Raw genomic sequence first — 144,179 nt, 5'->3', positions numbered from 1 at the left:
TCTCGTCGCTTCCTTCCTCTCCCATCGTCCCTCCTATGTGACCATCCACAATTACAACTTTCTATCCCTCTGCTGGCGTGCCCCAAGGTTCTGTCCTTTCCCCTCTCCTTTATCTCCTGTACACTGCTGATATGCCCAAACCTCCCCCACCTGTTCATCTTCTCCAGTTTGCTGATGACACCGCCTTCCTAGCCTTTTATCCTACCCTTCAACGGTCCCAACGTACCCTCCAAACCCACCTTGACCAATTCACCGCTTGGTGCAACCAGTGGTTCCTCCGTTTCAATCCCTCCAAGACCCAGGCGATCATCATAGGCCGCACCACCTGCTCCTTCCGCCTCCATGGTTGCTACCTCACCATTTATGGCCGTCCTATCCACCTCACTCCTACCCTCAAATACCTTGACCTCACACTCGACCGCCACCTCACCTGGACTCCCCATCTCCTTACCATCCAAAACGAAGCTCACAACCGCCTCCGCCTCCTGAAACTCCTGTCCGGCCGGAGTGAGGTCTGCATCCTTCCACCATCCTTCACACCTACAAATCCTTGATCTGCCCCATCCTCTGTTATGCCAGTGTAGCTTGGATTTCCGCCCCTCCCCAGTTCTATAAAGCCCTCCAAATCCCCGAACGCCATGCGCTCTGCCTCGCCTTCTGCATCCGCCTTCCGTCCCCCATGCGCATCCTCTACGACCTCATCCCCTTCACCCACCTTCTCCTTTTCCTTGAACACATCCACACACTATATATTGTCCGCCACCTTGATCCCCCTCACCCCCTGGTGTCTCCCTTCCCCTCCACCCCCAACCAGTTGCCTCGCCTTCACTGTTGTGTCCCACCCTCTCTCCATCTCCACACCCTCCATCTCCTTTCCCAACGCAACATCCACCGTCTACCCTTCCCGGATGATGAGCTTCGCCCTGACATCTACCCTTCCTACCAACTCTAACCCCCTCTTCCTGCCTCCTCCTCAGGGTTCCCTCTCCTCCCCCTCTCTCCTCCTGAGCGGCTTCCCCCACTTACTCTCCCTCCCTCTCTTGTGGCCCCCTTCAGTGTCTCTGCACTCTCTCCTGCCCTGTCTTCCCTCTTCATCTCCCACCCCACGTGTGTTCTGCCTCTCCGTGTACCCGCAGACGCCCCTACTCTCTGCATCCCGCCGCTTCCCCTGCTGCCCCTTGCTCTCCCCTCCTTTTCCATCCTCTCTGACCTTTCCCTCGGCAGGTCCCACCTGGCAGTTTTATTCTTCGTCGTGTGTGCTACAAGTGGGTTTTAAGTGTGTTGTTCTGGAGTGTTTTTAATACTGTGGCCGACTTTTAACCTGTGCATGTCCATTCAGTGTCTTCTCTGTGTTTTAAGAATCGCCAACTGTGTTTTTTTAACTTTCTGGTGACTTTTTTAACTGTCCTCCATGAACGTCTCCATGTCAGTCTGTTTTTACCTCCATTTTCTCCCTTTACTCTGTTTTATCTTCCCCTTTTTTATCGCCTTATGTATGTAACATTTTATTCTTATTTTAGTTTCCATATCACTCGGCTGAAGAGCAGCGGATTGTGCCACTGACAGCCCTACCCTGCCCATATGGGGCAGGGGTATGAAATCACAATAAAGAAAAAAAAAATCTGAACATTTTATTTCGGTTGTTCCAATGTGATACAGGTACCTTTGTGAACTTATGCTGTTACAGCGTGATTACCTGTAAATACCACATTAATGCAATGCTCAAAATGATGTCCATCAACATCAATGCATTTGGCAATACGTGTAACGACATTCCTCTCAACAGCGAGTAGTTCGCCTTCCGTAATGTTCGGACATGCATTGACAATGCGCTGACGACTATTGCCAGGCGTTGTAGGTGGATCACGATGGCAAATATCCTTCAACTTTCCCCACAGAAAGAAATCCGCGGGCGTCAGATCCGGTGAACGTGCGGGCCATGGTATGTTGCTTCGACGACCAATCCACCTGTCATGAAATATGCTATTCAATACCGCTTCAACCGCACGCGAGATATGTGCCGGACATCCATCATGTTGGAAGTACATCGCCATTCTGTCATGCAGTGAAACATCTTGTAGTAACGTCGGTAGAACATTACGTAGGAAATCAGCATACATTGCACCATTTAGATTGCCATCGATAAAATGGGAATCAATTATCCTTCCTCCCATAATGCCGCACCATACAACCAGACAAGGTCGCTGATGTTCCACTTGTCGAAGCCATCGTGGATTTTCCGTTGGCCAATAGTGCATATTATGCCGGTTTACGTTACCGCTGTTGGTGAATGACGCTTCGTCGCTAAATAGAACGCGAGCAAAAAATCTGTCAACGTCCCGTAGTTTCTCTTGCGCCCAGTGGCAGAACTGTACACGACGTTCAAAGTCGTCGCCATGCAATTCCTGGTGCGTAGAATTATGGTACGGGTGCAATCGATGTTGATATACCATTCTCAACACCGACGTTTTTGAGATTCCCGATTCTAGCGCAATTTGTGTGCTACTGATGTGCGGATTAGCCGCGACAGCAGCTAAAACACCTACTTGGGCATCATCATTTGTTGCAGATCGTGGTTGACGTTTCACATGTGGCTGAACACTTCCTGTTTGCTTAAATAACACAACTATCCGGCGAACGGTCCGGGCACTTGGATGATGTCGTCCAAGATACTGAGCAGCATACATAGCACACGCCTGTTGGGCATTTTGACCGCAATAGCCATACTTCAACACGATATCGACCTTTTCCGCAATTGGTAAACGGTCCATTGTAACACGGGTAATGTATCACGAAGCAAATACCGTCCACACTGGCGGAATGTTACGTGATACCACGTACTTATACGTTTGTGACTATTACAGCGCCATCTATCACAAAGCGAAAAAAGTGGTCCAACTAAAACATTCATATTTCTTTACGTACTACACGAATATGCGCCACTATTGTTAATTAAAGTGTATGGCATTGGTGGCCGGGAGACCCCTCGCGGGGCGGTTCGGCCACTGCCCTAAATTCTTTAACGCCACTACGGCGACTTGTGAGTGAATGACGATGAAAGACACACAACACTGAGTCATCTCGAGGCAGAGAAAATCCCTGTCCCCGCCGGGAATCGAACCCGGGATCCTGCGCGCGGTAAACGAGAACGCTACCGCAAGACCACGAGCCGCGGGCATAGCACCCCTGGTTTCCCCCTTCAAGCTAGACGAGTTTCGTTCTTTGTAGTTTTTTCGTTTGATGCTTATTTCGTGAGATATTTGGCCCGAAAAAATGGTTGAAATGGCTCTGAGCACTATGGGACTCAACTGCTGTGGTCGTCAGTCCCCTAGAACTTAGAACTACTTAAACCTAACTAACCTAAGGACGTCACACACACCCATGCCCGAGGCAGGCTTCGAACCTGCGACCGTAGCAGCAGCGCGGCTCCGGACTGGAGCGCCTAGAACCGCACGACCACCGCGGCCGGTTATTTGGCCCGGTCACTATCAATGGACCACCCTGTATGTTAAGTTTTACAGGACATCAAACAACTGTTTACTTGCAGGTAAGCCCGGCAGCTAAATTTCACAATCAATAAAATAAATAAAGCGTGTCCGTTCGCCTCTAGCTTCAAACTCATCTGTTTACTCGGTTTCAATATGACAGACTTCACGCATGTGCACTAAATTTTGACGCATGGATTTCAGCTGAGTTTCTATTCTGTGCCAATACTAACGGTGCCTGGGTCACTGTTCGTTACATGTCCGCAGTGGTCAACTCGTCTTTTTCCCCCGTGCTTCTGAAAGGCAAGCCACAACTCCCAGGGGGTCAGTAAGGTGAGGCCACGACGTTGGGATCACGGATTTACTTCAAACTTTGTACACCTTTAGTAGGCCATTCAAACAACATGATGTGCAAGTGGGAAGGTGCAGTACTCTGGCATTTCCGGGAAAATCGCAAGAGAAATTTCAGGCGTCTATTAAGTAATTGATGTATCTATGCGAAAGAGTTGGCCATAAGAAATCGTTCTGGTCATGAGGTTAGCGTTCGCGCATTGCAAGAGGTGAGTGGACGAGGAGGCGGTTCGAATCCTGCGCTTGGCCGTCAGCGACGGAGCGGCGAGAGGTGTGCTTATCGTCCCGCAGGACTAGTGACTTAACTCGAGTTTGTTTACTTCCCGCTAGCGCGAGTCTCTTACTCCAAGTTCATTGAAGTAAGATGGCGAACTCCTATAGGATGAGCACTATCAAGATTACGTTCCAAGCCGAATATCCAGGACCGCTAGCATATAAAGTAAAACCTTTTTGCGTGATGAACTACGTCTAGATCCACATGACATCATTGGTATTCACTTTTCGGTCAGTGTAGTCAATGTTAAGATGATTAACGAAGAAGTGTGCACGAAGGTGGTTCCCGGTGCGGCCGGCCGGTGTGGCCGTGCGGTTCTGTGCGCTTCAGTCTGGAGCCGCGTGACCGCTACGGTCGCAGGTTCGAATCCTGCCTCGGGCATGGATGTGTGTGATGTCCTTGGGTTGGTTAGGTTTAAGTAGTTCTAAGTTCAAGGGGACTGATGACCACAGATGTTAAGTCCCATAGTGCTTAGAGCCATTTGAACCATTTTGTTACCGGTGCCGTCGGCAAACTCCAGGTTAAGCACTCAGATGGACATATCGGCGTTGTTACCCTTGAACATGCAGGCCTAGGCCTGAGGACCCTCCGGGAATTCGAGTTACTTTTCGAGGTACCCGCCGAGTCCGTTATCTTCACTCTTAAGCCGTAAGGGACTGTCATTAGTCAGATGGCTGACAAGTGTCAGACTTTTACAACGTATCCAGTACTCAACGGAGTAAGACAAGTAAAATAAAAAAAAAACCAACTCACGAAGCATGTTCCTTCTTACTTAAACATTGCTGGTTGTCGTGCAGTTATCGTGGTTCAAATGGCTCTGAGCACTATGGGACTTAACATCTGAGGTCGTCAGTCCCCTAGAACGTAGAACTACTTAAACCTAACTAACCTAAGGACATCACACACATCCATGCCCGAACCTGCGGTTACCCTGCACGACGGACAACCATGCACATGCTCAGGATGTGGACAGGAGATCATGTTCGCTCTGATTGTTTGCAGCGGCGGATCACCAAGATTGCACCAAGAGAAACGGTACAACATATTTTTCCTTCGATACTACCGGTTACTTATGTACAAGTGAGGGCATCTACGACGTCTGGTGCACAAGTGACGGCACCTACGACGTTTGGCGGTGGGAATCGGGAAGGGCACACACTGCCCGCTCACTGCAGGAGTCGCCAGATAAAACCGAATAGCAACTGCCACCGCACAACCAACGGCTGCATGTTGAATGTTGATCCACTAGTCGTGCCAACCCAAGCTTTGCTCTCGGAAGGCGCGGAGGAGTCGGATCTACACTCGCATTCTGACACGGAGACGCACGTTCCGAAGAAGCGTTCGCCCCTTAAGCACAAGAAATGCCGACAGACGCCGTCTGACGACTGTCTCTTGCGGACAGGTACACACGATCGTACTGATTTCGACAGTGTCGTGGACGCTCCTGCTATGCAAGCGTCGATCGACACTGCTCCCTCTTTAGGAACTCAGACAATGGATTCCTCTTCTTCTGGAGACCCGTTCGGAGATGGAGGGGGCAATGGAACACCGTCGCAGCAGCGAGGAATCACGACACCTCTTTGGTAGCCGATGAACCACACAGACATCCTCTCTCCGGTGACTCGTGGGTGGACGACGTGGAAGACGACACTTTGGCGGGCACATCCCTTGCAGAAAAGAGGGAGTTACACAATTCCCCCCATCTCCTGTGGACACCGTTGTAATAGAGACGACAGGGTGGCGTTGGGGTCACGAAATCCCTCGCCACTGTGTACACTGATGACTGCCGCTGCCTTCGAGGGCGAACGACAGTCATAATGATTCTCGACTATCTACATCAATAACATCCAGTCGCGCTAAGCTGTCATTGTTCCGCGACAACTTTATGCGGCCAACATTGATGTGCCCTTACTGCAGGATGTATACGTTCTTGGCTTCCAGGACAACTCCCTACTCACGACATGCATATCACACGCGTCGAATACGGGCAGTGGTGTCGTAATACCTCTCAAAGAATGTTTAATAGCCACCGATATACGGTACATACCGAATGCCAGGGGCATGGAACTTACGGTGCAAGGGATACACCTTGTCAATGCTTACGCAGCGTCCGGTAGCAGCAAGAGGCGTGAACGTTCACTATTCGTTATTGAGGAATTAACACAATTATGCCAAGGCAGGATAGGTGATTGTTGTGTACATAGTTCCACCTAGGCAGCTTGTACACAACTTTCCCACTAGAGCGCGCCCCACTAAGCACAACAGCGCAGGCGCAGAGCTCGTCTGTCTCCACACTACGAGATGGCGCTGCCATAAAGACGGACCAAATTTTGCTTCCGCCGATCCGCGTATTAATATGTAACGCAGCCAATGAGATTGCTGCTAACGTAGAACCTTTTCTTCTCGCAGATCACACTCGTGCAGTGATACATGAATGCGCGAGGTATTATAACGAGTGTACAGACCTCCAGTTAGTCAGTCTGCATTAGTCTGCATCAGTCTGTACGAGTTCTACATTTGTCTGTACCAGTCTATGGTCAAGTTTCAGTCTGCGCCTAATAAGATTATCATATTCCTGTACATAGCCATGAAGATAAATGTATAGACACTTTTGTCAAGTATCAGAGATATATGTGAGAAAAGATTAACGTACCAATACCGAAGGAACTTCAGATTGTCAATTGTAAATAGCATCCTGAACCAAGTTAAGTAATTTTTATGCTTGTTATTATTTTAATAAATGTGTGTGAAAATTAATCAAGTTCTGTTTAAAGTTGGTCACTGTCAATCTGCTACTCTAAGCGTGCAAGTGGCATTTCTATCGTCTGATCTAACGGCAGAAGATAAACACGCCACAATAAGACCACGAGACATATTGCTGACACTCGCCTACTTCATTAGAGCGACAAGTCAAATAATCTGATGGTGTGTGTACTGAAGGTCTTACAGTACGCACACCACAGTGATATGGTGATCGGGGACGATTTTAATTGTACACAATCTGCCAAGGACCAAATCCCCCCAGCATTCACCATGCCTAGCACTCGGCGCCGTCGTTCGCGACCTCAGTTTGATGGACACTTAGGACATCATCTTTGGGCCAGCAGTATTTACTGACCACACGTCTTATATCTGTACCACCAGTCTTCGACGCCAAGTGTGGCGCAGCCGCAGCCCGTGGAAATTTGTAACCGCTCACCTGACCTCACCGGAATGTCAAGTGGCAGTGGGTGACGCGTGGAGACTGTGCCTACGACGACGAGGAGCGTATACGTCTGCTTTACAGTGGTAGCTGGACTGTGCCAAGCCAAGCCTTTGACATACTTTGAAGACGTTCAGTAGGGCAGTTGCGGCATGGAGTCGCTGCACTATAGAGTTCTATTACGCTATCCTCCGGGAGTTTTCCATTATGCCCCCATCATCGAGCCGCCAGATGACTGTGAATGAGCAAAAGCTAAGATTGTGACGTTGGTTCATCAACACCTGAAAGAGACCATCATTCTTACACGTCAAGCGGTCGGAATCGCCAGTGAACGGCCTTCCATATACCATATAGCCATGGAAAGAAAGCGCAGATGTCCATGAGGTGACGACAGAAGATGGCGTCCGCCACGTCACACAAAGAGACATAAGTAATGCATACTTTATCCATTATTCTCACCTGTACGTGGAGAAGAGATCTGATCATTACCACTGTCGCTGGTTTGACGCAAGCCACGGTGAGTTACTCGGGAACTCCAACAGGAATTGCTAGAACCAGTGACTGAAGAAGTGTTGGATGTCATAGGAAAAGGGGTAACCAGTAAGTCACTAGGGACGGATAGGTTACCCTCGGAGTTTTATAGGACGTTCCAGAGACTATTGGTGCCCTATTGGACTACTATATGTCAAGAGCTCATGACACCATAAGTACAACTTCCAGCTGCCTTTGTGGAAGGTATTATCATCCCAATTCGTAAACCTCGCGGAGGATCACGTATTAATGATGCAGACTGATGCAGACTAATGTAGACTGATTAATTGGAGGTCTGTACACTCGTTATAATACCTCGCACGTTCATGTATCACTGCGCGAGTGTGAGACAAGGTTCTACGTTAGCAGCAATCTCATTGGCATCGTTACATATTAATACACGGATCGGTGGAAGCAGACTTTGGTCCGTCTCTATGGCAGCGCCATCTCGTAGTGCGGAGACACTCGAGCGCTGCGCCTGCGCTGTTGTGCTTCGCGGGGCGCGCTCTAGTGGGAAAGTTGTGTACGCGCTGACTATTTCGGACTACGGACCATTATCTTTGTTGAATTGTGATATGAAAATCTTCACACGTCTACTGGCAGCTCGAATTCAGCGTACGACGTTTCGCGTCCTATCAGTGCATCAGGCATCGGTGGGTGGGACGCATAATATCGGCGCTGCCCTGTGCTGCTACAGGGGCCTGATTGCCCTCGCTAAGGTGTCTCGTGTACCGGGACCGTGGGTTGCGATAGCTTCAGTCAAGTATTTTATCACGTCAATCATATGTACTAACTACTGTTCTTCCGAATATGCATTACCCGGCGCTTTCTTCGAGATGGTACTCCGTCTCCTACGTGGCGCAACATCGAGACTGCTTGTCAACGTTAGACTGTCGAACACCTTGCATATTCCTCGCTCTGTTAGATAGGGATGACCATTATCGACAATACTTTACGCTTTAGCATTATAACCTTTGTTGTGCGGTCTGCGATAACGCCTCACGGGTTTGTGTCTTGGTGGTTTAGTTTTCAGGTGCACTGCGTATGCAGATGATCCGATGTTAACTTTTTGTGACGAATATGATGTACGCAGAGCCTTGGACTGGTTAGCCACTTATGGTGAAGCTTCGAAGAGCCGCGTAAATGTACACAAGTCGATGGCCTTCAATGAAGTAACACCTGCGAGCGTCGCTCCATTCCGACTGTGTGATAAAATTTGCTGTCTTGGTATCGACTTCACGGACGATATCTCATGCATGACAACCCTTAATTATCGGAGCCTCTTGTAACACATCTGTGCTGGACTTATGGATCATCATCTCCGTTCTTTAGACCTTCATCAACGGACCGAGTTTATTAATGTCTATCAGGCATCACGAATTCCGCATGTAGTGCAAACACTACCTATGCCTAAACACATAGTCGAAGCATCATGGCGGCATTCGTTTCATTTGTCAGCATTGGAGTGATATTTAAGCTTCGATACGACTCCCTCACTCTTCCTAAAGAACGGGGCGGACTTGGGCTTGTCAGTGTTCATGTTCGAGCAGTCTCTATACGTTAGATGCACCTCAAGCTTTGGCGGCGATGCCCGACCAGCCTCACGGGCTTATTGATGGAGGCTCTGGCACCATCTTCTCTTGACCCTCCGGTGGCACTTACTGAGATACCGGTGCCATTTTCCTACTTTGAGAGGTTTTATCTGGAGTATAGCTTCTTAAGGGACGTTCTCCCCTTCTCTCGCTTACCAACAGCGGGTGACGTCTATCGCCGCCGGTCGCCTAACGTCATCGAACTGACATGTCCTACCGTGTTCTGGAACGTAGTATGGCGCATTGTCAACGCGGTAACTCTAGATTCAGGCGTACGAACGACCTGGAATTTAACGATCGACAGAAAACAAATTCCTCGAGAGAGACTCCATAGGATCCATCTTGCAGATTCGCCTTAGTGTGTAAACTGCAACGTCCAGGATACAGACGAACACCGGCGCTATTGCGGGCCGGCGGAATAGATATGGTATTTTGGCTCTCTTTTAACGAGTGTCACCCTCTTATGTCGATTCCCGCAGTCTCCTCTACTCGGACGCTGTTTATTACCCGAGGACGAAACACAACGCTGTCACGTGGATCAGAGGTCACGCGATTCATTATTTATTTGGAGGTGGTGTCATAGAACTCATGGATTTTTGGAACTATTTAAACGGTCGTCATTGTGCTATTGTGAAGAACCCTAAGTACAGTCAATACTTTTCGAACTTCCACGATCCGCCCCGTAGCTGGATTATTCATCCCAGGAGAATATTTTTTTTTCCAGAGACAAGTCTTGCAAAAGGCGGATTTAGTTTTTGTCAGTAAATAAATGAATGTCCTCCTGTGACCATTTACCCCTTCCATATGATCCTTTTTGCCGACAGAGACATCACGGCCAGGCCTTGTAAAATGACCCCTGCCTACTTTGCCCCCGACACCATTCCCTCTGTTCCTTTACCCTATGGAAAAAAATCCTGCGAACATATATTTTTAATCTATATTTTTTTATCACTGGTCTCATTATTTAATTTATATGACATTTGAGATGTAATATATTGAAAAAAAAAACTCGCACATTTTACTGAAGTTATAATGAATTTCGTACGTTATTTGACTAATTACTATTTTTAATTCAATTTTCAAGGACGAACGACAGGCTTGGAAAGCCCAAGTCAAACCCTCGATAAATAGTGATGCGAATGAATTTATTGAGCAATATAGTAAGTCACAATGTGCCATACCACAAGAGTAACGTACACACATCAAAGAAAGTTTTGCATCATCCCGGTTCCCAGAACTCCTAAAGATAGATGTTGACTGTGGGTATTTATCACAGACACAGTCCCTTTGACTGTTCAGAGATGTCACTAAACCCGACCAAAGATGTTAACAACCATGCATGAGCAGCGGCTATTAGACGGAGGGGGTCCGACAGCCGATCAGCTCCAGTCGTTTCACCAGGACGGAGGTACACGGCTCGTGTTGTTTGTAGTTCAACCATGCATAGACAGTGAATTTCGAGTTTCGATCGCGTCCACATTGTTACTTTGTGTCAGGAAGGGCTCTCAACAAGGGAAGTGTCCAGGCGTCTCGGAGTGAACCAAAGCGATGTTGTTCGGACATGGATAGATTGAAAAGGGCTGTTTAAGGACGACGTGGCGCGCCAACCACTCTGAGGAATCTACGCCGAATCGCCGTTGAGGAGTGAGGAGTGGGACAATCTGGACCAACAGTGCCTTGATGAACTTTTGGATAGCATGCCACGACGAATATAGGCATGCATCACCGAAAGAGGACGTGCTACTGGGTATTAAAGGTACTGGAGTGTACAGTAATCTGGACCACCACCTCTGAAGGTCTCGCTGTATGGTGGTACAACACGCAATGTGTGGTTTTCATAAGCAATGAAAAGGGCGGAAATGATGTTCATGTTGACCTCTATTCCAGTTTTCTGTACAGCTTCCGGAACTCGCGGAACCGAGATGATGCAAAACTCTTTTTGATGCATGTGCAATTCCTCGTCTAATGTGCTCTCGACATCACACGCTGCAGGGCGGTATTTGCCATACAGGCACGGAAAACGTAAATTGAAACGGCATGAATGCAGTTTTTCCCGAATGTACAGGCAGTGTCCAATGTTTCTAAGGGAATACACACCTCTTAGACATGTTGAAAAATGTCACTTTCTTCCGATAATATAGATGAAAAATTTCGTTCGAGCGGAAGCCGAATCTCTGCCTCATATATGTTCGTCTTACGTAGCTCGAACAGAAACCACTTAACTATCACGAACTTTAACATTCCGTATCTACGTACACGTAGATAAGCCACATAATAGACGCGTAAAACTCCTCTTACCATCTAGCCACGACGAACTCTAACGTTCAGCACCTACGCACAGATACATAAGCCACATAGTAGTTGCGTAAAACTTCTCTTACGATTTTCTGGGAACTGCCATAGTAGTGCACGTTGCTACTTTTACATTATGTTCTTTTAATGGCCTACTAAAAGTGTACAAAGTTTGAAGTACACTACTGGCCATTAAAATTACTACACGAAGAAGAAATGCAGATGATAAACGGGTATTCATTGGGCACATATATTATACTAGAACTGACATGTGATTACATTTTCACGCAATTTGGGTGCATAGATCCTGAGAAATCGGTACCCAGAACAACCACCTCTGGCCGTAATAACGACCTTGATACGCCTGGTCATTGAGTCAAACAGAGCTTGGATGGCGTGTACAGGTACAGCTGCCCATGCAGATTCAACACGATACCACAGTTCATCAAGAGTAGTGACTGGCGTATTGTGACGAGCCGTGTGCTCGGCTACCATTGACCAGACGTTTTCAGTTGGTGAGATATCTGGAGAATGTGCTGGCCAGGGCAGCAGTCGAACATTTTCTGTATCCAGAGAGGCCCGTACAGAACCTGCAACATGCAGTTGTGCATTATCCTGCTGAAACGTAGGGTTTCGCAGGGATCGAATGAAGGGTAGAGCCACGGGTCGTAACACATCTGAAATGTAACGTCCACTGTTCAAAGTGTCGTCAATGCGAACAAGAGGTGACCGAGGCGTGTAACCAATGGCACCCCATACCATCACGCCGGGTGATACGCCAGTATGGCGATGACGAATACACACTTCCTATGTTAGTTCACCGCGATGTCGCCAAACACGGATGCAACCATCATGATGCTGTAAACAGAACCTGGATTCATCCGAAAAAATTACGTTTTGCCATTCGTGCACCCAGGTTCGTCTTCGAGTACACCATCGCAGGCGCTCCTGTGTGTGATGGAGCGTCAAGGGTAACCGCAGCCATGGTCTCCGAGCTGATAGTCCATGCTACTGCAAACGTTGTCGAACTGATCGTGAAAATGGTTGTTGTCTTGCAAACGTCCCCATCTGTCGACTCAGGGATAGAGATGTGGCTGCACGATCCGTTACAGCCATACGGATAAGATGCCTGTCATCTCGACTGCTAGTGATACGAGGCCGTTGAGATCCAGCACGGAGTTCCGTATTACCCTCCTTAACCCACCGACTCCATATTCTTCTAACAGTTATTGGATCTCGACCAACGCGAGCAGCAATGTCGCGATACGGTAAACCGTAATCGCGATAGGCGGAAACGTGATGGTACGCATTTCTCCTCCTTACACGAGGCATCACAACAACGTTTCACCAGGCAACGCCGGACACCTGCAGTTTGTGTATGAGAAATCGGTTGGAAACTTTCCCCATGTCAGCACGTTGTAGGTGTCGCCACCGGCGCCAACCTTGTGTGAATGCTCTGAAAAGCTAATCGTTTGCATATGACAGCATGTTCTTCCTGTCGGTTAAATTTCGCGTCTGTAGCACGTCAGCTTCGTGGTGTAGCAATTTTAATGGCCAGTAGTGTAAATCTGTGATCGCAACGTCTTGGTCTCCCCTCGTAAGCCACTGGCCTCGGTCACGGCACCCAGCCTCGCTAATGACGTACCCACTACACTACCGTGAATACTACATGCAAAACATCCACTAGGAATAAGAACGAATTAATGTAAAAGTAGATGGCTTAATCCTGACAATTACTTATTACAAGCATTATCTACTTTATTAGCTGATGGGAATAGAATTAAGATAGTAATGACTTTAAATTAATTACGAATAGCACACGAGACGTGCCAGTTCAGAAAACGACTGACGCGTATAACTTCTATAAGCAGTTGCTGTTTGAAGCAAACACAATACCTTCTACTCGTGTTCGTCGATGATAATTCCTATCACTAGAAAGCATTGTGCCTTTTGCCGGTCCTGGGTTACGTAACAAAGCATGTCCTGTAATATGGCTCTTAATCCTGGACACGTCAGGCTACAATGGGCGCATGAATGATGTGTTCGATTTTATCAAATCACATTGTCGGAAAAGTAACGCTGATCATTCGCATTAGCTGACTGGAATATTCAAGTGCGCATTTTGATGCGACATGATGAACGAAAAGCTAGAATCATAGCAAAGTATTTTTAGGGCTTAATCTTCGGTTAACGTCAGTGCAAATGATTGAAGTTTTCAACAGCAGCTGCCATGTTTGAAAAGGCGGAGAAAGAAAAAAAATCATTCCCATTCTTCAACACAGTTGCAATATCTCAGTGCGTTATAAGAGTTGGCCTGAATCTGAGACCGAGCGAGGTGACGCAGTGGTTAGCTATACTTGACTAGCATTCAGGAGGTGTAAGGTTTCACATACTCGTGCGGTCCCTTTGGATTAGGTTTTACGTGGATCCCAATGTCGATTAAGACGAATGCTAAATGGTATCTTTCAAATGAAAATGACCGAGCCGATTTCTTTCTCCATCCTGGTCTTATCAGAGCTTGTGTTGTCTCTAATCAAATTAGGATGACCTTCCTTATATTTAATGTTTTTTCATTTCTGTCTGTAGCCACATTTCAGCTTATAATGATAACCGATTTTAAAACATCTTCAGATCTGTTAAAACAAACAAAAGAAATGCCAGGTTTTATCTTACATAACTAATCTTAAATACGCATGTGATGAATATAAAGGTGTACCTGTTGTATAAAGAGTAGCAAAATGAAAGCAAAACACAAGGAAAAAATGTAAGTAAACTGATTATTATTTCAAAAGTAATTGCCGTAACTGTTTATACATTTTTGTGATTGTGAGTCAATGTGGTCTTGCTATCATGGAAAAATGTTTGCAGTTGCCTACGGAGCCATAATTGAATAAAGCGTGCATATCTTCGTCCAAAGCAAAACGACGGCTGCGAATGTGTTTCTTCAGCGCTACAGAAATATGGAAATCGCATGGGAGTGATGGAGACTGTGTGTTCGCTTCCCAGCCAAACTTCTGCAGCGTAGTCGAAACAACCTGCCAACAAAATGCCCGTCCATATTTTGCCAAGGTTGTTTCGACTACTTATGTGAATGAATGGTGTCAGTTCTTTGAGACATGTCCGACATAACAGACACCACGAATTCACATAATTGATTCGCTTCGATGGGAAATGAATACAGTACCTTCAGTGCGGATGCATATTTACGTTCAACCTCCAGCGAGAATCTAAAATAATTGAGCAAGGAGGGCATGAACGGGAACTGTGAGTCAGTCGGGGAGCGTGCTGAGATAGTCCGTGTATGTGCGGTAAGCACTGTGTCTGGGTTGCGCAGTGGTTAACGCAACTGCGTAGTAAGCGGGAGATTCCGTTATATTCGAGTGCAGGCTTTCTCGGCGAATTTCATACATGAAGTCTTCACGGGTTGTGAGCCGAGTAGCATCGTCGTCTCGTAGCAACGTTTCGATGGAATGCGTCTCTATCATCTTCAGGCGAAGTGTCGGGATATCGCTGGCTGGCGGCTCCTTTTTGACTTTACTCACTGTGAGGACGTTCGAGTGGACGTTTGTGGCCTGTTGGCCTTTACTCCCCAAAAAATCTTGTTGAAACTTGTTTCTGGACTGTTTGGTTACATCTGGAACTGGCAAGGAGTGCCGAAAATCTATTTCTTGTTCTTGTCGACGTGACGCTTTTTCTTTTTCTTCTTACTAGTGACTGAGAACTGTTCCTCGGTGTTGGCTTCATACGTAACGTATTCCGTCTTCAGTTGTTCTCCGTAAACCAGAGAAATGGATACACAATGCATCTGCAGAGTAGTAAAGATAGGGTAGGAATTAATCAGCTCATAATCCTCCCTGGAAAGTCCTACAAGGCCTTCTGGATAACGAACTGGTTGATGTGGGGGTGGCGGTTTTGGATGGTTTGGTGGGACAAAAGGATAGAGATTATCGTGGTGGGGGTATGTACCATCTCGAAGCGAACTGGCAATCTTCTTCACTACCGCACTTGCGCTGTACAAGTCCGGAAGCGGGAGGAATGGTGCTTCTTCCCACTCTTCTTCCTCTCGTGCAGCTGCTTCGGTGTCCTTTGGCTGTGTCGCCTCCCCTTCGGCAAGCTCGTCGGTTTGCGTGGCCACCGTTGCGAACCCCTTCTCTCGTGCAGGAGTCGTCTGGGTGGCGGTGTCTTCTCTTGTGGCGGAGTCTTCTTTGGCTGAGCGAAGTTCCTGCGTCAGCACAGCAATCTGACGCCGAGCCTCGCCCAGTTCTGCCAACATGGCCGCCCTCTCTTCCGCCATGGCGGATTTGAAGGCGGACACGGCTTCTTGTACAGCGTCGTTTAGACGCCTGTAGACGACGTCTTCTGTACAAGAGACCACCTCTTCAGGTGTGGTGGTTACTTGCTTCTGCGTCTTCTTCTTGTCCGGTCCGCGCCAATTCCTATTGTATGCGCAGGAACGGGCGTTCGCCGCGTATGCGCCGCCGCAGTTGACGCAGGTACAAGGGGTGTCCTTCTCCTTCTTGCAGTCGCGTGTGTCATGTGCTTCGCACACTTCAAACACGCAGCTGCGCCGCTGCAGTGCTTGGCGACGTGGCCAAGCTTTTGGCAGCGGAAACACTGTGCTACGGTCTTCTTCTTCTTGTGCCGGACGTTTCTGCTAGCGTGAGCAGCAACTCCGCTAGGGCTGCAGCTTTGCGTCCCCTTGCGCGTCCCGACATCTCGAGCAGCAACGGTGACAGCAGCGATGCGCACCTCTCCGCAGTCTGAGCGGGTTCTCCGACGTCCAGGATCGCGAGAATTCTCAAGAAACATAAAATGAAGACAGTTTTCCGCGCAGCAGGAAAAATCAAAGACCTTCTCGGTTCAACCAAGGATCCACTAGATCTGACGGCACCAGGTGTGTACAAGATCGGATGCGAATGTGGGATGCAATATATAGAACAGACGCATCGTTGCATCTCACAGTGCCGCAGTGAACACATTAGGCACGTACGCTTGGGTCAGACCAACAAATCTGCTGTGGCGGAACATAGTATTGACGAGAAGCACACCTTAGATTTCGAGGACACAAAGAAAATATGCAGTACAAACGGATTTTGGGACTCAGTAATCAAAGAATCCATAGAAATACGGTTACACGACAACCTGATCAACCACGACAGTGGCTACCATCTCAGCACAGCCTGGGAGCCTGCAATCAGGAAAATCAGAGAAGAACGTTCCGTTCCACCAAGGGCCGCGGACGGAGCAGACAGAGACGGACGCCGGGACTCGAACCCCTCGCACGCGTCCCTCCCACCACCGGCCGATCCAGGCGCATCGGGCGATTCCGCGGGTGTGTGATTGGCCGGCTGCGGGAAGCGGAGAGCGGTCCAGCGGAGATATAAGCCCGAGACCGACGATATCCCGAATTCACAAAAAGACGCGCTAGGATGCCACCACTGCACGGCGAACGGGGACTGGTCTACAGCCATGCTGGGAAGGCCAACGCCCTCGCCGACTCCTTCGAGAAGCAGTTTCAAACTGCAGAACCCGAGGATGAAGAGCATGAGGAGGTAGTCAGGCGTCAACTGGCCGTCTTCCTCAACGCTGAGGAGGACCCAGAGGACGAACCCATACTTTTTGCCCCCGAGGACGTGGCAAGAGTAATCAGGGCCCTCCCTACAAAAAAGGCGCCAGGGCACGATAGTGTCACAAACCAGTTAGTCAAAAAACTCCCACCCACAGCGATCACACACCTCGCGAACGTCCTCAACGAGATTACTCGTTCCCGCGAGTTCCCAGCTTGCTGGAAACATGCGGAAGTGGTCGCGATACACAAACCAGGGAAAGACCCTCTATTCCCGCAGCACTACAGGCCGATTAGCCTCTTGCCAACTCTCAGCAAGATCTATGAGCGCCTCCTGCTAAGACCCATACAAGAACATATTACCAGAGAGCAAATTCTGCCGGATTTCCAATTTGGATTCCGGCAGAACCACTCTGCCCCACAGCAGGTCATGAGAATGGTTGAACCAGCCACAGAGGGCTTCAACCACAGAGGCTACTGCGGGATAGTGCTACTAGACGTAGCCAAAGCCTTTGATTCAGTATGGCATAGAGGGCTACTCTACAAGTTGTACACACAATGGTTTCCCGGGAGAATAGTTCAGCTGATCAAGAGCTACCTCTCGAATAGGACTTTCTCCGTCAAAGTAGAAACTGCCACCTCCACCAGAAGGCGTATTCATGCCGGGGTGCCGCAGGGATCGGTCCTGGGGCCCGTATTGTACAGTTTGTACACTGCAGACACTCCAACGGCCCCCCTGGTGCACACCGCGCAGTACGCGGACGACACAGCCTTCTACACAAGAAATGCGAACAAGGACCTGGTCATTCGTAGGCTACAAAGGGTTTTAGACGACACAGAAACCTGGGCCCGTCGCTAGCGCATCACCATCAATTCTGAGAAGACGCAGGCAATGCTGATTACCCGAAGGCTCGGAAGGCGTGAACCTCCTCAACGTCCCCCCCTCCACTTCCACCTAAATGGAACCCAAGTCCCCTGGCGCAGAACCGCCAAGTACCTTGGCGTAACCTTGGACTCTCGTCTGACGTGGAAGCCCCACATAGACGAGGTCCACAGGAACGTCTGCGCCAGAATGTCCATCCTATACCCTATCCTGAACACAACCAGCTCCCTTCCCTGCCCAGTAGCAGTAAATGTATACCAGGCCCTGATCCGGCCGGTAATGGAGTATGCGTGCCCTGTCTGGGGATACGCGGCAAAGCAGCACCTGGACAAACTCCAGAGGCTGCAGAACCGCGCCCTCAGAAGGGCACTACATCTACCACTTGGATTCCCCACAGACGACCTGCACGCCGCAGCCGAAATCCCACTCCTGAGAGAGCGTTTCCAGGATATGGCAAGGGCCTTCTATGAAGGTTCCTCCAGATCCGGAAATGCACTCATCCACTCCCTAGGTCGGTATGACATGTCCCGCGATAAGCACAAGCGCCCTATGACGATCTTCGACGATTAAGTCGAAGAGAAAATCCCAACAACCCAATCCCTAATCCAGTTCCTTCCCATATAACACCAATCATCTCGCCTACCCCAGGCAAGTACCAGACACATACACAACAATTCATCACATATCACAGACACCAAAAAATATATAGAAAAAACACACACACAAAAGCCAAAAGGCTACAAACTCCCCCTCACACTTCCCCAAAGAGGGGAAAGTATTAGATGAGAGCAGCGATATCCCGACACTTTACCCCTCTGCGTGGAAACACGCGGAGGTCGTGGCCATCCTGAAATCCGGCAAGGACCCACGCCAGGCATCGAGCTACCAACCCATCAGCCTACTCCCGTCCCTCTCGAAAGTTTTCGAGAGGCTGTACGCGAGAAGACTGATGCGACACGTCACCCAGGAGGGCATCATCCGCGACGAGCAGTTCGGGTTCCGAGAAGAGCATGCCATTTCCCACCAGCTTTTGCGGGTGGTAGTACCGGCGATGAGGGCACTGGAAACAAGGGAATTCCTTGGCGCAGTGTTCCTCGACGTCTCCCGAGCGTTTGACTCGGTGTGGCACGACGGTCTCGAGTTCAAACTTTTTGAACAAGGGATACCGACGTCCCACATGACGCTACTGCGGTCGTACCTGTCCGAACGAACCTTCCACGTGAGGGCTGACGAGGGTACGTCCACAGACCGGCAGATACGTGCAGGGGTGCCGCAGGGGTCGGTTCTCGGCCCCGCGCTGTACTCCCTGTACACTGCAGACGCGCCGAAAGTGGCAGGAGTCGAACTGGCGCTGTACGCTGATGATACAGCCCTGTTCACCCGCAGCATGAACGCACAAATGCTGAGAAACCGCCTCCAACGCGGGTGCGACGCCTCGGGCTCATGGGTAACAAAGTGGCGGTTGAAATTCAACGCCACGAAGAGCCAGGCAGTCGTCTTCACTCGAAGACTTCTGCCGCCAGGTCTTACGCCGCTCGAAATCCTGGGAGAACCTATCCCATGGAGTGGGACGGCGAAATACCTAGGGGTTACCCTAGACCGCAGGCTCACCTGGAAGCATCAGATCCGTGATGTGAAAGGGAGAGCAATAGGACGCCTCCGTGCCCTGTATCCGCTGCTAAACCCGCAGTCGTCATTGCCACCGCAACACGGCATCACACTTTACCTAACATTGGTTCTCCCACTGTTAGAGTATGCGTCCATGGTCTGGGGGAAAGCCGCAGTGCTCACATTGTGACTTTGCAACGGATACAGAACCGCGCCCTGAAGACTGCTATGCATCTTCCGAGGCGCTTTTCGACGCGTCAACTCCACGAGGACACCGGGATCCTGCCTCTCCGAGACAGGTTCCGCGCCATCGCCAGGAAGTTCTACGAGAAGACGGGACGCTCCCGCAACCGGCTCATCCGTGTACTGGGCCAACAACCTCATCACAGGCCCACCACGCGTTGGCCTGACCTGCTGAGGGATTAAGTTTTACTAATCCCTCAACAGAGTGTGTCTTTCTCTTTTTCAGGTTACACCAGACAGGACCAATCGACAAGAGTGGTAATATATATTTCTCTCTCTTACAGGAACCGCAGGAATGACAAATTTTTGTCTAAACTGCACCACCACGAGCCAAGGACAGGCTCGTCATTCCAGCGTCAGCGTCAGCATATCCCGACACTTCGCCTGTAGATGATGGAGACGCATTCCACCGAAACGTTGCTACGAGACGACGATGCTACTCGGCTGACAACCCGTGAAGGCTTCATATATAGGAGATTCCGTGTTCGAGTTCCGCTGTGGCACACGTTTTCACACGTCACCGTTAATTTCGCATAAAGTCCCGATGCAGTTAATATCATGAGTTCCTTATCTTTTCTTCCTCCACCCTCCACCTTCAGTTTACATAATACTTTTCCGCTACGATGCAGGAGTTTTGCTCTGGAGTCCTTTCACATCTTCCGTACAATCTCTATCCCTCCCCATGCGAGTTCCATGTTTTTGGAGCTGTATGATAAGTACGTAACAGTCAACCGATTGCAACAAAATTTTATCAGGTTTCGAAACCGACTATGTGTGTCTTCATCAGAAAATCCATACTTACCTAAAAAGATTATAAACAAACATTAATATAGAGAAAAACTAAGGAATAAACAGTTTTTATTCCGAACAGATTTATAAGAAGACTGCGATCATATGTAGCAACTGTCGACCATATTTAAGAGCAATAATGCTGTCGCCACATAAAGACACATCCTTAAGAAGTTAATGTTAAAACCACATAAAATTTAAGTAATTAAAACTGACATAAAATTACAGTTACATGGTGTATCGCAGTTTACGCCGCTAAGGGCAGCAACAGGAAATAGTCGCTGCAGGTGACATCAGACTAAGACGCTCACATGCAAAGGATGAGAACGTTTGTACCTTTCTTTCCTGAGATCTTCTTTGTATGTAACAGAAACTGCTCGTCCTGTCTATAGTGTTTAATGGGCTGGACATGCGTCACAGCTAAGTTTATGAATACCTGAGTTTTGTAAGGCAGAATGCAGTGGTTTCAAATTGTGAATAAGATTATTTTTTGACACTAATGTTAGTAGAAAATGCTATGTTACACTGGTATTTGTTTTGGAGGGAATGATGAATCCTGTAAGATACAGGTCCTAAAAACGGTATAGAAATTTTTTTCTTTTCATTGAGTTCGTTACTGGGAGAAGTGCGAAGAGTGGTAATTCTGCTACTTGTTTTATCCTAAAAAATATTATCCGTTACGGTTGGCTGCAGTAGTATTGACCAAATTAATCTCAGCTTCGAGACGTTCACCAAATAAGACACAGCTCTATGCATGGTAGAATGAAATAAGGCTTTTTTTATCAGACTGGGGGTGTGTTGAACAACAGGGAATTATTTGATCAGTACAGCTTTCTTTGCGAAAGATATTGAAAAAAATTGTTGTCAACTATTGTTAATGTTAAATCTACATAATTTAACAGATGGAATTCGTTTTCGTGAAGGTCATTGAAAATTTTGAACAAGTGATCAATGACGTTATTTGGCCCTCTGTAAATAACTAAAATGTCGTCTACATGTCTCGAGTATAAAAGAACACCAAGAGTAGCATGGTGTCCTCGTGTAGCTCGAAAAAATTGTATTCCCCCAAAAAACTGTCTCGTTTACATCAGCCAATAGGACCCGTCCCCAAAAAACTTCGCAGTTTATTGGGGACGGGTCCTATTGGCTGATGTAAACAAGATAGTGGCGTCACAGCTTCAGCGTGCATAGTTAAAAAAAATTTCTTTTAAGGAATTTATGAATAAGTCTGCAAGAATACCAGCTAATGGATTACCCGCTGATTGACCATCGGATTGCTGTCCATTGAAATCGAAATAATAATATTTTACTACAAATTCATTAAATCAGTAATCTGCTCGTCGAAAACCACTTTTTTAAAAGGACGTAAATTTTTTTCTGCAGTATCCAAAGTAGTTTGTGCTGGTACATTGATGTAAATTTTTTTTAAATCGAATAAAAGCAACTTAGTGTTTTGATCAAAATTTAAGTTTTATATTTTACTAACGACATTTTTACTCTTAGAAATTGAATAATTATTTTGAAAGAAATCAGATTTTTTTAACTTATCGCGAAGAAACTTTGCTAGGTTGTGGGAAGCAGTATTCATACTATTCGTAATCGGACGAATTGGATGATCTATTCTGTGCTTTTTAGACTGCGAACGTAACTTTGGAGGTTGAGGTTTCATGTTAATTACTTGTGTTTCAAGAAAAAGTTTAAGCCAAAATTTTGTATCACTAATAATGGATCTAATTTCTCTTGGCAAAGCTGGAGTAGTGTCCTCGTGTAGCTCGAAAATATTGTTTTCCTCAAAAAAACTGTAAAATTTTCATTACGTACTCTTACTTGGTAATAATAAATATAGCTGTGCGTTTATCGGATTTCGTTAATGCATCATTTTCCTTAAGATTTACACTAATGGCTTCAATTAATTTTTTGTCACCATTAACTGTTCTTTGAAAATTATCTAAAATTTTTCTTACAACATTGTACGCATGATGAGCTATTCTGGTCTGTTGAGAATTTTCCATTTTTATGCTATCGGTATTAGTTTTGAGATCTACAGTCAGATATTCTACACATTTTGGTCAGACAAGGTAGGCATAACGGAAGAGACTGTCGCAGGTCACATTTCGAAAACATCTTCTGTAGTTTTGCATATTAGTGTGCTGTTTCTGCAAGAAGGCGTTGTTCTTCGTGGCTCTAGAATACGTGCAGCATGCTATTTTGCTCTTCTTCAGGGCTGACCCTGACTTGCTGGACGGGTGCTGTCGGCTGAGGTGAACGAGACAGTGGCGTCATAGCTTCAGCGTGCATATGACGGTATGTCTTTATAATGCCCAGAAAAAGGTATGCATCTGAAAATCGGTTTATTCATTGCGAAAGTGTCTGTCTGCCTTATTCTTTTTTCGATTATGAAGATCTTCCAGTAAATATGTGCTCTAAATTGCATACCTTAAAAGGCTATGCGAGCGTGTTCAGTACAAGACGTTTTTCACAGTTATAAAGATGAGCAACTGCTCATAGCTCTTAAGGTATGCACTTTAGAGCTCGGTTTACTGGAAACGTTTTTCTTGTTTTGGTCCACACTACATCTTTCAAAAGTATGAAAAGCAAAGAGCTTGTGGTAGAAGAGGTCCGCTGTCAGAGGTACCAGGAAGATTTTTTTGAAAGAGTAAACCGCCATTTGACTGTGTATTATTATGTTTACCTTTTGTAATATCCAGATTTCGGCTTTTATGCCATTATCAAGTACACAGCTAACAGTTGTTCTACTTGTACCACTTATTTTTAGCTTTGTACTTTATAGTATCGTAGAAGCCGAAATCTGTATACTACAAAAGTTAAATGTGAGAATACAAAAGCGGTTTACTCTTTTAAAAATAATTGTATGACTATCTCTCAACGCCATCAAAAACCTTTCATCAAAATGATTTTCGCATATAACATTCAACTCAGTCGTTTCCGGATGAGAGCCCCTTACCTCAAATTATTGTTACATTCACCCTTCTCGATTATCCCTGAATGTTTGTAACATCATCACGAAATCCCTGCGTATTGCAAGGCCACCACCGCCAGTGCCTGTGATGGGGACTTATACATTCCTATATCAATTTTCTACCCATTGTTTTTTCTTACTGTTCTGTGGTTAAATTTCTCCAGTTTTCTGCATCTTTCATATCTTTCAGATTAAGCAGTAATATATCGCACAAACCGCTAGTACAACAGTTATTCTTTATACTATTGTTGTGCTTACTATATTGGCTTAATTGTATATTATTTTATTATTATGACTATGACTGTCAGTTGAAAATTAGTTGAATGTACATTCTGTCATAGTGATAGACAAAAAACCATAAAGTTCTTACAATAAATAAATAAATAACAAATAGTATAGGAAATTTTCAATTTTACTGTCTCAGTGGGGATGTCGGACTTGGAGCGATTGGAATACGACATGGCCATCCTGCACCTAATTTTCGAACACTAAAGCGACACATTTGTGACCAGATGAAACATGTTACGTCACGCAAATAACAGAGAAAATTGTAATTTCGGCAACTTGTTAATTTTCTTTCCATACATAGCAATCCGGACATTTACCTTCTTGAGAACTGCTGTCTGTCAGTTAATATGGAAAAAAGCACGAAAAATCAATCATCCTCTTTTGGGCGAGAGATGGTTTATTAAAATTGGATGAACATTTACGATAACAATATTTTGATGATAACTGCCATATCACTGTCTGTCGTCCTACAGCGAGTTCGATACATTCCAAAGCCTGCTATGAACGACTCCTCTAGCGGCCGGTAAGCCACTGGACGGCTGCAAAACACATCGAGTCGTGCTGTGTTGATGTTTCTACCTCATGTAAGGTACATTTCCCTAGGTGCGACTATAGCTATTGTTCAACTACTATCGTTGAACGAGTAAACTTTGAACGATAATCGATGGTTACCATTTTGCTGGGAACATCTGCGATTTGTTGATTTTTTAAGCAGTCTCGTGTTTCTATTCACAGTCACAGCATTCTAGCGAAGTTCGATAAAATGAGTTTAAAGTTCAGTAAGCGTAAAAGAGTGTTACTTAAAAGCTTTTTGATTGATGAGATGGAAGAAAATGGTTCAAATGGCTCTGAGCACTATGTGACTTAACTTCTGAGGTCATCAGTCCCCTAGAACTTAGAACTACTGAAACCTAACTAACCTAAGGACATCACACACATCCATGCCCGAGGCAGGATTCGAACCTGCGACCGTAGCGGTCACACGGTCCCACACTGTAGCGCCTAGAACCGCTCGGCCACCCCGGCCGGCTGAGATGGAAGAAGACGAAACACTTTTCCTGATGTGCGGGACGAAAAGAGCCAAAATACACCTTATGTCTGAGTTAAAAAACGAAGAGGTACTGTATCGAATATTGATCATCACTCATCTGCGTCAGAATAACAAGAAGTTTACCGAATTTTTCCATCTTTCTGTTGGACAGTTTGACTTATTTCTAGGATTAATCGAAAATGATCTTTACAAAGAATCGTACAATAGAAATTTTTACCTTGTAACACTGGAAGAAAAACTTGCTATTACCCTGAGGCAAGTAGAATTGCTGTTTATACTCTGCAATTCTATTGTCTTGCAGTTTAAAACTTACACTGATTCATTAAGAAAAAAACTAGGATAATAAAAAACAATGTATATCGAACAAATTTATTTAAATATAAATTTCTAGATTACAAATCGTAGGAAGCAAAAAATTCTACAGTGTAAAAATTCTACAATGTAAGACCTCATCCCCAACGGCAAAATTTTTCAGAAATTCAGAAGTAATGTGAGTCTGAAAGAAGTAAATGAGCACATAGTGTAGAGCTTTGATGTGTATAATCTGTTTCAGAACTTGGCGATAATGATTAAGACGCAACAGCAGCTGAAGCAGCTGCCGAGCGAACGGGCATAGAAGTCTGCCGCAGTGTGCTACCACCTGGTGGCACTGATGTACACTTCTAGTTGAGTGGCAATGGCTAGCTGTGCACATTCTTTACAAAATCCATATGTATTTGGCAATTACGTAACGCGAGTTGCGCATGCTCAAGAGCTCCTTAAAACGTGCACAACTGAAGGCGTGCTCGCGACCCTGATCCCAAATTTCACGAAGTTTACAGGAGCAGTAGCGCGGTAGACTTAAGTACCGTACGCAACATAGATTGCACATCCATGTTACGTTTAACAGCGTTCAAAGAAAAATAACCAATAAATCTCCAAGGTGTCGAAAGTTAGGGTGTTCACGTGCTCTTGTGCTCTTACACAACAACCACCACTGATAATAACATATGTTACCCGCAATCAGCAAGCACGGAAACTAAAGTAACGGGACATATATCGCACAAGGGGTATATTTCGTGCGCTTTTTCCTGTAATCATTCGTAAGACTCTCACTAGGTGGTGATACGGTACCGTACTCTAGTGTACTCTGGCGAGACATCAGCCAACTTATTCCAGTGGTGGATAGAATAGTCTAAAACACTATCAAAACAATAGTGCTAAACAATAATAGTAAACGTCGATTAAAGATGTATCAAAGCGTAATAGAGAAACACAGGGACTCGACAGCAAAGTTTCAGAAACTTTGTTCGTTCCCTTTTGATGTAAACAGTGGAACATGAGAATTGTGTGCAGGTTGGTAGGACACCCTTAAGCTGTAAGTAACACTAGAGTCTTCAGGACTCCCATTAGTGCTGTACTCCGAGGAAATCATGCCCCCGAACCTCTGCCACACAGAGCTAAGTGAGATTTTAAGGCGCAGCCTTAAGACTGGTTGCTACCAATTCGAAAAACATCGCGGGACATCACATATCAACATTTCCAAATACGTTGATCGGCGTTATTTAAATCCCTGTGGGATATATGAGAAATGCGTTCTGATAATTTAAATTTCGTAATTCGTTATTAAGAAATTTATTTTAATATATATTTTGGTGCGGGTCCGCCTAAGAGTATTTAATTATGAGCCGCGCCTGGTCCAAACCCAAGCAGAAAAGGAACTTCCGACTGTAACATCACATCCAACGAATTTGACTGTGGCTCAACACATTCAGACAAATAACGTTCGTCAGGCATTTTCTAGGTCCACACAACATTAATCAATAATCATCGTGGATCTAGACTTCATACATTGCATTCTGCTTCTCCACAAACGAATGACGGCGTCATTTGCTCAGTTCCAAACGGTTTCACGTAATTGTAATCAATTTTTGGGCAGCCGTAAGACCATGAAAAACAAAGTTCTGTTGTTTCTAAACCGATCGATTTGTAGTTAACCTCTCTACTGGATAAATAGTGGAAATCTTCACAAATAAGTGACAAGAATATTTGACGACTGGTTCATATAGTACAGTCCCAGTCAGTTAATTTATTATATGTATAAAGTGATTATACAATTTTGCCATTTCTTGAATCTTACACTTCACAATATCGTCGCCAAAAATGGAGCTGGGTAAATGTAACTCTCGAGAAAAGTCTTTCAGGCTATTACGCAACATCTTGGTTCCAACTACCAGGTGTCGTTCGAACTCTATCACTTCTCTTCGTTGACTCTATCTGACAGTTGCAAGTCTACATGTACATGGTAGAAAGCTCCCGACCTGGTTCACAAATGACTTTGATATCAAGACCTTTTTTATGGGTTATGATGGTTCATTTTGCACAGGAACATAATTCACGGACCATCGTTATCTGCGGATTAGGTTTGTTTGTACGATTTTTAAGAAGCTGAATTGTGTCACATATAAGTGTAGAAACTGGAATAACGTGCGATCATAAAATTTATTGTTTGAATCGTTATTTTCATCAGTTAGGTAATGCGTGATCTGATTCAGATCTGGTGTATTTTTCTTTAAGATGATTCTTATCAAGTATTTAGCAAAACGGCAAAAAGGATGTAGCGGACGATACAGATTTTAAAAGAATGCTATGATACTTGGGTTGGGAGACCCCGAAGGATAGGTTCAGTCACCTAATCGGAAATCGTTTTGTTCTTCCTCACGAAATGACCCCATTTCCTCGCGGTATGTGAGACTTGTGTCCTCAGTGTGGTGACAGTACTGGACACGTGTATTGTGTGGTGCCATGTTTGCGTTATGTAATAATGAAATAAGGCAGAGGGAACCCGGTCCCGGCATCAACCTGCTCCTCTCGAATAGCAACATGGGGGCCTCCGGACATAATGTAACCACCATCATCAGTGCCATATGCTCTCACTTCATGAGACACTGAAGAGAGGTTGGGAATTTAATTTTGGTGACGATCAGAATTCGAATCGGCTATCATCGCACAGGCGTGTGTTCCCGACATCGAATGTAAAGGCGGCTGGTATAGGAAATAGCTGAAGTCATAAGCGTATCAGCAGAATGCATGCGCTGAGTTTTACACGAAACATTATCTGCGAGAAAACTTTATGTTAAGAGGGTACAAAGTTTCGAGCGTTTAAAACAGGCTCCAGACGATTTCTCGTGAAAAAGAGATTTCTCTTGAAAAGAGGTTAAGAGTGTAAAAGAAAAACTTAGAAAGGTGGCGCAATAAGTAAACCTCGCAATACCAAAGGAGGGAGGGGGGGGGGGGTGAGGGTGGTTTACTTTGTACCCACCTTTTGAAAATATCCTAATATAGCCTGGTACTTTATATTTTAAAATTAAAAAAAAATGTTTTTAATGATTTCTTATAGTTGTCAGTAATACTGAAGACCAACGTTTAATTTTTAATAGGGAATCTGACTTTTCACAACAAATGCCATATTCATGTTTTTACGTTCAGAACCCTTCTTATATATCTACATAACTTTAAAAAGTATGTTGTGACCGAAAATCAACGACAATTAAATAAATTTTACTTTTTTTAATTTTTTTGTGGTGACCATGATATACCGCTTCACTGGGTGTAAACATTACGACAAGTGCGTTGGTATTGCGATGATTGTGCCAGAAGATATTTTCGGATTTTGTAACGTACTTATACATCACAAGTTATTTAAAAGACTGTTGGTAATAAAAGTTAAACACATGTAACGAAATTTCTTTCTTTTTTTACTTCTTTGATGGCGGGTACAAACTACCCCCTTCCCCCCTAGATATTACACGTTGTGGAAAATGTGTTGGTATTGCTAGGATTAAGGCCACGGACAGGCAGTGAAGGGGAGCAGCTTTCAGGTTCACTTCCGGCCAGGATTAGGTTTTCCAGGGCTTCGCTGTATCGATTTAGGTGAGTACCAGGATGGTACTTTGAAAAGCGCCGGTCAGTTTCCTTCGCCATTCTGCGTCTAACTGGATTTTTGATCCGCCTCTAAGAACCTCCTCGTTAACGTAACGTTACATTCTAATCATTCTTACATTCCTTTTGGAAATGTTTGTCCCTCGCAAGAAAGTGCACCTGGTCACAAATATGCTTTTTGTCGTTAGGAAAACTAAGTGGCTACAAGTACGATTTACTGGAACATTCTCACCGTTAGTCAGAATTTACATTCTCTGACTTCTACCTTTTCCCACATGTAAGGGTGCTCCTATCTATTGAACTGACTGAAGAGGTTATGGTAAGCGTTCAAGAGTTTTGCAAACGTTCCAGACCACACTTCAGGGATGGAAAAACACTGGACTAAGTGAATTGACCTACATGGAGACCACGTCAAAGAATTAGAGCAATTTTGATCTGACAACGAAGTCTGACACTGTCGGGCTTAGCTGCTGTAGGGCAAAAACAACTGACTGAAAAAGAAATACCGCACAGGAAGAGGATTTAGCACCGTAATATCAAACCGTTAGGGAATTCAATATTCTAAGATCTGCAGTGTCAAGGGTCTTCTGAGAATATCAGATTTAAGGCATTACCTCTCACGATCCAGAGCAGGGGCGTTTGTGCAGAGTTGTCAGTGCTAACAGACAAGCAATACTGCGTGAAGTAACAGCAGAAAGCATTATGCGACGTACGACGAACGTATCCGTTTGGACCGTGTGACGAAATTAGGCATTAATGGGCTATGGCGGCAGACGACCGACGCGAATGGCTTTGCGAACAACACGACATCGCCCGCAGCGCCTCTCCTGGGCTCGTGACAATATCGGTTGGACCCTAGACGACTGGAAAACTGTGGCCTGGTCCGATTTCAGTTGGTAAGAGCTGAGGATAATGTTCAAATGTGGCGCAGACCTCACGAAGCCACTGACCCAAGTTATCAACAAGGCACTGTGCAAGCTGGTTCAAAATGGTTCAAATGGCTCTGAGCACTATGGGACTTAACATCTGTGGTCATCAGTCCCCTAGAACTTAGAACTACTTAAACCTAACTAACCTAAGGACATCACACACATCCATGCCCGAGGCAGGATTCGAACCTGCGACCGTAGCAGTCCCGGCAAGCTGGTGGCGGATCCATATTGGTATGGGCTGTGTTTATGTGGAATGGACTGGGTCTTCTGGTCCGACTGCTACTTGGAGACCATTTGCAGCCATTCATAGACTTCATGTTCCCAAATAACGATTGAAATTGTATGGCTGTAAAAGAGCTATCCCACTGGGCCACAACTGTTCGCTATCGGTTTGAAGGACATTCTGGACAGTTCAAGGGCATGATTCGGCCACCCAGATCACCCGACACGAATTCCACCCAAAGTTTATGGAACATAATCAAGTGGTCAGTTGACGCACTAAATCTTGCACTGACAACACTTTCGCAATTATGGACGGATATAGAGTCAACACGGTTCAATATTTCTGCAAGGAACTTACAACGACTTGTTGAGACCATACCACGTCGAGTTGTTGCACTACACCGAGCAAAAGGAAGTCCGACACGATATTGGAGGGTATCCCAGGACTTTCGTCACCTCAATGTAGACTGACGCCACATCTTACATGTACCAAAAGCTAGCCGACGCCTGTGATATGTGGCATGAACGTCATGCAAAGATGAATTACGCACAAAGTGTTTTTACACCCTCTGCTATTTCCGTCCATTTCAAGTAAAGTCACACGTGAGTGTAGATAGGGAGGCCCCAAAAGGTATTTTATACTCCATAAATGGAGAATTTTTATTTATTTCCGTGCACTGACCTTTTCCTATCACTCCAACCTTATAACAGTCCCACAGTGGTGAACAGTGCTCAAGAATGGGTCGATCGAGTTTTTTGTAAGCTATTTCTTTTATGGATGAATTAGATTTCCTTAAGGTTCTTCAAATAAATCTCAACTTAGCATCTGCTTTTCTGACAACTAGTTTTAAGTATTGATTCCACTTTTGGTCACTGTAGACGTTATTTCCTCGTATTTTACTGCTTTCATTAATTTATCGCAAGTAATGTAATCTATCAGCAATGAATATCTTCCCTTATTTGTGCGCGATGCGTAACATTTATTTATATTCCGAGTCTTTGTATCAATCGTCGATCCTCCACAGATGTTCCTGTATATCGCTACATTCTTCTGGCGCCTCAACCTTCCTGTAGATAACAGCACCTTCCGTGATTATCCTCACGGAGCACACGACGGTATCCCGCGTCCGGCCATCCTGATTTAGGTTTTCCGTGATTTCCCTAAATCGTTCCAGGCAAATGCCGGGATGGTTCCTTTGAAAGCGCACGGCCGAGTTCCTTTCCCGTCCTTCCCTAATCCGATGAGACCGATGACCTCGCTGTCTGGTCTCCTCCCCCACAACAACCCAACCCCAACCCCACACGACGGTATCCACTACATCAATTATGACATGTAAACAGTAAAGTCCCTAGGACACTCCCTAGGGGTACTCCCAAAGATAACCTTCATAGTTGTCGATTTTTCCACATTAGGAACGACATGTTGAGTTCTATCTACTATGATCCACATCTACATCTACATAAATTCTCCTGAAGCCTGCCTATTATGCTTGGCGGAGTGTACCCTGTTCCAATACTACTCATTTCCTTCCCTGTTCTACTCGCAAACAGAGCGAAGGAAAAACGAATGTCTGTACGCCTCATTACGGTCCCTAATCTGTTTGACCTTTATTTTATGGTCCTTACGCGAAATGCCGGTTCTCTAAATTGTCTCAATAGTGTTCCTCGAGAAGAATGTCGCCTTCCCTCCAGTGATTCCCATTTGAGTTCCCGAAGCATATCCGTAATATTTGCTTGTTGTTCGAATCTACCGGTAACAAATCTAGCAGCGCGCCTGTGAATTGCTTCGATGTTTTCCTTTAATCCGACGTGGCGCGGATCCCAAACACTGGAACAGTAGTCAACAATGGGTTGCACTAGAGTCGCACATGCGGTCTCCTTTATAGATGAACCACATTTTCCTAAAATCCTCCCAATAAACAGAAGTCGACCATTCGCCTTCCCTACTTCAATCCTTACATGCTCTTTACATTTCATTTTGCTTCGCAACCTTACGTCCAGATATTTAATCGACGTGACTGTGTCATGCAGCACACTACTATTGCTGTACTCGCACATTATGGGTTTGTTTTTCCTACTCATCTGCAATGACTTACATTTTTCTGCATTTAGAGCTAGCTACCATTCATCACACCAACTATAAATTTTATATAATTCATCTTATGTCCTACAATAACTCAACGATGACACCTTCCCGTACACCACTGCATCATCAGCAAACAGCTACAGATTGCTGCTCACCTTGTCCGTCAGATCATTTCCTACGTAGGCCATATAGAGAATAGCAACAGTCCTACCACACTTCCCTGGGGCACTCCTGACAATACGTCTCAAATGAACACTAACCGTCGATGATAACATGGTGTGTGTTGTTACTTAGGAAGTCTTTAAGTCACTCACATATCTGTGACCCTATTCCGTATGCTTGTGCCTTCGTTAACAGTCGGCAGTGTGGCACCGTGACGGATGCTTTACGGAAATCTAGAAACATGGCATCCTCTGGTTGCCCTTCTGCATGGTTCGCTGGATATCATCTGATAAGAGGGCAAGATGAGTTTCTCAAGAACGATGCTTTCTAATACCATACTGATTTGTGGACGGAAGCTTATCCCTGTTGAGGTAATTTATTATACTCTAACTGAGAATATGTTCAAAGATTCTGCGTCAGACCAACGTTAAAGATATTGGTCTGTAATTCTACGGGTCCATTCCTTTACCCTTCATATATACAAATGTCACCTGCGCTTTTTTCCAGTCGCTTGGGCCTTTTGCGCTGAGCGAGAGATTCGCCATAAATGCAAGCTAAGTAAGGGGCCAATGTTGTAGACTACTCTTTGTAAAACCGAAGTGGGATTCCATGAGGACCTGGTGACTTATTTACTTTCATCTTTTTCACTTGTTTATCTACGCCAAGGATGCTTATTACTATGACCTGCATACCTGCCTACGGGAGTCTATGCGATCGATGTTCGGAATCCTGTCGTAAGCCTTGTCCGATACTGCTGGGCTCGTAGTCTCTTCACTAAATGAATGCCTTCCGGAAGTCAAGGATCACGGCATCGCCTTAGCTGATATTATCTACGCGTTATGGATCAGAGCGAACTAAATTTCGCAATATCTCTGTTTTCTAAATCCATGTTTATTCATAAAGAGAAGATTTTCGTTCTTCAAAATGCATGTGCATAATAAATGTTTCATTATACAACAGCAGACTGGCTTATACTTATGACCCGTCAGTTAAGCAGCTAGCCTTCAATGTGTGACACAGTTGACTACAGAGTAGAATTTAGGGGATGGTATAAGTGTTTTGGAACACACCCGTTCGTCACAGTGCCCTGTGAATGAAACTTCAAAACATATGACTACCATATGTGACGTTGTTGACCCAACGACCTCCTGAGTTATTATTGTAATTGCTACAGAAACATGATCAGCCTGTATAATAACATAAATGTGTTGACTGTTCAGGTGAAGCACCCTTCGTGTTACATCATGTCACCGATCTTGTACGACTATTCAGTCTTCGAGGAGCACACCTGTTCGACGTGCACTGTGTCGTCAAAAGTATCCGGAAACCTGTTTGTGAGCATTAACATCAGATGTGATAGCCCTTCGCCATTATGACGGCTAGAACGCTATTGAGGACAATTTCAACAATTTGTCTGAATGTATGTAGAAGAATGGCATCCTATTTTTTCTCAAGGGACGTAACCAGAGAATCTAGTGGGATTGGTGACCGGGGTCTGGAGAAAAGTCAACGTTCTAACTCATCTCAAAGATGTTCCATTACGTTTCGGTAGGGACTCTGGGTAGATCAGTCAACTTCAGGAATTTTATTGTCCACAAACAACTGCCTCGCAGATGTTTCTTAATGACACGATGCATTCTCATACTGGTACAAACAATAATCGTTTCTGAACAGTTCCTCTACGGTGCGAGGCAGACAATACAGTAAAATTTGTTCCGCGTTCAACGTTTTGTTAAGCGAAGTAAGAGATAGACACCCCACCAACGTAAAACACTTCCAAACCGTAAGACCACCTCCTCCGTGAGTAGACTGCTTTAGTAGCTTTTGGCTTAGCCCTGTATCACTAGCTCACTCACCTAGTTCCAACGCTTTTGAGCCAAAACATACCCAGAACCTACTAAACCAATCTACTACAATCCAATTTTCAGGTGTAACTCACATTTTTTCTCACAAAAGGTGAAAAATATAATAATAATTTAATATTGTTGTAAACACACCAATAAAAGTTACGGTTACGAGTGTTCTGGAACCTGTACAGAAAATTGGAATAGAGATCAACATAAACATCATTTCCACCTTTTTATTGCTCATTAAAACCACACATTGCATGTTGTACCACCATACAGCGAGATCTTCAGTGGTGGTGGTCCAGGTTGCTGTACACACCGGTACTTCTAATACTCAGTAGCATGTCCTCTTGCATAGATGCATGCTTGTATTCGTCGTGGCATACTATCCACAAGTTCATCAAGGCACAGTTGTTCCCGATTGTCCCGCTCCTCAACGGCGATTCAGCGTAGATCCCTCAGAGTGGTTGGTAGGTCACGTCGTCCATAAACAGCTCTTTTCAATCTATCCTAGGCATGTTCGATAGGGTTCATGTCTGGAGAACATGCTGGCCACTCTAGTCGAGCGATGTTGTTATTTTGAAGGAAGTCATTCACAAGATGTGCACGATGGGGGCGCGAACTGTCGTCCACGTAGACGAACGACTCGCCAATATGCTGCCGATATGGTTGCACTATCGGTCGGAGGATGGCGTTCACGTATCTTTCAGACTTTATGGTGCCTTCCATTAGCACCAGCAGCGTACGTCGTCCGCCACAAAACAGCAGGGAACCTCCACCTTGCTGCCCTCGCTGGACAGTGTCTAAGTCGTTCAGCCCGACCGAGTTGCCTCCAAACACGCCTCCGACGATTGTCTGGCTGAAGGCATATGCGAGACTCATCGGTGAAGAAAACGTGATGCTAATCCTGAGCGGTCCATTCGGCATGTTGTTGGGCTCATCTGTACCGCACTGCATGGTGTCGTAGTTGCAAAGATGGACCTCGCCTTGGACGTCGGGATTGAAGTTGTGCTTCATGCAGCCTATTGTGCACAGTTTGAGTCGTAACACGACGTCCTGTGGCTGCACGAAAAGCATTATTCAACATAGTGACACTGCTGTCAGCGTTCCTCCGAGCCATAATCCGTAGGTAGAGGTCATCCACTGCGGTAGCAGCCCTCGGGCGGCCTGAGCGAGTCATGTCATCGACAGTTGCAGTCTCTCTGTATCTCCTCCATGTCCGGACAACATCGCTTTGGTTCACTTCGAGACGCCTGGACACTTCCCTTGTCGAGAGCCCTTCCTGGACAAAGTAACAATGCGAACACGATCTAACCGCGATATTGACCGTCTAGGCATGGTTGAGCTACAGATAGCACGAGCTGTGTACCACCTTCCTGGTGGAATGACTGGAACTGATCGGCTGTCGTACCCCCTCCGTCTCATAGGCGCTGCTCATGCATGGTTGTTTACATCTTTGTTCGGGTTTAGTGAGTTCTCTGAGCAGTCAAAGGGACTGTGTCTGTGATACAATATGCACAGTCCATATTTATCTTCAGGAGTTCTGGAAAACGGGATGATGCAAAACCTTATTTGATGTGTGTATAAAAGGTGAACATAAGATAATAAATAAAATGAATTATGGTGAATGTAAGAAATTTTTGTAATTTGTAATGCGTGTACGGTAATGTATCTATTTTATTTTTCAAAATATATCTTTTGTCATCATGGGATCTCAACGCTTTCTTGTTTGTTTCAACTGCGTATATTTCATGTTTTTCACTTTTAATCATGTGAATTCTTCTGTACTGTTCTTGTTAAAACAAACAATCTTCATAATATTCTAAGCTTATTCTATTTTTGACAATTCGTGTCTTAACTAAAAAAATGGCTCTGAGCACTATGGGACATAACTGCTGTGGTCATCAGTCCCCTAGAACTTAGAACTACTTAAACCTAACTAACCTAAGGACATCACAGGCAGGATTCGAACCTGCGACCGTAGCAGTCACGCGGTTCCAGACTGTAACGCCGAGAACCGCACGGCCACTCCGGCCGGCGTGTCTTAACTCCTTTAGATTTTCTTCTCTATTTTATCGCCAACTTTATAAGCACACATTTTTGCTGTCAGACCAGAAAATTTTTCCATTATTTTTCCATTACATTCATCTGTAACTTTTTGGCAACTCTTTTGTTAAGTTGTGGAATACCATAAATATTATTTTCAGGATAATCCCTAGTATCAGATTTACCAATCATTGTTTTCATATCTTCATAGAAATCAACAGTTTTTATATTGTAGATATAACTGTCCTTAGCTTGATAATACAGTTCAATATTTTCTCCATATTTCAGTTTCAATATTCTATATTGGAAATCATACACCAGTTCTTTAAATAAATCAAATATACTCATACCAACATGTATTGGTTTATTAAATGTAATTTTTGTCTTATTCATATGAATAGCAGCAAGATATTTATTAAATATAGTTCTTGCTTTAAATTGTGGCTTTGCTATTAATTTATCACAATTTTACATTTTTCTCCATCTGACACTAATTTTATATCAACTCTGTTTCTAATATTTTCCACTGTCTTGCCAGATACCGAATTATTCACAAGTTTATAGAAATCTTTTTCAGAATCATTTTTGGCTTTATTCTAATTTCTGTATTTAAATCTATATACTTCTTCAACCAATCCAGTTGTTTAAATTTTGAAACTTAATTTCATTCCTAATGATAAATACTGTTTAAGATTTCTATAATGAAGTACATATTTATTTTTGTTTTCTAAAGTTGTTATCAATTTGCTTTGTTTAGTTCCAGGGGCAATTTTATTTTAAATTAATGGTAAATGTTTATGCAAATCATATAATGCTTTTGGATGCATCTAAATCTACTTCAAAAATACATCCAATTCTAGCAGTGTCTGAAATTTCACTTATTTTTGCACTATCAAAATAATCTGGATAACCCCATTCAAATCCTCCATATGGTAAATACTGGCTCATACTATATATATATAAATTATTCACATATAAATATGCTAGATAATTTGATATATTTTAAATATAAAAATCTTTCATATTTTTATTGTTTACATCTACATCTACATCTACATCCATACTCCGCAAGCCACCCGACGGCGTGTGGCGGAGGGTACTCTGAGTACCTCTATCGGTTCTCCCTTCTATTCCAGTCTCGTATTGTTCGTGGAAAGAAGGATTGTCGGTATGCTTCTGTGTGGGCTCTAATCTCTCTGATTTTATCCTCATGGTCTCTTCGCGAGATATACGTAGGAGGGAGCAATATACTGCTTGACTCTTCGGTGAAGGTATGTTCTCGAAACTTTAACAAAAGCCCGTACCGAGCTACTGAGCGTCTCTCCTGCAGAGTCTTCCACTGGAGTTTATCTATCATCTCCGTAACGCTTTCGCGATTACTAAATGATCCTGTAACGAAGCGCGCTGCTCTCCGTTGGATCTTCTCTATCTCTTCTATCAACCTTATCTGGTACGGATCCCACACTGCTGAGCAGTATTCAAGCAGTGGGCGAACAAGCGTACTGTAACCTATTTCCTTTGTTTTCGGATTGCATTTCCTTAGGATTCTTCCAATGAATCTCAGTCTGGCATCTGCTTTACCGCCGATCAACTTTATATGATCATTCCATTTTAAATCACTCCAAATGCGTACTCCCAGATAATTTATGGAATTAACTGCTTCCAGTTGCTGACCTGCTATTTTGTAGCTAAATAATAAGGGATCTATCTTTCTATGTATTCGCAGCACATTACACTTGTCTACATTGAGATTCAATTGCCATTCCCTGCACAATGCGTCAATTCGCTGCAGATCCTCCTGCATTTCAGTACAATTTTCCATTGTTACAACCTCTCGATACACCACAGCAGCATCTGCAAAAAGCCTCAGTGAACTTCCGATGTCATCCACAAGGTCATTTATGTATATTGTGAATAGCAACGGTCCTATGGCACTCCCCTGCGGCACACCTGAAATCACTCTTACTTCGGAAGACTTCTCTCCATTGAGAATGACATGCTGCGTTCTGTTATCTAGGAACTCTTCAATCCAATCACACAATTGGTCTGATAGTCCATATGCTCTTACTTTGTTCATTAAACGACTGTGGGGAACTGTATCGAACGCCTTGCGGAAGTCAAGAAACACGGCATCTACCTGTGAACCTGTGTCTATGGCCCTCTGAGTCTCGTGGACGAATAGCGCGAGCTGGGTTTCACACGATCGTCTTTTTCGAAACCCATGCTGATTCCTACAGAGTAGATTTCTAGGCTCCAGAAAAGTCATTATACTCGAACATAATACGTGTTCCAAAATTCTACAACTGATCGACGCTAGAGATATAGGTCTATAGTTTTGCACATCTGTTCGACGTCCCTTCTTGAAAACGGGGATGACCTGTGCCCTTTTCCAATCCTTTGGAACGCTACGCTCTTCTAGAGACCTACGGTACACCGCTGCAAGGAGGGCGCCAAGTTCCTTCGCGTACTCTGTGTAAAATCGAACTTGTATCCCATCAGGTCCACCGGCCTTTCCTCTTTTGAGCGATTTTAATTGTTTCTCTATCCCTCTGTCGTCTATTTCGATATCTACCATTTTGTCATCTGTACGACAATCTAGAGAAGGAACTACAGTGCAGTCTTCCTCTGTGAAACAGGTTTGGAAAAAGACATTTACTGCGTCTTCTACAACACTGTGATATTCCTCCTCTTATTCGTAATTAAAGAAAAAAAGGATATCATACTCATGTAATAAATTTAACATTTGTCATTTTCTACATTGCATCCCAAGATAATCCTGGTGCAATAAAATACCAAGATGAATCTAAATCATATGCTTTTATACAAATTTTTCTAAAATTTTCAAATACATCAGGCAATAACAATACATCAGTTTTGAGATATAGGTCGTGATATTCACCAATATTTTGAATATTACATTTTTTCCAAACCATTTTTGCATGTTTATAATCTTCATTACTTATTTCACAGTCATTCAGTTTATTATAAAATTTTTCTTTTGCTAGCAGTTGTGTCTATTCAAATTTTTTCAAGGCTCCACACAAACATATGCATATACGTCTTTTCTGACGACTAAATTAAATAACTCTTCTGAGAAAAATTTTCTAATAGTTTTCATTTGTTCTCTCTTCAAATTTGATGAAAGTTTATCAAGTGAAGACGTCATAAATTTAAATGAGTCAATAAATATCATTTTTAAACTTCCTGTTCTCTTACCAAAACTAATATATCTGTCTTCGTTATTTGGTATTAAATCTGTTTCTTTTTCATCATAACCAAGTTCTTTCACAAACAGATGTGAATCATATCCTGATAAATTATGTAAATAAATTGGAAGGCACGCGATCTATCTGAGTTTGACCGAGGGCCGATTGTGATGTTCAAATGTTCAAATGTGTGTGAAATCTTATGGGACTTAACTGCTAAGGTCATCAGTCCCTAAGCTTACACACTACTTAACCTAAATTATCCTAAGGACAAACACACACACCCATGCCCGAGGGAGGACTCGAACCTCCGGCAGGATCAGCCGCACAGTCCATGACTGCAGCGACTCAGACCGCTCGCCGATTGTGATGGCCCAGGGGCTCTGGAAACTGCACGACTTGTCGGGTGTTCAAAGAACGCTGTGGTGAGTGCCTTCAACACTTGGCGAAACCAATATGTAACCGCATCCTTACGTCGTGGCGTTGGGCAGCCACCCCTCGTTACAGATGTCGGATGTCGTAAGACTGGCTAGACTGCCAACACAGGACAAGTGGCGAAAGTTGTCAGAACTAACATCAGATTTCAATGCTCAGCAGATCACAAGTGTGTCTGAACACACAAAGCACCGAACTCTCATAACGATGGGCCTCCACAGCCGACGACCCATGTATGTGCCAATGTTAACACATAGGCATTGGCAACTACGACTGAAATGGGCATGTGACCATGGGCACTGGACGCTGGTGCATCGCTATGCCGATGGGAGGACGTGAATCTGTCGTCTTCCAGGGGGACAGGTCCTTGTCACCTGTACTGCGGGATGGAGACAAGCCGGTGATGGCTCCATTATGCTCTGGGGACCATTCACGTGGGCATCCATGGGTCCAGTAGAGCTCGTGCAAGGCACCATGACGGCCTAGCGGTATCGTATGCTGGTTGCAGATCAAGTACATCCATTCATTATGATCATGTTTCACGACGGCAGTGGCATTTTCCAACAACATAGTGCGCCATGTCACAAGACCAGGACTGTGATGTACTGGTTCGAGGACGTAGTGGCAAATTCCAGTTGATGTGCTGGCCCCCAATTCACCAGATCTGAACCCGACCGAACACGTCTAGGATGCGATTGAACGTGGTGTCAGAGTTTATAGACCCCCATCCCGGAATTTAAGGGAATTAGGTGTGTTGTGTGGGCAGAAGTGGTGCTAACTCCCTCTAGCGACCTATCAAGGCCTCCTGGCTTCCATGTCATGACGCGTCGCCGCTGTTATCCGTGCCAAAGGTGGACATACCGGCCATTACGTAGGTGGTCATAATGTTCTGGAAGATCGGTGTAGGCTACATTGTTCACTCGGCCGTGGAGGATCGCACAGTCACGTCACGTATTTCGAGTCAGGAATCAGGTTTGTTTGCAGCAAAGGTAGGGATCCACATGGACAGTGCGGCGACGTCTGGAGCCCCATGGACTGTCGGCTGGGAGATCATTGTTGTGGCTTTCGTTTGCACGGCAGCAGCGAGACGCGCGCCGATAGTGATGCGCCCAACGACAGCACAGGACACCACATCGTCTTTTGAAACGAGCCGCTGTTCTGCGTTTTAGAGTACGGTGGACGTTTCCGTGTGTGAATGCTCCAAGGAGGACGAAAGTTACCAGATTGCATTCTTAATCGTCATATGGGCTTAGCAACCGGCGTGATACTATAGGATGCCATTGAATGCACAACGCTATAACCTGTGGTTCGCAAAGCCGGTAATTTTGACAGTAGGTGTAATATTTCTGGCAGGTGGCTGTGCCCTGTCGTCGAGGTCTTCTTTACCCTATCTGTCAGCAACATAATTCATGACCGTACTTTCCTTTGCTCTCCTGACCCACCTCGATACAGATGGTGTCTTTTGCTCTGCCGATAACGTTCTCTAGAGCAATACATTTACAAGTATCCAACCTTTCTTAAATTGATGTATGATAAAAAGCACTGAAGTATTCTTACTTGTTATGCAGTTAAGTAACATCATCAGTAGATAATTACGATGATCGTGGAGTATTTTGTGTCATATACCAATGTGCTTGTGTAATACAACAATACAAATAGTGGTGATTCCTCCTCTTGATTATTAACGCCAGTTATTTCATAGTTCTGCTCGAAGGACACGTCCTGCCTAAAGAGCGTGTCTTCCATTTGTCATAAGAGACGTACGTCCTACTGAAAATAGGCCATGCTTTGTAGCAAAGTTGTTTCATCTGGACGATAGCCTGTACGCTGTATCACTGGGCTGCACGAGCAGATGATTAGGTATTGGCCGTATTGCACACGTCGGGGATGCACCAAGAGTCACCTCACAAGCTACTTTCTCGTAAGCTATAACAACTGACTTATCTGTGGACTGACAATTACCTCTGGGTGTGTAGGAAGGACGCATGACATCCAGTTGTGGATCAGTACTGTGTATGTGAGTGGTCAACGTCCTGTGAGCTGTGAGCGATTAGTGAATATTTCAAGGCAATTAATGTGTCGTAATCGCATGAGGAGGAATACAAGTAAATAAGATTAATATAAGATGGCAGAGAAAGACCGAATATCAAGTTTTATTCATTGAAATGGCTTAAAGTTCAAGGAAATATAGATTTAGATATTTAAGGGGGATTGCTAAAGGAATGTTTCCGATACCTCTGTCTCACTGTCAATATTTTTCATTATGTGATAAGTTTATGCTGTCGAATATGGTCTTTCAAAATCCTGATTAACTACATACATTAGGCTTTTCTTGACTGAATATTTCATTCTCCCCCTTTCTACCTCCATACCCATTCTTGACTCCTTGTCCCTTCCTGCTGCCGAAGCCACCAGCGGTTACTACACTTGTTCTTGTATTAGTTTACATAAAATTTTCTAAAGTTTTCAAATTCATTTCTACACCACATGGTGAGTGGTAGTTGGTTTCTGACGCCAGTCTCACTCTACATGGAAGAACGACTGTCTGTACGTTTATGTTGCGTCCGCAGATAACTACAATTTTACAATTGTGGTCTAGTGGCGATAGTAATTTAAAGACGTATTATATTTGTCGTCAATGGTAGCAGGAAACCGAGGGCTACACCAGAACTACCTTGTCAAAAAAAACCACGAGTTATACACTGTGTGAACGTAAAGGCCACTGCTAGTTCAAAAGTGCTCTGATACGGGAAGTATATTGGTGAAATGGAATGTCACTATGGGTGCTTTCCCAGGCAGGTGCCATCAGATGACCGTATTAACAAGATCAGTGCTTTATTTTGTGCTTCAGCGTGACGTGTTTCAGGATCTAAAAAAAAAAAAAAACCCTAAACGCTTAACGAGGAAATGTTTGGCACTTTTGACTGCCAATTTTCTACAAAAAGCACTGATTAAGAAGCTGAAACTGTGGGAACTTGCCCACTCATCGCTAATAGGTTGCCTACGGGGTGCAGCGTTCTCTGAATGCTATACAAAAATTCAAAGGAATAAGATTAGTAGGCTTATTTCTAGAAAGAAATTGGATACGTGAACTGTTCAGGCACGTTGACATACGTCACTGATGACTAACGTTCGTGATCCGGTGCCGATTTGCGCGCCAGAGGCTAGCAGGATCGGCGTTTACATTCGCTTCTTCCAGGTGTCGCTCTTGGTGCATCGCAGACCAATTCCGCGCACCATTGGCCAATGTTTCCTCGCTGTCTTCTCTGCTCTTGCATTCCGCATCTTCGTTCCAGCGCTTGTGGTTACCCCAGAACAATCCTCTCCTCCCCCCACCCCACCACTACCCAAAGCGATGGACCGTCGTCGTGCATGGAGTGCAACTACGGCGGGGGATGCAGGAGCGTGGACGCCCTGATGGACCAGAAGCTGTGGCTACAGGGGAAGTCCAGCTTCTGACTGTACCCCGCCATCCGGCCTGCGCTCTGGCGGAAACGTCCCCCGAAAAACGACCAGAAGGGTACGCGTCCACCTCCTGCTGCCATGAACCAGATGAAGAAGGCGGCGACTGCTGCGGTGTGGGTGGGTCCAGCTTCATCGGCAGGACGGGAGGAGGCGGAGGAGGCGAATGCTCCGTCTGCATGGGGTCGTCCCGTGGTGTCGTGATGACATCCTCTGGCGGCTGCTGTAGCCGCACTCCCTCTGGGCCCGTGAATCTGGGAGAAGAGTGATTGAAAAAAAAAATGGTTCTGAGGACTATGCGACTTAACTTCTGAGGTCATCAGTCGCCTAGAACTTAGAACTAATTAAACCTAACTAACCTAAGGACATCACACACATCTATGCCCGAGGCAGGATTCGAACCTGCGACCGTAGCGGTCGCTCGGCTCCAGACTGCAGCGCCCAGATCAGCACGGCCACTCCGGCCGGCAAGAGTGATTGAAAGATCATTGTGTATGTGTCAGAGGTGAAGTTGATTCTGATGGCGGCGCTGCAAACCATCTAGACCTGAAAGAAGATACATGCAAGCGCCAAGTCGACGGACGATATCGTCTAGCACCCACCGTCTGCTGCCACTAAAAACCATATAAAAGACAATATCATGCGGTTCGAAGCGATACTTGTGGCCTTCCTGCGGCGCCGGATGCTGAGGCGAGTGGAGCAGGTGGAGCAGTGCCCGATGGCGGCGGCCGTGAAGCAATTCCGCTGGTGGTAGTCCATCTCATGGGTGCGAACGATAGGAGGCGAGAAACAGTTGTAGTGTTTGACCCCTGGTGTGTGCGGAGCAAAGTTTGGCCATTTGCTGCTTGAATGTTCTGATAAAACATTCCGCTTCGCCGTTTGACTGTGGATGGAATGGTGCACTAGCTAAATGCTGTATGCCATTGCGTTCACAGAATGTTTCAAACTCGTGGGACGTGAACTGAGGTCCGTTGTCGGGCACTATTACTTCAGGTAAACCTTCTAGGCAAAAAAATGAATATAACAGCAGGATTGCGCTACGTGACGTTGTCGAGTTCATTGGCACAGCTAAAGGAAACTTGCTATGTGAGTCAACCACAATTAAAACGAACAAGTGTTCCAAGAGGGTCTCGAGAAGTCTATTTGCACACGTTGCCATGGCGATAGCGACTTAGGCCAAGCAGAGAACTTTTGTGGTGGAGCAGACTGATTTTCCGCACATGCGTGACATTGTGACCTCATCTGTTCTATCTGGGCCTCCATACCCTGCCAAGTACAGGGTCGACGCGCTAACTGCTCCGTACGAACAATCCCCCAGTGTCCTTGGTGAAGTAACTGCAACACTTCTTTTTGCAAAGCTTTAGGGATCAACACACGTGATTGTCCATTGTCATTCTGAACAAGAATCATACCTTTTTGTACAGCGAGGCTATGCCGACATGCGAAGTATCGGCGCACTACAGAGTTCTTTACGCTATTCAATGAGTGAGGCCAAGATGTGCGAATATCGTTGAGCAAAATGTTCAAATCTGTATCAGCGTCCTTGGCCTGTGCAATTTTCGTATAGTTCACCGGAAAAGACTGAAGCAATCCAGAATTCCGAGCATCGATGTGACAACAAGATGCAGCAGAAGCGTCAGAATCTGTATCAGGGCCAATCGGAAGACGCGAAAGTGCGTCCGCATAGCCACGTTGAGCTGTCGGACGTTACACAATCTCGTGCTGGTACTGAGACAACAACAAAGTCCATCTTTGCAATTTTTGGGCACTTTGTACAGTAACCGGTTTCGTCGAATGAAACAAAGGCTGAAAACTCTTGTGATCCGTTACTAAGTAGAATTTGGTGGAATTTGGTAACACCATACACAACAGCCAAAGCCTCTTTTTCAATTTGTGAATAGTTACTCTAAGCTTTGGACAACATTTTTGATGCGAAAGCAATACATCTATCTTTATCACCAGTTCTGTTTAAAGCACTGCACCGTTTCTGTAAGAGAAGCGTCAACTTGCAATACAACTGGTATCTCAGGATCACAGTGAACTAAGCATCGATCACTGAGCAACACATCTTTAAGTTTTTGAAAAGCTACTTGGTACTCATCTGTCCAAACGAAGGGGATATTCCCGCGACGCAAGCGGTGCAATGGAGCTGCGGTTTGTGCAGCATTCGGTATGAACCGAATGTAATAGTTCATTTTCCTTAAAACTGACTGCATTTCCGTGATATTACGAGGAACTGGAAAGTCTCGTATGGCTAACAAACGCGACTGCAGAGGATGTACACCTTTACTGTTGACGACATGACCAAGATACTGCACCTCAGGTTTAAAAAAATCACACTTGTCCAATCTACACTCTAGGCCTGCATCAGACAACACACGAAATAAAGCACGTAAATTTGCAATATGTTCTTCTGTTGTACGACCTGCTACGACAATATCGTCCAAATAGTTCGAACAGTTTAGCACTTGTGCAGTCAACTGTTCTAAACATCGTTGGAAAATGGCGAGTGAGGAAGCACTGTCAAAAGGCAAACGCAAATATTTAATCAAGCCCAAGGGAGGATTTACTGCACACAGTTTTTGAGATTCTTCATCGATCGGTATTTGAAGATACGCGTCGCGCAAATCAGCTTTTGAAATGTGGCGTCCAGCGCCTAATTTGTCCATTAGATCCTCTGGGCGTGGCAATGGATAAGTATTAATTAGTGTTTGTGGGTTGACTGTAGAGTTACAGTCAACACAGAGGCGAATGCGACCTGAAGGTTTGGGGAGCAAAACCAGTGGACTTGGCCATTGACTAGCTGATATGGGAGAATTAACTCCACTATGCTACAATTCTTTAAGTTCAGCCCCGACTTTGTGCCGTTATGCAATGGGAACAGTTTTGGCCCGGCAAAATTTCTGCTGAGCATTGTCTTTCAGCGTAATATGTGCAACAAAATTGTTAGCTTTGCCTAAACCTTCAGAAAAGAGTTCCGGGAATTCTTTTAGCAAGCTAGCTACACTATCTTTTGGACTGAATGCAGACACTAACAACACATTGTCCTGAACGTTAAAGCCAAACAAGTCAAAACAATCAAGACCAAGTATGTTCTGACACTCACGAGATTTGGGCACTGTAAAAGTCACTGTTAGCGTATGCGAGCGATACATAGCGGGCAAAGTACATGCTCCAAGAGCTGAAATGTCTTGTTCATTATAAGCCGTTAGTTGCGTGCTGGTTTTAGACAGGCGTGGAGAGCCCAACAGTTCGCATGTGTAACGATTTAGCAATGTGAGAGAGGCACCCATGTCCAACTGAAATTTCACACGTTTCCCACAGATAAGTAAATGAACAAAAAGTTCGTTTGAGTGGCGTATCACTGACGAAACTTCACGCTTGCTAGTTGCAGATTTGGAATATACTGCATTAATGACATGGACCTTGTGACGAGATTTTTGTGAGTTGGGTGAATTCTGATGTGTGTTCCGTTGCAAACACACGGATTGTACATGTCCTTTCCTACCACAAGGGTAACACTGAGCTTGTCGGGAAGGGCAGTCTTGGCGTTTGTGCTATGAATAACAGCGAGGGCACGACTTAATTTTGTTCGCCTGTACAGTCACCTGTTCAGCGAACTGCATACGAGGTGCGGAAGGTTGTTTACTCGGCGTGTCTAGTGCACGCCGTCGGTGCGGAATGAGGTGATCACAATTAACGGACTCAACCCGACAAATAGCTGGCTGCTCAAATGTATGAGCAGACAAAGCGCCGGAATCGTACTGATTTAGTATTTGCACTAACTGCTGAAATGATGGATCGGACTGTTTGAAAATTTGTTCTCTGATTTTCACATCAGGCACATTGTACATGATCGCATCACGCAACAATACATCTGAATATAAAGAACCGCAAGCACATTTGAATTTACATTTTCTTGTCATACCCTGCAAATCTGTTGCCCACTCGCGATATGTTTGTTCTGACCGTTTTTCGCAGTTAAAGAATTGATACCTAACTGCTACCACATTCACTTGTTGGTCCTAATAGTTTGTTAATGAGTCTATCACTGCGTCGCACGACAGTCCGCTCGGAGTGGCGTTAGGAAAGAGTTTTTGAATTAATCTGAACACTGCACTTCCTACCGTGGATAATAGATATGGAAGTTTCACAGTACCTGGGACGTTGTGAGGTACCATATGCGCATAGAACTGGTTCAGCCACTCGAGCTATTCCTCGTCTTGTTCACTAAACAGTCGAAAATGTGGTATAGCAGCTGTAGTAGGCAGTGCTTGTTCTGTCGGGCACGCACCGTTGGCCAGTAGCTGCTGCACCGTGTTGGGCAGGGTAGAAATCTGGTTCGTCTGAAACTGAAACAACTGCCTTAGCTGTATGGTATCTAACTCTTGCTGCTGTGGCGCCGGAGCAGGGGCAGGACAGGATTGGTGGGCATGTTCAAAGACACAAATGCGACAAAAAAACAAAAATTATGACAAAAGCAAAGAAATTATCTGCAACGGCCACCTGAAAACACTTATTAGCAAAAACGACAAGAAACAGTTAAAGGAAAACGCGCACCTGCAAAGGAAATACAAGAGAAGATTAAGGCGTCTGCAAAAATATGGCTGAGGCCGTCGGCACGTAGTTCCGTTGAAGACTCGTCGCCAGTTGTTGGGTCTTGCCCACTTGTCGCTAATAGGGTACCTACGGGATGCGGCGTTCGCGGAATGTTATACAACAATTCAAACAAATAATTTTCTAGAAAGCAATTGCCAATACTTAACTTTGGAGATTTACAAATACAGGGTGTTTCAAAAATGACCGGTATATTTGAAACGGCAATAAAAACTAAACGAGCAGCGATAGAAATACACCGTTTGTTGTAATATGCTTGGGACAACAGTACATTTTCAGGCGGACAAACTTTCGAAATTACAGTAGTTACAATTTTCAACAACAGATGGCGCTGCAAGTGATGTGAAAGATATAGAAGACAACGCAGTCTGTGGGTGCGCCATTCTGCATGTTGTCTTTCTGCTGTAAGCGTGTGCTGTTCACAACGTGCAAGTGTGCTGTGGACAACATGGTTTATTCCTTAGAACAGAGGATTTTTCTGGTGTTGAAATTCCACCGCCTAGAACACAGTGTTGTTGCAACAAGACGAAGTTTTCAGCGGAGGTTTAATGTAACCAAAGGACCGAAAAGCGATACAATAAAGGATCTGTTTGAAAAATTTCAACGGACTGGGAACGTGACGGATGAACGTGCTGGAAAGGTAGGGCGACCGCGTACGGCAACCACAGAGGGCAACGCGCAGCTAGTGCAGCAGGTGATCCAACAGCGGCCTCGGGTTTCCGTTCGCCGTGTTGCAGCTGCGGTCCAAACGACGCCAACGTCCACGTATCGTCTCATGCGCCAGAGTTTACACCTCTATCCATACAAAATTCAAACGCGGCAACCCCTCAGCGCCGCTACCATTGCTGCACGAGAGACATTCGATAACGATATAGTGCACAGGATTGATGACGGCGATATGCATGTGGGCAGCATTTGGTTTACTGACGAAGCTTATTTTTACCTGGACGGATTCGTCAATAAACAGAACTGGCGCATATGGGGAACCGAAAAGCCCCATGTTGCAGTCCCATCGTCCCTGCATCCTCAGAACGTACTGGTCTGGGCCGCCATTTCTTCCAAAGGAATCATTGGCCCATTTTTCAGATCCGAAACGATTACTGCATCTCGCTATCTGGACATTCTTCGTGAATTTGTGGTGGTACAAACTGCCTTAGACGACACTGCGAACACCTCGTGGTTTATGCAAGCTGGTGCCCGGCCACATCGCACGGCCGACGTCTTTAATTTCCTGAATGAATATCTCGATGATCGTGTGATTGCTTTGGGCTATCCGAAACATACAGGAGGCGGCGTGGATTGGCCTCCCTATTCGCCAGACATGAACCCCTGTGACTTCTTTCTGTGGGGACACGTGAAAGACCAGGTGTACCGCCAGAATCCAGAAACAATTGAACAGCTGAAGCAGTACATCTCATCTGCATGTGAAGCCATTCCGCCAGACACGTTATCAAAGGTTTCGGGTAATTTCATTCAGAGACTACGCCATATTATTGCTACGCATGGTGGATATGTGGAAAATATTGTACTATAGAGTTTCCCAGACCGCAGCGCCATCTGTTGTTGACAATTGTAACTACTGTAATTTCGAAAGTTTGTCTGCCTGAAAATGCACTGTTGTCCCAAGCATATTGCAACAAACGGTGTATTTCTATCGCTGCTCGTTTAGTTTGTATTGCCGTTTCAAATATACCGGTCATTTTTGAAACACCCTGTAGTAGTCACAAGCGAGGGCGACTTGCAATATAATTTAGAGTCCTTGATATGTGAACTGTTCAGGCACTTTGACATACGTCACTGATAACTAACATCGCGATCCAATGCCGATCTGCGAGCACGAGGCTAGCAGGAGCGGAGTTTATATTCGCTTCTTCCAGGTGTGTCTCTCAGCGCGGCGCGGTCCAATTCCGCGCACCATTGGCCGATGTTTCCTCACCGCCTTCTCTGCTATTGCGTTCAGCGTCTTCATTCCAGCGCTTGTAGTTACGCCAGATCAGAGAGCATATTTTTCAGTCCTACCGGGGCTATACGGACAGCCTAAGATTCATAAAGAATGCGTGCCTCTACGTCCTGGTATGAGAGATGCTCGAGCAGCCATCTGTGTTTTGGCCAAATGCTTGGCGTCTTTACTCAGTCCTGCTTTATGTCGTGTGAGTAAGACATAAACAGGTCTAATGACTATCAGCAGACTTAAGTCCCTTAAGTTTACATCAGTGACTTGCTGGCCAATTTTGATGTGTTTGCCAGAGTATCCTTAATGCAATCACTCTATCTCAACGGTAACAAGTTTATAGCTGACATAACAGCATCACTCGAACTCACACTTTCCTCGAAGTACTTCTCGTTTAACAACGCCCTTTTTGGAAAATCTGATGGTGTGGCCATGGGGAACCAATTGTCTTCCGTGGTAGTCAGCATTTTTGTGAAACATTTTATGGAGTGGGCACTCGATTCAGGAGTTTTAAAACCAGCAGTATTTTGGCGATAAATTGCCCATTTGTAGTTTCGCCTCATGGTTTGGAAAGCCTTCAGAAATTTCTTCAAACTTTTAAATCTATATACAGTGTCTTAATATAAAAGTTACTATGGAGAGTTTGAGAAATAATTGTGTGCTGTTATTAGACGACTTAGTGCAATCTTTCTTTTAAAAATTCGCTACTTCAAAAGCCCCCTCACACAGATAACTTTTAGAGGTCACCAATGAAAACAGACAATGGGCGTTCTTAAGACCGTGATTTACTAAGCCTATTTCTTCTCAGATACAGGTAGCCAACAGACGGAACTGGAATATCTCCAACCTGTGTTCCCGGAAAACGGATATTTCTCTATTCCGATACAGATCGTGCTGCAGACGAAAACAGCACAAGGAAGAAGATGAGGCCTTCAAGAGGCCAATTTGCCTACCATATACTGGGAACGTTAATACGAAAATATGTAGTGTACTGAGAACACTATCGGACCCACTCCCGTGTTTTTCGCCAATAATGGTGAACGCTAATTGGAAGTGGCAGAGGCCTCCACGTTATTGTGCTTTGTTTGCAAGTATGTTGCGCCTTGTCATTAATCGTCAAGGAATTGCATAGTTTTATTTGTCTTTTTTTTCCTTTTCCCTGTTCTGGCGCTTTCTCTCTTTGTGTTCTTCCTAGAGAAAGAAAATTTGTATTCTTTTGAGTCACGGAATTGTGCAATTTATGCCTGTCAGGTTGTATTTTCATAAAAAATGAAAAAACCTAAAAGAATATAAAAAATAAAAGAATGAAATAAAAACCAACCTAGTACTGTATCCGTGTGAGGCACCAACATAGTGACATGCAGAGGGGAAGACGCTGTGGCCTGACCTCGGGTTTCGACCCCTGCCCTCCTTGTCTCCATCCAGCCTGAAGATGGCTCAGTGGCTAACGCAGCTGCCCAGTAAACTTGAGGTCTCAGGTTCGAGTCTCGGTCCGGCTCACATTTGCACTCGTCACCGGAAAAAGAAAAAAAAAAAAACTATAGGTTCCCTTCCCCCGGTTGGATAACTGAGGTAGGTTAGCGGCACCCAAATCTCAGAATCTCTGAACTGGTGACCAATTGAAAGTCTTGTACCTAGCCTTTGAGCCACACTAAATTGTTATAATTATTATACAGGGTGTTTATAAATTCATTGTACAAAAGTAACCTTTAATTGTGAAAAAGGTAAATAATTTTCAGAAATATTTGAGACAGCACTGAACGCAATATATCTTCAAGTTTTATTTGCAATTGTTCAGTGTGACTACCTTCTGTAACACGACAAATGTCCCATATGTAATCAGTTTCCTGTCAAACCCTCTGAAGGAAGTCTTGATGTATGATGGAAACTGGTTGTGATATCTGTTGTCGCAGCTCGTCGATGCTTCCAGGTAGCAGAGGAACAAACACTCTGTCTTTAATGTAAACCATACGCAGAAGATCGCTGGGCTTAAATTAGGTGATTGCGATGGGCACTATATTGTTCCACCACGTCCAATTCAAGTCGATAAATTCCTTCGGAATGCATCAACTTGCTGCAAAATAAATTCTGTGCTGATATCCTGTTGTAACTGAGACAGTAGATGATGTTCAAGTATGTCCAGGTACGATATGTCAGTTACAGTTGATTCAGCGATAAAGAAAGAACCGTAAATCTTGTCACAGCTTACAGCGCGGAAAACATTTACCTTAGGCGAGATCCGTACATGTTCGATTACGTGACGTTGTTTCTAGTCACCCCATATCGGAACATTATAGTGATTCACTTTACCGCAGGTATGGAAGGTGGCTTCGTCACTGAACACAATTTTATTAAGAAAATCATTTTCAGTCTGCATTTTGTTAAACATTTCTACACAAAACTCAGCTCGTTTTTCTTTGTCACTTTGTCTTAAAGCTTGCAATTGTTCCAATCTGTAGGGTTTGAACAACGGACATTTCCGTAATACCTTCCACACTGTCACATTAGGCATATTCAATTGTAATCTGGCCCATCACACTGATTTACCAGGACTGCGAATGTAAGACTCCCGAACCTGTTCTATTTCTGCATCAGGCACTGCTAGCCTACCCTGACGCGGCGTCCTATGTGACACACAGCCATTTTCGGTGAAACGATTATACCAGTTGTTGTGGATTGGCAAGACAGCCAACCCACCATGAGGAAGCCGAAAGGCACGCGTTTAAGCTCACGCAGGCTGCGTGAGGTCTGGAACAGGACAAGGAATTGAGACTAGCAAAAAACGTACGTAGCTTCTGGAATACTTAACTTTAATTCATAACTGGTGAACATCGCTCTTGACGGTACATGTTTTACAGCATCAATAGTAACTGGTAATGGCGCCTTGCTAGGTCGTAGCAAATGACGTAGCTGAAGGCTATGCTAACTATCGTCTCGGCAAATGACAGCGTAATTTGTCAGTGAACCACCGCTAGCAAAGACGGCTGTACAACTGGGGCGAGTGCTAGGAAGTCTCTCTAGACCTGCCGTGTGGCGGCGCTCGGTCTGCAATCACTGATAGTGGCGACACGCGGGTCCGACGTATACTGACGGACCGCGGCCGATTTAAAGGCTATCACCTAGCAAGTGTGGTGTCTGGCGGTGACACCACACCAGTTTATAACAGTTTCTCTCTGAGGTGGTGCCTTGCGATATTTAGTCTTAAATTTTCTCCGAGCTATAGTAGCGGATTTAGAGTCATGAAACCATAAACAACACTGCGCACACACTGCACCATTATACGACTCCATGATGACTGTTGGAGTAACTCATTCGCGCATGCTACCTAGCGGGAAGGTCAGGAACTAGCAGTGTTAGGCGGGAATAAATCTTGAAAATATGTTGCATTCAGTGCTGTATTTAAAATTTCAGTAAGTTATTTACCCTTTTCACAATTGAAGAATACCTTTGTATAACTAATTTATAAACACCCTGCATTGAATACACTTCAGGTTCGAGTGGCGTACTAGGACCAGTCAAATACGATGTAGTACTGCACGGGTCTAAGATTTATAGGAGTGTCACGTACAGCACGTGTGATGTATGCCAAACCACCTATGAATACTGAACTTGGGGTTGCCATGTGTTTGCTTTGGCCCACATCGTCAGCAAACTGGTGGACATAAACAACTGACTGAAAATCCAGTATCTGCGAAACACCGCGCCATAAGAAGAATTATAGTTATTCTCATGACAACACATTCAGCGACTTTGCAACTGACATTCAAATTGCCACTTTCTAAGGTAACTCAGCTTTTGGACTTCAAGGCACCACAACTTACATCCCAAAATTATATATAGAAGCAGGATAAATATTGTCAGTGTTCTGTTCCATCTCTGTTTGCGCGCATATATATCGGGACAAGCCACAAAATCAGTACGTCACGGAACAAAGCAGACTTCTGGCATCAATAGGTTCAACTAGTCCAACCACGCACACCAATGAGGGATACTTCGTGGAGCACCAGCTGCACACTCGCAGATCAGCAAATCTGCTGTTGCTGAACACTGCATTTCTCCTGGAAATTCGGCAGAGTATAATGAAACTGAAATTGTGGGTGGTACAATGAAGCTCTGCGGCTCTATCTTCAAGGCATCAGTGGAAACACAATTGTCTGAAGACCTGATCTACCGGAGCGGCGATTTCCAATTAATCACCGCATGGAATTCTGTATTTGGAAACTTCGTGCATTGCTTAACCAATACCTTTGTACGAGTTTATCGAACGCAGGTGACCGATCTCATATCGATCGTGCGAGATTTCACCACAGATGGCATTTGCAGCAACGAACCGATTCACAGCAGTAGCGCATGCGCTTAACCGACGCCTGCGCAGAGACTTCGCGAATAAAGCGTAGGGATGGCGGTTATCTCTTGAACAACTACTTTTCGGTTTTGACTGTTTTTTCGTCTCCATTTTCATCTGACTGTTAAATCTTCTCCAAATAACCCGTTTTTGAAATAACCGAGATTCGATTTTTTATTGCTGTTATTTCCAGTAATGAACGTAGACTTCTAACAAAGATTGAAAAGTTCTAATGAATGTGAAGGAGTAAGAGATCTCGATCGATATGGGGTTGAGGCTGTGACAGAAATCGGTCTCAGTGTCTCCATCAAAGATGGCAAAAGTGATGGAGACGGGCGCATCGGCGGCGAAAGCGAAAGGTCACCAGTTCATGACTTTCCTGCATCGTCACTTTTGGATGGTATCCGTTTGTTTCCCTGAAGTAAGCACGATTTTAAGGATTCAGTTATTATCCAAAAAAATAACAGCTCGTCAATAAAATTTACCTTGTCATCAAAATAACATTGTCGATGTTTTTTCCTTATTTTGTCACAAGTTTTTTGTGTTTTCAATCTTTTAAAGCAAACAGAACATTGTACTTCATTGATACCACACTTCGTAAAATATATCCAAACTAAGGATATGCCATTTTACAATACAACTAATGTCCAAGGACGGCAGTGAGAAACTACCGTACAGATCAGGTGTCGGCAAGTATTGGACACTGCACCTACACTCTACCATCTAATAGGCCACGCCACACAACTACAGATACAAACTGTCTCAGAAGTGCCGTACCTCTTCCTATGTCATACGTTTATTGCTCGTTTCTAACTGACGGCGTTGTTATTAAAATAGCACCGACCACTTTTCCCATTTTCTATAACAACCCATTATTTGAAAGCAATGGAAATTTTATCAATAATCATTACTCGTTTTTAAAAATGTTTTATTTAAACGAGAAAAAAATTTAGCACGACTGCAATCGCCAGTTGACACGCCGGTTTTTTTTACCCTGTTATTAATTAAAATAAAAACCTGCTACAACCGAGACAAAACAAATACCAAAACTAACCGAACTAAAATACCAGTGTCGGTATCAACCAGCAGGTTTTTCCCATCCCTAGTCCCCATGCACGTGGTGTTGGTGTTTGAAAGAGAGAAGCTCAGTGTATAGAGCTGAAGTTAGTCAGAACACTCTATACCGAAAAATCGTTGCAGCAGCTCTTCAGAAATTTTAAGAAACAAAACGTATTGTATTTGTAAAACAATTGATACGTTTCGCATGATTGCAAAGATATCGCAAATTTCGTTCATTTTACACGCTAATGAATAACTGTCCGTCTCACCAACAAAACTGAGCCCTATAATGCCTTTGAATGGTGCATCAGCGGGGGACACGTAAGTGCTTTCCGCCCCTCTGATCGAGGTCGATAACCCATGGAAGAGCTCGATCACCGAGCGAGGTGGCGCAGTGGTTAACACACTGGGCTCACATCCGCGTGGACGACGGTTCAAACCTGTGTCCAGCCATCCTGATTTAGGTTTTCCGTGGTTTCCCTAAATCGCTTCAGGCAAATAGCGGTTTCTTTGAAAGGGCACGGCCGACTTCCTTTCCCATCCGTCCCTAATCCGATGGGACCGATGACCTCGCTGTTTCGACCCCTCCCCCTAAACCAACCAACTAAGAGCTCGATCCTGAGTTAGCCACTTCGAACAATGGTATTGGATGAACCATTGTTCACCAGAGTTTGGAGAACAGAGGGAGCGGAGGTGCCAGCATACAGTTTCTGACCATATGATGTTGTGCAAGTTCTCTGGCTTGAAGTCGTAAGCTCTGAGAGATGTCTGGGGCTAGTGAAAAAGACTATGTTGATGGTGATCCGTCGAACCGCTGCAGAAATTGGGCTCGTGGTGCTCTGTTCTGTGCGAGAGGAGTATTTTACGTTACTGCGTAGGACTTCCACTCATCGAGTCACGTTGTACACAGTACAGACAACCTCTGATTTGTACACCTATTCGTCACAGTCATCTGCATTAAACGGCTACGTTTCTGAAATTAAGAGCGATGTGTTTCGCCAACGGATCGTCTGGTAAGCGCGAGAGGGATATGGAAGTGCTCAAGAAACTCCAATGGCAGAAGCTACAAGAGATGTGTTGTGCATCATGGAGGAGTTCGCTGCTGCAAACCTGAGAGCGTACGTTCAAGGAAGAGCCAGGCTACATATTACTTCCTCTCACATAGGTTTGGCGAATTGGCTACGACGATAAATTGAGAGAAAGTAGATCTAAAACGGAGTTTTACTGACAGTAATTCTTCCCCCGCATGGTTCACGAGTGGAAATGGGAAGGGACGAATGGTAATGGTACTAAAAGTGCCCTAGGCGACACAAAATTAAGTTGGTTGTGTAGTGTACATGAAGGCAGTGAAGTCTCTGATGTGCACCTTGTTCGATGTTGCATGGATGTCCAACATACTGATCGTGGGAAGGCCATCCGACCTCCCTCTGCCACTGACATAGCAAATCCGATACTCATGGAGTTGGGCGACCACCCCTCATTACAGATGTCGGACGTCGTAGGCTGGGCAAACTGGTAAAACAGGTCATGTGGCGAACTGTGGCGGAACTAACATCAAACTTTAATGATGGGCAGAGTAGAAGTGTGTCTGAACACACAGTGCACCGAACGATGGGCCTTCGCAGACGACGAACCATGCATGTGCCAATGTTAACACACGACATTGGCAAGTACGACTGAAATGGACACGTGACCACGTGCACGTTGGCACAGTGGCAGAGCGTTGCATGATCTGATAAAACCTGATACCTTCTTCATCATGCCGATGGGAGGGTGCGAATCTGTCGTCTCCTTGACACATGTGGTGCAGGCCGGAGACAAGCTAGCGGTGGCTCCATTATGCTCTGCGGAACATTCGCGTGGGCATCCATGTACTCAGTGGAGCTCGTGCAAGGCACCATGACGGCCAAGCGTCATCGTACACTGGTAGCAGACCACGTACACCCCTTCGCATCGATCATGTTTCTCGATGGCAGTGCCATTTTTCAGCAAGATAATGCGCCATGGCACGAGGCCCGGAGTGTGATGGAGTGGTTCGACGAACACAGTGGCGAGTTCCGGTTGATGTGCTGGTCTACCAACTCGCCAGATCTGAACCCGATCGGCCGGCCTTTGTGGCCGAGCGGTTCTAGGCGCTTCAGTCCGGAACCGCGCTGCTGCTACGGTCGCAGGTTCGAATCTTGCCTCTGGCATTGATGTGTGTGATGTCATTAGGTTAATTAGGTTTAATTAGTTCTAAGTCGAGGGAACCGAAGACCTCAGATGTTAAGTCCCATAGTGCTTAGAGCCGTTTAAACCACTTTTTTTTTTAGCCCGATTGAACACGTCTGGGATGTGATTGAATGTGGTGTCAGAGTTCATAGTCCCCTTCCCCGGAATATACGGGAATTAGATGACTTGTGTGCTCATATTTGGTGCCAACTCCCCCCCCCCCCCCCCCGCGACCTGCCAAGGTGTCATTACTTCCATGCCACGACGGCTCGGCGCTGTCATCGCTGCCAAAGGTGGACATAGCGGCTATTGGCTAGGTGGTCATGTAGTTGTGGTTGATCAGTGTATAACGTCCTTTTGATGTTAACATTAGCACTAAAAGTCGACTGCATTCATCATTCAAAGCCAGTCGGCTCAATAGTGTATTTTTGAGTAATGCACCATTATTCACGGTTATGTTTTTTTTCGGCGCATCGTTTGTTGCATTTTTTATGTTAGGAAATGTATGTAAGAAGTAAACATTACAACGTCTGAAATGTCTGCGTGTGCTTATTAGTTGGATGAGGTAACTGTATAGAAGCTTTAAAGCCCGAGTTTATAACTGTCTAAACACTTTAACGACAGCTGTGTTTTCATCAGTTCCTCTTTATAGATTTGAAATCTCATTTACATCACTGTCCAAACAGAAGAAGCCATTTCTTTATTCACAGCACATCCGGCGCTCGCTGCGGGTATTTATTATTATCGGGCTGTTGACGCTCCTTATTCGCTTGTAACGGGCCCGCCGCCTTGATCGCACTTTAGCGCCGATTTTCTATTCGATGGACGCGCTCTCCCCGTCTGTAAAATCGCATATCTTACTGTTCACAGCTGCTGATGGCGTGAGTGTTTGCTTTTCTGACTTCATTGACTTTTAAATTTAATTAAGGGTAAATGTTCGAAAGAAAAGTCTCGCGGGCGAAGGAAGAAGAGGAAATACAAATCGCAAAACATTTCCAGCGAGAACAAATAATTCAGTTACGACTAATAGTTGTCTCCGAGACTGTAACGTTTTCAATTTCGGGAATCGGATTCTGCGGAGCGGATCGGGACGAGTCGCTGCAGAGGGAAAGGGAACTGCTGGCGCACTTTACGAGATTGCTGTTCGCAACACTCTGCGTCAGATCATTCCACTGTCTTATTATAAATAACTGCCCTCTTTCTCTCTGCGCCAGCCTCTCCAGTAAACTGGACAACACTGAAACGGCCGTGCACGATACGGCTAACTTCCAAATGTTGTCTGTGACTTCTCTGTGCACTGCGTCACTAAAGCGTAACGCAGCTTATCCGTAATAAGGGCATTTGTAGTCGTTTGCACTCATGTGTTCCTAATCCGGCAGATTTTTCCACTTGAACTCACATTGAGCTCCAGCAGTATTACTCGACAAAGCAAACTGTAGCCCCGGCTGTAGCGATATCTAACTTGATCACGTGAGGAGGTAAAGCCACGTTCCAGTTCAGTGCAAATGCACGCTGTTTCCTCGAAGTGCAAGCGGGAAACTGGATGGAGGAGTGTCTTCGCGAGCAGTGGTAGCACCTAGTTATTAATACCGTGCGGTTAAATAGTGTAGCAACTCACAGAGGTCCAATGTGGACTGTAATTATCGTATGGCAGCGAAACTTGATAAATATTGTAATGAGATAATGCGGAACCGATTTACGCTGGTGAAAAGTAATTCCAATTTTGACCATCAGGTGCAAATCTGGTACTGTGGATGCGATAAAGACATATAGAAAAGTTTCCATATGTAATATGTAATGTGTATAACATAATGGTTAATGGTCTTAAATGTGAAAATGTTCAAGAGTCTGTTAATACTATTCTTATAGATTTAATGAAATGGTTTACTGCAAAAGGTCTTTCACTTAACCTGAGTAAGACTAATTATATTCAGTTCACCCCAACTGCCAAAACTGAGGAAGAAATGACTGTTAAATATGCCACACAGGTCATAGAAAGAGTGGAAGTAACAAAGTTTCTAGGCGTGAAGATTGACTGTAGAGTAAACTGGTCCCATCACATTTTAGATCTTTACAAGAGACTCAGCTCTTCAGTTTTTGCAATGCGAATCATCTCTGTCAGTGCAAACTTAAGCATTAAAAAAGCTGCATACTATGGTTACTTCCATTCTTTGATGGCATATGGAATTATATTCTGGGGAAATCAACCTCTTGCAAAGAAAATATTCATTGCTCAGAAGCGTGTTGTAAGAGTGATGTCTGGTGTAGATCCTAGATGCAGCTGCAGAAGCCTATTCCGGAATCTGGGAATTCTTACAACTACTTCTCAATATATATACTCACTTATGTGTTTCATAAGTAAAAACACTGATTTATACAAATGTAACAGTGAATACCATCAGTATAACACAAGGAGGAAACATGATTTCCACACTGAAGGTAAAAATTTGAAGATTGTGCAGAAGGGTGTACAGTCCTCTGGTATAAAGATATTTAATGCTCTTCCTCCAGAAATCAAATGTGAAATTGCCAACAAATCTACATTTAAAGAGCTTCTGAGGCAATTTCTTTTAGCCATGTCATTTTACAGTTTGGAAGAGTTTATGAAACACAGTGAGAAACGGCCTTAAAATAAGATGTATTATCATATAAATTGAACATTAAGATGAACATTCTTGTCACATATGTAACTCTTTTAGTGTTAACTGCTTATATTTAACAGTCTGGGTTGTATGACCTTTTCATGTTTAATTCACTTTGTTTTATACCTGTAATCTGTAGGTCTAAGGATTCTCATTCCATTATATTGTGTTATGGATCATTGTAGTGGTTAAGTAACTTTATATTCTTTACCTGTAAACATAGTGTACAAGTACTTGTCATTGACAATGTAAAAATTGACACACACTACATCCATGTGAAATTGTCACAGTTGGATCCATGGTGTAAGAAATAAATAAATAAATAAATAAATAATGGCTTAGAACGGGACGTTGCCAGAAAAGGTCAAACAAGTGAGAAAGGCGTAATGCTGATTCTGTTATTCACCGCTGCTGACACAGTTTGTTCAATATGAGCACTGGAGACGTCGACGATATGCTGTACAGCGACAGATTTTCATCTGGTGGTGAAAATTGAAACTAATTCTTTTCCAGCGTAAATCATTTCTACATTATTTCATTATCATATCTACCTAGGTTCGCTGCCATACGATAATTACAGCCCACACTGGAACTCCGTGAGTAGGTGCACTTTAATTACAACCACCCGGTATCAAAGTTCCTGTCGATGAGAAAGAGAAAAGGACGACTGTGGACGAAGAGGCTGACAGAAAATGCTAACAACATGTTGAAATTAAGTAACTCGGTGGCGTGGAAACTGTGGTGGGAGGCACACGATGACGTGTGGACTGTGATTCGAGCATCTGCCCATAGAAGTAGACACTACGCGTACATAACAAACACTGCATTTACGGTATGCCTAAATGTACTATTATACGGCATTTTCAGCGATACTATGAAGAATATAATTACGCGAGAGTCTCACAGCTTTTGTTGCGTGTAAGTAGATTTCAGTAATAACAAATCAACGGTTGGAAAAAAACACACTTCATGAAGGGTGCGTGGTTCAAATATGCCTGTTTAAGTGAGTATTAAAGTATTGGAATTAAAAACGCCAGTGGTTTACATCTACAAGACATAAATGCAGTGAAATTTATATTATGTGAAAAGTAATATCGAACAAATGTGCCAATCATCGATTAATTATCAAAATACTTTTAGTGCGTGACTGCGCTCCATTTGTAAGGTCACATACGTACGCTGTTGTTATCTCTGTCTCTTCCTCAGGTGCAAACACTACGGTGCTGATATTTTGTTGATGTTTATACAACAGGTATGCCACTCACAAGGGAATATTTCCGGGTGTAAATAAACGATCTTGATGAAACTTCGCGGGCAAGCATAGGGTTCAAAGTAATGCAATATGTATTTTTTAGTTTTTGCCCAATTTCACTTTTAAGGGGTAAAACGTACCCCGAAAGGTAATTTGGCATATTAGGTTTAGAGCGAATATCTTCGAAACCGTGATATATAAAAAACGTGTTTCTTTTAAAAGTTGAAATGTAATTAATGTTCTTGAAAATTGTATAATCAAATTTTGTAACAATTTGAAATTTGTCAAGAAAAGACTCACCACAATTGATAAATTTTGAAAAATGAAAACTTTGGCTACCACATTAATTACTGAATCTCTCACGTCACATTCATCAATCTGTAATAAAGCTGATTTCTGAAGTACCACTTTTAGAAAATAAGTTTTACACAACGTGCTGTCTGAGTACTTTCAACATATCTAACTAAAATATTAAAATTTTATTATTATTCTAATTATTTATTTTGCTTAATTTCGCTTTGTGTTTTAAATTATTTTATCTTTTATATTCATTTTCTTGTTTTTTTAGTTAACCGTTTCACATACGTATATTTTATTTAATTGAAAACAATAAGTAACTCAGAATTATGATACAAAATCGCTATAACAATGATGATCTGTAAAGAAATGCTGAAAACATAACGTTTATTTTACACTGTGCACATAAAATGAACGAAATTGCTACACAAAATACATTCGAAGGACAACAAAATACAAAAAATTCAGCAGGGTTCTCAAATTGTGGAGGGAGATCTTATAAATATCCTTATTTTTACCAAGCATAATTCAGCACATTGGAAAAATTTGATGAAAAGATAACTGATTACGTACTAGTGACCGCAGCTTGATTATATTATTTATCAAGTGGCGATTGCATCATAATCATTCAGCAGAACTATATCTGAAAATCTTTTCCCGAAGTTCTTCCACCCCGACGACCATTTTGGGATTACCGAATGAACAAGTTCTTTGTCTCCAAGTACGACGATAAAACATTCTTTCATATTGATTACCCTAAGAATCTTACAGTAATGAAGATTTTTCTCCCGTAATGGGAAAGAAAATTCCTGTCAAATTTCTTTTGACATGGTCAGATGTTAGTTTACAGATTTCGATGCAGTCACAAGAACGTTTGGGGCTTTTTTAAAAGAGATTCTCTCCACTGAGTTTCTTTTTTAAACTATGAAATTGGGGTTGGTTAGCGAGAAAGAAACGTTTTGAGTCTCATACCTGAGGACAAAGAACTTGTTCATCTGGTGGTCCCAAAAGGCTCGATAGGAGAGATACAGCCGGTGGACGCACACGACTTTTCGTGTCGGAAGAACTTTGTGAGAAGATTTTCAGATCTAGTTCTGCTGAATGTTTATGATGTCAATCGCCACTTGAGAAACAATACAATAAAATTGCAGTCATCAGTATCTAATCAGTTCTCTTCGTCAGCGTTTTCCATGTACTGAATTATGCCTGGTACAAATAATGGTATTTGAAGGATCAGTCACGACAATTTGAAATCATGCTGAATTTTATTTTACGATGTGTTATCCGCCGTGTGTATTGTGTGAAGAAATTTTGTTCATTTTACGTGCGTGATTGAAAATAAACGTTATGTTTTAAACATTTGTTTACAGATTATCGTAACTGCAATAATTTTCTATCATAATAATGGGTTATTTATTTATTTTCAATTAAAAAGATATGCGTATGTGAAACGTTTAATTAAAAAACAAAACAAAAAAGGAATGTAAATGTAAAATAACAATTTAAAACATAAAATAAAAATATGTAAAATAAATAATTAGAATAAAAATGAACATTCAGATATTTTAATTGTTGAAGCTACTCCGTCAGCGCGTTGTGTACAGCTTAATCCCTAAACATCGTTTTTCAGAAACCAGCTGTATTACACATGGATGGATGTGGTGTGAGAGCTTCTTTAATCAATACTCTAACCAAATATTTCATTTTTCAAAATTAATTAATGCTGGTGGGGCAATTTGCAAAATTTCAGAAGATCATAAAACTTGATTATACAGTTTTTAAGAGCACTGCTTACATTTTAACTTTTATATGAAAAACGTTTTTTATATAGCATGGTCTCGAAGATATTCGCTCTAAACCTAATATGCCAGGTTTCCTTTTCGGGTTGTGTTTTACCCCTTAAAAGTGAAATTGGCGAAAACGAAAAAAATACGTATTGCATTATTTTGGCGCCTCTACGTCAATATTGTTTATTTACACCTGTGAATGTCCTCGTATCAGTCTCAACCAAGACGATGGTTCACTTGTTTGAGCGTCGAACAACAGTTACAATAACAACAACTAATCTTTTTTTTCGTTATTTATTTACGAACCATTATTACGTTAGCGAGGACAATCATTTATCTTTAGACAGAGACAGCTTGAACAAGCGGTTAGTACTCAAGTTAAGTAACTCGAAATAACAGTCCACAGGTCGTGGTCTAGTGGCTAGCGTTGCTACCTCTGGATCGCGGGGTCCCGGGTTCGATTCCCGGCCCGGTTGGGGATTTTCTCTGCACGGGGACTGGGTGTTTGTGTTGATCTCATCAATTCATCATCATCATCATCATCATCATCATCATTCGTGACAGTGGCTATATTGGACCGTGTAAAAATTGGACTGTGTAAAAATTGAGACTTTGTACGGGTGCTGATGATCCCGCAGTTGAGTGCCCCACAAACCAAACATCATCATCATCATCGAAGTAAAAGCAGTCCCACGGCATAATTATACGGTGCCATTTGTAATCGGAGAGAAAGTGGTAAGGAAAACAATATACACTTTTCAGAAAACTTACATGTCATTGTTTGACGCAGTTATAGACACAAGTGACAGCAATACAGGAATAATAACCCTGCATTTCTTCGCTTTGCCGAGGTAGTCATATGCACAGCATAGCAAGATGTAATCCTTTCGGTGGAGCATCAACCACACTCGTTTTGTTAGTATCTGGAAAACGACCGATTGCTGCCTGCTATTGACTGTTGTCCAAGCACGGCCATAACTCCCTCGCCAAAAAAAAAAAAGGTCATTATTGCGGAAACCCTAAGCCAATCGAGATTTTGAGGTCAACCAACAAATAAGTAAGCGGCAATTGATGGACACGGAGTTTAAGTTCCACACGCAATCGAGTTTTGCCTCCACCGACGACAGCCGTAGCTCTCTGAAGCCATACACAAAATGACAGACGACTCGCGAATTAGCTCTAAACAACCGGTCAGATCTAACGACGTCGATTTGTGTATAGTTACCTGTATGTTGAGACTATATGTCACAAGTATCTGGCACATTATGAGACGAAAAGACAAAGCCGCCGGGACGGCGAAAGACTGGCGCTCTACAGAATTACTAGAGACGTTTACTGTTGTCAGTTAGCGCCAAGAATCTTTCACTTATTCTGTTGCCTTCTCTACCAGAACGTGTGCCTACTTTACAGATCTGTATTGAATGTTTGGAAATGTTCCTTACAAATTAGTAGAATGTGTTAGAGCGCTGGGTAGATGATGTTTTGTATCATAAACCGTGTCCGGAGAAGCACGCTTTCTGTTGCACAGGAACAAACATGTAAAACAATGTGTTCCACTCTCGCATCTGCTGGGTCAAACAGCAATAGTTGCTTGCTGTCATTCTGGTAATTATTAATCCTGCAAGTAAATAATCATGATGTCGATGCCCATAGTTAGGGACAGACTAAATCTACAGCAGCCACATTCTTCTTTTACTAATGGCACGTACCCTGTTGCACTGCTACGCCGGCGTATAGCTCTCAACATTGTTACCACATTGGTTACTTATGTAATAATTGTCAGAGTCACAGTAAATCTTCATCATTCTTCCAACCACACAGTATGGGAGAGTAGGATATATTGTCTTATGTATATGTTGCTGTACGTCGGAAACAGATCGTCTGAGTACATATTCATAATCAGCTTAAACACTCTAAAAAAATAGACTACGTTTCTTGCTTCCGGAATCCTAGTGATGATCAGAAAACATAGACGGCTCTCTGCATTGTGATACGTCATCTACAGGTGACAGGGTTAGCCTCAGTTTCTCCTTTACAACTGCAAGTCAGAGAGCAGTGAAAATTGTTCGTGATCTGCCAGGTATTGATTGCAGCCTAACCAGAACATGTCTGCGAGTCGCTTTCCGACATTCGTGTACGCCAATTCCGATGTGGCTCTTGTATTCTGGCTCTTGTACTCTAACCACAGAGGTGAATGTATAGCTTCACTCTTACGCGATTCTATCTCGACGTACAGATTTTTCATAGTTAGCCTTAAATAATGCTACTGATGCAAGTTCAGAAAAGTCGTCACTAACGATCTCATTATCCACTGGACATTACCCTTGAATAAACTGACAACTTGTTTTCTTGAATGAATACGCATGACGGCGACGATCGCAAGTATGATATTTTTTTACTGAGCAAGCTGGCACAGGTGTCAGCACGCTGAAATCTCTATCGGAAGGACCAGGGTTCAAAATATCCCCAGATCATCCTACCTTACGTTTTCTGTACATATCGCTATTTCAATTTTAACTTCTTTGTTTATCTATGAGGATAAATTTTATGTTAAGAAATTACTATTTCAGCACATTTAATCTCCTCGGTCGTTTATATCTGCTTTATTAGTTGAGCACTGTTCACAATAACTTTCTCCTTTTTGAATTACTGTCTGTAGTTAATATCTGTATTTGAAGAGCGTTGCTAATGAAGTGTAGCACGGCACGCGCTGTCAGTGTTACATGTGCAAGTTATACAGTGACCATATATAAGGTTATATTGACGCTCTTGTTCCATTTCATCTGATTAAAGGAATTGTGATCTTTTATATGTATCGACTTTCGCAAAGTACTCGTGTCTAAGATTACACATTTCACTGTCCTTAAAGGTAAGTACCTATTATTCATTCTTATCACTCCACTATGTATTACTAAAGCAACTGAAATCATCTATTCACTTTATAAATGTTTAAATTTGATGATTACTTATGACACGAGCAATCGGCTTCGGTTTGCGAGTAAATTCGATCTTGGGTTGATGCCAAGATCCTTTTCCTGGCACTTTACACGTCTTTCACCAGTGGAATCGCTTTCTACAAGTGAAACCAATGACTAGAGCGGTGATTTGCATACCGAATTAAGCTGTAGATCCACAGAAAAGTGGCTATGAGAACGACATTTCAGATCAGAGAAAAGCGCACCACATCTAACAAAAGAGTGTGGTTGAAAGGTACGTAGGAACTCCTTCGTTACGAATCAGTAAACTTAACTTACGTCACTTCAAACAAAGCTACGCGATTAGGCATTACAAAAGCCATTTCTTCGTACATTAAACTAAACTACAGGGAATGGGATGGATGGAAGTCGGTGACGGTGCACCACAAATGTTCAAGACGATTAGATATGCTGAAACATTCGAGGAAAGTGTTTTCTCGGATGCAAAGGAAATTCTTCCTGTCAATTACGTTGCAACGAGTAAAACAGTAACTGTAGAATAATACTCAATGCTTCAGTCCGAGAATTACATGAAAAGAGGAGTGGATTGAAAAGAAACCGGCCGCAGTGGCCATGCGGTTCTAGGCGCTTCAGTCTGGAACCGCGCGACCGCTACGGTCGCAGGTTCGAATCCTGCCTCGGGCATGGATGTGTGTGCTGTCCTTAGGTTAGTTAGGTTTAAGTAGTTCTAAGTTCTAGAGGACTGATGACCTCAGATGTTAAGTCCCATAGTGCTCAGAGCCATTTGAACCAGCCATTGAGAAGAAAGTATTTGTACAGGGCAGTTCACCTGCCTAAAATGGTGCTTCAGCAATAAAAAAATTAAGAGTTTTGAAGTACAGATTTTCGGAACATAAATCCTATTCACCAGATTTGGCACCCTCTGATTTTCACTAACTCTCGTTTCTTAAGAAACTAGTGGCTGGAAAATGCTTTGAATCCCTTGCTGAGGCTATAGTAACTAGTAGACATTGTAGTTTCTTACTTAAGGGATGGAAATTATTCACTGGAAAACATTCAAGAAAGTGCATGGATCTAACAGGGAACGGTATATTTCACTCCTACACCTTGAGATACTTGATCTTTTGTGTAGTTCATCAGTTAATAAACTATGCAGTTGTCTAAGGAACTTTTCTTGCTGTGTTAGTTTGCACATACTCTCAAGTAGAGTATGCATTAAACAATTTACACGATATAAGAGCGCAGTAATTGCGTCTTACTGAGTATAGCTGCGTTGGCGCGCACGAAGAAAAGAATTTCACAAAAAGTAAAGTGCATATGTAACCGGAAGATGTTTATGCCTAATAATGCTCGTTATTACTAGATACCAATTAGTAACGTCGTATGTACTTTAATACTGTACATTCTCCCACGTTGGGGAGTTCCTTTACGCCTCCCTAGCTGATCTTCAAGAAATAAATTGCTCCCCTACGTCGAAAAAAAAAAAAATTACACGCGCACAGTGAATGTTGTATACCAGTTCCATTGTTCGATCACTGTAGTTCATAAGACTACAACTTTGATTGTTGCAGGTATCAGACATTTATTAAAAATTTGAAGGGCAGTAGCCTGCCTGATATGGAAAACGAGAAATTTACGGCGAATTGATTTTGGAAACCATGAAAAATCTAGATCTGGATGGCCAAACAGTGATTTGAACCCAGCTCCTCTCTAACGCGAATCCAGGGTGTTAATCACTGCGACAACGCACAAGATACCTTAAGAAACAAAATATTTCTAGTCACCACTGATTTTAAAATCTCTCTCTCTCTCTCTCTCTTTCTCTTTATGAAAGCTCCCTCTGCGTTCGGCAGTTGTACCACCTTCCATGCACTAGAAACTCGCCCTTTAGTCAACTTGTACATCAGCGATAAATATGAATTCTCAGTACCAGTATTCCGTCTCTAGGAATATGTAACTATACTTGTAAAGCGGTAATCAGACTCAAGAAACTCGATTTTGGGAGAAAATAAGATCTATGTATTACGAGTGCTTTTCTCCGAACATTGAGTTTCTGAACATTGAGCATGATCGATCATTTTGCTTGAATATTGAGAGAGAAGCAGTTTTTTTTTTTTTGCAGATGGTAGTGATATTATTATAAAGGCCGAATAAGGAAGTATCAACATAGAGAAAAGTAAATTAGGTCTTATGAAACTTCTTAAATGTTTTTTTTAACAAATGATCTAGCTTTTAACTCCTCTAAAAACACTGCTTATCCAGTTTTACTTGTATATGAATAGGACAGAAAGTTCTTGGGTGTGTATACTGATGAATACTTCAACTGAAGAAGCTACATACTTGGGTTCCTAGAACATTAAGCTTCAGAAGTTTTTCCCAGAAGAATAATTGGCAATTTTTGGACAATGAAAGTCAGTGATTCGAAGAGTTTTTGCCTATTATCATTCGTTGATTACCTGTGGGACAGTATTTTGGAGAGATTCATAGCGTAGAGAGAGAGTGTTCATTGCGCAAGAGAAAATAATCAGAATTATGTCTCCCCATTCATACACGCCTGTGCTATAAATATCTATTTAAATGTTAGGAATATTAATAACAGCCTCACGGTGCATTTCTTCAGCAATGAAATTTGCTGGCAACACTGAGTTTGAGCATGAAGGTAATAAAATACTAGAAAGAAAAATAACCCCCCCCCTACACTTAAACGAATCTAACTGTGGCTTGAAAAGGACTGGAACGCACAGCTATAAAATTCTTCAGCAGTTTACTGATAAAATGTGCGACCGCCAGCAGTAGTCTTCCGAAAACGTAAATCGACAACTCCTTCTATACTGTACTGTGGAAGAATTCTTGAGTAGGTATAGGCAGTCAATTAGAAAATGGTTCAAATGGCTCTGAGCACTATGGGACTCAACATCTGAGATCATAAGTCCCCTAGAACTTAGAATTACTTAAACCTAACTAACCTAAGGCATCACACACAGCCATGCCCGAGGCAGGATTCGAGCCTGCGACCGTAGCAGCCTCGCGGTTCCGGACTGCAGCGCCAGAACCGCACGGCCACCGCGGCCGGCAGTCAATTAGAAACAGAATTCCCGAGTAAGCAGTCACATAAATATATTTCCCTACAGACGTGTGCGCAATTAATGCTAATTTTACACCTCCTACATCACAGTGTGCATCCCCTGTATATGGTCTATGGATTACTTTAAATACTCAAACTAGACTTTTTCTTATCAGCAGAACCATCTTACTACGAGCTACACTCCTTAGTATTTTCAGAATTAGGGAACAACCGGTGGGGAGCAGAAATAATTCTCTAAAAATGAGGCAGATTTCTTGTTATTACTGCGAGAAATTCACGCGAATGAGATATTTACGACGTCGTATTTCATTCTTCGACAACGTGGATATGCGTGGAAAAGTTCCTTTTTATCGAGTAGAAACTTAAAGCGATATGAAGTCCGATCACGGACGCACATTTATTACCGTAGCCGGGATCCTACTAGTGCGCGTTTTTCTGTTTTCCCGCGACGTTTGTCACGTTGTGACGAGACGCGACCTAATGTAGCCTGCAATGCCACCGCCCTTTTGCGTTCAGCATTTCCGCGAGAGCGACCGTGAACATGAGTGAGGTTCACAATTCTTGGGATGTCGTTCACGAACGAGGGGCCCGCTGCGGCAAGAGACACTGATTGGGATGGGACCGTCTTGCTCCGTCACGATTGGCCACCGGCAAATTACTTGATACCTATACTCGTCTCTGTCGCTCCGCCTCTGATTGGTTCTCATCAACTGTGCCTGCAACCCCTCCCCTCGCAGCCAATACTCATGCAATCAACGAAGCAACCAGCGAGGCAGAAAACATTGTAATCATGGCAAAGCGCTTCCAGAATCGGAATTCCCCAAGTGTTCTCCGCCGGCGCGCAGTCGAGGTGGCGTATCGCTGACGACTAATTTTTGGGTCAATATGTATTTATATCCGCATTTCACGGGTACTTTATCTCACTGTCAGACTTCGAAAAACCGTCTCCGCAGAATTTCTGAAGTCTGAGGCTATTTTTCGGAGCAGAACGCTCGCACAGTTTCTCAAGCTCCTAAATGATAGCCGCCAGTCTTTCGAAATGACGCGAGTTAAGTAAGACCAAAATACTTATCCCTTTATCTAATGAGAATGAGAGACAATAAGAGCCGTAACTACGTAACTCGGAATGTTTAATTTTACAAATAATTCTGAGCTTGTGACGTAACACTATTGAATACTAAAGTACGGATAGAACTTTTGCAATTTTGTTATCAATAATATTCTCTGTTGTGAAATAGTTTTAGTTATTATATTTTACTGTGAGATGTATAAATTCTATTGCTGTTTCAAGCTGCAGTGTGGCGATCGAGTTTACTGTTTCTGGTACCTTAAATGAGAGATCACGATGTAATTATTCGAATTACGCAAATTATCTCTACATTTTGAAATGCTTTCATGACGCACTATTACTGTACGTGTGCATTCGTATATTTGAAATTGTGCGATTGGCCGATAATACAAACATTGTCTACTGCTAAAAAGATGGGCGTGGCTAAAATAGTAATTTCATCGTAATTTAATTTTACCAGTTGACTTTTTTTTTTGACAAAGACAGCAAAGATGTGCATAAATTTGAAAGTGTTTCAGGACTTGAAACTACATAAGCGTCGGTCAAAGATCGCATATCACAGAGTTTCATGTGGAAAATTTATAGTATACGAGCAATAAGATAAAGCTTTCTTCAATCCGATGGTTGGTATCAACATTTCAATGCTTTACTAGGCGCATTTCAACGGGAAACGGTGTGCCCAGTTTATTGACGTCTCCTAAACACAGTCCAAGGTGACATTTTCACTTAATAAAAAGCATTGCCAAAGGCAAAAAAAAGCGGTAAGTGGCAAAAACTGTCCGAAGTCAAGGAGTGGGCTCCGAGCCACTGGTTTGGTAATCTGACACACTGTGATCGAGTCACACGAAGGTAATACGAGCACAATAAACAAAATATCTTATCCATTTTGTCATCTCCACTATATTGGTTAAAAGGCAAGAACTTCCAACCCCATTTCCAAGATCATGAAATCAACTGCAAAAATTATGCCATCTACATCTACATGACTACTCTACAATTTATACTTAAATATTTGAAAAAGGGTTCAAATATCATTTTTAGCCTCTTTCTCTGCTCTTCCATTCTCAAACTGAAAATGGAAAATTGAATATCTAAATCTTTCCCTGTGATGTCTGCTTTCTCTTTTTTTATCATGATGATCATTTCTCCTCACATAGATGAGTGTCAACAAAATATTTTGGCATCCGGAGGAGAAAGTTCGTTATTGCAGTTTCATGGAAAAACCACAGCGCAACAAAAAACGCTTTTGTTTTAGTGATTGCCATCCTGGTTCGCTTATCATATGAAGACATGCGCGGAAAAACGGGCTAATCCTCAAATGTAAAAGCTTAGAGATAAGTGTTGCCATCTATTGCTGGGTACGGGAGCTATCAAAACTGGCATTGGTCTCACCCCTGAATATCACTTAGGGGTGAGACCAAACTCAGTTCTTTTAGTTCCCGTACCCAGCAACAGTTGGCAACACTTATCTCTAAGATTTTATATTTGAGGGTTAGACCGTTTTCCAGCGCATGTCTTCATATCTTTGACACTCTCTCCTCTGTGATGTGATAAACCAAAATTACCTGCCCGTCTTTGAACTTTAGCGATGTCTTCCATCAATCTTCTCCAGTAAAGACACCAGTACTCAGCAGTACTCAAGAGAAGGAGCGACAACCGTAGTGTAGGCAGTGTCTTCAGTGGATTTCTTACATTTTTTCAGTGTTCTGCCAATAAATGACAGTACTGATGGTTCCAGTTTAAGACGTTAGTGACTATAATATCTAGGTATTTACATGAATCGGAAACCTTTAAGTTTGTATGATATCTAAGTGAAATTTTACGGAAATTTCATAATGTTGGAGCCCAATATGTGTTCCATTTTTGAACGTGCATTCGATACAAATTTACGTTTCAACCACATATAAAACAATTTGATAGTGCAATATGCTCAACCCTACGGATATCATCAAAACCTGCTGCAGAAAATACAGGCATATTGCTATAAAAATGACCTCAATATATGTTAAAGGAACGAAAAGATTTTGCCAGCCACAAATATTTTAGTAATTTGAAATACTTACACTAGCTCGAATTGTTTAAATTTGTACACAATTAAGTGGGCCTTGAATAAATTGGAACACAATCGATAAAATACAGCGGTTCACATTAAAAGCACAGCACACTCTCCATTGTTATTATTTTTTTCATGGTTTCCAAACTTTAATGAACAACCATTTCATCATAGGCACAAAATTTTCCACGAACTCATTCCGCTTATGATCAAGGAAAGGGCATAAAAAGAAAATTACGTCCTCAGATGGACACACAGAGCCCAGAACATACACAGTATTATAATAAGGATTTGTCAATTAAGGCAGTGTTTATTATCCCCCTGTGAACTTATTAGTATTTTGTTTTCACACTGTATGATCAAAAGTATTCGGACACCTATTAGTGGACATTAGTTTGAGGTGTCTGGTCGTCTATGGAGGAGTGGCAGCCCGTTCTTCCTCGAGAGTCGACACCGGAGTAGGTAATGATGTTAGATGCTGGGATCTGGAGCGAAATTTGACTTCCGAAGTCATCACAAAGGTCTTCCGTTGAGTTCAAGTTGGGACTTTGGACGGGCTACTCCATTTCAGGAATGTTATTATTCACAAACCAATGCCTCACAGCTGCTACTTTATTACAGGGTGCATTTTCACGCTGATATAAACAGTCATTGTCTCTGAAATGTTCCTCATCTGTACACAGTACACATTGCTGCAAAATACCTCCTTATCCCTCCACATCTAGTGTTTTATTAAGCGCAATAAGAGGACTACACATCAACCAAGAAGCACACCGCACACCGTAATAGCAACTCTCCATACTTCACATTTGGCACTACACATTATAGCTGGTACGATTCTCCAGGCATTCACCAAACCCAAACCCTTCCATCGGGTTGCCACAGGGTATAACGTGATTCGTCAGTTTAATTCACTTCTTTCCAGACATCCACTGCTCGATGTTCCTAGTTCGTTAGTGTATGAGGTCCGCCATGCGCTGGATTAGCTGGAGGTGTTCCTTAGCGTTTCCACTTCGGAATCCCGTCACCAACAGTCCACTTGCGTATCTTGAGAAGGGCTGAAATCTCCCTGATGGATTTGTTCCTCTGGTGATATCCAATGTTTAGTCGACGTTCGAAGGCACTAAGCTCTCCTGAACGACCAATCCTGCTGTTACTGGTCCTCTACTGACGACACAATACTCCTCGCCTCCTTTTATATTGGCGGTTCTACCTCTCGTGACATCTAATGGTCAGTTCCAAATTACAAAGGGGTGTCCGGATACTTTTGATTAAATACTGCATATACTGATGTACCATCACTCATGTGATTGCAAAATAACTCCTTCTTTCTAAAATCTAGGGTTGAAATGAAAAAGAAGGACCATGGGAGATAACACAGTAGTGAAGCCGCTGGACCCGCATTTTGCAGGAATTGGGCTCAAGTCCGCGTCTGGTCGTCCAGCTTTTGGATTCAGACGGTTTCTTTGTCACATAAGTAAATACGAAGATGGTACCTTAAAAATTCACTGCCTAATTCTTTCCTTATCGTCCTCTAATCTGAGTAAGCCTTCCGTCTCCAATGACCTAACAGTGGACGGAAAGTTAAATATTAGTCCACCATCCTTCTCGAGAATGGGAAAATACCACTCTTCTTCCTCTTTCGCTACGGACTCTGTAAGACCACAGATAGCCCCTTTAGGGATTGTATTTTTCATCTTATCCTCCCAAAACCTCTTCACCCTTTCTCTTCTTTTCTCGTAATCGTCTCCCGAGATCCGCAGTATTCTCTTCTCTTGTCTGTTCTATGAGTGACTATTCTTTTCGTGTATCCTCTGTCGTTGTTCTCTGTCGGTATGTATTTGCTCCTTCAGTTTTCCTCCCCTCCCTCCGTGATCTTCAATTCCGACGAATCCTTCGTAAGTTCAACAGTCCACGACGTCCTTGTCTTTCTTCCTGTTACACCCGTAATTCCTCATTCTCTTTTGGTCATACTATCCATATTCATCTCGATTGTATGCCCCACAAAACTTACCCTTTTCAGTTTGATTTCTCATGATATTGTCCTCAGGCTTCTATACAGTCCTTCTTTACGTCTTCGTACTCATTTCTCATCAGTATTTTTCTGCTTTCTCTCTATGATTGCTCTGTACCACACCTTCCTAGTGTTTTCGTTCAGCCACATACAGCAGTACCACATTCCTCAACGTTGGCTTCCAGTGCCTGATCTCTGTATCTGTAGATACAGGGTGTTTCAAAAATGACCGGTATATTTGAAACGGCAATAAAAACTAAACGAGCAGCGATAGAAATACACCGTTTGTTGCAATATGCTTGGGACAACAGTACATTTTCAGGCAGACAAACTTTCGAAATTACAGTAGTTACAATTTTCAACAACAGATGGCGCTACGGTCTGGGAAACTCTATAGTACGATATTTTCCACATATCCATCATGCGTAGCAATAATATGGCGTAGTCTCTGAATGAAATTACCCGAAACCTTTGACAACGTGTCTGGCGGAATGGCTTCACATGCAGATGAGATGTACTGCTTCAGCTGTTCAATTGTTTCTGGATTCTGGCGGTACACCTGGTCTTTCAAGTGTCCCCACAGAAAGAAGTCACAGGGGTTCATGTCTGGCGAATAGGGAGGCCAATCCACGCCGCCTCCTGTATGTTTCGGATAGCCCAAAGCAATCACACGATCATCGAAATATTCATTCAGGAAATTAAAGACGTCGGCCGTGCGATGTGGCCGGGAACCATCTTGCATAAACCACGAGGTGTTCGCAGTGTCGTCTAAGGCAGTTTGTACCGCCACAAATTCACGAAGAATGTCCAGATAGCGTGATGCAGTAATCGTTTCGGATCTGAAAAATGGGCCAATGATTCCTTTGGAAGAAATGGCGGCCCAGACCAGTACTTTTTGAGGATGCAGGGACGATGGGACTGCAACATGGGGCTTTTCGGTTCCCCATATGCGCCAGTTCTGTTTATTGACGAAGCCGTCCAGGTAAAAATAAGCTTCGTCAGTAAACCAAATGCTGCCCACATGCATATCGCCGTCATCAATCCTGTGCACTATATCGTTAGCGAATGTCTCTCGTGCAGCAATGGTAGCGGCGCTGAGGGGTTGCCGCGTTTGAATTTTGTATGGATAGAGGTGTAAACTCTGGCGCATGAGACGATACGCGGACGTTGGCGTCATTTGGACCGCAGCTGCAACACGGCGAATGGAAACCCGAGGCGGCTGTTGGATCACCTGCTGCACTAGCTGCGCGTTGCCCTCTGTGGTTGCCGTACGCGGTCGCCCTACCTTTCCAGCACGTTCATCCGTCACGTTCCCAGTCCGTTGAAATTTTTCAAACAGATCCTTTATTGTATCGCTTTTCGGTCCTTTGGTTACATTAAACCTCCGTTGAAAACTTCGTCTTGTTGCAACAACACTGTGTTCTAGGCGGTGGAATTCCAACACCAGAAAAATCCTCTGTTCTAAGGAATAAACCATGTTGTCTACAGCACACTTGCACGTTGTGAACAGCACACGCTTACAGCAGAAAGACGACGTACAGAATGGCGCACCCACAGACTGCGTTGTCTTCTAAATCTTTCACATCACTTGCAGCGCCATCTGTTGTTGAAAATTGTAACTACTGTAATTTCGAAAGTTTGTCCGCCTGAAAATGTACTGTTGTCCCAAGCATATTGCAACAAACGGTGTATTTCTATCGCTGCTCGTTTAGTTTTTATTGCCGTTTCAAATATACCGGTCATTTTTGAAACACCCTGTATATACGTTTTATTGTATACGGAATGTTTAGCTAAACAGATCATCTGAATTACTTCATGAACCATTGAGGATGTCATATTTATGTTTTCACCTAGATGAATAGTGACAAAGTCATCACTAAACGACGTATGGTTTCTTTCCGTAGCTTTAATAGTAACACATAGGTCTACATCTGTATCAAACTTACTGTTTCAAGTGGAACTAAGACATTTCTGCTGCTGGTATGGTACTTCTAAAAGAGCTGAAATCAACAGCGTTTCATTCTTCAAAATTATATTACTAGTTCCAGATTAATTTCAATAATTATAAGTTAGGATTTATTTGTTTTGAACACGAAACCAGTTGCTGTCTTATGCGGTGCAGGCCTATCGCCGTCTTGAAAAAAGAAACTAAGTGTCCAAGTAAAATTTTGAAACAAGCTTTATTCTGATTTTCGAAGGCGATTCCTTGGTAATGCAATGTGACTCGGAAATTTAAATGACAACAGTAGCGCTTCTGAAAGCACAACAGGAATTTCATTGAAAACTTTCCGAAGGAAATAGTTTAATAAATCTTAACCAGGAATACTGTTGCTTTGGTTAACAGAAGTGCATTCAGCATAATCTTGTAGACAAAACTTATGCAAGAGAAATTTATTTGGCATCCGTACACTCTGAAACAACGCACACAGGTCAAGAACTTTTTAATCCTGATAAACAATGACGAAATTTATGTAGAGAGACTGATCTAATCATGTCGCTACTTCGAACTGCGTACACCAGCAAACTATACGTGGTTGAGTTACTTGGTAGCTATAAATATTACGAAAAACAGCAGAAGAGTGCTTGGCGAAGTAAAGAAAATCCATTTCCTGTTCGAGAAAATCCGTTAAACGGGAACAGATACCGTGAAGAAACCCAGTAATGATACAAATGTACTAAGTCATGTTGGTTGGTTGATTCAGGGGAGGGCAGCAAACAGCTAGGTCATTGGTCCCATCGGATTAGGAAAGGATGGGGATGGAAGTCTGCCGTGCCATTTCAAAGAAACCATCCCGGCATTTGCCTGAAGTGGTTTAGGGAAATTACAAAAAACCTAAATAATGATGGGCGGATGCTGGTTTGAACCATCGTCCTTCCGAATGCGAGTCTAGTGCACCAACCACTGCGCCACCTCGCTCGGTTATTATGTCAACTGGTTATATATGTTCAACCAAAGGAAACCTTTTAATGCAATGAAAAGAGGAATGCAGAATGTGATAGAAATATAGTCTAAAGTTGAAAAAGATTTATTACAGCATTGACAGCCTCGTGTGGTCGGGTACATCTCGTCTCAAGTCCCAAACAAAATTATCAGTTGTGTAGTTATTTAAGAAAGCCAAAAATTAGTAAAATGAAAGCGTTCTTCCTGCTTTTAGTTGTGTGAGAGAGAGGTTGAATGCAACCGGTGGTCACCGATATGTCAATCGTAACACGATATCTCCCTCTATTTGGGCATATGGTTCTGAAATGATCAAAAACAGATGATTGGCACTATCATTTGAACAACTATGTAATGCGAGACTGTTCTCTGTATAAACTTGACTAGAAAGCAGCAAAATTTGCAGGAAATGAAAGTGATAAATCCGCGAAATGCACAGATTAAGCCAAGAGCGTGCAGCGATCTCATCCAAATACGTGAGGCAGCATGTTGAAACAACAGATCTGTATCCTCGTCCGTACAATACGAAAAATTGCACCAAAGTGGCTTCATGTTGCCTCAAACCGAAATTTTTGCGACTATCATTCTAATTGACTACCTCAATTCAGAGTACCTGAGTTCCCCGAGACATACCAAGCTAGGCTGGTAATAGATGGGCCTCCCGTCAGGTAGACCGTTCACCGGGTGCAAGTCCTTCGATGTGACGCCACTTCGGCGACTTGCACGTCGATGGGGATGAAATGATGATGATTAGGACAACACAACACCCAGTCCCTGAGGGGAGAAAATCTCCAACCCAGCCGGGAATCGAACCCGGGCCCTTAGGATTGACATTCTGTCGCGCTGACCGCTGAGCTACCGGGGGCGGACAGCTACTCGTAGAAGCCTACGATACTTTGGAAAAACAGCCGACTGGTGAGACGCGCATTTGTGCACTTATGAAACGGGAGAGGCTACTGTCACTCTAATCTTGCGGAGAAGTGACTTCAAACCGGCGTGTCACTCGGTGCGACTATCAAAGTTGACAGCAGCTGAGCAAGTTAGTCGCGAGTGACGCTAGTTTCTTCTGTGTGTAGTGGAACCTCCGAAATCGCAACAGAAAGAAACAGCTAAATATTTTAGACGAGCGAGAATAATTGGCATTGCTGGTCGTTTCGCTTGCAGCGGATTTATCTTCCGTTTTTTAGTCAGACTGAAGGCACAACATAGAAGAGACTTACTATCGGAAGAATGTGCTCTTATATCTAAATATCGTCGAAGAACATATTTCTATTACATTAATACTAAGAGTCCCAGAATCTTCTACAAATGCAAAGATGAAAAAAAAAGAATAGCAAATGGCATGACACGGACATACTACCTTCCACCCCATAACACAATGTCTCTAACCGCAAGACCACAATGAACTCATGCACTTTTGTCATTATTAACATTCATCTTAGGATCTCCTAAAGTTTTCACCACCAAATTGTCATTAACTGACGTTTCGTTATAACAAGTCGTACAAAGAGTGACGATTTCTTCAATACGCCATTGCATTGAAATGGCAGACCGTCACAATACACACGTTGTACTACTAAAAGAACTAAATGAGACCAAATGCAATATTGCGCCTCCAGTGTCGTTCTTTTGTGGACTGCTATCGACTTTGTTGGTCGTATCGAGTGACACGTCATTTTGAAGTCACTTCAGCGAAAGATTTCAGGCACTGTAGTTTCTACGCTTATAAAAAATCTCAGTGCGGGAAGAGCCGATGTGTTTCATAGCTCCCTCTCTTGCCTTAAACAATTTTGCAGAATGGTTTCCATATTCTACATGATCGGAGACATTCTAGCAGTTGTTTCATTTGTCACTCCCTATATGATATTAATATATTTTGATTAAAATAAGTAGATAAATGGGTAAGTAAGTACTTAGCATATACTCTAATAGCAAAAATTATCAGTTTTAGCATTTTGCAAAAAAAAAAAAAGAAAAAGACTATTGAAAAGAAAATTCACAGGCAGACGGAAATGGAAGTGTAAGGCTCTCGTTATTATCTGCGATGATAAATCCTAAACAAAAATACTCCTTCTGTCTATAGAACACTCATTAATAAAAACATGAGAACGGTACTACAATTTTTATGTCTGTTAGAGAGACAAGGTGGGAGCTACATATATATCCTGGGAGTCGAGAATATCAATGATTTTTGCGTGTTATCGATATCGATACTGGAAAGAAAGATATTGGTCCTGGGAATTCCAAGACTGTGTCAAAATCACTAGAGTTGTTCCTCTTACTAGCCCGGCCATACAAAAAGAAGCTAACACGGGACTTCAGTTTATATACAGATCAAAAAAACTTTTGCATCAACTCGGTTCCGTGAGTTCCGGAACCTGTACAGAAAACTGGAATAGAGATCAACATAAACGACATTTCCGCCCTTTTTATTGCTCATGAAAACCACACACTGCATGTTGCACCACCATACAGCGAGACATTCAGAGGTTGTGGTCCAGATTGCTGTACACACCGGTACCTCTAATACCCAGTAACACGTCCTCTTGCATTGATGCAAGCCTGTATTCGTCGTGGCATATTATCCACAAGTTCATCAAGGCACTATTGGTGCAGATTGTCCCACTCTTCAACGGCGATTCGACGAAGATCCCTCAGAATGGTTGGTGGGACACGTCGTCCATAAACAGCCCTTTTCAATCTATCCCAGGCATGTTTGATAGGGTTCATGTCTGGAGAACATGTTGGCCACTCTAGTCGATTGATGTCGTTATCCTGAAGGAAGTCATTCACAAGATGTGCACAATGGTGGCGCGAATTGTTGTCCATGGCCGGCCTATGTGGCCGAGCGCTTCTAGGCGTTTCAGTCCGGAACCGTGCTGCTGCTACGGTCGCAGGTTCGAATCCTGCCTCGGGCATGGATGTGTGTGATGTCCTTAGGTTAGTTAGGTTTTAGTAGTTCTAAGTCTAGGGGACTGATGACCTAAGATGTTAAATCCCATAGTGCTTAGAGCCATTTGAAGCATTTTGTTGTCCATGATGACGAATGCCTCGCCTATATGCTGCCGATATGGTTGCACTATCGGTCGGAGGATGGCATTCACGTATCGTACAGCCGTTACGGCGCCTTCCATGACCACCAGCGGCGTAAGTCGGCCCCACACAATGCCACCCAAAAACTGCAGGACTCGCTGGACAGTGTGTCTAAGGCGTTCATCTGACCGCGTTGCCTCCAAACATGTCTCCGACGATTGTCTGGTTTAAGGCATATGCGACACTCATCAGTGAACAGAACGTGATGCCAGTCCTGAGCGGTCCATTCGGTATGTTTATGGGCGCATCTGTACCACGCTGCGTGGTGTCGTTGTTGCGAAGATGGACCTCGCCATGGACGTCGGGAGTGAAGTTGCGCATCATTCAGCCTATTGCGCATAGTCTGAATCGTAACACGACGTCCTGTCGCTGCACTAAAAGCATTATTCAACATGGTGGCGTTGCTGTCAGGGTTCCTCCGAGCCATTATCCGAAGGTATCGGTAATCCACTGCAGTAGTAGCCCTCGGGCGGCCTGAGTGAGTCATGTCATCGACAGTTGCTGTCTCTCTGTATGTCCTCCATGTCCGAACAACATCGCTTTGGTTCATTCCGAGACGCGTGGACACTTCCCTTGTCGAGAGCCCTTCCTGGCACAAAGTAACAATGCTAACGCGATCGAATCGCGGTAGTTAAATTGTCTTAGAAGGTTACAATTTTTACGTCGTCATGACAACATTCACCAAAGTGTGTGACATAAATTTGTGCCTGATACGCTAAACTATTCTAGAGAAGACGTCGTCAAGACAACATACACCAAAGTGTGTGACATAAATTTGAGCCTGATACGCTAAACTATTCCAGAGAAGACGGATCTCAGCAGAATAACAGACAGAAAGATCGATAAAAAAAGACTAAAAATATTTTTTCTGTGTGATATAATTACAAATTAACAATTTTTGTATTTTTTCCTTTTTATTTTGCTTTAAAACCTACGTGTTGCCAAATTTCATGATTCTAAGTCAATGGGAAGCATCCTATAGGTTTTCGTGAGGGGGTTTTCAAGTATCAAAATATGTGACATAAATGGCTGTATCTTTTGACTGCATTGCCTAAAAACTTACGATTTTTGCACCACCAAGGGACCATATGCCTCAGAATGTGACATAAATTTGAACTTGGTACACCAAACTGTTCCACAGCAAAAAAGGTTCTTAACAGTGGGTCAAGCAGGCAGACAGACGGACTGACAACAAAGCGATCCTATAAGGGTTCCGTGTTTACAGACTGAGGCACAAAGCTCTAAAAATGATAACTGTAATATATTTCTGTCTGTTAAGCAGAGTCACACGGAGTGGCCGCGCGGTTTGGGGCACCATATCACGGACTGCGTGGCCCCTTCCGTCGGAAGTTTGAGTCCTCCCTCGAGCATGGGTGTGTGTTGTTCTTAGCATAAGTTAGTTTAAGTAGTGTGTAAGTCTAGGGACCGATGACCTCAGCAGTTTGGCCCCGTAGGAATTCACACTCATTTGAATGTTTGTTAAGCGGACAAAATCGATACACAGGCTTTATCACTTTATATGATATTCGTTAATAAAAACATAACATTATTACTAAAATCCGCCTCTTTAAGCAGACTAGGTGGGACAACACGTTCTGTCCCGTTCGGAAAAGCATGAATTGATACAAAAAATGATATTACAATATGCAAGTCTGTTGGGCAGACAAATGAGAATCTAATTACATTGTGTTTCACTGACAGAGAAGAAAAGTCATTGCTCTATTACACACACATAAATTCAGTTAGAAACATATACACTAGCTCTCACTGAGAAGAAGGGCTCTGTATGGCAAAAGATATCACCAGAATTGGTAGCAGGAAAAAATAATTTTTGGTGGGCTGTCGAAGGACTTGTTGATGATGTTGTTTGAGATCAGCCGAGCAGAGTAGTCATCTGGGGTCTAATTAGACCCAGGTTGGCAGGTATGAGAGTGGTTGAGTCACAGAGATACCATCATGTCATGTTCTGCATTGGCAGTCCCAAAACCATCCATTTGAAATGTCATAACCCACTGTGGCCAGTGACATCTAACCTCCCTATGTGACAATTCAGTAGTGAGTGATGTCAGTACCAAGGGGAGCCAGATTAGTACGTTACACAGCCAGTTGGAGATGCATTGCACCATTCCTGAGCATACAAAATTGGAACCTTCACACCCATATACATATTTTTCAATGACACCTATGAATAAGAAGATGAAAAAGCAGTTAGTAGAGAACAATCTGACATGCCAGACTACAAGTTCATCCAGACTCCAAGATATCAGCACCATCACAAATCATGGGAGCACATGCTTCATATATGAATAGCATCTGCAGACAGCCCTTCATCTGTTATGAAATCAGTATGTGACACTCTTATAGGCAAAAGCACAAAAGAGATAAGGATTCCACACAAGGTTTTATCACTGTGAAAGAAACATACTAATGCTGTAGTAACACTGACAATGCATCTGGCATGAATCACATTACCTTTCAATGAAAGAGAAAAGTTTACTTTCTAGTACTGAGATTCACCCTTACCTCAATATAACAATACAGTCTTCCATACTTGACCTCTTTCCTCTTGAGTGAAATACACATCTCTTTGAGACAATATGTCAAATAAATCACAACAAGAGACACGTCAAAAGTCATCCATCTGCAGATCCACCAATTTGAAAAGATGAGAAGAATTACTACGCAGTGGTCTGAACGTTGATACAAGAAAGGACGAATAGGATTTGCTCTACCTTGCTCATCAGAAACCAGAAGTATCGTTTAGCATAATATTTTCCTGACTTCTTATACTATTCATAACACATTAGGAAAAAATAAAGGAAATTAGTCAATACTGTCACCTTGTGCGTGCTCTTCATGAAAAGTTTCACATTTCATATGTGACGTACTTCTTATGACATTTTAGTCCTTTGTGTCTCCGACTACAATGTATTTGGGTGTGCTACGCGCCTCAATACGGACCAACGTGGAAAGTAAATAATTTATGAGTCAGCAAGCGACAGCCATTTGATAATTTGTGTGACGTTACCAACTTTTTCTGCCCTATTTTATAGGTTCTGGCCACACTTGCTACTTCGTCTCTCCTCTTGAGCCTCTCCACGGGCTGCTTTATGTTGGTCAGTACCAACTTTATCACGTCACTACGCTGTACTCTTCAACATGGGGAAAAGACATAAGCTTCAGTATACTTAATTTTCAGTACAAGTACTGGTGTAGGAATTAAGTAGAATCATTAGGCAACTCACTAATAACTTCCTGAAAACTGTTGAGCTACGATGATGATGATAGTAAAGGCGACTTAGCTTTACTAATTCTTTCATCTCACACACTGAGGGATTCGACACAGGATGGAATGTTGAAATACAAACAATCTTAATCTTCTCTCCAAGGAGTTCTCCTCCAGTACTATGAACATAATTGTGTACCGTTGTCAGAGGATGGTATTGACCGTGCGAATGGCCAATTTAAGGAAATACTTTATAAAAGTATGAGATATCCCTGACAGGTAAATTCAACTACAGCTTGCCTCTTCACCTCTACAATTTTTCTAAGGATTGTTTCTTTCATTTTCATCTGTTGCGAAGGTAGTACCAGCCAAGAATGAACTCCTTCACACCACTGAAATACAGTTTCGCTCAACACAGACATCTGACTCCCAGCGTCAAGAACACAAGACAGTACAACACCTTTAACATCAATAGTGAGTGCTGTGTGCATTACAGATTTGACAGGATTGTGATTTCCATCCACCAAAACTTCCCTCATAGCTTCAAAATCACGAAATCAAAATATTAACTTGTTCCACTTCTTCATCTGTTCCTCTTATAGACTACATTTCCTGGCATGCAGGCTATCCGCTCATTCACTGTTTCATGGATCAGCTGATCTGACTTCTACGATGTAACGTGGCAAGACTCTCTCTTGCCAGCACTCGACTCCATGCACATAATTCCCATGATTGTGACTGAACCTTTGTCGGTTCCATTCATGCCTTTCTCTCATAAAATTCCCATGACGATTTCGGTCTAGAAATCGGTTTCGTTGTCGCCAGTTACCATCGCTATATGGTTGTCCGCGAGGTTCATTGTACTCGCGAGCGGTATGATCTGAAAGAAACGAAACTGATACGCACATGAAACGCATAGATTAAGCCAAGATCATGCAGTGATCTCACCCAGATATATGAGGCAGCATGTCGAAACCATAGGTGTGTTTCCTCATCCATGCAACACAAAAACTAGCACCAGAGAGGCTTCTCGTCGCGGCCATGTTGTCTCAAATGGAGATCTTGGCGGCGAGCACTCTGATTGGCTCCTGCAGTCAGAAGTCCTCGAGTTCTGCGAAACATACCACGCTAGGCGGCTCAGGGATAGTTTGCGGAAGTTTGCCAGATATAGCAGCTTATTGTGACACTCTGGAAAAACAGACGACTGGCCCGCTTGTGCGCGTATGAAACTGGATGGCACGGAAGGATCAGATGCGTTTCACCGGAAGATTGTGATTTTATACCAAAATAAGGAAATACAAGATGTCGAAATGAGAAAACGGTTGCACCGTTACGATACCAGTATAAGCAGGATGCAGATGAAATGGAGTTTTCATTGGTTCGTATCGTTAAGATGAGTCCAGTGGCGGTTACTTTGAAAAAATAAATCTTTGACAAACCAAGAGGAAGTAGGAAGTAGATATGTTGCTTATTTACGGAGAATACAGAAGGAACACGAAGAAAACAGTTTAGCTGTACGCTAAAAGGTATCCCAGTAGACGGTGTCCAACAAGAATGACAATTCAGCGAAAGTGCAAGAAACTATTACCAGAACAGCGCTGAAATACTATGCAGAGTGTAAGAAGCAGCCCTGTAGCGAGCGGAGCGAACAAAATAGACGTCCTTGTAGCTGTTACTCGTAATCCACATGTTTCCCTAAGGAAATTGCGAGTGGTTCTAGAATAAGTCTGGCCAGTATTGTTCACATTTTGCGTGCAAGCGGCTTTCATCCATATCATCTATCATTTCGCCAGTAGATTAACCAGTGAGATTGCAGAAGGTGCATGATATACCGTCCATCAGTTCTGATTAGAGATGGGCAAAACTGTTCTTTTCAGAGATCGGATCAGAACTGTTCTCTCCCTGAAATGAATTAGCTCTTTTTCATGACTCACCACTCATTTACAATAGAAAATAAATGGAAGGCACATTGCCCTTTAAACTTGGTTTATTCCAGTACTATACCTGTATTTTGATCTTATTTGATCCTATTTTGAAGTAACACAGATAATGAGTAAGAATTTTGTATTGTTTATTGAAATTTCCACGATATGACAAAGTTTTTGATTATTGATTTATTTTGCACTATCGTGGTTTTTTGGGTGATCGGAAAATGTTGTAACTCGATATTTACATTAACTATATATTTGGCTATAATGTATTAAAATTTCATTAACCTCATACAAATACATCGCAAGCCATATATTTTTAAAGTGAACGTTTCCTTCCGAAGACGCCTAAAATCGCAAAATCCGTACCAGAATAAGAAAAAAATATATAAATTTGACTGTAAAACGAAAGTGCTGCATATAGCCTTACGCAGAATAAAACAAGGAAAATATTGGTGTATCACATTTTGCGATATGTTTATCGGTTCGCTCGTAATTAAAGCGTAAATTCGAGTGTCCATAATAAAAATCCTATAGTAAGAGGAGTCGTCAGGAACCTAATCTGATCAGTTTAAACAAATAAAAATAAAATAAAAACAAATGATGTATACATAACATAATAATGTAATATACATAGCGGTATTACTACGAAGAACAATATCCAGTAGAGACGAACTCCGATGCAGAAGCACTGAGTCGAGCAGGTCGAGCCGCGAGCTGTATTACTGCGTGAGCTAAGACCGCAGAGACCAGAGTGACACCTGAGTTGCTTTGCTCAACACTCTGGCTAGAGTCGAGAACGGTGGGGTGAGCGTTGAGCGGGCGAGTTCCGAGGGTGGGGGGAGCGGTGAACGGCCACCACTCACCCGCTGTGAGACAAATCGTCCGTTCCCTTGTGAGCAGGTTGTTGCAAGTAGTTCCTATGTTATCCGCTAGGTGGGTCTCTGTCCTGTTGCTCGCATCAACTGCCCAGAGGGCAGGACGTGCGACTGAAACGATCGCTGACAGAGTGTGATGCGAAGTTAAGCTGCGCCAGACACTGCACGCGACAGACGACGCACAGAGACTGCACGGCGTATGTGAAACACAAAATCCAATGGGGCACTGCACAATGCAGGCAGCCAAGGTAGAAGCAGGGCAGAGGCCGGCGCTGGCTGTGTTGTGTGGCGTCCACTGTGCTGTGACCAGCAGAGGCGCTGCTGATATGCTCCCTCTCTCTCTCTCTCTGCCATGGGAAACGTTTGGAGCTACCGTTCTTTTTTTCTGAATCACTGATTGTTCACTCCTTTGAAAGATTCAACTCTATGAATCAGTTCAAGAGCGGATCCCCCATCTCTAGTTCTGATACGTCACAAGGAGAATAGTTTCTTTCTTTAAAGAATCCTCTTTAGCGAAGAATCGACAATTACACATAATGTAGAGCTAAATGTAAGAAATGCATTATTGGGGTGCTGAAAATCCACACTGGTTGAGGCAGGCTGAACATCAGAGGCAGGAAAGGATGAGCGTTTGGTGCCGGGTTATTGGAGACTACATGATTGGTCCTTACTTTGTGAAAGAAACTGTAACGGATGAAAGCTACGCACACTTTCTTACCGAAGTGCTACCGACTGTATTAGAGGAATTACCACTTTAAATATGTGGTTGTGTGTGGTATCAACACACCCAGCACTTTCCTCGACGCTAGATAGTACGTGTAGGATTTACCAGCTGGCCTGCATGTTCGCCCACTTTGTCAAACCTGGGCTTTTTTCTCTAGGTTAAACTTAAAGTCTGTGCACGAGTTGCGGCGAGTCAAGAGATATAAAATATCACATTGTTGGAGCATTTGTAATGTTCTCGAGGGAATCTCTCCAATCTGTCCAGAAGTCCATGTAGCAGCGACTGCAACTGTGTATTACAGTAGATGGTAGGCATAACGAACACTTGATCACCTAAATGAAATTTTGAGGAAATGTCTATTGTCCACGTTATTTTGTGATTTCTTGCCTGTTAATGAAGCTGATGTATTTTTGCGATGAAAGGCTACATGTTGACATTAAACTCATGACACGAAGGTATTATTTCATAGTCTTTGTACCTAGATCCCTTGTTTTACAAATCCATACAATTTTTGACATGCACCTCTCTTTCAAAGCTCTGGCAGAAACAAGAGCAGAACATTTTTTTTTCTCAGACCAAAGATATAAGTCACAGCAAAATGCAGTCAGTGAGATATAACACTGTCGTTGCTTAGCTAATTATATTTTTTATTACATAACATCATAGTAAATGAATTGTTAAATAAGAGCTAAACCGTACTTTAAAGCGAAGGAACCACATTAAGAAGAGAAATAGCGATATTCACATATACAGGTTCCAGTAGTGTCGCGTACACAGGGTGTAAAATTGCAGCGCATTGGCGGACCAATCATTTGTTCGTCGATGATTCTTGTGAAGAGGTTTCCGACGTGATTATGGCCGCACGACGGGAATTAACACACTTTGAACACAGAATAGTAGTTAGGACTAGACGCATGGGCCATTCCATTTTGGGAATCGGTAGATAATTCAATGTTTGGAGATCCACAATGCCAAGAGATTGCTGAGAAACCAAATTTCAGACATTACCTCTGACCGTGGACAACGCAGTGACCGCCACTCTTCATTTAACGACCGAGAGCAGTGGCGTTTGCATAGAATTGTCAGTGCTTACAGACAAGCAACACTGCATGAAAAAAACGGCAGAAATCAATTTTGGACAGACGACGAACGTATCCATTAGGACAATGCGTCGAAATTTGGCGTTAATGGGCTATGGCAGCAGACGACTGATGTGAGTGCCTTTGCTAACAGTGCATCACCTGCAGCGCCTCTCTTGGGCTCGTGACCATATCGGTTGGACCCTAGACGACTGGAAAACCTTGGTCTGGCCAGATGAGTCCCAATATTAGCTGTCAAAAGCTGATGATAGGGTTCGAGTATGACGCAGACCCCATGAAGCCATGGACCCAAGTTGTCACCAAGGCACTGTGCAAGATGGTGGTTGCTCCATAAAGGTGTGGGCTGTGGTTAAATGGAATGGATTGGGTCCTATGATGCATCTGAACTGATCGCTGACTATAATTGGTTACGTTCGGCTACTTGGAGACTATTTGCAGCCGTTCACGAACTTCATGTTCAGAAACCACAATGTCATGTCACTGGGTCAGGAACGTTTCAAACTGGTTTGAAGTACATTGTGGACAGTTCGAGCGAATGATATGGCCACCCAGATCACCCGACTTGAAACCAATCGAAAATTTATGGGATATAATCGAGAGGTAAGTTCTTTCACAAAATCCTGCACCGGAAATACTTTTGCAGTTATGGACTGCTATAGATACAGGATGGCTCAGTATTTCTGCAGAAGAAATCCAACGACTTGTTGAGTCCATGCCATATCGAGCTGCTGCACTATTCCGGGCAAAAGGAGGTCCGACATGATATTAGGAGGTATCCCATGACTTTTGTTACCTTAATGTACCAAAGAAGTGTCAAAATGTATTCTGTACGTTTGTAATTGCTACATGTCATGTAATCACTACGAATACTCAATGACAGTTTACTTTAGATGCAATATAGACGTCAAATCAAACTAAACGTGAATACCAATGTATAAATATTCACATGGACAACTACCATGATGCATATAGTGTCATCAATGTTATAATCGTAGATTACTTGAAAATGGCAATAAAGCCGAAACAGTGTCGTAAAGAATAAAGAATATTAAATTTATTGAAGCCAGTCTGGACCTCTCCTTTTCAAAATATCATACTGTGACGTGTACTATCCTGTGGGCCGAATCGAGCGAGGGAAAAAAGAAAAAAGAAAAAGAGCAGTATTGTTACAGTTAACTGGGAATCATCCTTGAATGCCACGTTCTTGGCACTCCAGTTAGTTTGTCGGTCCAACTACAAGTAGTGAAGTAGGCTAAATTAATATTTTCTCCGCTGTCCCGCATTTATAAGTAAATTCTCTAAACGCCACGTCAGCCTGATGGGACAGTTCCGTGTAACATCAACTTCCGCATGAGACAGAAACCGGTTTTATGTTCAAAATAGATAACTTCCATGCTCCAAACATTTTAATTTCTGCGAAACTGCCAATCAAATTTTGAAGAATGAAACACCGTTGTTTTTGTGTCTTTCAGAACTACGGTGCTGCCGGCCGGGGTGGCCGAGCGGTTCTAGGCGCTACAGTCTGGAACCGCGCGACCGCTACGGTCGCAGGTTCGAATCCTGCCTCGGGCATGGATGTGTGTCATGTCCTTAGGTTTGTTAGTTTTAAGTAGTTCTAAGTTCTAGGGGACTGATGACCTCAGCAGTTAAGTCCCATAGTGCTCAGAGCCATTTGAACTACGGTGATAACAGCAGAAATTATTATCGTTTCATTTGAAAAATCGCAGTTGATACCGGTATCTCTGTAATTAATATGTATATGAAAAGAGATTATATGTCATTTAGTGAGAACTTTCTCGTAATTCATTTATGTGAAAGCAGATGTACATGAACTGTTCATGAAGAACCTGAGGTGACTAGCTTAGCTGAACCTCTCTGTATATTTATGATCATCCAGAAGTCTGATCTTATCTTCTTCATCCTCTCTACTACTTCCTCATTACTTCTGTTTTTTTCTGGTATATAGAAAGCTTGTCCAGAAAGTAAGCTCCGATCAATCACGAAATGGAAACTAAATTGAAAATCAGAAATGTTTTATTTGCGAGTTGGCTACACCTTCCAACTACTTCTCTACATAGTGGCCACTCCAGCTAGGACATCTGTCGCACCGTTATACCAACTTTCCAATACCCTCGTCATAGAAGGCAGCCGCCTGTGCTTCCCGCCAATTCTCTACGCTCATCTGTAGCTCGTTGTCTGTGCGAAAACGTTGTCTTCATAGCCAGTAGCTGATGTGAGCAGAGATGAAACACAGAGGGAGCCAGTTACCGGCTATAGTGCGGGTGATCAACTTCCCATCGAAGACGCTGCAGGAGCATTTTCATTGCCCCTGCAGATTGCGACCGAGAATTGTCACGAAGTAGAAACCGTATCACAGTTCTGTAATGTGGGCTACATAACATCAGGCAAAATCTCTCACCAGGACCTCATACTTGGCGGGAGACACTATTTTCTACGCATCTTTATGTGCTCACCATGCGCTCAGAATTGAAAAGAGTGAAGTGATGCAACAGACAGGGATACTAGAGACACTGTCTAACACATATGTGCAAAGATTTATTAGATTTTCACAGTGGTTTCGATTTCTTGACCGATCGGAGCTTACTTTGCGAATATCCCTCGTATATTCTCCCTCGTATATTCTCCGCCTTTTGCACGGAGTCTTCTGGTGTTTTAGAATGCGCAGCGGCATTCAGAGTTTTTGGCTTAAATCTAATGAACTTATTTACAAATGAGATTATGTATCTCAATACTGATGACATATGCCCTACGAGAAACCAGCCGTTGTGGCCGAGCCGTTCTAGGAGCTTCAGTCTGGAACCGCGCGACCGTTACGGTCGCACGTTCGAATCCTGCCTCGGGTATGGATGTGTGTCATGTCCTTAGGTTAGTTAGTTTTCAGTTCTAGGGGCTGATGACCTCAGATGTCAAGTCCCATAGTGCTCAGAGCCAGTTGAACCATTTGAACCCTACAACAAGAACATTAAATACAATATCTACTGAAAACCACAGACGAAAGTATATGTTAACCTAAAATGCTGCAAATGAATTCTTCGAAAAGTAGTAATAATCATTGTAATTCCATTGAGCAAAGCAGTAACAAAATAATATCATAAAACACAAAGTATATCTGCAGTAATAATGCTCACTTTCAGTTCCCATGAAAGGACTGATTCACTAATTTGTCTAACATTTATGGTACATATTTCATTTGATTACTCGAAGGTCTTTAATATTTGTAACAATTTAGTCAACATGAAGTCTATTGTGAGTCATGAGCTAAGACATAAAATGTCCCAGCTTGCATTGTTGCCGTGTTCTCCCTCCCCAACCTGCTTACAGTTTTTCCATATTTCTGATGGAGAAAAAATCCAAAATTTCAACAATGTTAGTAAGAAATATGAAAATGATGGAAAATTCGAAAAACATAAATCTTATAAGCCAAAATGATGGAAAAAGTGGAGGTATGTGGGAAACGGACCCGCCTGGTTCATGTTATAGATCTGTCTATTATTTTGACAAGTAAGGCTCTCTAAGACTTCCACTACAATTGCAGGAATACTTTGAAGGCCATCGCATTTTTTATCAAGCGCAAGGATATTATGAATTCAGAACTTGTTATCGTGGATACCTTTGCAACCTTTCACGCAGAAGAACATGTAACACTTATTCTTTTTCTTGCGCCTATGTCCCGCATCGGCGACGGGTCGACATGGTTACTAAGGGATTTGGCATGGTCAATTTAAGGGGTGACTAGATGCCCTTCCTGTCGCCACTCCATTATCCCCCGGGTCAGAATAAGGGTACTCCAAGTGCTGTATATAGTTTTATTCATGTGGAAGTGAACGAAAGTTTTTCTAAATGTTTACGAAATCGTGTAACTGATTCGGGAATTGGGTGCCAGCTCGGTATTCACCTGGTGAGATGTGGGAAACCGCCCAAAAACCACATCTAGACTGGCTGGTATACAGCAGCTATAATCGTGGCCAGGAGCTGGCGGCAGTCGTCACTGGAAGCCGCTCAGAAAACTTGTGTTGTACATGAGACTTTGACAGGAACAGAAAATTGAAACTTATTAGCTTACTGATCTGGAATGGTTTTTGGTAAGCGGTGTACAATTTGGCAAGGACAAGTAGCCAAAGTCTCCTTCGGACAAAGGAGGTAGAGGTTCTGCAGATGCTAGCTGCCAGTTGCAGGAGCCGCTGACAGTGGAAATACGTTGCGAGCTTTCAATGTGTTCTCCTCGTAGCCTACGTAAACATTTGTAATCAAACGTCCCTTCCTTTTATGCCAACAGCTGAATTATATGGACTCATATGTTTTATTGGGCGTCCAGTGCTATCTCTCGCTTCAATCGGTTAGCTGGATAAACATATCAAGCAGAACCAATTAACGGGTCCTCGTCATTTAGTGATTCGCAAGCATGGCTATCACATTAGTATGCAACGTCGTTTAGACCAACGCTAAGGATCCGTACATCGAATCTAACCGATTTGTTCGTCCAACAAAACGGCTGAAGAGAGAGAGAGAGAGAGAGAGAGAGAGAGAGATCGATGGACGAGTGCTTTGACAGAGCGCCAAACGTATACTAGCAGCCTCAGTAATAATCCTGAGTGTTCAACACCGTCATCGTCTGCATCTGTGGTCGCGTGTCTGTCATGTAGAAAGGGTTCTGAATTCACAACTGTTGAGCCTGTGCTGGGATGCTGCGACCACTGCCATACCAATAGTGACCAAGCCACTTCATAAGGCGTCAGGGTTCTTAGGCGGTGGTGTGTAAGCACTCGATGACATTGAAGAGTTGGCGAGTTTGGTAAGTAATAATAATTCCTGTCTACGTGTATATGTATGTGTGGTTTACAGTTCATTACATTTCGTCTGTCAGTTAAACATACCTGAATAAAACACGAAGACGTCACACTGACATAGTTTAACACTGTGTCTAGCCTTTGTAGTGCCGCGACTCAGTCTTTGATCGGAAAATTATTAGTCTTTAACAAAATTAAGGAAAAGTAGCATGGAACCACGAGAGAGCGTTGCGTTAACAGCGGCGTGCCGGGCGAAGTGGCCGCGCGGTTCTGGCGTTGCAGTCTGGAACCGCGAGACCGCTACGGTCGCAGGTTCGAATCCTGCCTCGGGCATGGATGTGTGTGATGTCCTTAGGTTAGCTAGGTTTAACTAGTTCTAAGTTCTAGGGGACTAATGACCTCAGCAGTTGAGTCCCATAGTGCTCAGAGCCATTGAACCATTTGAACAGCGGCGTGCCAGTAGCCGCTAGTGTAGTGACATGTGGGTTACAATAACAGACACGCCAGTGAAATGTGCAGCGAGGATAGCAGAGCTCAGCATTAAATGGCGCTGCACAGCCTTAACCGTGTAGCAAGAGTGGCCGTGTCACGACAGCAGAGCAAGTCTCTTGTTTTGGCAATACGGCTACGCGCCGGGTTTTAACGAAACAAATGGGCACTGGAGGCATATAAATAAGTCTAGATTTTTAGGGGGATCGACAGGGTAACGGTCGAAAAAACTCGAATTTTTTTATTACGGAATTAGAATGTACATAGATTGAAGAATTATTCCCCAAAATATTATGCGCCAACTCGAAAAAGTAACGATTCTGTGAGCGTTCGAAGGCGAGCTGGCGCGGCACACCTCGGTGTTAGAGAACCAGTTCCGTGCTCACGCTTCCTTCATTGTGTCCGTGAGATGTTTAGGGTTTTGAGTAAACCTGATTTTCTGGAGCGTTGTTTGGGCGGTTTTACTCAAAATGTGAACGAAAATTTCAATAGTTTCATTTGAAGATACGCTCCAAAAATAACATCCAGTCGAAGCGAAATTGTTAACACTGCCTCGAATTTGGCCGTAAGTCTATTTAATGTAGGCCACACTGCATTAATGCACGTGGCAAATGCCCTTCAAATCAAAATCTGCGATGAAATGCGCCGATTCCGTGAAGATAGAGATACCAGCGACGACGCGCTCAGTCAAGAAGAAAAGGGCTTTGAGGATGAAAACTAGGGCTTATCTGGTGAAAGTAGCAGAAAGCGGCCATCCACTAGCCGGGGCGTTAGAGATTATGGAACAGGCATCGATGATATCCCACAAGTTACAAGTTTTGTCCCTTTTTTGTATAATAAATTCTTGTCAAACTTTAAACGCGTTTTTCTTAAAACCATGTTTTTCAGTATGGTTGTCGTCACCCACGCTACAATTTCCATCCGATTTTAGTGATTTTTGGTCTCCCTTGAAGCAAATTATATTCTCTCCAGTTCTTCGTAGCTGATTTTTTATGTCGATATTTAGCATTTCTTCGCTCAAAAAAGAGGATTCCAAAAAATAGCGATTTTTCATATAATTTAGCCTTTTTTCTTTTTCTTTTTGTTTTTTGCAAATTCCTGAGATGAACTAAAATTACGTCTGCAAGGCTCAGGGTGATATGTTAATTTCATGTTTCAAATAAGCACAGCCAGAGTTACAGCGACAACCGTCGATCTACCTCCTTTCAAAGCTGCCTCGGGAAAATCCCAATTACACAGTGAAGACATTAATATTTTCAATAAAAAATACCGATAAAAACGCCAATAATGCTTTATTCATTGCAGCAGTCCGCTCCAGGTAGCTGAGTGGTCATTGCGACAGAATTTCAATCCTAAGGGCCCGGGTTCGATTCACGGCTGGATCGGGGATTTTCTCCGCTCAGGGACAGAGTGTTGTCTTGTCCTAATCATCATCATTTCATCCCCGTCGACGCGCATGAAATCAAAAGACTTGTACCCGGCCAACGGTCTACCCGACAGGAGGCCCTAGTCACACGACATTTACATTGCAGCAAACCCCATTTGTGTACTACATTCCAGTACGGAGGAAAAAAAAAAATCCTGAATTTGAGCAATATTTTCGTCCGTCACCCTGTCATTCCCCCTTAAGGCGTGCATCACTCGTCATCGGCGGAAGCCAGCATTATCACCAGGATGTCAGAGCGACGCCACACGGAGAGACGACTGGGCTCCGCTACCTGCAGCCGCGGGTTGGAGACGGGGCTGCACCTGCCGTTCTTCACAGTCCCTGGTGGCACTGCCGTACACATCTGCCGACTTCGACTCTTGAGTCGGTAATGGGACTCGGCGCCAGAACACTTGCCGCCAGCCGACTACTCTCCGAGGGCAGTGGTTCATACTCTGGGCACAGCAAGCGAGGCGAGGAGCCGTTGAGCCTGTAAGTAGGCTGTTTAGGTTTTCTTATTGGTAACGCCACGTGGCGCTCTGTATGAAAATCACTGGCTGTGCTGTGTGCAGTCTGTGGCTAGTTTGCATTGTTGTCTGCCATTGTAGTGTTGGGCAGCTGGATGTGAACAGCGCGTAGCGTTGCGCAGTTGGAGGCGAGCCGCCAGCAGTGGTGGATGTGGGGAGAGAAATGGCGGAGTTTTGAAATTTGTAAGACTGGATGTCATGAACTGCTATGTCTATTATGATTTTTCAACACTATTAAGGTAAATACATTGTTTGTTCTCTATCAAAATCTTTCATTTGCTAACTATGCCTATCAGTAGTTAGTGCCTTCCGTAGTTTGAATCTTTTATTTAGCTGTCAGTAGTGGCGCTCGCTGTATTGCAGTAGTTCGAGTAATGAGGATTTTTGGTGAGGTAAGTGATTTGTGAAAGGTATAGTTTAATGTTAGTCAGGACCATTCTTTTGTAGGGATTTTTGATAGTCAGATTGCGTTGCGCTAAAAATATTGTGTGTCAGTTTAAGGACAGTCATGTACAATTCTTCTAAGGGGACGTTTCAAGCCTATATGACGCCGAGAGAAGGAGCGTACACTCCGCCACCGCGGACGCGGAGCCGAGGGGCCGCCTCCCAGCACAACTCGACGACGGCGTCAGTGGCCTGCAGTGGCTGCCATCCTCAGCAACGTGAGGCGACAGGTTAACAGCACCAGCGGAAGCTGCCGCCTGTTGTTCGGCCTAAGTCACGGGCAACATACGCTGCCTTTTCCTTGTGATGCATCTGAACTACCGTCTTGATACCGTAATGACCCTGCATCGATCTAGCGTTATTGCCTTGACCGTTGTTGCATTGTGTGGCGTCACCGCCAGACGCCACACTTGCTAGGTGGTAGCCCTTAAATCGGCCGCGGTCCGTTAGTATACGTCGGACCCGCGTGTCGCCACTATCAGTGATTGCAGACCGAGCGACGCCTCACGTCAGGTCTAGACTTCCTAGCACTCGCCCCAGTTGTACAGCCGACTTTGCTAGCGATGGTTCACTGACAAAATACGCTCTCATTTGCCGAGACGATAGTTAGCATAGCCTTCAGTTACGTCATTTGCTACGACCTAGCAAGGCGCCATTACCAGTTACTATTGATGCTGTAAAACATGTACCGTCAAGAGCGATGTTCACCATTTATGGATTAAAGTTAAGTATTCCACAGCTACGTCCTTTTTTTGCTAGTCTAATTTCCTTGACCTGTTCCAGACCTCACCTGCGTGAGCTAAAACGCGTGCCTTTCGGCTTCCTCCCATAGTGGGTTGGCTGTCTTGCCAATCCACAACACATTGTCTCAAGTAAGGCTGCTAAACCCAGACGCCGTGGAATGTCGGCACTTTGTCCCACTGGGGACACCATCGTATTAGAATGTAACATGTTTCTTGTTGAAACATTCACAGTATTAGTTTTAAATGACTCCTTACTATCTACAGGGGTTGCCCAGAATGTAATGCACCGCATTTCTTTCCTTCAACAATTCATCTGGTCATACATAAAGCACACCAGTGGCAAAACACAATCAATACCTTCACTGCGCGCTAACAACGGTGAAGTCACTGATGACAGTGCCACTAAAGCAGAGTTATTAAACACGGTTTTCCGAAACTCCTTCACCAAAGAAGACGAAGTAAATATTTCTGAATTCCAATCAAGAACAACTGCCAAGATGAGAAACATAGAAGTAGATATCCTCAGTGTAACAAAGCAGCTTAAATCACTTAATAAAGGCAAGGCCTCCGGTCCAGATTGTATACCAGTCAGGCTCCTCTCAGAATATACTGATAAAATCGCTCCATATTTAGCAATTATATACAACCACTCGCTCACAGATAGATACGTACCTAAAGACTGGGAAATTGCTGAGGTCACACCAATACACAAAAAGGGAAGTAGGACTAATCCGCTGAATTACTGGCCTATATCACGAACGTCGATTTGCAGTAGGGCTTTAGAACATATACTGTATTCGAACATTATGAAGGACCTCGAAGAAAACGATTTATTGACATATAATCAGCACGGAATCAGAAAATATCGTTCTTGTGAAACACAACTAGCTCTTTATACTCATGAAGTAATAAGTGCTATCGGCAGGGGACGTCAAATTGATTCCATATTTTTAGATTTCCAGAAGGCTTTCGACACCGTTCCCCACAAGCGTCTTCTAATCAAACTGCGTGCCTACGAAGTATCGCCTCAGTTGTGCGACTGGATTCGTGATTTCGTGTCAGAAAGGTCACAGTTCGTAGTAATAGACGGAAAGTCATCGAGTAGAACAGAAGTAATATCCGGCGTTTCCCAAGGAAGTGTTATAGGCCCTCTATTGTTCCTGATCTATATTAACGACGTAGGAGACAATCTGCGTAGCCGTCTTACATTGTTTGCAGATGATGCTGTCATTTACCGCCTTGTAAAGTCATCAGATGATCAAAACGAAAGCAAAATGATTTAGATAAGATATCTGTATGGTGCGAAAAGTGGCAATTGACCCTGAATAAAGAAAAGTGCGAAGTTATTCACATGAGTTCTAAAAGGAATCAGCTAAATTTCGATTACGCGATAAGTCGCACAAATCTGAGGACTGTAAATTCAACTAAATACCTAGGAAATACAATTATGAACAACCTAAATTGGAACGATCGCATAGATAATATTATGGGTAGAGCAAACCAAAGACTGCGATTCATTGGCAGAACACTTAGAAGGTGCAACAGGTCTACCAAAGAGACTGCTTACACAACGCTTGTCCGCCCTATTCTGGAGTACTACTGTGCGATGTGGATCCGCATCATTCGGACTGACGGATGACATCGAAAAAGTACAAAGAGCAGCTCGTTTTGTATTATCGCGAAATAGGGGAGATAGTGTCACAGACATGATACGTGAATTGGAGTGGTAATCATTGAAACAGAGGCGTTTTTCGTTGCGACCGGATCTTCTCATTAAATTTCAATCATCAGTTTTCTCCTCCTATTGCGAAAACATTCTGTTGGCAACCACCTACATAGGGAGAAATTATCATCTCGATAAAATAAGAGAAATCAGGGCTTGCACAGAAAAATTCAAGTGCTCGTTTTTCCCGCGTGCCGTTCGAGAGTGGAACGGTAGAGAGACAGCGTGAAGGTGGTTCATTGAACCCTCTGCCAGGCACTTTATTGTGAATATCAGAGTAATCACGTAGATGTAGATGTAGATTATTGAACATAATGAGAATTACACACACGAAAGAATGGTGTTTTATCTATACACCCTATTTTTCCACGTAATCTCCATCCCCTTCTACGGCCTTCCTCCAGCGCGAAACAAGGGCTTGTATGCCTTGTCGGTACCAATACTTGTCCTGGTGGCGAATCCAGCGATTCACTGTGTGAATTATCTCCTCATCGTCCTCAAAATGTCTTCTCGAGTCGTAATGCGTCTGTCCTCGCAAATGACATCAGCTCGCTGCAACATGTGAGGTGTGACAGCCGTGGATGGTATGCCCGACCGCTGCAAATCGTGGAGCTCCGCCGAACCGCCTTCTGACGAGCTCACCCTCCGTGCCCAGCGACTAACTGTACTTCTGTCGACACCACAGACTAACACAATTGTTTGTGAATATTCCCCACAGTTTCTTTCTCTGCATTGAGAGCCGGCCGCGGTGGTCTCGCGGTTCTAGGCGCGCAGTCCGGAACCGCGCGACTGCTACGGTCGCAGGTTCGAATCCTGCCTCGGGCATGGATGTGTGTGATGTCCTTAGGTTAGTTAGGTTTAAGTAGTTCTAAGTTCTAGGGGACTGATGACCACAGCTGTTAAGTCCCATAGTGCTCAGAGCCATTTGAACCAATCTGCATTGAGAAATTCAGTGACGGCAAGTTGCTCGTAACACACATCACCTACAGACGCCATTTTGAAACTGTCCTGCTACGCTATCTGTCGGAAGTGATAGAAACTTGGCGCGCTCACTCAGGAGACTTCAACGTAACGTTTCGCATTCGTAGCATTGTTTTCAGCTGAGAAAAAAAATGCGATGCATTACTTTCTGGGCAACACTCGTGTATGTTGCACTATCTGATCAAAAGTATCCGGACACTCCTAAGTAATGGTTCATTGATCAACAGATGTTATGAGTGGCAGATCCACCCGCATAAAAGGAGCAGTGGAATATTGCGTTGTCATTAGGGAAGCCTCCTCCACCCTCACCTACGTTGGCCTCATAATTGATCATCACCTCACCTGGATCCCTCATCTCCACTCTATCCAATCCAAAGCCCACAACTGCCTCCGACTCCTCAAACTCCTCTCTGGCTGCACATGGGGGTTGAACCCCTCTACCATCCTCCACACCTACAAATCCTTGATCCATCCCATCCTCTGTTATGCCAGTCCTGCCTGGATATCCGACCCCCCCCCCCCCCCAAATTCTATAAGTCCCTCCAGATCCCCTCACGCATATCCTCTATGACCTGATTCATTTCCCCCATCTGCTCCTTTACCTCGAACATATCCACATCCTCTACACCTCCCTCTGCCTTGATCCTCCTCATCCCCTGGTTGCTCCTCTCCTCTCCGACCCCCACCCGCGCCTTCACCATAGTGTCCCCCCCTACCCTTCACCTTTATACCCTTCATCTCCTTTCCCAAGGTGGCTTCTGTCGACTCCACCTCCTGGATGATGCCCTCTCTCTCTCTCCATTTATCCCTCCTATCAACTCTGATCCTCACCTCCCCCTTCTTTCCTCTGTCCTTTTCCCGGGCTCCCTCTTCCCTGCTTTCCATCCTGTTTTTCCTCCACTACCTTCTCCCTGCCTCCAATCTCTCCCCCAAGTCCTTTTTGCTCTCCCCTCCACTGCCTTTCCCACTCCTTCTCGCGTCCGCTCTGCCCCCCCTTTCTCTCTCCTTCCCCCCTTTCTCCCTCATCGGTCCGGGTCCTCCCCACCCCCTCCCCATCTGCCGCCGTGTCACCTGTATAGTGCTGTTTTAAGTGAGTGTTCAGTGCTGTGCGTCCCCTGTCAGTGTTACGAACAGAAACCAGACTGTCGCCTTGTTTTTTTAATTGTGCCTGTCTGCTTATTGTGTGTCTTCATCCGCATCGTCACCGCAGTGTTTTTTTTATTTTAAATTCGACAACTTTTGCCATTTTGCAGTTTTTTATAATGTCACCGTTTTATCGCCTTTTTTCTTGTGTGTTTATATTCTCTTTATGTTTTTTAACTTTTCTGTAGGCTGTAGAGCAGCATATTACGCTGCTGCCAGCCCGCCCCCTCCCCTCTTGGAGGGGGAGGGGGGCGGGGAATCGAAATGCAATAGAGAAGCCGTAACTGCAGAATGGATCAGTCAGGCGAGCTCGGTGACTTCGAACGTGGACTAGTCATTGGGTGTCTCTTTAATAACAAATCCATTAGGCATATTTCAACCTTTCTAAAGTTGTGAAAGTGGGTTGTTGAAGATATGACTGGCAAGTGGGAACGCAAAGGAACAATCACATCTAAACAAAGACCAGGCAGACGTCATGTTCTGCCCGACAAGGACCGTTGAGCGTTGTGGAGGGTGGCTGTGAGAATCGCATGAAACCAGAGGGAGGAACCACTCGTGAGCTGCGAAGTACTACCAACAGTCCAGATAGAACTATGTGCCTAGGGAGTTAAAAAGAATGATGTACAGTGGTCAAGAAGCTCCTCATAACGCACACTTTTTTGCTGTCAGTGCTAAGCGCCGCTTGAGGTGGTATAAAGAGCGACACGACTGGACAGTGGATGACTGGAAGCTAGTGATTTCGAATGATGCATCGCGCTTTATCATGCGGCGTTCCGATGGAAGAGTTTGAGTTTAGCGAACGCCTGAAGAACGTCACCTGGCATCATGCATAGCAGCAACAGTGAAATACTGTGGAGGTGGTGTTACGGTATGGGTGTGTGTTTCGTGGTTAGGGTGTGGTCCCCTTATAACGCTTAAGAAAACGCTAGATGTGGAAGGATATGAACACATTTTAGAGCATTGCGTACTCCGTATAGTAGAGGAAGAGTTCGGAGACGATGGCTATATCAGCATGACAATGCAAGCCTGTCATAAAGCAGAATCTTTGAGGCAGTGGTTTGCAGATCTTGTGACCAGGCGAAACTACGAGGGTTGGAACTTAAATAGAGGCAACTATTTATTGACAAGCGATACAAAAGAGTTACATGTCTGCACCTGTTACTGTCCTTCAAAGTAGTCACCAGCGTTGTGTATGACCCGTTGCCAGCGATGTGGAAGGCGTAGTATACCGTTAGCAGAGCCTCTTCTGTTGATGGTGCGAATGGATCGGTCTACTGCCTGTTGAATCTTTGGAACAGTTCTGAAGTGATGATGATGATGAGCGTTTGGCGTCATTGGCCGGGAGGCCCCTCGCGGGGCAGGTCCGGCCGCCTTGGCGCAGGTCTTATTACATTCGGCGCCACATTGGGCGACCTGCACGCCGGATGGGGATGAAATGATGATGAACACAACACAACACCCAGTCCCTGAGCGGAGAAAATCTCCGACCCAGCCGGGAATCGAACCCGGGCCCGGAGGACGGCAATCCGTCACGCTGACCACTCAGCTACTGGGGCGGACAGTTCTGAAGTGAATTCCACGAAGTGGTCACAAGGACTTAAGTCCGGGGAGTATGGTGGATGGCACAGTACTTCCCAGTCCCATCGACCGAACAGAGCAGCCACAGCTCGCGCTGTATGCGCCCGCGCATTGGCGTGCAAAATGATGGGTGGGTTGGGCAGAAAGTGTCGCCGCTTCTTTCGTAAAGCTGGTCGCAGGTGATGCTCCAAAAACGAACAGTAATACTGTGCACTGACGGTCTGCCGTGGAGGAATGTAATGCGTTAGGATAACAGCATCACAGTTGTACACGAGAATCACCATAATTTTCACCATAATGAGGCTCTGACGCACTTTCAGCTTTCGCGGCGACCCATAATGACGCCATTCGTTGGATTGGCGTTTCAGTTTTGGCTCGTACGATGTGGCCCATGTCTCATCTAGTGTTACGATACGGCGTAAGAAAGCCTCTCCTTCGCGATCATAGCGCTCCAAGTGCGTCTGAGCAACGTCGCAACGCATCCATTTCTGAATTTCCATCAAGTCATGCGGAACCCATCGTGATGCAATTTTTCGCATGCCAAGGCGTTCCTTCAGGATGCAAAGCATAGTCGTATGCGCTAATCCGGTTTCGTGGGCGAGCTCACGAATCGTATGGCGTCGATCACTGTCCACTAATGCGGCAACAGCATGCACTTCTTCAGAGACGCTAGGACGACCTACCCGATGCATGTCAGCCACAGTTTGCTGACCTTCGTTGAAGGCTTTTATCCAACGTGCCACTGTTCTGTACGGCGATGCCGATTCCCCGCACGCCTCTTGAAGACCTTGATGACACTGTCGTGCTGTACGACCTCTGGCACATTCAATCTTGATCCAACTCCGTTGTTCCTGTTTCGAAAACATAGTGACACTGTTACGTTAGACCGCTCGCTCACAAGTGACTGTGTTTCCCTCGATTGTGTGCACGCCATTGACGTGTGACGGGCGAGTCCATTTGCTCGGAGGTAAGGTAGGTACGTCAACAACGTGTGCAGTTAGCGAAAATAGTAGATTCCATTGCATAGTGTCTCCACAGCAGTGTTGCCACTATTTAAGTTCCAATCTACGTACTTTCTTCCGGTCACAATTGCCGTTTCTTTGATAGATCTGTGAGGAGGCTCATCATACATGGTACTAGAACACATGAAGTATTCATTCACTTTATTACATAAATTAACAAAAGATTTACTTAACTTCGACACACTTCTTTGCTACGAGAGTACTGGATAATTTACAACTGTTATGAACTAGCAAAGCTTCAGTCGATGCGCTAATTAACAAACTATTCGCTTGGAGTAGACTTTTGAACCTCGACTAAAACATTTATGTGGTGTCACCGCCAGACACCACACTTGCTAGGTGGTAGCTTTAAATCGGCCGCGGTCCATTAGTACATGTCGGACCCGCGTGTCGCCACTGTCAGTAATTGCAGACCGAGCGCCACCACACGGCAGGTCTAGAGAGACGTACTAGGACTCGTCCCAGTTGTACGGACGACTTTGCTAGCGACTACACTGACGAAGCCTTTCTCTCATTTGCCGAGAGACAGTTAGAATAGCCTTCAGCTAAGTCCATGGCTACGACCTAGCAAGGCGCCATTAACCATTTCTAGAGAGAGTCTCACTTGTATCATCAAGAATGCTGTATACAAATGATGGATTAAAGTTAAGTATTCCCGCAACTACGTACTTTTCTTTATAGCATTCATTACGTATCCTGTTTCAGACCTAACGCCAGCCGGAGTGTGTAAACGCGTGCCTTTCGGTTACCCGTCACTGTGGACTGGCTGTCTTGTCAGTCCACTACAATTTATAAACCTTAAACTTCAAGAACGCTGTCCTGCTCAGTGTTATTGACTGCCGAGGTCTCAAACTGGGAAGAGCTCGTCCTAGCTCAGCTCTATATTGACCTCCGGTGCGAGGGCACTGCTGCACTGGGGGAGAGGCGTGGTCTTCTGGAGCACCTCCCACACGACGTCGCGGACTACAGCGAGCCGTCGCTAACGTCTGAGGTATCGATTCGCGTTGTCGATTTTGATGTGGCAGTGCGATCTCTAGACGATACCACAATGGACAATAACATTCCTGAAATGGACTGACCTGCTCAGAGTTCCAACAAAAACACAATGGAGCATCTTTGGGATGCGTAAGAACGTCGACTTCGAGCCAGAACCCAACATCCAACATCACTTCCTTATCTGGTTTCGCAACTTGAGGAAGAATGGGCTGCTGTTTCTCCGCAGGCATTCAGGCACCACAATGAGTGTGTCCCGAGCAGAGTTCAAGCTCACACAAAGGCGAAGGATGGACACACTCCATATTAATCCCCACTATCATGTGTTCAGATACTTTCGATGAATTAGTGTATCATTTACAAAACTGGAAGACTACTGTAATGAAAAATTTTATGGAGTTGCACTGTATATGTACAAAGAAAATTACTACAAAGTTGTGGGGTTCAATCTCCGGTCAGTCCTAGGCCTTGTATCTATCGTTTACCTCTTCTTCCATTTCTGTTAATGCTTTTAATGTGAAAAAATTTAGAGCTGCGCCGTGTTTCGGAGTCCACGTTAGAGTGTAGGTCCCCCAATAACTGCCTGGTAGTTCAAAAGTTGGAGGAAGGCTACGACATATCACTTCCAATAGCATCGTGCGCAGTAAAGCAATATGATGTTCAAACCATAATTCAGGTTGATGACACTTTTACCTATTTTCCTACTCTGCAACGAAATATGTTCTTGGCGTCTTGCTCTCTGTGTTGAGGCATTGTGGAATTAAGTAACTGGAGAATATGCCGCTGCAATCTAGTAACGTCATCGAATAATGCACTGAACATTGTAAGAGCAATAATATATTCGTTGCAAATTTTTTCATCAGTGACGTCGTCGTTATGTATTCTAGGCTTTGAAATGCATTCAGTTTTGTTGTGTACATAGTTCCGCATAGTCAGCGCGTACGCAACTTTCCCACTAGAGCGCGCCCCACTAAGCACAACAGCGCAGGCGCAGCGCTCATCCGTGTCCGCACTGCATGATGGCGCTGCCTTAGAGACGGACCAAATTCTGCTTCCGCCGATCCGCGTATTAATATGTAACGCAGCCAATGAGATTGATGCTAACGTAGAACCTTTTCTCCTCGTGGATCACTCGCGCAGAGATACATGAACGCGTGAGGTATTATAACGAGTGTACAGACCTCCGATTAGTCAGTCTGCATTTATCTGCACCTGTCTGTACCAGTCTACATTAGTCTGTACCAGTCTACAATCAAGTTCCAGTCTGCGCCTAATAAGATTACCATATTCCTGTATATAGTCATGAAGATAAATGTATAGACACCTTGTCAAGTATCAGAGATATGTGAGAATAAGATTAACGTACCAAGACGAAAGGAACTTCAGATTGTCAATTGTAAATAGCATCCAGAATTAAGTTAAGTAATGTTTGTGCTTGTTATTATTTTAATAAAAGTGTGTGAAAATTAATCAAGTTCTGTTTAAAGTTGGTCACTGTCAATCTGCTACTCTAAGTGTGCAAGTGGCATTTCTATCGTCTGACCTAACGGCAGAAGATAAACACGCCACGATAAGACCACAAGACATATTGCTGACACTCGCCTACTTCGTTAGAGCGACGAGTCAAATAATCTGATGGTGTGTGTACCGAAGGTGTTACGGTACTCACACCACAAGGTTGATGACACTTTTATCTGTTTTCCTATTCTGCAACGAAATATGTTCTTTGCGTCTTTCTCTCTGCGTTGAAGCATTGTGGAATTAAGCAACTGGAGAATATGCCGCTGCAATTTAATAACGTCATCGAATAACGCACTGAACATTGTAAGCGCAATAATATATTCGTTGCATTTTTTTTTTCATCCGTGACGTCGTCGTTATGTATTCTAGGCTTTCAAATGCATTCAGTTTAATGTTTTTGTAGATAATATATAAAATTTCCACATAGTTTAATGTTATGGGTAGTGTTGCCTGATTCGAGCAAGATGGCCGCGATCACAGATTCGGCTCCTCGTTGAAATCCTAACGTAGTCCGGCGCTCGTTGCTCGTTAGAGTTCTCTGAAAAGTTTTTGCCAGTTTACACAACGTAGAAGAGGAGGGGGAAGGAAAGGGATTAGAGAGTAGTCACGCTGACATTGAGGTCATTAAAGAGGAAACACGAGCTGTGTTGGACAAGGGTGGCGGTATAAATTGGCAGTGCTTTAGTTACGGAAACCACTCCGGTAATCGCTTGAAGTAAACTGAGAAAACCAAGGAGTTCTAAATTAGAGTGGCGTGATACATATTAGAATCCCACTCCTTACAAGTAAGAGGCCGCAATCACAATCACTGTTCCTTATCCGACGGTCCGATGAAGTCTGAAATTTCTGTAACTGGTTATATTATTTAATTTACCTTCTAAAATACTGTGTTTAATGATCTCAGAATCTCTCTCAGTTGTAAGAGCAGAGCAGATGCTTGCGTTACATTCACACTGTCTTTCGCTATAAGCAGTTCTGAAAATGCACTTACTACCTATTTACGGCATTAACAAGGATTTCTTAATGTTATGGGTGTGAAGGTATAAACGTTTTCGAAGGCATAACTTCAGAGATATTTTCTGAAGCACTTTCATCAGTTTCATTCTTGAGGTTATATTACAGCCACAATTGCCTACATAATGTGCGTTTGATCCTAACAATTGGAACTTGTATCAGGATAAATAAAAATTATTGCTTGGACCAAGATGGAGATTGTGGTGTCACCGCCAGACACCACAGTTGCTAGGTGGTAGCCTTTAAATCGGCCGCGGTCCGTTAGTATACGTCGGACCCGCGTGTCGCCACTATCAGTGATTGCAGACCGAGCGCCACCACACGGCAGGTCTAGTCTAGAGAGACTCACTAGCACTCGCCCCAGTTGTACAGCCGACTTTGCTAGCGATGGTTCACTGACTACATACGCTCTCATTTGCAGAGACGACAGTTTAGCATAGCCTTCAGCTACGTCATTTGCTACGACCTAGCAAGGCGCCATATTCAGTAATTAGAATGAATTCTGAACAGACAATATTGTGAATCATGTACCGTTAAGAGCGACGTTCATCATTAATGGATTAAAGTTAAGTATCAAACTAATTACGTCCGCTTTCTGAATTCTCATTCCTTGTCATGTTCCAGACCTCACGTCAGTATAGTTCTTCCCTCCTCACGCCAGCCTACGTGAGCTGAAACGCGTGCATTTCGGCCTCCAGTTGTAACACGGTGTTGGCTCTTCTGCCAACACAACAGAGATGATGGCAATGAGATTTTGTTTTATTATGTAAATGATAACACAAGCCAAGTGTTAATTTGCGGAATAATTTTATTTATAAATCTTTTGGAAATAGTAGTGTTGTGTATTAAACGGATAAACTTGAATTCGACGCTCTTCAAGATAATCAGTGTGAAGGATGTCCCCACACTGCAACCACAAACTGCAATGAGAAGTGGGTTCACCACCTAACGTCCGAAGCGAAATAGCAATAAAATCAGTGGCTAGAAGGTGGTAGACTAATATTAAAAAATAGACGATACAAATTTCATCTATTTCTACGTCTATGGACAGTTTTTTCTCGGATACAAAGGGAAGTTTCTTATTAAATACCACGCAGAAGGTAAATCAGTGACTATTAAAACCTGGGGTAGACTTTTCGACAGACCGGAGGAAAAAATACGAGTTAATAGGTCTGGATCGCAGTAGAATAAAATCATCTTTCGGTTTGGCAACGTGTGCCAATAAAGGCGCATTGGTTTGACTCTGCGAAAAGTTAGGGATATGAAGTACTAAACGTTGCGACATCCATATTGATCACTGCGTTAGCAATCTTTGATTTCCACGACATATGAAATTTTTGGCAGCGATGCATTTTGAGCCTAACATAAGTATCAACGTAGCCATGGATAAGTATTTTACATATTTTCTAGAACAAAACTTCAGGGATGGAATATACTCATTGCAATAACTTTTACGAACTGCAATGGCCTAAAGGAGGACCAGATCAAAAGAAAAGTGAACTTATGACCTAAGAAGCACACTTTTTTACTAGCAGGTCGAAACATGTGGTTTTTTGAAAGTACTTGGCAATAATTCTCAGTTAAAATATGAATCGTCGTTGACGAAGGCGTGCTTTTCTGGAGAATAGAGGGTGAAATCTAATAAAAATTGAAGATATAGGTTTTTTAATTCGCAGTAGGCGTCACAAGAAACTAGACAACATCTAGGGCACTGTTGTGTTCGCAATGTGAGTTCCGAAGGGAAGTTTCGGTTTCAGTTCGTGCTGTGACGGAACAAGAATCGGTTTTCTGGACTGCATTTGAGTGGCTGATCAACCTCGGGTAGCGCGATATACCTGAGATTATCGTTAGAGACAAGTACGAACCAAAGGAACAAAAATAAATGCTTCACTTCCCTTTGAAGATAAACTGGAAACATTGCGAGCAAAATAGAAGTAGCACAGGATCTCGAATTCCTTTTGCTGGGATGATGTGGCAATCTTACATCTGATGTTGGATAATATAAAAAAGAAAAAAAACTGAATTGGGTATTGAAAAGCAAATTATGAAGCATGCTGTCACTAGGAATGGTTTCCTGCAAGACGAGACACTCGCTGCCTGCGGCACGCAGGAATCGACGCAGTCTTTAGGCTAGAGGGTCTTGGCACGTACACACAACACTCCAGACGTCAGACTAAGTGACTTACATTTGCTTCCAGTTGTTTCCAAAGTTAAAGGACTGCGTTTATGTAAAGCCTTTTGCCGATGTCGATGTGGTTCGAGAGTTTCTGATGAATACCTGAGAGAACAGACAGAACTCTTGAAGCGTCTGAGTATAGGCCTACCTTTACAACCCTGTGTATTGATCCACAAACAGTCCAACAGGAACCTGGAGTAACTTCTTTCCGTTGTACTATGATCAAATAAGATCAGTGCGCTGAACACGGTGCAGAAGTATGGAATAGTCACTTGGGAGTGAGGCCGTATTGTTTATTGGAAGTAGGGAACAGGGAGACTAGGCTCATCATGTTCTTACAGTCGGCCATAGTACAGGTATTTTATAGGATAATGGGTATAATCCATGACTCACACGACCACCAAGACACTGCTACAATTTGCTTTTCTTAGACGCCACTGCTGTCTGGAAAAGTACATTACCCGATGAATCGTAATGACTTCTCACTCGCCTCCATTCGTTCGTTCGTAAATGAGTGCCATCCTTCGATCGTCCTGACGCGAATAGCGCATAATTTCAACTCATTTCACCTCAAACGGTGTTTCGGGAAAAATAAAACGTGCGAGCAGTGGTAGAGCATGCTGTCGATACGGACATCGGATTTCATTTACAAATTATGCATTTACAGATATATCCTGATGTGAACGTTCTTGTTTGCTTCTCTCTCAAAATGAGATCTTGCATTTTGTGAAAATATCTTGAAGGAACTATAAATAAAGAGTTCATGTTTCACAATGCGTTCCATAACACAATTGAATAGACAGACGTATTTGTAAGCAGAAGACGGTGAAGCTGTAAACGAGTTTACTTAATCAGTAATGTAATTCGTTCAATTACGCCGACTGAAAATATAAAGCGAATAGAAAATGAAAAAATAAGTGACTTGAGAATCATGTGTTAAATAGATCTCTTCTTTTTCTGCTTCTTCTTCTTCTTCTTCTTTTTCTTCTTCTTCTTCTGTCTACATGGCTATCCCTGTTGTCGACCTGATTCCTTACATGTAATGGAGCAACAGTTCTCTCATCTCATGGGTGGTCGTTCGGGTAATCGTCTCCCCTGCGGTCGTCCATGTTACCAAATTTTAGCTTGTCTCGTTCCACACTGTTTCTTATCGATACATTTGTTCTTTTGTTCCACATGGTTACTACTTGGATCTGTCTTAGTTCCTTCATTTCCACAACCGTTATCGTTTCTTTTATCTTCTCCGTTTCAACTCCAGGACGCATTTTTTTATATTTTTTATTTTCCTCCCAGTTGTCATAAATTTGTTTCTCCATACAGTATTTTGCAGGCAACCAGCTACTCTGATTGTCATTGTCAATTGGTTTTTTACTTCCACGGATAGGTCTTTATAGTTGGTAATGGAAAAACTGGTAGAAGCCGACCTCGGGGAAGATCAGTTTGGATTCCGTAGAAATGTTGGAACACGTGAGGCAATACTGACCTTACGACTTATCTTGGAAGAAAGATTAAGAAAAGGCAAACCTACGTTTCTAGCATTTGTAGACTTAGAGAAAGCTTTTGACAATGTTGACTGGAATACTCTCTTTCAAATTCTGATGGTGGCAGGGGTAAAATACAGGGAGCGAAAGGCTATTTACAGTTTGTACAGAAACCAGATGGCAGTTATAAGAGTCGAGGGGCATGAAAAGGAAGCAGTGGTTGGGAAAGGAGTGAGGCAGGGTTGTAGCCTCTCCCCGATGTTATTCAATCTGTATATTGAGCAAGCAGTAAAGGAAACAAAAGAAAAATTTGGAGTAGGTATTAAAATTCATGGAGAAGAAGTAAAAACTTTGAGGTTCGCCGATGACATTGTAATTCTGTCAGAGACAGCAAAGGACTTGGAAGAGCAGTTGAACGGAATGGACAGTGTCTTGAAAGGAGGATATAAGATGAACATCAACAAAAGCAAAACGAGGATAATGGAATGTAGTCAAATTAAGTCGGGTGATGCTGAGGGAATTAGATTAGGAAATGAGACACTTAAAATAGTAAAGGAGTTTTGCTATTTAGGGAGTAAAATAACTGATGATGGTCGAAGTAGAGAGGATATAAAATGTAGACTGGCAATGGCAAGGAAAGAGTTTCTCAAGAAGAGAAATTTGTTAACATCGAATATAGATTTAGGTGTCAGGAAGTCGTTTCTGAAAGTATTTGTATGGAGTGTAGCCATGTATGGAAGTGAGACATGGACGATAACTAGTTTGGACAAGAAGAGAATAGAAGCTTTCGAAATGTGGTGCTACAGAAGAATGCTGAAGATAAGGTGGGTAGATCACGTAACTAATGAGGAGGTATTGAATAGGATTGGGGAGAAGAGAAGTTTGTGGCACAACTTGACTAGAAGAAGGGATCGGTTGGTAGGACATGTTCTGAGGCATCGAGGGATCACAAATTTAGCATTGGAGGGCAGCGTGGAGGGTAAAAATCGTAGAGGGAGACCAAGAGATCAATTCACTAAGCAGATTCAGAAGGATGTAGGTTGCAGTAGGTACTGGGAGATGAAGAAGCTTGCACAGGATAGAGTAGCATGGAGAGCTGCATCAAACCAGTCTCGGGACTGAAGACCACAACAACAACAACAGTTGGTAATAACAGTCCTAGATAAAGCTCATCACTTGTTCAATTGCTACACCATCTACTTGTAATTTACATCATACAGGTGTTTTTTTATATTTCATATTCTTAGTTTCAGTATTCGAAATCAGACTGTCACCGAAACTGAAGGAGAAAATACATGGCCCGCATCTCGTGGTCGTGCGGTAGCGTTCTCGTTTCCCACGCTCGGGTTCCCGCGTTCGATTCCCGGCGGGGTCAGGGATTTTCTCTGCCTCGTGATGGCTGGGTGTTGTGTGCTGTCCTTAGGTTAGTTAGGTTTAAGTAGTTCTAAGTTCTAGGGGACTTATGACCACAGCAGTTGAGTCCCATAGTGCTCAGAGCCATTTGAACCATTTGAGAAAATACATGACAATTGTTTCCATTCAGATGTGAACTATGAGAGAGCGACATGAAATTCAGATGTGCGAAACGTCCATAGATTAAGAGTGACACGACAGTAAATGGAAAGAAACGTGTTAACACTAACAAGAAAAGCCAGAAAAATAAATGAATTGGTAATAAAAGTAAAATGGACTAACTGAAGAAGTGCAGCAACCAGCCATTTTCCTGCCCTCTGCTTCCAATGACACTTTCATGGTTTCTGCTTATTTTCAGCTGGCTTAATGCAGTTACATACACAAAGTGAGCATGAAGTCAGTCCCTGATTACAAAAATTTATTTCTAATGAACTGCGCTAGATGCAGTTATGTGGTTTATTGGAAATAAAGTTGTTTTTAATGTATACAGTTCCACGTCAGAGCTCCTTGACCAGCCCCGCTCGGGACGTCCTGTCACAGCCACTGCTCCATATGCTGAATCGTGCGCATGCCATTATTCGTGCCGACCGGCGCATCACAACTCGACAATTGGCTCTACAGTCGTCGGTCAGTATTGGAAGTGCGTCAGCGATGATCGAGACTCTCGAATATTCAAAGAGATGCTCACGATGGGTTCCACTAATGCTCACAGCGGATCACAATATTAAAAGAAAGGGCACTTCATCTGAATTGTTGGAGTGTTTTGAGCCCGACGGAGAGGCCTTTCTGTCATCTATCGTTACGGGGGACGAAAGCTGGGTTCACCACTTTGCGCCGGAAACAAAAAGGCAGTCCATGGAGTGGCATCATCATCATTCACCACAACAGAAGAAATTCAAGAGAACCCCTTCTACCGGAAAAGTCATGGTGACAGTCTTCTGGGTTTGTGATGGCGTCATTCTCGTGGATGTGATGCCAAGAAGGCCAACAATCAATTCAGAGGCATGCCTGAAGATTCTGAATAAACTCAAGAACCGTTTCCGATGCGTTCGATCGGACAAGACTGCAGCAGAAATCTTGTTCCAACACGATAATACACGCTCACACATAAGTCTGAGAACCCGGGAACACATCGCCAAATTGGGTTGGACATCATTGCGTCATCCACCCTACAGTCCAGACCTGGCGCCCTCGGACTTCCATCTCTTTGGGCCGCTTAAAGATTCTCTACCGGAAACACACTTTGAAGATGACGAGAGTATCAGTAATGCAGTGAAAACATCGCTACGCCTACAGGACAAGAGGTTTTACCAGCAGGGAATACATGTTCTTCCACAACGTTGGTGTAAGACTATAGAACGTGATGGAGACTACGTAGAAAAGTAGGACATGGACAAGACATATTGATGTATATTGTCACCAAATTCTAACTCTTAACAATAAATATATTCTGAGAAAAAAAGTGAGACATTATTTATAGAACGGCCCTCGTAAATAAGAAACTCAAGACAACCAGTCACCTTGTTTATATTTTTTACTTGCGTTGGGTTTCAGAGGTTTTCATCCATCATCACTTGTCAAGTCATGTGTATGGTTCAGGTGCGTTCTTGCGGAAAACCGGCGATGAAACTGGACACCTTATCTGCCACTTCTTTCCGTGACCGTCTAAGTAACACAAGGGAACCAGTCACTTTTTTTAAATTTACTACGCTCTTAGTGAGTGTTCGGTTCATGTGCATATTTGGTTTAGTGACTGGTTGCATTGCATTTACGAGGCGTGTTTTTTAAGTAAGTACCGTTTTGAAATTAAAAAAAGGACGTGCTAAGATATCTCAATAATTTTATTTTTACATGAAAGCCTGTACCTTAATCTACTTTTTTACATAATTTCCGTCAATATTGAGGCACTTGTCATAACGTTGTACCATTTTTTGAATACCCTCCTCATAGACGTCTGCCGCCTGACTTGTTAACCACCACTGTTTTGAATTCGTCATCGTCTTGAAGACGCTGACCGCCCAGGTGTTTCTTCAAGTGCAGGAACAGATGGTAGTCACTGGGCGTAAGATCGGGGCTGTACGGAGGATGATCTAGAGTTTCCCATCGGAAAGATGTGATGAGATCTTTGGTCTGATTCGCCACATGCGGACGGGCATTGTCTTGCAGCAAAATGATGCCCTTGCTCAACTTCCATGGAATGTTTCATCGTCCGTAACAATTTGGCTTAAGAAATCATCACCGTCGTTGCCTTACCGCTCAGGGAAAGTCAATGCACTGTCTAAACGTTTGGTTTTGTGCACATCCGTCAACATTTTCGGTACCCAACGTGCGCACAATTTTCGGTAATTCAAGTGCTCGGTCACAATGCCATACAAAACACTACGAATAACATTAGGAAAGTCATCCCGCAAGGAGGAAATCGTAAAGTGTCTGTTTTCTCTCGCCTTATTGTCCATTTCCTGCACCAAACGTTCATTAACGACAAAAGGACGCCCACTCCTTTGTTCATCACGCACATTTGTGCGGTCATCTTCAAATGCTCTCACCCACTTTCTTACCATTCCATCACTCATTATGTTTTCTCCGTAAACTGTACAGATCTCACGATGAATATTGGTCACTTTTAGGCCTTTAGCACTGTGTTATAACAGCCCGTACTTCACAGTCGGCGGGACTCACGATTGTTGGAGGCATCTTAAACACTCAGTACACAGTGTAAACAAGGAAGAATCAGACTGTAATGGCGTCAGTGGGTAGATTAAGGTACAGGCCTTCATGTAAAAATAAAGGTATTGAGATACAGGGTGTTTCAAAAATGACCGGTATATTTGAAACGGCCATAAAAACTAAACGAGCAGCGATAGAAATACACCGTTTGTTGCAGTATACTTGGGACAACAATACATTTTCAGGCAGACAAACTTTCGAAATTACAGTAGTTACAATTGTCAACAACAGATGGCGCTGCGGTCTGGGAAACTCTATAGTACGATATTTTCCACATATCCATCATGCGTAGCAATAATATGGCGTAGTCTCTGAATGAAATTACCCGAAACCTTTGACAACGTGTCTGGCGGAATGGCTTCAGATGCAGATGAGATGTACTGCTTCAGCTGTTCAATTGTTTCTGGATTCTGGCGGTACACCTGGTCTTTCAAGTGTCCCCACAGAAAGAAGTCACAGGGGTTCATGTCTGGCGAATAGGGGGCTAATCCACGCCGCCTGCAGTATGTTTCGGATAGCCCAAAGCAATCACACGATCATCGAAATCTTCATTCAGGAAATTAAAGACGTCGGCCGTGCGATGTGGCCGGGCACCATCTTGCATAAACCACGAGGTGTTCGCAGTGTCGTCTAAGGCAGTTTGTTCCGCCACAAATTCACGAAGAATGTCCAGATAGCGTGATGCAGTAATCGTTTCGGATCTGAAACATGGGCCAATGATTCCTTTGGAAGAAATGGCGGCCCAGACCAGTACTTTTTGAGGATGCAGGGACGATGGGACTGCAACATGGGGCTTTTCGGTTCCCCATATGCGCCAGTTCTGTTTATTGACGAAGCCGTCCAGGTAAAAATAAGCTTCGTCAGTAAACCAAATGCTGCCCACATGCATATCGCCGTCATCAATCCTGTGCACTATATCGTTAGCGAATGTCTCTCGTGCAGCAATGGTAGCGGCGCTGAGGGGTTGCCGCGTTTGAATTTTGTATGGATAGAGGTGTAAACTCTGGCGCATGAGACAATACGTGGACGTTGGCGTCATTTGGACCGCAGCTGCAACACGGCGAACGGAAACCCGAAGCCGCTGTTGGATCACCTGCTGCACTAGCTGCGCGTTGCCCTCTGTGGTTGCCGTACGCGGTCGCCCTACCTTTCCAGCACGTTCATCCGTCACGTTCCCAGTCCGTTGAAATTTTTCAAACAGATCCTTTATTGTATCGCTTTTCGATCCTTTGGTTACATTAAACCTCCGTTGAAAACTTCGCTTGTTGCAACAACACTGTGTTCTAGGCGGTGGAATTCCAACACCAGAAAAATCCTCTGTTTTAAGGAATAAACCATGTTGTCTACAGCACACTTGCACATTGTGAACAGCACACGCTTACAGCAGAAAGACGACGTACAGAATGGCGCACCCACAGACTGCGTTGTCTTCTAAATCTTTCACATCACTTGCAGCGCCATCTGTTGTTGAAAATTGTAACTACTGTAATTTCGAAAGTTTGTCCGCCTGAAAATGTACTGTTGTCCCAAGCATATTGCAACAAACGGTGTATTTCTATCGCTGCTCGTTTAGTTTTTATTGCCGTTTCAAATATACCGGTCATTTTTGAAACACCCTGTATCTTAGCACGTCTTTTTTAATTTCAAAACGGTACTTACTTTAAAAACACGCCTCGTATAAGAGGGGCGTTCAGTAAGCAATGCAACATATTTCTCTTCTCGGCCAGTTTAGGTTGAAAAAAGGGTAGTTTGTTGTGGGACATCATGGAGTATTCCCGATTCAGTCCATATTGTTTCATGAAGTTCCGATGGGAGGCAGTGCTACACTTAGCCTTCAAAGTGGCATCTGTAAGGGAGGTGCGTTCCTAACAGAGAGCTGTAATTCAGTTTCTTTTAGCTGAAAACCAGAGCATCTCAGATATTCATAGGCGCTTGCAGAATATCTACGGAGACCTGACAGTGAATAAACGTACGGTGAGTCGTTGGGCGAGGCGTCTGTCATCACCTCAACAAAGTTGCTCAAACCTGTCCGATTTCCCGCGTGCCGGCCGGCCGCACGCAGCTGTAATACACTGTATTCGTAGCCACAAAAATACAAACGAACTTCTCCTTCTCCATGAAAACACAAGGCGTCACACAAGTCTACACACCTGAGAGACGCCCACAGAACTTCATTGGTTTATTGTTCCTACAACCAGATCTAACATCTCAGATTTTCATCTGTTTGGCTCAATGAAGGATCTACACCGCGGGAAGCAGTACGTGAATAATGGGGAGGTTATTGATGCAGCAAGACGTTTGCTTACACGTTGACCATTAGAGTGGTACCATGCGGCCATACAGGACCTCCCAATAAGTTGGCGTAAGGACGTCGCACTGAACGAAGATTATGTTGAAAAATAGAGCTGTAACGAGAAGAGGAGGAGATGGAAGGAACATGTAGACCGTATGACTGAAAGAAGGTGCGCGCTAGAGGCTCTAAATTATAAATGCACTGTAAGAAGAAATGTCGGAAGACTACAGGGCCGGCCGGTGTGGCCAAGTGGCTCTAGGCATTTCAGTCTGGAACCGCGCGGTCGCAGGTTCGAATCCTGCCTCGGGGATGGATGTGTGTGATGTCCTTAGGTTAGTTAGGTTTACGTAGTTCTAAGTTCTAGGGGACTGATGACCTCAGATGTTAAGTCCCATTGTACTCAGAGCCATTTGAGCCATTTTTGAAGACTACAGGGTGAAAAGTATTTAAACCGACAAACTCTGGGAGTTTGTAGGGGACAGCAAAATAAATATTTTTCCCTAATGTCATTTTTTCCTATGAGGACTATTTAAACCGGTAGAGGAAGATTTCTCTGGCGGCAAATTAATTAAACCAGCAAACACTTTTCCATTTTTTATGACCAAGAGACAACAACTAGGTAGCAGAAACGGCCAAATTAAACAGTCTCCAACAACACCGACCCACACATTAACGAAGAACCGCACTTGATGAGCGCTAGTAACTGTGGCGTGTGGGTTATCCTCACTCCAATCATCCGAATTGTGCATGTTGAAGACTCCATCACGCCCGGTCGTTGCTTCATCGGTAAACAACACAGAGGATGGAAATTTAGGCTGCATTTCACACTGTTCCATGTACCACTGCAAAAACTGTGCTCTGGGTGACCAAACAACTGGTTCCAGGTTGTGGACACGCTGTAAGTGAAATGGACGTAACAATTGCTCTCGACGGACTGTTCTTACATTCGTCTGATTCGTCCCCATGTGACGTGCAATTGCACGAGTGCTGATTGAAGGATCCCTCTCCACATGCTGCAAGACAGCTTCCTTAAATTTCAGCGTTCTTACCGTGTGACGGCGTCCCTGTCCAGGTAATCTGCTAAATGACCCGGTCTCAAGCAGACGTTGGTACACAGCATCAAAGGTCGTATCATGCGGATACGGCGATTAGGATATTGTTGTTGATAAACCCGCTGTGCATCTCGTCCGTTGTGGTGCGCTATGTAGTACGCACCAACCATATCAGTGTACTCACTCCAGGTGTATCGCTCCATTAGTAAACAGAGACAATGCACTACTACACTGGTGGACAGCATTTGCCTACAACTGAAGAGCGTAATACGCCCTCTAACTACTGAAGAGCGTAATACGGCCTCCAACGGTTTAAATAATCCTCGTAGGAAAAAATGACATTAGGGAAAAATATTTGATTTTATGTCCCCTACAACCTTCCAGAGTTTGTCGGTTTAAATACTTTTCTTCCTGTATGTAAGAGATAGGTACCGTAACAGGCAAGCCGGCCGCGGTGGCCGTGCGGTTCTAACAAGGGAACCTCCCCATCGCACACCCCTCAGATTTAGTTATAAGTTGGCACAGTGGACAGGCCTTGAAAAACTGGACACAGATCAATCGAGAAAACAGGAGGAAGTTGTGTGGAACTATGGAAAAAATATGCAAAATATACAAACTGAGTAGTCCATGTGCAAGATAGGTAACATCAAGGATAATGTCAGTTCAGCAGCGGTGTGGTCCCGTGGTTAGCGTGAGCAACTGCAGAGCCAGAGGTCGTTGGTTCAAGTCTTCCCTCCCGTGATAAGTTTGCTTTATTTATTTTCGCAAAGTTTTGATCTGTCCGTTGGTTCATTGATGTCTCTGTTCACTGTAATAAGTTTAGTGTCTGTGTTTTGCGACCGCACCGCAAAACCGTGCGATTAGTAGACGAAAGTACGTGCCTCTCCAATGGGAACCGAAAACATTTGATCGCAAGGTCATAGGTCAACCGATTTCTCCACAGGAAAACAAATCTGGTATATTCTATACGACACCGGTGACGGCATGTGCGTCACATGACAGGAATATGTTGTCGACCCACCTAACTTGTACACTTGGCGAATGGGTAACAAGATTCTTCTAGCTTGCCCGATTTAGGTTTACTTGTGGATGTGATAATCACTCCCAAAAAAGTGATGAAAACATAAGAGTTTGTCACATAAACTGCAACAAATGAATGCAGTCGCACAGTTTTCCCTGTGCTCTGTCAAAACATATGTTTTTAACGTTTTCCAATTTTTTCCGTGTGTAGAACCTCAAATCCTGCATATGTCCAAGCAAATCTAAATATGTTCTGGAATTTTGGAGAGCGAAGTTGATTATGTGTGGGTGCCTGAACTTTGATAATTGACACACGTTAATTGTCTGAAAATAAAAAGTTAAACTGTTTACTCGAGGGAAGACTTGAACCAAGGTCCTCTGAACCCGCAGCTGCTCACGCTAACCACGGGACCACGGCGCTCCTGAGCTCACAGTATCCTTGATGTTGCCTATGTTGTGCATGGACTACTCAGTTTGTATATTTTGGTTATTTTTTTCATAGTTCCACACAACTTCTTCCTGTTTCCTCGATTGATCTGTGTTCAGTTTTTCAAGGCCTATCCACTGTGCCAACTTATAACTAAATCTGAGGGGGGTGCGATGGGGAGGATCCCTTGTAAGCGCTTCAGTCCGGAACCGCGCGACCGCTTCGGTCGCAGGTTCGAATCCTGCCTCGGGCATGGATGTGTGTGATGTGCTTAGGTTAGTTAGGTTTAAGTAGTTCTAAGTTCTAGGGGACTGATGACCTAAGATGTTAAGTCCCATAGTGTTCAGAGCCATTTTGTAACAGGCAATTTGCCTAATACGCGAAGTGAAGAAGAAGAAGTAGAACCACCAGAAGAGTGGGGAATCCTGAATAAAACGAAATTGCTTTGAGAAAAAAATGTGTTGCATTACTTATTGATGATGATGTTTGGTTTGTGGGGCGCTCAACTGCGTGGTTATCAGCGCCCGTACAATTACCCAATCTTTGCTCAGTCCAATTTCGCCACTTTCCTGGATGATGATGAAATGATGAGGACAACACAAACACCCAGTCATCTCGAGGCAGGTGAAAATCCCTGACCCCGCCGGGAATCGAACCCGGGACCCCGTGCTCGGGAAGCGAGAACGCATTACTTATTGAATAGCCCCCGCATTTTAGAAGTCACGAAAAGACGCAGGCAAACATGTGGATGTGTAAAACAAAACAGTGACAGCTCGCTCAGAAGAGTACAGGCATTTGTTCTGGTTGTATTCCATTCGTGAATGGAGCGGTGAGACATCTTAATACCCCATAGAGTAAAAATACTCTCAGTGACGTACTTTATAGTGATTTGCAGAATGTAGAAGTAATTTTAGACGAATGGGGTAAAGAAGAGGAGGACTGTCAGTGGCAGTATGGAGAGAAGCATTGGACGAAAAATGAATGACGTCGATGACGTTTGGACAGCGCATAGAGGCTAATAATGGCGGCGTGTATTCTGCGGCACAGCAAAGAAGCGGGCTGTGGCCGATTAGCATGTGCGGAGGCTGCAAGAAGTGGGCAGCGGCGGCTGTGTCGGCTAATTGCAGCCATCATCCGGCGGCGTATTGTTGGAGCGCTCCCCTAATTAGCGCTAACCTTGTTTCCAAGACGGGCGCCCGGGGCCCGCCTCCTAACAGCATTAGCCGCTGACGAGCCGGGACTCCGGGGAGCGCAGCGGCCGCTGTTTGCTCTGCGCTCCTTCCCTCCCGGCTTGCACACCCAATAACGGCCTCTCTTTTTCGCTCATCACGCCGGCATAAATGGCCGCCGACATTTAATTCAATCGCGACGCTCCGGAAACAATTTTTTAAATGTGTTTTAATTTTTCGAAATAAGAGCTCGCGGCGAGGTGTGTTTTTGCGCGCGAGCGTACGAGTTCCGGCGTTCCCGGCGAAGGCGAACGAGCGCGCGCGCGCGCACGTGTGCGCCTGTGTGTGTGTGTGTTTGTGCGGGCAGGGGCGAGCGAACGGTTGTGCGGAAATTAATAAATAAACAGAGCCGAAACTTTCTTCTTAAGTGTGTGCGTACGCGCGAGCGCTGGCGGGTGACGTGGAGTGTCGGAGGGTGGGTTGGGGCTGTCAGAGCAGGGCTCTGCGCGCTGTTTCCCCAGCCAGGCGTACCATCTGCCGCTTCTCTCGCGTCTTACCGCCGCGCCGAAAATTATACAACTGTCTGAGAATTTGTAGTCGGACCGGATTTTTAAAGAGCGCTTTATTTTCTTCTATCCCTTACGCGGTGTACGCTATTTATCGAGGCTCAGTACCGGCAGTATACACCACCCGTCAAACGCAGTAAGAATAGCGCCATACCAACTACTGTACACTAACTCGCTAAGCGTTACCTATGGTTGGGAAAATTTTCCAAAACTATCGATATACAGGGTGATTCAAAAACAGCTGTGCAGACTTCATGGACTATGCATCAAAATAACACGAAGCGTGTTTTTTAAGTAAGTTTTTTAAAGTAAGAGCGATAACACATCGAGCACGTCACTGTCTTCGTCTACACGAGCATTATTTTGTTCATGTTCTGGGGTAAATGTGCAGTACGTAATTGTGCTGAATTTCGGCTCCCTTCGTGTCGTTACTTTCTAAGAAGAATTAATTTTGTGTTGATTGTGTTGCACTTTTGATCCCTACTGTATTACGTAACTCTGAAATAAAGCAATTTCAGAAAAAAAATTATTTAACATTTTATGTTTATTTTGATACATACGTTACATCAATGAAGTGTATACAGTTACTTATGAATCACCAAGAATTAAATTTGGGTTGTTTGTAGTGCACTTGTGATCCCTACTTTACTGCGGATCTCGGAAATAAAGCAGTTTCAGACGAAAGTTCATTTAACATTTTTCTACGAGGTGTGTTTTTTAAGTAAGTACCGATCTCAAATTTAAAAAAAGACGTGTTGAGATATCTCAATAATTTTATTTTTACATGGAAGCCTGTACCTTAATCTACTTTTCTACATAATTTCCGTCAATATTGAGGCACTTGTCATAAAGTTGTACCAGTTTTTGAACACCCTCCTCATAGAAGTCTGCCACCTGACTTGTTAACCACAGCATTACCACTATTTTGACTTCGTCATCGTCTTGAAGACGCTGACCGCCCAGGTGTTTCTTCAAGATGAATCATGGGTGGCCTACGCCACACTAGAATCAAAGCAACAGTTCATGGAATAGCGGCATTCAGATTCACCCAGAAAAGTGAAGTTTAAGCAAACAATTTCTGCCCGGAAAATCACGTGCACAGTTTTTTGGGTCGGAAAAGGAGTATTGCTTGTTGAATTTCTGCCTCGTAATGCAACAATAAATGCAGCAGCTTACTGTAAGACATTGCACAATCCGCGCCGTTCAGTTCAGAACAAAAGACGTGGGAAGCTGAGCAAGGCCATCGCTATGCTGCAAGACAATGCCCATCCGCATGTGGCGAATCAGACCAAAGATCTCATCACACATTTTCGATGGGAAACTCTAGATCAACCTCCGTACAGCCCCGATGTTGAGCCCAGTGACTACCATCTGTTCCTGCACTTGAAGAAACACCTGGGCGGTCAGCGTCTTCGTGACGAAGTCAAAACAGTGGAGATGCAGTGGTTAACAAGTCAGGCGGCAGACTTCTATAAGGAGGGTATTCAAAAACTGGTACAACGTTATGACAAGTGCCTCAATATTGACGGAAATTATGTAGAAAAGTAAATTAAGGTACAGGCTTTCATGTAAAAATAAAATTATTGAGTTATCTTAACACGTCTTTTTTTAATTTCAAAACGGTACTTACTAAAAAAAACACGCCTCATAGAAAAATGTTAAATGAACTTTTGTCTGAAACTGCTTTATTTGCGAGATACGCAGTAGAGCAGGAATCACCGGTGCACCACAAACAACCCAAATTTAATTCTTGGTGATTCAGAAGTAACTGTACACACTTCGTTGATGTAACGTATTTATCAAAACAAACATAAGATGTTAAATAAATTTTTTTCTGAAATTGCTTTATTTCAGAGTTATGTAATACAGTAGGGGTCAAAAGTGCAACACAATCAACACAAAATTAATTCTTCTTAGAAAGCAACGACGCGAAGGGAGCCGAAATTCAGCACAATTACGTACTGCACATTTACCCCAGAACATGAACAAAATAATGCTCGTGTAGACGAAGACAGTGACGTGCTCGACGTGTTATCACTCTCGGAATGTTGCAGGTTCCGTTGATCTCATTCTGCACGACTGGAGAGCGTTCTTCAGTTAACTGCTGTAGTTATGCTACGTTCTCAATTGTAACAACATACACAAGCTCCTCGAGACGGCACCAAAGGTAGAAGTCGATGGGTTAAGATCCGGAGATCTGGCGGGCCAAGCAACTGGTCCTGCACGATCTGTCCAACTATCGGAATAAGCGACTCTGAGGTAGTCTCTTGACTCCCGACCGAAATGCGCAGTACTACCATTAAAAAGCAACATCAATCGATGTGCAGACGAATGCCACATACCAAAAGCCTGCTCTGGCCCATCATGTACAGCAGACCACAAATGAAATTATGTATTATAAGTCGAAAAGAAATCAGTTTCAGACAAAACTTTATTTAAAGTTTTACTTTTATTTTGATCCGTTCGTCACAACCACGAAGTGTGTACAGTTACTTCTGAATCACCCTGTATATTCTATTGATATTTACAACAGACATCGATATTATCGAGACAAAAATATCTATACCTAGGTACATCGATATCTTTGGTCCGACTCTACTAGATAAAGGTCTCGGGAGTGAAACACTTCTGATATGTGGTCTGCAGATGAGATATTTTACTTACCATACACATTTCAGTCTACGAGTGCAGAAATGTGTGTGACTTTTGTGCCGAGTCTACGATACTTTTACAATGTGTCTATCTTTTATTGATCCAGGCGCCTAGGGGGTAAGAGAAGCGCACATTCTACCCCGGAGTTGGGAGAAGGGACTGGTAGTTTTCACCATTCTCAAACAGTGCTGTCACCAAACGTGTTCGTTTTGCATCTCATACATAGCATTTGCAATGGCAGAAACGACACACAGGAGTAACAGACTTTCATGAATATACTGTACAGAATCTGGTGCTCATCTTTAGTATTGAATATGAAATTAAATTAAGCCCGTTGTAAGACATTTACTGTTAGATTACCAAGACTTGTAGTAGCTGGAATGAACAGGAAATCTGCCTATGAGAACTATCGTGCCTATGAGTCAAGAAAAGACAGATAATAAAAATTATCATTTTCGATACTCGTTACTTAATATCGATTAATCGATGTAGTGATAACTTAGATATCGGTGGTATACAACGATATTATTGCTGAGTGGTCAGCGCGACAGGATGTCATACCTAACGGCCCGAGTTCGATTCCCAGCTGGGTCGGAGATTTTCTCCACTCAGGGACTGGGTGTTGTGTTGTCTTAATCATTATCATTTCATCCCCATCGACACGCAAGTCGCCGAAGTGGCGTCAACTCGAAAGACTTGCACCAGGTGGACATATCGATACATTTTGCCCATCCCTACGGTTACCTACGGAGTCATCGTATCAATGAGCTTCCAGAGTTAGAAAAGCATAAACAGCGATACACCGATTGAATTACGTATAAGAGGAAGCTGAAAATATCTACCTTTACAAGTGAAAGACAGTGTTAACCCTCGACCAGCCTATTCCTTGGTCCGCTATCTGTTTCTACCCTTGTAATTATTCCAGTGTCTCGTGGAACTTTGTTGCAGCGCGACGTAATCTGACACATTTCGGTGCATTTTTCTCAAGTCAGGCGATCGCTGCTATTGTAAGATGTCAACAGGTCGAAGCTTTTGGCAGCAAGAATGTGTGCTATGAAAATAAGCACGACACAACTGATTGTGACAGTCTCGTGAAGCTTTCTACTGGAGGAACAAACGCATTCACAATACTTTTAGGAAAATAGATGTTTCATGAATTTCTTTCCTCGAGTAATACATCTCAAAATCGGGTTTCTCAACTATGCCATGTAGGAATAACATTGCGAACAAAGAATCGAAAGCTCAGTTATCGGTTGGTACCCATCTGTACACACGCTATCATTGATTTAGGGCCCCACATGTGAAGTTGCAAACTGTTTAGCACATTTATTCTTATCATTAATTGTTGTTAACAACCTCTCGTCAAAACCGAATGTGAAAATATCAAGGGCACCCTTGCAGTTGGTGTAAAACTCTAAATGCAGTTTGCAGAGACTTCCGAATGTTGCCAACTGCGAGCCCGAGCGCCATTCGTGGAGCACGCACACCTGCGCCGCCAGGCAGTCCGATAGCAGTTCTTGAGCACGGCCGAGGCGTTAAACTCAAAATGCATAATGTAGTCCCCTTTTAAATTACAGCACTTTCTTCAGTGTTTTCCTAGTGAATAGATCGCATAACCGAGAAGCGCTAACTGAGAATCCATACTATATCCGTATTTGACTACCGTAATATCTCACGGGACACAATACTTTTCCAGCTGCAGATGTCCACATGTGTGCAAACCGAACCTTGCCAACAGAGTAGACGATTGGACGATCGAACAACTTTTACCTTTTGTCAAAACATGTTTGTAGGCATGAGCATTGTCCTGATGAACCATAACATTTTGTTTTGCAAACCAGAAATGTTTCTTATGTATTCCGGCCGGGGTGGCCGAGTGGTTCTAGGCGCTACAGTCCGGAACCGCGCGACCGCTACGGCGCAGGTTCGAATCCTGCCTCGGGCATGAATGTGTGTGATGTCCTTAGGTTAGTTAGGTTTAAGTAGTTCTAAGTTCTAGGGGACTGATGACCTCAGAAGTTAAGTCCCATAGTGCTCAGAGCCATTTGAACCATTTCTTATGTGTTTAGCAAAACTGTTGGTCTGTAATAATTGAGTTTTAGTCGCCAGCTATGAGTCTGCCCTCCGCTAGGCTAATCATTAACAAGAATCCCTTTACTCTGCAGAAAACACTGAGATAGCATTTAAGGCACATGAAACTGAACTCCCATATTTTTCGTGCAGAGCTACCGACTTCCACCCTTTGCTTTGATGATTGTATCATTTATAATGTGAAATGGTGAAATGGTGGACCCAAGTCTCATCTACAACAACAAATAAGTGGATGAAAACCATTTGATCCATTTCATAAAGTTCCAGAAGTTGCTGAGGAATAGTTTTCCAAATGAGGCACTTATTTTGCTCAATCCCTTCGCATCTTTAGTTCGTCAACCAAAATATACCGTACGCTTTCATTTAATATGCTTTCGGTGTCAAATAATTCATGCACGTTTACCTACCGATAGTCTAATTGTTAAATCAATATTTTTTCACGATCTGTAATTTTAGTTTTTGGACATCCTTTAAGTGCACCAACTTCAAGAGAAAAACCACCATAGCCGGCCGGAGTAGCTGAGCGGTTGTAGGCGCTACAGTCTGGAACCGCGCGACCGCTATGGTCGCAGGTTCGAATCCTGCCTCGGGCATGGATGTGTTCTGTTATAACAGAAAATCTCTGTATCTCACAAAAATGTTTGTATGTATGTTCAACATCACCTCTTAAGCTACTGCCGGCCATTGTGGCCGAGTGGTTCTAGGCGCTTCACTCCGGACCCGCGCGACCGCTATGGTCGCAGGCTCGAATCCTGCCTAGGGCATGGATGTGTGTGATGTCCTTAGGTTAGTTGTGTTAAAGTTGTTCTAAGTTCTAGGGGACTGATGACCTCAGAAGTTAAGTTCCATAGTGCTCAGAGCCATTTGAACCAAAAACCACCATATTTAAATTCAGTCTCCCACTTCTTATTTGTCAGATGTAAATGAGATTCCATATACAAACTTGCAGACTTTCGTTAGCGATAAGCCACCAAATAAAAAAAAAAAAAAAAAAGAATTAGGACGGGTCGGAAATTTTCTTCGTCCTTTTAAACGGAACGCATGAAACTCGATTACCATAAAAAGTAACACAAACAAAACAATTCCGCATATCAAGCTGACACTTCACTTACATTATTCAACAGCAATTACTGAAAACAATATTTCATACATATCACCGCCATATGCGTTCCTCTAAGAGATATTTTCATCTTTGCCCTTGTAAATCATAAAAGTAGTAGTAGTCTTTGATTTGCTCGTGGTATCGGAATGAGGGTATTGAGAAATGATACTAGGCAAAGGGAAACTCAGGATGGAATGTAACAATATTAGAGAAGGGAGGTTGCTACTCACCATATAGCGGAGATGCTGAGTCGCGATAGCCACACCAAAAAGTTTCACACAGTCATAGCTTTCGGCCATTAAGGCCTTTGTCAGCACACGCACACACACACACACACACATACACACACGGATTAGGAGAACCTTTTTAGCTGTGCTTTTGCCCATGTATGCACATGTAACATACATTTCACGTATATGTAACGTATGTCACATTTGTATAGACTACGATTTTCGCCCTACAGTTTCGAATTCACGCAACTGGATGTTTGTGGCGTCATATTTCCTGAACTACGGGTCGTATAATGATATAATTTGCAAGTACGTCGAGTGGTATATGTAGATACTGCCTGCGAAACGAGTTCAGAATAGAGTTAGTGGTAAAGATACAATACATTAAAATGTCATGCATGATGCGGCAGTTTTTAACAAATCTCAGTGTTTATGACATATCTCTTGAGCTACGCGTCGTACAATGGTACGTTTTTGCAAGTACTTAATGTGAATACTGTCTACAAAAATGTTGCAGAAAAAGTTAGTAGTAAATAAGTAATAAATTAAAAGGTTATGTCTAACGTGGCAGTTTTGCTGCATGACCAATGAAAATGTAGTAAGCGATACACTTTTCTCTTTTCATCATTTTGTGTAGGGGGGGAAGTGAGCATTCTCAAATACTGGATGAATATACTTTAGCTATTTGCGCATCGTGAAATACGCTTCTTTTTAACCTCCACCCTTTTGAGGTAGGCGATTCCTACCTCTATAGTGATCATTCGAGACTGAAAGTGATGTATGTATCAATTTTGTTTGAAATAGATCCCGTCGTTTAGGAGGAGGTATGGAACTTACATACACATATCCACTTTTATAATATGTGTGGATAAATAATGATAACTTCCTATATACATACTCCGCAAGCCACAGTATGGTGCGCTGGCGGAGGGTACCTTGTACCACCACCAGACATTTCCTTTCCTGTTCCACTCGCAAATACAGTGACGGAGAAACGACTGTCTATATGCCTCCGGACGAGCCCTAATTTCTCTTATTTTCGTGGTTATTACAAGAAACATACGTTAGCGGCAGTAGAATCGTTTTATATCTTCCTTCAAATACGAGTTATCTTAATTTTCTTAATAATGTCCCTGTAAAAGAACGTCGCCTTCCCTTCAGGGATTCCCATTTGACTTCCCGAAATATCTCCGTAAGTCTTGAGTGTTGTTTGAACCTACCGACATCAGATCCGGCAGCCTGCCTGTGAATTGCTTCGATGTCTTCCTTTAATCCGACCCGGTGGGGATCCCAAACACTCAAGCACTATTGAAGAATGAATCGCACTAGTGTTCTATAAGTGGTCTCCTTTACAGATGGACCGCACTTTCCTAAATTTCTCCCAATAAACAGAAGTCGACCATTCGTCTTTCAAAATGGTTCAAATGGCTCTGAGCGCTATGGGACTTAACATCTGAGGTCATCAGTCCCCTAGAACTTAGAACTACTTAAACCTAAGTAACCTAAGGACATCACACATATCCATGCCCGAGGAAGGATTCGAACCTACGACCGTAGCAGTCGCGCGGTTCCGGCTGAAGCGCCTAGAAACGCTCGACACCGCGGCCGGCTATTCTTCTTTTCTACTACATTCCTTACATACTCGTTCCACTTCATATCGCTCTGCAACGTTTTGCCAAGGTATTTAATAGACATGACTGTGTCAAGGAGTGCGCTGCTCGTGCTATCTTCGAATATTACAGGAATATTTTTCCTCCTCATCTGCATTATCTTACATTTTTTCACATTTAGCGCTAGCTGCCATTCATTCCACTAAACAGGAATTTTGTATAATTCAGCCTGTATCCTCCTATAATCACTCAACGACGACCCCTTCCTGTACACCACAGCATCATCAGCAAACAGCCGCAAATCGCTGCTCACCTTGCACGTCAGATCGTGTATGTAGGCTACATAGAGAATGACAGCAGTGTTATTACACTTCAATGGGACATTCCTGACTATACCCTTGTCTCTGATTAACACTCGCCGTCGAGGTCAACGTACGTTGCATTAAATAAACAGAAAGACAATTAAATATATCAGTACTTCTCAGATTTAAGATATTTACATATATTGTATCTTTCAGTTCGGTTCGTCGACTGAATAACACACTGCACGAATATATTTGAAAAATAGTACTAGGAGTAAGAATACATTAAAGAACAACGTCAACCAACTTACATTGGGTGAAACGGGTGTCCATTATTAAAGAATACACATTTTCTTCAGTTTGCTAGCAACAAAAAAAGTTTAGCTACAAAGAAAGCACGTTTTAAAAAAACCGTGAAGGACATATCGGTGGTGGTCAACTCTTCTACACCGTAGAATTTCGGAGAATAATGAACTGATGTGTTCATTACTAATAATATAATATAATGTAATGTCAATGATATTTAATATTCGACTTCTGCGTCTCTTATGTGCAGTGGTATGATCAGTTTAAGTAGAAAGTGTAAATTATTTTCGTTTATGAAGTTTGGTTATAATAGCCTAAGAATTATTTCTATACTGCACCATTTGTAGATTTACAAATAATATCGTCGATGTTTTCCCATTCAGATACTGGGGGGCAGACGTAATTTTCAAGCATCTGTAAAAAATGGTTCAAATGGTTCTAAGCACTATGGGACTTAACATCTGAGGTCATCAGTCCCCTAAACTTAGAACTAACTAATCTAAAGACATCACACACATCCATGCTCGAGGCAGGATTCGAACCTGCGACCGTTGCAGCAGCACGGTTCCGGACTGAAGTGCTTAGAATCGCTCGCCCACAGCGGCCGGCTAAGCATCTGCAGGTTGCGTTCTGCGTCCATTGTGTCAATCAGGGTAAATGACCCAATAACATTTGTAGTAGTCACTGCACACCACGTGGTCACTTTTGAGCGAGACTTCATCTGCTCCACCGTAACACCAGGATCTTTTTCCGCACAGAAATGGCCGCTGTGTCGATTGGTAAAACCTTCCAGGTGTAATACGACCTCGTATCTCCAGAGGATGTTAAACAGCTGAAGCCAGTCTTCGTGCGCACTCAGCATCGATTCACGATAATCAATTCTACACTCGCCGTGTTCCGGTGTCAGCTATAGCACACGATGAGCTTTCCATGTTCGATAGTTAAATTCTTTATGCAAAATCTGTCATACCGGGAATGTTGTGAGACCTCTTTCACGTTCTGTCTCGTGTGTTGATTTTGAATGACTGCGTACAAACATTTCCTGCACAGACGCCATTTTATCATCAGATCGAGAAATGATGGACGACCAGTTTTTCTTGCATAATTTGAGACTGCGATCATTAACTTTCTATGACAATTCTTTATTGTGTCTGGAAGAAGTGTGGCATTCACTCCATTCACGGAACACCTTTGCACCAGGACGAGGGAATTCGACACTTTATAAAGTGTGGCAACATGTGCTCGCTGTTGAACGCTCAGCCGATCGGCAATATTTTCAATTACTGTTTGCAGCTTCTCTCAAAGCAACCCTCTGTACTGCAGAAAATGTAAATGCTGGCGTTCGCGGGGGGGGGGGGGGGGGGGGGGGAAGAGGAAGGGGAGGGAGGTGGCAGAGTAAGAGGGGTATTGAGGGGGCGGCCCGTTTCGAGCCTCTGGTCGTGGGGAGGGGGGTCAGGTCTCGAGGGTCTAGAGATCTGGAGGCCCTTCCCGGTATCAGACCATTTTGAATGAAATCCCAAACAATGTCAAAATATGTACACTAAATAATACGTATGCAAAGTATAAATATAAGTACCTGCTTATCTATTATCAGGCTATGGCAATTGTCAATGGATGTGTTCAGAATTTTTAGAATTATTGTAAAACTTTGTACGAAACTTAGAAACGGTTGAATGATAACCAGTTGCCTGTTAGACACCATTATTCTACATGAGACGTTCTTTGGTACCTAGACCAAACACGTAGGTGTACTACCAATACAGTTAAAAATATGTGCTTAAGAGCAGTGAAGTGTTCACCAGTGATTTACTAATTTTTTAACCAGAGTATTACACTCTAAAAATTACTTTTTCAAACGTTATGCATTATTATTATGCAGTCTGTTTTATGAATATGAAAATCCAACTCGACGTTCTAGAGCAGGGCTTCACAACATACGTGCTCGTGGAGCAAGCTGTGAGCAGCAAGGCGCGAGCACAGAGCAGCGCGAGCACGCTACCTCCACTACCGGACCAGAGTGGAAAGTGGGGAAAGTCACGTGGGGCACACAACAGCTGCCGCCAGTCAATGTAAATCCGCGGCCACCTGCAGGGATATCACTCACGAATTATTACTGCGACAAATGAAACAAATAAAGGAGAATGTACACATGCCACATAATTTTATTAGCTTAGTGTATGCCTCTACATTCGCATTAATTTGTGAACTGTTACACAATAAGAGGTGTCACTGAAGTGTGGGATTCTCGCTTATCTTGTACTTTTTGCCCTTTACAATTGCGTCTATGTTCGGAGTAATTGTTCTTGTGCATTTTAGGCGCAACGTGCAGTTTAAATTTCGATCAGACAATGCGTTTCTCAGGCTCGTCTTGTTACATTTCATTGCAGAGAACAGTTGTTCCAAACATACGTGGAACCGAACATTGATATTATTGTAGCCGCCAGTTTGTGTAAACGAGAAAATCTATCCTGAGGGAAGTGTCTGTAGAATTCCAAAATGTTTTTCTTGTTCTGAAATTTGTCTCTGTATTCTCTGTCACACTGCAGGTCAATAATTTCTTGCTGCAGCTCAGAACGAATCTCTTAAATATTCGCTGAATATGGAGAGAACAGATCAGAATCACTGTCTAGTGCTGTCAGATCTTGAAAGCGCTGATCAACTAAACTATGTGAATAACGTTCACAGTCTTTGTGAACATCTTGCATGGATGATAATTTAGGAAAATGAGCTAGGTTTCCTGTTTCCAGCTGACTCACCCAAAGTGTCAATTGCATTTTAAAAGCTCGTATTTGATCTATTAAATGAGTAATTAGCAGGTCTTTACCTTGTAGTAAAATGTTCAAAGCATTCAGATGGCTAGTTAAATCTGCTAAGAACGCGAGATCACATTCAATCGTGCGCGCGCATTTCCCCTCCCTCCCTACTCCGCGACCTTGCACCTGCTCGCGAGCACGTGCCTGAGCAGACGCGAGTACTCGCGCTCAAAACCAGCCAGTTGTTAAGCCCTGTTATAGAGGATACGTCAAACGACATTCAACAGCAGCTAGAATAAGATGGGCTGCACATTGCGCTGCTTAAGGGTCGAGGTTATGATGATACCGCGTCAGTGTCAGGCACACATGGAGGAGTACAACGAAAAATCGAGAAATAAGTCCAAAAGCTCTGTTCAATACTTGTGCTAATCTTTCGATAAATTTTCGAGGAGTTTATGTGTTGCATCACCTGTTCTGGAACTGTAGAGCAGTTACATTCATTGTTCTTGTCTTCTATGTATAGATGGGAATTGCTTGTAGAAAAAACAGCAAAAAGTTTGAAACGACTGCCTGATACTCGCAGGAGTGTTCATTACAGTTCAGCTGAAGTAATATAAGAAAACGTGGAAATAATTGCGAGCACTTCGAAAGATATGCGAGTTCCATCCAAGGGAAACCTTGATACTAGATCTGCAGCAAGCTGGCTCCTTTCGGCTATGTGTAATTTTATCTTTTTGACCTATGTCAGCTTTTGGCAGACGATACTAGAGGAAACAAATTTAATCCAACAATATCTACAGCATCCAAAAATGACTTTGCATAAATTACTCGCCAAATTAAAAACCCTGAATGAGGTTTTAGTGACGGAACGAACTACAATTATAGACAATGGTGTAATTGATGAAAAAAGAATTGTGCTTGAAGCTTCAGATGCAGCTCTGGCGGTAGCACTGGTAGAAATTTGTGATGAGTTTGATAAGGAGCAGGTGCTGCGAGAAATAAAAAGGTATCACAGGCATCTATGTGCAGCCGATACGAGTGTGGACGTTGCTGCTAGAAGCACAGCCCGAAAAATCTTTCAGTTTATAATTCAGTTGGACATTTGTGATTCATTACCCTATACATCAATTATAAACCTGTACTTATTGACCATCTGTGTCTCAGTCTCATCATGCAAGAGAATTTTTTCTTAAACTGAATTTAATAAACAATCATCTTCACCCTACTATGAATCATGAACGACTAGATAATCTGTCGAATTTATCAGCTGGTAAAGTTTCAAATGAAGTATATTTCAACGACATTATTGAGAATTTCAGTAAATTAAAGACACGAAAACATATATTAAAATAATATCAATAGTAACTACTGTCTCGCACTAATATACGAAACTAGTTGATATTTTAGTTGTACGAGCTTTGTTTTCAGACATATAAAATAAAATATAATTTTATTATTTTATCCTTTATCATTTCTTTGCACTCTATCTGATGGTTGCTATGCTAAATCCTGATTCGTTTTCTTTATCTCTCATCTATTCCTTTAAGTATGTGTATCACAGTAACTACAGCGTAGATTACACATATTCAAAATACTTGAGGTTTTCCGTCAGCCATTATATCGATATTATTTATTTTTTGGAAAAGATACACTGCAAATACATCAGTTTCTAAGCAGACGATTGGCGTCGTTTATTTTTCACTGCCCCGGACCTCCGATGGTCTCGGACCGCCACTGGGGAAGGGACCGAGGGAGACGGAACAAATGCCGAGCGTGGAGCTCAAGTCTGGCCTGGCAGCCAGATATTTGCAGCTGTATCGGCGCCAATTTGGCAACAGGGGATCGGAGCCAGCTGACGCATACCCGCATTGTGAGTGCAGAAATTCAAACATTAGTTAATGGCCTATACTTAGACACTATTTCCATTATGATTCCAGCGATATCAAAACTTCTACAAACATTTTATAATACCTAGTTACCTTCCTGTATATTCAATGTTAAATTTTTCTTATGTGTCTCTCATTCAACACGATCTCCTCAATATGGGTTTACATAATGGGCAATATATCCAACGTTATCTATTGTAAGGAGTTATATCAATGAGGACCTAAGTTTCATCCCATGCCTAAACATTATGATAAAATTAACTACAGTGATAGATGGAAACGGTAATGCAGAGTCAAAATCGTGAACACTATCTGTCTCTGGAAAGCATGTTTCTTTGTGGGATTTTGAAAACAACTTAGTATTAACAACAATAAAGTTCATTGCATTCAAATACCCAAATAAAATATTTCAGTGGACTTAACCGGTTCAGCAACTGTAAGATTTTATGCTACTTATTGGCTGCAGTAAGCTTTATTCCTATGGGAAATACGGTGATTAGCCAAAATATTATGACTTCTGCCAACGGCGAGGTTGAATGCCGCATGATGGCATTGTGGTCACTCGACGCTGTGAGCAAAGTTCAAATGGTTCAAATCGCTCTGAGCACTATGGGACTTAACATCTGAGGTCATCAGTCTCCTAGAACTTAGAACTACTTAAACCTAACTAACCTAAGGACATCACACACATCCATGCCCAAGGCAGGATTCGAAGCTGCGACCGTAGCGGTCGCGCTGTTCAGACTGAAGCGCCTAGAACCACTCGGCCACACCGGGGGGCAAGAGCAAAATATATAAGCCAATGGGCTCATCCACTAACTTAAAGTACTTTGACAAAAGGCTCGTTGCTATAGCCCGCCGCCAGCCAACGAGCTTCTCGGAAACGACAATAGTGGTCGGCTGTTCGCTTACTGCTGACGTGACCGTCTATGCAATATAGTTGAAGGATGGTGGAACGAAGAGTAGGCGATAACGTGCTGGACGTACAGTAATCATCAAGGAAGGTCGAAGCTGGTGGCTTGCTTGCCGTGTACAGCAGGAAAGGCAGCGATTGATGGTAGATCTGACGACAAAGTACAATGATGGTGCAGACCGTTTAGCGCGCAGCAGACGATCCCAACGTTTTTCCATGTTGTCTGAACGACATTGTCAGTTACGATTGCATTCGGCACGCGATCGTTAAGATTGGACGGGGACTCAATAGAATCACATTCGTTGCTACGTCAGGTCGGTGATCGTGTCCGGATTCACCGTCATCCAGGACAGTGGAAACATGTACCACGTGATGGACGCAGGCCGGTGCAGACAGCGTTATGCCTTTGGGGAGGAGGGACTCAGCTTTCACGGGACCTGTGGCAGTAATCGAAGGCAACTTGATTGCTGTGGATTTCGTGAACATTATTATGAACCACATCTGTTGTGTCTAGACAAGACAGCCTAGACACAATGAGAGGAAGCCGAAAGGCACGCGCTTAAACTCACGCAGGCTGGCGTGAGGTCTGAAACAGGATACGTAATGAATGCTATAAAGAAAAGTACGTAGCTTCTGGAATACTTAACTTTAATCCACATTTGTAGAACATCGCTCTTGATGATACATTAATAGAATCTCAATATCTATACTGGTAATGGCGCCTTGCTAGGTCGTAGCAAATGTAGCTGCAGGCTATGCTAACTATCGTCTCGGCAAATGAGAGCGTAATTCTCAGTGAACCATGGCTAGCAACGTCGGCGGTACAACTGGGACGAGTGCTAGTCAGTGTCTCTAGACCTGCCGTGTGGCGGCGCTCGGTCTGCCATCACTGACAGTGGCGACACGCGGGTCCGTCGTATACTAGCGGACCGCGGCCGATTTAAAAGCTACCACCTAGCAAGTGTGGTGTCTGGCGGTGACACCACAATCTCCATCGCTTCATGTTTGATGTCTTCGCCAACGGCGACGGCATCTTCCTCCGGATAACCCTCCGTGTCACAGGCCACAATCGTGCTACAGTGGTTTCAGGAGCATGTTAGTGAACTCACGTTGGTGTCTTGGCCACCAAATTCACCTCATCGGAATCAAATTGAATATACTTGGGACATTATCGGACGCCAGCTCCACGCCCTAGGACCAGCAGCACTGCATTTTCGGAAAATGCGTACAATTTGCTACTACATAGCCCTGGAAACCTACGAAGTCTCTCATTTCTGTTGTAACAGAAAATCTCTGTATCTCACAAAAATGTTTGTATGTATGTTCAACATCACCTCTTAAGCTACTGCCGGCCATTGTGGCCAAGCGGTTCTAGGCGCTTCACTCCGGACCCGCGCGACCGCTATGGTCGCAGGTTCGAACCCTGCCTAGGGCATGGATGTGTGTGATGTCCTTAGGTTAGTTAGGTTTAAGTAGTTCTAAGTTCTAGGGGACTGCCATTTGAACCATTCTTAAGCTACTGGATCGATTTCAACCAACTCATGCAGCACCTGAGAATGAGAACACTTACAGCGAGTTGTAACAAAATTTAGTTGTAATTTCAGACGTTTATCCCCCCCCCCCCCTTCATAAAACGACGAAAGGAGAAAAGTTTATCGTAGTCTACTTTTTCTCGCTGTTCATGAAGTAAAACTGCGGCATCAGGCCCGATGTATTGATCTATTACTTCTTTACTCCTGACGCTATTCGTAGCTCATTTCACAGACAGTACCCACGTATATGGAAATGAGAGTTTGGCGTCACTGGCCGGGAGGCCCCTTGCGGGGCAGGTCCGGCCGCCTTGGTGCAGGTCTTATTACATTCGACGCCACATTGGGCGACCTGAAAGCCGGATGGGGATGAAATCATGATGAAGACAACACAACACCAAATCCCTGAGAGGAGAAAATGCCCCGACCCAGCCGGGAATCGAACCCGGACCCGTAGGACGGCAATCCGTCACGCTGACCACTTTTTTTTTTTAATCTCATTTTGTTCGTTGCATCTGCTCAGGGCGGACGTCATAAGACATCAGTTTAAGTTCGTTGTTGATCGATTAGCTCAGTTTTTTTATTACAGGGGACAGGTAACACTCTGACCGAACACGCTGAGTTACCGTGCCGGCTAGTCAGCTATCGTGGCGGGCAGTATCCAAGTATATCTCTGATGGTACCTGCAAAATTGTGTCGTTGTACAACACGTACTTCAGGAGATGTGACGTCATAAAACTGAGCTGCATGAAAAACTACCTCAACTTAAAACGGAGCACAGCATAATGAGAACAGTTAACGACTTTAAACATAATATAAAAAAAAAATCTAAACTTTTTATCTCTTACGTACTTAACGTCAAATATTTAGCACATTAATTCATTTGCAAAGTAATCAGAAGTTCGAAGGTGTTTTATAAATGGGATTTTGATTCTTTAAATAGTCGGGGATTTACTGACTACTTACTATCTGGAAAGGAATATCGTGGAGTTAAGAACCTCCTACATCCCATAGGGCTATGAATCGAAAGAAGGAGACAGTGAAGCGTAACTCAGGAACATAGGGAGCAACTTCATCCAAATTTGTTAGGTACATGATTTATTATTAGTATAAAGATACCGTGGGAGTAAGATTCCCCACTACTACTATAGATGGGTGTATAGATGATAAGGAATGACGTCACAATGTTCGCATACGACCTGTTGGCATTTATTTCCTTTTATACAATTGACGTTGAATACTTTTAAAAGTACTAAGTGCAATTTGTCTATTTGAGCTGTACAGTGTATCAATCAGGTCGCTAGAATGAGCTGTGCAGCCGGCGGGATTAGCCGAGCGGTCTCAGGCGGTGCAGTCATGGGCTGTGCGGCTGGTCCCGGCGGAGGTTCGAGTCCTCCCTCGGGCATGGGTGTGTGTGTTTGTCCTTAGCATAATTTAGGTTAAGTAGTGTGTAAGCTTAGGGACTGACGACCTTAGCAGTTAAGTCCCATAAGATTTCACACACATCTGAACATTTTTTTGAGCTGTGCAGCGATTTTTGTCAACGCATATGGGGACCTAAGATCAGGCCGCAGGGATGAATACCACAGATAAATTTTTCATTCTCTCTGGAATCATATGGTGTAAAACAGCAGAGAAACAGACATACATGTGCGCAGTATATGTATCACATACACATACGTTGAACATTTCCTAAGGGTCTAGATCGATTTTAACTAAACATGGTACATATATTACTTAATATCTGGAGAGAAATACTGTTGGGGTTAAAATAACCAACCACCCATTGGGGTTGGGGTGGCGTGTCAACGAGTTGATGGACAGAGAAGGAGGGTAGGAGACGATGGACAGAGAGAGAGGGAATCAGGAGATGGACAGAGAGAGGGGTAGGAGGAGATAGGTAGAGAGAGGGTAGAGGATAAGATAAACTAATAGAAGATTAGAATAAATAAATACTCGGACAACACTGGATTTCTCAGCTGGTAGATTTTAAAGATCGGCGATAATATGGTCACAACAGCTGGTAATGTTGTATATACACACATCAAAAAAAGGTTTGCAACACCCCGGTTCCCAGAACTGAAGATAGACGTTGACTGTGGATATAGTATCACAGACACAGTCCCTTTGACTGTTCAGAGATGTCCCTAAACCCGCCCAAAGATGTAAACAACCATGCATGCAGCGCCTGGTGGAATGACTGGAACTGATCGACTGTCGGACCCTCTGCGTAGACGGTCTGACAGCCCATCAGATCCAGTCATTCCACCAGGAAGGAGGTACACGGCTCGTGTTGTCTGTAGTTCAGCCATGCCTAGACGGCTAATACCGCGGTTCGATCGCGTCCACGTCGTTACTTTGTGCCAGGAAGGGCTCTCAACAAGGGAAGTGTCCAGGCGTCTCGGAGTGAACCAAAGCGACGTTGTTCGGACATGGAGGAGATACAGAGGGAGAGCAGCTGTCGATGACATGCCTCGTTCAGGTCGCCCAAGGGCTACTAACGCAGTGGATGACCGATACCTTCGGATTGTGGCTCGGAGGAACCCTGACAGCAACGTCACCATACTGAATAATGCTTTTCGTGCGGCCACAGGACGTCGCGTTACGACTCAAACTGTGCGCAATAGGCTGCATGATGCACAACTTCACTCCCGACGTATATCGCGAGATTCATCTTTGCAACCACGACACCATGCAGCACAGTACAGATGGGCCCAACAACATGCCGAATGGACGGCTCAGGATTGGCATCACGTTCTCTTCACCGATGAAGGTCGCATATGCCTTCAACCAGACAACAGTCGGAGACGTGTCTGGAGGCAACCCGGTCACGCTGAACGCCTTAGACACACTATCCAGCGAGTGCAGGAAAGTGGAGGTTCCCTGATGTTTCGGGGTGGCATTATGTGGGGCCGACATAACGCCGCTGGTGGTCACGCAAGACGCCGTAACGACTGTACGATACCTGAATGCCATTCTCCGACCGCTAGAGAAACCATATCGGAAGCATATTGGAGCGGCATTCGTCTTCATGGACGACAATTCACGCCCCCATCGTGCACATCTTGTGAATGACTTCCTTCAGGATAACGACATCGCTAGAGTGTCCAGCCATGAACCCTATCGAACATGCCTGGGATGGGTTGAAAAGAGCTGTTTATGAACGACGTGACCCACCAACCACTTTGAGGGATCTACGTCGAATCGCCGTTGAGGAGTAGGACAATCTGGACCAACACTGCCTTGATGAACTTGTGGATAGTATCCCACGACGAATACAGGCATGCATCAATGTAAGAGGACGTGCTGCTGGGTATTAGAGGTACCGGTGTGTACAGCAATCAGGACCACGATCTCTGAAGGTCTCGCTATATTTTGGTGGTACAACATGGAATGTGTGGTTTTCATGAACAATAAAAAGGGCAGAAATGATGTTTATGTTGATCTCTAGTCCAGTTTTCTGTATAGGTTCCGGAACTCTCGGAACCGAGGTGATGCAAAACTGTTTTTGATGTTTGTATGTGTATTGTGTAACTGGCTTAGGAGGCTTCAAGAAATCTATAAATAAATCTAGAATAAGATCCGATGCCAGTCAGAAATGACTTCGTAATATACAGTGAATTTTATCCATAACGGATGCTATTGAGCTCCGTGACTGTTCCTTTACAAAGAAATTGATAGCGGATCTTATTCTGCATCCTGTAAAACAAAAGTCATTGAGTTCTTCGTCATCCATTATGGATAAAATTTACTTAAATCTATAAACATTTGCCTCTTAAATTGTAGAATGATTGTTGTAACATCTGCTTTCTCTGCACATAAGGAAGATGGTAGTTGCGATAAAACTACATATCATGACATTAACAAGCGTAGTGCATGTTTCTATAATGTGACCATACTCTACGGAACGGGAAATTAACCAGATGTTGTAGCATTTTACTACAACTTTTTGACGTTGCGGCTGTTCTGTAGACTACAGTATCATCCGGCGACACTCTCACAGAACGTTCCACGTTGTCCACCACACCATTTATACAGGGGATATCATAATTAATGGCATAAATGCATTCATTTGAATGTGCACAATGCTAAAAGCAAAAAAAATCTCAGTAACAAGGGCTCTAAAACGCATTCCTTAAGAGCTATGAGCACTTCCTCATCTTCGATACCGTGAAACAAATTTCTTCTAGTGCAGCGTCTTTGCCCTCCATATTCATGAGGAGGTAGTATGGCTCAAAACATAATAAAATATCAAATAAACATGGGCCCGAATGGGCGTGCCTTAAGAGCTATGAGCACTTGTTCAGTAGAAGCGAGGTATTTCACGGTAGCGAAGATGAAGACGTGCCCACAGCTCTTCAGGAGGTCATGTTTACTGAGGAGTTTTTGTTTCTAGTATCGTGTGCTTTCAATTGTATGCGTCTACAACATTAATTATGATACACCCTGTATACATGGTGAATAATAACATCCTGTAACTCTCCTTTGGGGTACATCTGACGACAGTAGAGCATCAATTTGCCGAATATCGATAAACCGAAACATCGATTAAGCGGAAGGGTCCCAGTAAGCAAATTTAAATTTGCACGCCATCCACGAGCAACCACGTGCTTCACCTCGAGCCTCTAGTCGTCACGCGTGTGTGTCTTCACTATTTACATCGTGCTCTAGTTGTACAGTTCGCAATACCGAATAAACATAAATGCTTTATTATCAGTGTTTCCGATAAACTTAAAGTAATAGACCAGTTGAAGAACATTGTTAGTGGCTCAAGTTTAGCTATAAAATACACTACTGGCCATTAAAATTGCTACGCCACAAAGATGACGTGGTACAGACGCGTAATTTAAGCGACAGGAAGAAGGTGCTGTGATATGCAAATGATTAGCTTTTCAGAGCATTCACACAAGGTTGGCGCCGGTGGCGACACCTACAACGTGCTGACATGAGGGAAGTTTCCAACCGATTTCTCATACACAAAAAGCAGTTGACTGGCGTAGCCTGGTGAAACGTTGTTGTGGTGCCTTGTGTAAGGAGGAGAAATACATATCATGACGTTTCCGACTTTGATAAAAGTCGGATTGTAGCCTATCGCGATTGCCGTTTATCGTACCAAGGCATTGCTGCTCGCGTTGGTCGAGATCCAATGACTATTAGCAGAATATGGAATCGGTGGGTTTAGGAGGGTAATACGGAACGTCGTGCTGGATCCCAACGGCCTCGTATCACTAGCAGTCGAGATGACAGGCATCTTATCCACATGGCTGTAACGGATCGCGCAGCCCCGTCTCGATCCCAGAGTCAACAGATGGGGACGTTTGCAAGAACAACCATCTGCACGAACAGTTCGAGGACGTTTGCAGCAGCATAGACTATCAGCTCGGAGACCATGGCCGCGGTTACCCTTGACGCTGCATCACAGAAAGGAGCGCCTGCGGTGGTGTACTCAACGACGAATCTGGGAGCACGAATGGCAAAAGGTCATTTTTTCGGATGAATCCAGGTTCTGTTTACAGTATCATGATGGTCGCATCCGTGTTTGGCGACATCGCGGAGAACGCACATTGGAAGCGTGTATTCGTCATCGCCATACTGGCGTATCACCCGGCGTGATGGTATGGGATGCCATTGGTTACACGTCTCGGTTACCTCTTGTTCGCATTGACGGCACTTTGAACAGTGGACGTTACATTTCAGATGTGTTACGACCCGTGGCTCCACCCTTCATTCGATCCCTGCGAAACCCTACATTTCAGCAGGATAATGCACGACCGCATGTTGCAGGTCCTGTACGGGCCTTTTTAGATATAGAAAATGTTCCACTGCTGCCCTGGCCAGCACATTCTCCAGATCTGTCACCAACTGAAAACGTCTGGTCAATGGTGGCCGAGCAACTGGCTCGTCACAATACGCCAGTCACTAATCTTGATGAACTGTGGTATCGTGTTGAACCTGCATGGGCAGCTGTACCTGTACACGCCATCCAAGCTCTGTTTCACTCATTGCCCAGGCGTATCAAGGCCGTTATTACGGCCAGAGGTGGTTGTTCTGGGTACTGATTTCTCAGGATCTATGCACCCAAATTGCGTGAAAATGTAATCACATCTCAGTTCTAGTATAATATATTTGTCCAATGAATACCCGTTTATCATCTGCATTTCTTCTTGGTGTAGCAATTTTAATGGCCAGTAGTGTATGTATTTGACCATGTAACGATATTAGATATTAAAAGAACAGTAATGCCATTACAAAATTTGTGAGTCGACTTGATAGCGAAGACGGAACCTTACACAGTAAAGCGTTGAAAGTGGAAGAAAAGCGGAATTTAGGCACTGTAGTTTACACATGGTTCTTGCAGGTACGTACCAGCAAAGGGCAGACAATAGCTGGCCCTTTCATTTGCGATAACAAAATGAAATGATCGTATGGCACCGTTGGCCAGGAGGTCACTTTCGGGTTCTGCTGCCAATTGCAAGTCTTATTTCAGTCGGCGCCACATTGGGCGACTTGTGGCCGATGATGAGGATGAAATGATAATGGGGACAACACAACACCCAGTTCACGAGTGGAGAAAGTCTCCAACCCGGCCAGGAATAGAACACAGGCCCAGTGCATGGAAGGCAAGCACGTTACCACCCATCTAGGCACGCGGACTGATTTGCGATAAAGTGCTTGAAACGAATAATGAATTTTGGGGGGGGGGGGAGGGGGGGTAATGCTGATTTGACATCGACTACCTCCTGGCTCTGCGTTTCGGATCTAGGCATGGAATTAGGGAACTGGGCATTCAAGGTGAAAAACTGTCAGCTAATCCTGAAGCAGTTAAACATTTTAAAGAGTCTTAAAACTGATTGGCAAGGAGGGCTGTAACAGAACCACTGTGAACAATGTAGGCGAAACTGGTTTGTATTGGAAGAAAATGTCAACAAAATCCCTAGTTTCCAAGAAAGAAATGTCCTCACCTGGTTATAAGGCAAGCACATCTCGTATCACTGCTATGGTATGCGGAAATGTTACCGGAACCCATAGGCTACCTTTGCTGATCGTAGGAATGTTTAAGAATCTGCCGTGTTTCAGAAGACTTAAGAAATTTTCGGTCACTTTGTAACACCAATATCGATTGTAAGTAGGTTATACTATGTAACTATATGTATGTGACTATGAAGTGGTTCTTCTTTACTAATTAAGGTCATTGATTTGTGAGAAGAAATTTAAAGTTTGTTATGTATGTATTGTAAAAACTAAAGGGTGTTTAAAATTAATGAAATTTTATAATATAAGTCTGTCCAAAAAGGAAAATCTACATATCGGAAGCTGGTTTATGCTTAGGGAATTTGTATTCTAAAGTATAAAAGCTGTAGGGAACCCCCCTCCGCTATGGAAGTGGCTTGGCGCACTTTAAAAGGTGGT

This window comes from Schistocerca cancellata, chromosome 4, assembly GCF_023864275.1.
Source record: "Schistocerca cancellata isolate TAMUIC-IGC-003103 chromosome 4, iqSchCanc2.1, whole genome shotgun sequence".
Classification (NCBI taxonomy): Eukaryota; Metazoa; Arthropoda; class Insecta; order Orthoptera; family Acrididae; genus Schistocerca; species Schistocerca cancellata.
This window is presented reverse-complemented; position numbering follows the sequence as displayed.